The following is a 113,379-nucleotide window of genomic DNA, read 5'->3' on the forward strand; positions in this document are numbered from 1 at the left end:
CATGACATAGATCTGCTTTTCATAAGGACACCATTCATGCTGGTTAGTGACCATCCTGATCACTTCATTTTAACTTAATTCCTTTTTTATAAGGTCCCAATCTCCAAGTGCAATCCCATTCTGACATTCTGCATGTGACACTTCCCCAAAAGCAGACTTTGGAAGGAACCCTCCCACAGAATCTTATTCTAGATAAGGCCATAAAAACTCGGAGGGGCAGCAGATAAACTAACTTGGGAGCCTAACATTACATTTATTGGTTCTCAGTGAAACTTCAAGGAGGACTTTGGTGCTTGAAAGAGAAACCTAATATTTCTGCCCTTGTGTTTTTTTAATTTCCAAGGCAGCTGCAGAAACTGCCAGAGCCTAAAGGAGACAGACTTGCCAGGACTCAAGGTAAGACTTCTGAATATTCTTTCACAGGGTCTTGACAGAACTTGGACTCTATCAAGAGGGGCCCAAGACCTAGACAAACCCTGGAAAGGTCCTTTAGGAGCTGCAGGAGTTGAGGGTCCCCACAGACTAACGCAAACAGTAACAGGTCCAGCCAATATTGTTTGCTCCCGGGGTCCGCGGAAGAGTCTACCAACCAGCTGAGGATTCTAATCTGAGGGGTAGTCAATGAATCTAAGCACACTGAGTTCTTTAGTCCATTCGCTTTATTTCTCTAAGTCAATTCTATCTACACAGTTTATTTTCTGCTCTCTTATTTAGCTCCTCTTGGTTCCTTCTGCTCTCAATCCCTCCTGCTGATCTCTCATCATTCTACCTAGTTCTTTCCATCTCCGTCCTCATCTTTGTTCTTCTCCATCAATCCTGTTCTCCCAGTGCTCTCAGAGAACCAGTATATATACCCACACAGCAATTCTTTGGTAAAGCAATGCAATGCTTGAAGTTTTCAGGGTGGCAGAGAGAGAGGTGATAAGGATCCACACATAAAGCAATTAATTGTCAGCGTCCAATCACAACCCAAAAGGGGAGTGACTAAAGGGGAGTTCTCTGGTAGGGGCAACTAAAGGCTAAGATCAATTAGGGAATTTATGTGCTCAAACTATAAGCTAGAAATGGCGAGGTAAAATGTTAGGGGTCAGTAAGTCACAAGAAAGTAAACTGTCTTTGGCGCCACTTTTCCCGCTCATCCTGGCTGCAGCTGCTTTCTGATAGGGAGGGGGACATATGCTAGGTGGCTAAGCAACCTATATCAGAGCGTGTATTATTTGGTTAGTAAAAGCACTTTCACTCAGAGTAATTGCTGAGGAGAAAAACTAGGAATAGCACCTGGCTGAGGAGGAATAAAAACTTAATTTGCACAAGAAAGAAGCTTGGCACCTATCCCCTGCCTGGCCTTGTAGGCAATCTCCTTGGGTCAGTGGGAAGTAACTCCCTTAACTCAGTATCTAGCAAATGGCTAAAACTTCATCCCAGGAATGTGAGCAGTAAATCTCTTAAGTTAGGGTCTTGTATAAATAACCCGGGGTGAAGGTAAGGGGTTGAGGATTTAATTGTTAGTGGTTCTTTTCTCTATCTATGGGTGAGATGAGCTAATGTTTATTTCTCTGCATTTGTCCTTGGAAAAAGGTATCTTTGCTGAAATTCTTTTGTCCAGAGAATGGCCCTGGACAGATATGTGTTAATGAAAAATAAACACAGCTGGGGACAGTTGTCCAATTACCCCTAGTGTATAGGGAAAGTTGTGCCCAAGATTGAGATGCAATCGTGAGATTACACGTACACATAATATGGAGATGCACAGTAAATGGGGAGAATCACAAGAAGTTTACAACAAGAGACAGCCAATTCATTCAGTAAGCAGTAATTCCATAACGCCTTACGTGATGGTTTCCTCTAACAGAACCCTTAGTTCTGATAGGTTGACCTTCTGAACCTAGTTGTCACTGCTGTATACTCTGGTGGACTTTCGCTACCAGCGGCTCTCAATAACAGACAGTGCACTGAAGCATGGTGGGAGCTCACAACAACCCAACCTCGGAGACTGTTGCTTGGCCACCCGGCAGGCTGCTGAAGAGTCAGAACAGGTTCCTGGAACTATTTCTCCCTCTGCCTGAGCAAAACAATCCCAGGAAAGAAGGCTGGACACAGTGGGGGCTGGAGTGGGGGCTTTCCAGCTGACCTCTCCCTGAGTCCATCTGTTAAATGCATTGTGGTCAGGTTTGCTTAGGACCTCAGCCAAGAACTAGTAGGAAAGTACAACCTTCTCTGTTCCCACGTTTTCCTATCAGGTTCTCCAGAGCACAGCCCAGGGCTTAGTTATCTGTGTCAAGTGCCACGTCTGTAACGATACTGTTCTTCACACACTGAACAACAGGGAACCTTCTCTGAAAAAAGTGGGGGGAAGATAGAGCTAACCCATCTTCCCCTGGCATGGAGCAGAGGGTAGCATTCAGCATAGCATTTATTTTGAAAGAGAGACAGACAGACATTCCATGCAAACCATTTGTATCTCAGTTTCCGGCTGGGGCTACAGCTCCATTAGCAGAATGTCTGCCTAGAATGCACAAAGCCCTGGGTTTGACACATACACCCTCAGCGCTACATAAACTGGGTGTGGTAGTGCGTGACTAGAGTCCCAGCACTTGGGAGGTGGAGGCAGGAGGATCCTTAGCTACATAACAAGTTCAAGGATAGCTGGAGCCACATGAGACCCTGTCTCAAAAGCAAACCTCAGCTTCAGCATTTTCTACACGGCTACGTTCAGGTTAGCTAACCTCTCTGACCCTCAGTTCATCTACAAAATATCCATAGTAATAGTCCGTGGCTAGAGGAATTGCTTCATATCTCTAGGGCTGTGAGATGTAAACATCTATGGTCACTGTAGTTGCTGCTATCAGGCACCTCCCTGGAACACTTGGGGTTCCTGGGAGAAAGCAAGGGATGCTCAAAGTTGAGAAGTGGCACATGATGCTTGCCACAGTACGGTCCCACAGCTAAACAGTCTCGGTTTGTGTCACCCAACAGACACAGCATTCCTCTGGAGAAGTTAAAACATAGTGTTATGGAAATAATCCTGGGTTCTAAGTTCACTCCTGTGAGCTATGCTATTAGTCATCCCCCCTCAGTGCCTTGGTCCCCGAGGGACTTAGTGAAGAGATGGGGGATATGGAGATGAGGCAGACATCATGGGGACTTGCTTGGCTGTCAGGTGTCAGACCAATGACAGGTGTTTCTCTTGCTCATTTTTTTAATTGGGTGCTGAGAACTGAATCCAGGGCCTCCTGTGCACTGAGCAGTGCTCTGTCACCAAGTCTCATTTCCAGACCTTTTTACTTTTATGTCATTTTAATTGTGAGACAGAATTACATCAAGTGGCCCAAACTGTCTTGAAATTACTCTGTAATGTAAGTAAGTCTTGAATTTGCAATCCTCTTGCCTCAGGATCCTGAGGAGCTAGCACCATGGCCTGTCCAGACCCTACTTAACAGGTATTTCATTGCTGTTGTTGTCTTCTTGGGTTAGCTTCAAGGCAGGGTCTCGTGTATCCCAGATTGGCCTCAATGTCACTACATGGCAGAGGATGATCTTGAACTTTTGAATCCCCTGTTTTCCCCTCCCAAGTGTTGGGACCCTAAGCATGTGCTACCACACCCAGTTTCTTTGGTGCTGGGGGTAGAACCCAGTGTTTTATGCATGTTTGGTAAGCATTCTACCAACCAGGGAGTCTTTTTGTGCTACTGGGGTGTCTCAAACTTTGCCACCATCAGCGTCACCTAGGAGGCACAGTAGAAGACAAACTGGGGGTGTCTGGAAAGTGAACTGAGGTTTTACCAAGTGATGCAGGCACTGCTAACCTAGAGACCACACCTGAAGATCCATTTGACTTAATATTGGAAATAAAATAGCTTAGAGTCTAGGGGCAGTGGGGTTTAGAGGATAGCCTTTTTGTTATGGATGGCTGCTAAGAGTGCTTTCCTGTGCTGGAAGTGAAATCACCAAGGATATCGACATCTACCTTTCACAGATGAGAAACAGAGCTAATGCTCTTGCACTTGCAGGTCATAAAAAGCAGAAACTGAGAAGCAGACTCAGAGCTGTCTGATCTCTGGACCCTGATGCTACCTTGCCTGTGGGTTCACTATCTGGGTGATTAGTAGTAAATAGTGCCAGTCCATCGGCCAGCACTAGAGTCAGGCTGATGTCGGCCTTTCGGGGTGTTTTCCTCCCTCTGGGACCTGCTAGCACTGTGGAGCACTGGAATGGATTTACTTGTATTTGTCATCTAGAGTGGCCAGAAAGCTTCCCACTTGCATATTGCTAGAATCTGGTTCACAATATTTTGTGCTGTAGCATTTGACATCCTGCCAACAAGGAGTGTACAGTTTATGTGCAATAAGATTAAAAAGGAGTGAAGCTGATAGGTGAGGATTTTTCCTCATCTAAATGGGCAATATTTCTACCCAAGTCTTTAATGTGCTAAGGAGGCTGCCTGCCTCCTGCCGCACATCCTTCCTCATCAGCACAGGAAAGTTAAGACATCCTCCAGATCTACCTTATCAGAGGTCAAGTGGGGACCACGGCCACATTGTTCTCATCCAGTAGTCTCAAACACTGAAGATGGAAACCATGTGCTATGAAGGGTTAGGCTACCCTCAGACTCTGCAGTCTCCTAGAAATAGCAGTTAAAATATAGATGAACATAAGCCAACAAAGTGTCCACGTGGTTCAATTCTCAGAACCCACATGGCAGCTTACAACCATCTGTAACCCCTGTTCCAGGGGAGCTGACACCCTCTTCTCGCTTCTTCAGGTACCAGGCACACACATGGTGCACAGAAATACATGAAAGCAAAACCTATACACATAAAAAGAAAGTTAAATAATTTTTAAGAGACCTAGATTTTAAAGTAGGCCCAGCTCATTTGAATACTGTATCCCCAAAAACATGGACTCCCAGGAAACAAAGACACTTAACTTGCATTTTAGTGAAGACATCAATAGACATAAGATGGATTGTTGATTTATCAGTGGAAATTGCATCTTGTGTGTTTTGTAGCAGCTCTACATCATGAACAAAGAGGAGAGTGTGTCTGCTGTTAATGACCCAGATAATGCCCATGTCACCGAGCCTCCATATGCTATGGCCCCTGGAAGCCAGAGGAAGCCTTTGGAAAGGACTACTTACCAGGCACAAGCAAAAACGCTCCAGTATACAGGGAGTGGAAACTCACAGAACCCATACTGTGTGGTCCAGCATCCAGCAGGAATGACAGGCTTGCAGGCCCAGCCCACTCAGCTACCATACTCAGTGGGAACGGCTGATGTGCAGTGCTCACCAGAAATAACTACGGTCCCAGGACCAACACAGACATCAAACCATCCACAGTGGAACATGTCCTCTATGCCCTTTTCTGAATTTCATCCCAAGAAATTCATAAATGAAGAAGTCAGAACATTAGGGGTGAGTATGATATCATCTCTCCGGCTTTATAAGCCCATCTCTGATGCCCCTGGGTTCAGAGGGCAAAGGAGGGTAGCAGCTTCTAAAGGCTAGGTCTGGCTGGGACAACCCCACAAATGGCCGCCCCACCCTGTGTCCCTCTGTTCCCCAGTTCATTCCATGGGCTTTTAGGGAGGCTATAAAATTGACCAGCCATCCCTTTCCTAGCTGTCAGGGGCGAGGATCAACAGCACTTTCACTAAAACAGACTATTAACCCAGGCGAGTGGGTTAGAGCCTGAGCTGCTGCCTCTCTGTCCTAAGAGCTAGTAAGCTCCTCTATATCCTACGTTCTCTGAGGTTGCTGATTTCCACTCCCACCAGGGGTATTCCTGCCTCTTTCCTGTATTCTCTAGTTTCATTTGACACCTTGAAAAGATCAACTTCGTTCTCTTTTCTGAGGCAGAAACGAGGTCAGTCCTATGCTCCACTAGATGCTAGCCAACGCCTAGTAAGATGACTGACTTGCAGGATGACTGACTTATAGCAAGTTCTCCATCTCAATGCACTCACTCAGCATGGAGAACACTCTATGAGGAGACAGATTCAGAGATGACCAAGACCCGGTTCTCAAAGACCAAGAGGGGGGATTTATTTCCTAGTAGCTATTATAAACTGTACCTTCTGGCAATCTCCATGAAGACATCTGCATAGCTTTGGTGTTCAAAGAGTACAGATGACCCAGCTTCCTTTGAGTGGTTGTGACCCTCCTAGAGGCAAGAGGACAAGGGCAGGTTCAGGAAGGAGATGAACTCATTGAAACCCTGTTCTACAAGCGGGGGATAAGATCATGATGGGAAAAACCAAGAGACAGCTGACCCAAGCTAGTGGGAGCCCACAGACTCTGGACTGACAGCTGGGGAGCCTGCATAGCACCGCACTAGGCCCCTTGAATGAGGGTGACAGATGTGTGGCTTGAACTGTTTGTGAGTCCCCTGGCAATCAGACCAGAACTCCTCCCGAGTACATGAACTAGCTTTTTTAGAGCCCATTCCCTATGGTGCCATGCCTTACTCAGCCTTAATGCAGGGGGGAGGGGCTTGGGCCTGTGCCAACTTGGTATGCCTGCCTATGTTGAATACCCAAGGGAGGCCTTACCCCCTGTGAGGAGTGAGTGAAGGTGGGATAGGGAGTGGTGGGGAGGGAGAAGGGGAGGGAGGGGGAATAGTGGGTGGTATGTAAAATGAAAAAAAAAAACTTTAAATAAACAAGTAAACCTAAAAAAAAAAAAAAGAAAGAAATCCTGTTCTAATGGGGATATGGCTAGCCTATGTGCTGCAAGGCTTCATATATGTCAGAAGCTTTGTCTCTAGTGTGGTGATGTTGAAAGATACCAGAAAGCACCTGAGAGATAGGGCCTAGTGGGAGGTATAGGTCACTGGGCTAGTCCTTGTAGAATCTTGATAGCTCTCATGGGAGCAAGACTAGCCCCAACCCCTCTGGCTTTCTGTCTCACTATATAATCTCTCCCTTTTGCATGTGCTGTCATCACTATACTATTTACCACACAGTGACACAGCCAAGGGAGCCCTCACCAGAGCCAGCCTTATGCAGCTTAAACTGACAGTTCCAAAATTGTGATCTAAATAGACTCTTTTTTTTTTCAAATTACCCAGCATTTGGTATTTTGTTTCAGCAATAGTAAATGAGCTAATACAGACCCAACCCCTCCCTCTTTGTCTATCTGCAGAAATAGATAAGTTGATTGGGCAAAGACCAGAGAGCATCGTTTGTATCCCCAATTTATTAGAGTCACCTCTTAGACTAAAGTCTGCAAAACTGTCTCAGCAATCCAAATGCTGATCCCAAGCACCAAAGGAGATTTTAATTGTATGTGGGAAGATGATATGGTGATGTTACATAGACATCGTAATTCTGAATTATGCTTTTTATCCTACTAATACCGGTGAATGTGTGTTAGTTCTGGTGGCCAACTATTTAAAGGCATTTGGAAATCCAAGTTCAAAAGAAACTGCTCTGAACTGTCTTACCCTTTTTATTACCCAGGGTACCCACTGGTCCCACCTGGGGAGCTTTAAAACACCTGGAACAGACCCCACCCAGAGATATTGGTCTAGTCCAGAAGTTGGTCTAGGTGAACCCCAGTACCAATCATACCTCAAGTGGCTCTGAGAACAGGTGGGGTGATAGTGTAACTTAGCAGCCTGCAGCCCAGCTCTGCTCTCTCACTTATTTCCTCCCTGCTCTTCCCACAGGGCATCCAGATCATCATTGGCCTATTTCATATTGTGTCTGCATTCAACCCTGAACTATACAGGAGTGCTACTGTGCTGGGGTTATCAGGGTACCTGGTCTGGGGAGGACTGTCTGTGAGTACAAGGCCATGTGGCCTCCTTTCTAGGTGATCAGAAGGACCTAGTGGGGGAAGGGGTGAAAAGACCCTTGAACCTTACTCCCAGCCATGTAATAACCCTTACAGCTTTGAAGTCTGCAGGCACTGCTGAGGACTGAAGAGCCCACCTACACCCTGGCAACACCACTTTTTGCCTATAAGGAGGTTTTGGCTGCAAACATTCATTACCATATTGTTATCAGAGTTTTTAAGGTCAGAGCCTGGGTTATGCCGCACTAACAAGCCAGGCTCTACCACCCACCCTTAATGAGCCAACTAAAGAGACAGGTCATAGCAAAAAAGAAAAGAAAGATGATGAATTCACTGTGGCCACAATGAGAAGAGGAACAAGTAAAGAGACCCAGTGACACCTCCCCCAAATCCATCTTTGAGGTTTAAGTAGAAGATAAGGAGTACACATAACTAAGCAGTTATGGTCAGGGTGTGGTCCTATCCATCACTGAGACCCATCATTGCCTCAGCTCCAGTCTGTCCTGCAAAGTGACCTGACAAGTTGGCAGAGGCAAGCTTTAGTCTCTTCCTCCAGCATCAGATGCTTCGAGCAATATTAATCCCTGGTGTACATTGTCTTAATACCCTAATACATATAAGTTAGAGTCTACAGAGTTTCATGCTGTACACAGCATCTGCTTCCCATTCATAAGAGCATTGCAAAATTTCCAGGAATTAGTTAAGCAAGTTGTGCAACCATTTGGTGATAGGAAACTGACGGTTGCAGATAAACAGTCATGATAAAGGCCTTCTCCTACTGTGTAGAGACCTCACCAGCAGGTGGCAGACATTTGCAAGCACAGCCCTGTGTATATAAGAAGGACAGTGATGGTCTCTTGAGGGGCTTAACTTGGAGGTTAAGGTGCAGGTCACTCAGGGTCATGCAAAACTTCCACTGGCTCAGTGACTACTTACTAGCAAACTTGGATGAAATTCACAGGCAATAAAGGATGAGTTTAAGAGGAGCTTTTTATAGCAAGATTTTAAAAATCAGGAAAAAAAGCAGAGCCTTCAAGCCTGGGTTGCCAGGAAAAGGGAGAGGTACATCCAACAACAGGAAAAGTCCAGTGAGCTGCTGGTCTAGGGTCTTTCATACGGCAGAAACTGGGCAAAGACTGAGATCGTGCCTGCTGAGATAGGTTACTCTTCTAGGCCCATCAAGGGGCAGGCTAACTGGGATCTTGGAATGCTTTTCTGACATATCCAGGCAGCTGTGTCACTAAAAAGCTCATGCCCACATGAGTGATGACTAAAAAAACCTACGTCCCCTGAACTACTCGCAAAACTTGAAGACACTCCGCTAAAGACTTTCTTCTCCTCCAGCAAGTGGCTTTTAAAAATGTTTTTTCAAACAATATATTTTGGTCATGGTTTTCCCCTCCCCCAACTTCTCCAAGATCCTCCCCACCTCCCTACCCACTCAACTTCACAATGCTCACCTCTCTCTCTCTCTCTCTCTCTCTCTCTCTCTCTCTCTCTCTCTCTCTCTCTCAAAAAAAAAAAAAAACACCATAAAAATGAAAATCAAAACAAAAAACAGTAAGACAAAAAAAATGCCAAAAAGGAAACAAAAAGGCTCCCACCCCCAAAAAAAAGAGTTTGTTTTGTGTTGGCCGACTCCTCCTGTGCATAGGGACTCCCTGAGGTGTGGTTGGTACACCCAGTGAGACTTCACTGGAGAACACTGATTTGCCCTGTGCCAACAGGTGGCAACTACAAATAGCTTCTTTGCTAAGGCTGGGACCCCATGTCCACTCCCGCTTCTCGGTGCAGAGATCCCTCCTGCCTTGAACTTGTGTCCTGTGAGTGCGTCCATAGTCTGTGCAAATTCACATGTTCCTCAGTCCGGCCACACCTGGAGGACACTCTTTCCTTAAGGTCCTCCATCCCCTCTGGCTCTTACGATCTTTCTGCCTCCTCTTCCACAAAGGTCCCTGAGCCTTAAAGGGAGGAGGGCTCTGATGATGTCCCACCGAAGGCTGAGTGCTCCAAAGCCTCTCACGCTCTGCACATTGTCCAGTTTGGATCTCTATGTTAACTTGCATCTACTGCAAGAAAAAACTTCTCTGAGGAGGGTTAACTGAGGCTCTGATCTATGGATTTACAGTATGTCATTAGGAGTCATATTGCTCTTTTCCTTTAGCAGAATAATAGCAGATTTTTCCCTTAGGCCCATGGCCTATCCTTTCTTTCCCCACAGCGATTGTTAACTGCTAAGCTTTTCAGAGCTTGTGTTTTACAGGGCTCCCTGAGCCATGACACTCACACATATACACACTTAAATTAGATATTGTTTAATTTGTATGACTGTTTTACATTATTCCCTAATTATTTTTCCTTGCTTGTATGAATAAGTTTTGAAGCACATTCTCAAACTGCTCATTGATGGCTAGGACTATGCAGTTGACATTTTTCTTTCTTTTTATTTTAAGATTTATTTATTTATTATGTATACAATGTTCTGCCTGCATGTATCTCTACAGGCCAGAAGAGGGCACCAGATCTCATTACAGATGGTTGTGAGCCACCATGTGGTTGCTGGGATTGAACTCAGGACCTCTGGAAGTGCAGTCAGTGCTCTTAACCTCTGAGCCATCTCTCCAGCCCTTTTTCTTTTTCTTTTTTTTTTTTTTTTTTTTTTGAGACAGGGTCTCACTAGGTAGCAGCCCCTGGCTAGCCTGGAATTTTCTATAGACCAGGTTGGCCATGTTAGCCATGAACTAACAGAGATCAGCCTGCCTCAACACCACTCCCCCAGCTAAACAATTGATATCTGCACACTGATGCTCTATCTGACGAAATAACTATACTGTCTTATTAATTCTAGTAACTTTCAGAGCTGCTGGAATTTCTGGGCAGGTTCTCATGTCATCGACCAGCGAAGGCACCACTGAAGCACAGACAGTTCTGCTCCACTCTCTTGTCATATCAGCTGGCTTTGGGGCCCCTCCTGAGGGCCTGGGTCTCAGTCTCTGAACTCAATGATCTAGGAGGAGCTTATTTTTTTAGGATTTTGGACCATCCAGTTCAGAGCTCTCTCCTGACTGTACAAGGGTAGTACACTTGGCCATTTAGAAGCATTTCATCTCAGTGATCCCTAAAGAAAGAAAGAAAGGACCGGGGATGTGGCTCAGTGGTAAAGTATTTGCCCAGCACATACAAGGGCCTGGGCTCTATCCTCAGTAGTATAAAATAAAGTAATGGGAGTAGGAACTATTGTTACAACAATAGTCATTTTACGGATGAGAGGGAACCAGCTTTAGCAGTAATTCAGAGAGGACAACTCTGAAAACAGGGTTTGTTTTTACTCTTGTTAGGACTCGTAAGCTGGTCTAGGAGCACAGCTAGATGAATTTAGTGATGTTATGAAACAGGAGCCCCAATGTCCTCTCTCCCAGCCTCAGTACAATGACCACCATGCTACCCTGCCCCTAACTTCCCAGGTTAAGATCATATTCAAGAATAGGACAGTGTCAGCAGTGAATGAGTTTGAACAATGGCATGGCCCACTGTGAGTTTGAGGAGACCTAGTCAGACAGTGGTAATAATGAATGACTTAGGAATCCGAGTGCCACATACATAGTACTCAAAGTTTGGAACCATGATAATGTCAAACAAAAGCTCACAGATTTACATGTCTGGGAAACAAGATGTTTGGAAATTAAAGACACTTTTTTATGTCTATGTAGTTTATCATCTCTGGATTCCTCTCAGTCTGGGCTGCAAAGGATCCCAGCAGCTGCCTGGTAAGTCATGATGCCATTTCTTTGATGACCCATGAGTCTTAAAGCAGTAGAGTTGGCCCTAAGGACCATTCATTTGACTGAATAAATATTTATTTTACATAATTTGCCATGAAATTTAAAGCATGGGCCCCACTGTTAATGCAATCTGTTTCACAACCTGAATTTTCACAATGGAAACTCCCTTGTTCTTGGCAACTAGGGATCCCAGGCTCGGGGCATGCATAGAATTTTAAACTCTGTATTCCTATCTCAAAAGACAAACTCTCACATCTTTCTCCAATACAATCAGACATTTAAGCGGGCATCAGCGAGCAATGGTCAAGATGGAGTATGGGTTGCTGGTCTGCAGGCACTCTAGCTGTCACCTCCCCTGTATCTGTCTTCCTCCTTGGTTCCCAGGTCTGGACCTGAGGGTGGTAGGGGTTGGGCTATGACCCTGTACTCAAGTACACAAGACTCGGAAGGAGGCAAAGAGGCAGGGAGTACAGGGCCAGGGCCCAGGGAAGCCCTCATTTTGATGGCCACAGTCTGCAGATAGTCCATTTGGCATCATCATCATCAGTGGCTTCTGCTTTCTTGACCTGGGTGTGGTGGGTCTGTGACATAATGCCACTGCCTTCCTGGGTGTGGTGGGCTGTGACATAATGCCACTGCCTTCCTGGGTGTGGTGGGCTGTGACATAATGCCACTGCCTTCCTGGGTGTGGTGGGTCTGTGACATAATGCCACTGCCTTCCTGGGTGTGGTGGGCTGTGACATAATGCCACTGCCTTCCTGGGTGTGGTGGGTCTGTGACATAATGCCACTGCCTTCCTGGGTGTGGTGGGCTGTGACATAATGCCACTGCCTTCCTGGGTGTGGTGGGCTGTGACACAATGCCACTGCCTTCCTGGGTGTGGTGGGCTGTGACATAATGCCACTGCCTTCATGACCATAGAAGTGGAGGGAATCAGCGTGTAGGGTCCTTTCCAAGTTGGTTTCAGAGCCCCTTTGGCTATCTGTTTGACCCAGACAGTATCACTGGACTTGAACAAGGGGAAGCTGGTGGTGGACTTGGAGGTCGGCTGGGTCTCTCTGATAGTCCACTGGATAGCCTTTATGAAGGATTGGAAGGCCTGTAGTGACTTGAAAAAGGAATGGTTAGAGAGTCTTTCCAACTGCTGGTCTCTGAGCTGGGGAAGCAGTGGGGAAGGCCTTCCAAACAAAATCTCATAAGGAGTGAATCCCTCCCTATGTGTGTTGCAGAGAGCCCACGACCTAAAACAAAACAAAGGAAGGATGTCTAGTTACCCTTCGCTGGACTATAAGAGAGTTTGGTTAGGGCTTTTTGTTTGTTTCTTTGTTTTTTAAATGTCCTGCTTATTCATTTTACCTGCCCAGAATTATCAGGTCTATATGCACAAAGAAGTTTCCAAACTGTACCTAAAGCCTTAGATATTACTTAGAAGATTTTGGCTATGAAAGCCAGGCCATTGTCAGACCGCATTGCTGGAGAGAGGCCAAATTGGGGGACTAGTTCCCAGAGAAGCTTTTTAGCTACTATTTGACAAATTTTAGTCTGGGTAAGGAATGCTTCTACGCATCTGGAAAAGATATGTATAAAAACTAGCATGTACTTGTATCCTCCTCGCCTTGCAGGCCAGAGCTCTGTGAAGTCTGTTTTCCCGGAGTTCGCTGGGGTGTTGGCCTCTCATTTGGACCCCTTCCTGGATAAGGGCTCTCAGTTTTGCATTTGCTTGAGCATAAAACTGGCATTTGACTGAAATCCCACGCCGGGCTGTCCAGTCGAGGTATAACACACCTTGGTTTGAGCAACTCAGAGTTTTTGGACCCCAGATGAGTAGCCTGAGGAAGACCAGTTACCAGAATCCTGACGGTTGCTTCTTGGAGAATGATCTTTCCCTCTGGTGTTCTCCACCAACTTGTGGGTTCAAGCTGTCCTTTTTTATGGCTTTCATCCTCTGTTTCCTCTTGGCTGTACCATGTAGTCTGAGGTCAAGGTATATCACAGGAATTCAACAGAATATCAATAGGTGCCACTGGTCTTAGGACCACATTTCTGGCAGCCAGATCAGTGGCTCTACCTCCTGCCTCAGGGGAGTCATCTTTTTAATGTCCTTGGCAGTGGAAGATAGCAGTTTATAGAGGAAGCCACATAGCCTCTAGGAGGACCAAGATTTTTTTCTTTGTTTTCAATGTCCTCTCCCCTGGTGATGAGAAGCCCTGTTTCTCTACAGATCATACGTGGACATGTGTGGTAGTAGAAGCAGATTGGTCAGTTCTGTTCTCTGGGCTGAGGTACCTGCTTTGGGACCAAATAATTTCATTTAAAATAATTACTGCAGCCCCATGAACCTGGTTTCATCTTTAATTAAGCTACCTCCATCTGTGTAGAGCATTGCATCAGGATCTTTCAGAGGGCTATCACCTGGAGACAGTCATGGATGAGTACCTGCTGGTCATTATCAGTCAAGAGAGTAGCATGAGTGATAGTGATGGGTTTTTCAAACAATACTCGAGGACAGTCCAGGAGAGGGACTTGCTATTGGTTCACACAGGCATTAGATAGCCAGAGTTCTGGTATTCTTTGGAGGAGGGCCTCAGCTGCAGGGGAGGGGGGAGGATGCTGTGAGCATAAGTCTGACCAGAGTTAACTTTTTTGTTTGTTTTCACTAGACTAGCAGTAGCTACCATAGCTCTTAGACAGATGGTCCATCCTAGGGCTACAGGGTCCAATCATTTGGACAGGTATGTCAAAGGTGTTTCCATGGACCCAAAGTTTCAGTTAAAACCCCCTTTTTTTGGTTTTTTGGGGTTTTTTTGTTTTTTGTTTTTTGTTTGTTTGTTTGTTTGTTTTTTGGGGTGTTTTTTTTTTTGGTTTTTCGAGACAGGGTTTCTCTGTAGCTTTGGAGCTTGTCCTGGACTAGCTCTGTAGACCAGGCTGGTCTCGAACTCACAGAGATCCACCTGCCTCTGCCTCCCGAGTGCTGGGATTATAGGCGTGTGCCACCACTGCCCAGCTTTAAAACCCCTTTTGCAGTGCTTTTGTTTCCTGGACAAACAGATGAAAGGGTTTTGAAAGATCTGGAAGTGCTAAGGATGAAGCCGAAGTCAGGGCTGTTTTTAAAGCCTCAAAAGCCTGTTGTTCAGTCTCAATCCAGATTAGAGGCTCAATGCACCCCTTGTTCTGGTGTATAGAAGCTTTTCCATTTCCTCAAACCCTGCTATACAGGGACATCAATACATAGGCACACCTAGGAACACTCAAACCTGTCTCTTAGTCTTTGGAGTTGGGATTTGAAGGATGGCAGCAATCCTACTCTGAGACAGGCCCCTTTTGCGTCCCCCAAACTGGTAGCCAAGATAGGAAGCCTCTGACATAAAAAAAAAAAAAGTTGGGCTTTCTTATCCAACACTCTGTAGCCCACAGTCTGTACCTCTTACGGCAGTCCCTCAATATATTTTTTACAATATATTTTATGTTGAGGTTTGGTTTTTGGTTTGGGGGGGGGTATTGTGTTTTGTTTTGTTTTGTTTTAGTTTTAGAGGCTAGAAGGAAGTTATCAACGTATTGTGAAAGTATGGTCCCAGGAAACCTCTGACAGAAGGACAGGAGATGAGCACTTAGTGTCTCATCAAACAGGGTTAAAGAATTTTTAAATCCTTGGGGCAACCTGGTCCAGGTAAGCTGCCCACTGTAACCTCCCTCTGGGTCTGTACACTGAAAAGCAAAGATTGGTTGACTTACCTCTGCCAATGGAAGGCTGAAGGATGCATCTTTCAGGACCAAGATAGTATACACCTGTTTCTCTAGAAGACTCAGACTCATGAGAGTGCATGGGTTTGTGAGGTAGATGGTCTTGACCTGCTTATCTCTTTCCTTAGATCCTGGACAAACCTATAATTAGAGGTCCCAGGCTTCTTCACAGGCAGGAGGGGTGTGTTCCAGGGTGACTGGCAGGGTACCAGGATGCCTGTCTCCCTAAGCTAGGCAATATGGACTATTGTTGCCTATTTTCCCTCCTTTTGTCTAAAAAGAAAGATTTTTAACTCTAACATAGTATAACTATATACAACAAAAACAGTTATCAAGTAAGAATTAATTTATAATATTCAGTCTATTCATATTTAACAAATTCAGAGAAAGCATTCCACCATCCCTCTTAGTGACTCCACAGTTTTATACATAATTTACTTTCAATCATAACTGAAGAAAACTGCAACTATAACTATCTAGTCTTCAACTCTTATCAAAGACCCAGAAGGATGTAATATTATCTAACAACAGAGACATTTGGCTGCTTGGACAGTCACCCAAAGTTCCTCTGCAACATTGGGGCAGCCATCTTCAGCCTACAGGCCTAGAGTATCTGGCAGACTTTTCTATGAAGCAGGATTTTGGACTGTCCTGTAGTTGGAAGGTTTCTCCAGTCCCACCAGACCCCTGCATTCCCACAGCCTGCTTATAAAGTAATCACTCAGAAGCTTATATTAATTATAACTGCTCGGCCACTAGCTCAGGCCTATTACTGATTAGCTCTTACACTTAAATTAACCCATAATTCTTTTTTTTTTTTTTTTTTTGGTTTTTCGAGACAGGGTTTCTCTGTGTAGCTTTGCGCCTTTCCTGGGACTCACTTGGTAGCCCAGGCTGGCCTTGAACTCACAGAGATCCGCCTGGCTCTGCCTCCCGAGTGCTGGGATTAAAGGCGTGCGCCACCACCGCCCGACTTTAACTTTTTTTTTTTTTTTTTTTTTTTGGTAAACCCGTAATTCTTATCTATGTTTAGTGGCTTGGTACCTTTTCTCAGTTCTGCCTTGTCATCTTGCTTCCTTTGTGTCTGGCTGGCCACTCCTGACTCAGCCCTTCCTCTTCCCAGAATTCTCCTTGTCTGCTTGCCCCACTTATACTTCCTGCCTGGCTACTGGCCAATCAGCATTTTATTAAATCAGTGTACAAAAGCATTATCTCACAGCACTGTCCTGCCTTGTTTTGGCAAAATTCATCAGTCACTTTCCTCTGTATCCAGCAGAATATCTGATAGACTCTTCTGTGAAGCAAGATTTTGAAGGACTGTCCTGACTTGTTTTGGCAAACTTCAACACTCACTTTACTGTGGGTCCTGAATGTCTAGGCTGCACAGCACATTGTCAGCAGGCAAAAGCAAGAACAATTTCTTTGCCCGTTGGCTAACCTTGCCACAATGAATACAAACTCCATAAGGAGTTTCCTCAATGCCCATCATTTCTGAAATAAATTGATACTGCCAGGAACAGATGTGTCTCACTGTCATGAAAAACTTTATGTTAACAAAACATTCTAAATACCATTATTCTGTAGGTCTTTGAAGGACCATCTATCTATCTAAAATATATCTCTATATGATATGGAAAGCATACCTCACATATCTACAATTTTGATTGTTATAAGTAACTAACCACTAACCCATTTCCTGATTATCCTATATAGTTTATAATAACAGCTTTCAAAAACTAGAATTTTACCTTACATTTTAAAATAAACTGCACAGGTATAATACCTCAAACAAGAATAGAAACATATATACAATATGTTGTAACAAATATAACCTTAAATTTTTATCAATATACAAAAATCCTTTAAATAAGAGTAGAAACATATATACAGTGTAACAAAAATAACTTTAAATTTGTATCAATATACTATATTCTCCTAAATGATAGCAAACATCCATAACCCACCAAATAACCAAAAACCACCCACACCCTTATGAGCATCGTGTTCTCCACACTGCTTCCTGCTGTCTGTGGATGAAGTATCTTTAGGGTCCCAGAGAGAAAATTTGAGATAATGACCAAGTCCTGGGAAGACCAGCAGTAGCCTTTGCTGATAGATATCACCTGTCAAGTTTCAGGAGGTCTTGCCTGATCAAACCTGATCCATATTAACCCTGAATCAATAGCCTTTCATCTTCTGTGGGACCAAAACTCCAAAGCATTTTTTTATTTCCATTTGAAAAATACATTTTTGACTTCTTTTTTAAAGTTAAGACAGCCATAAAGAATCTAGGTTGGTTCAGTTTTGCAGTCCTGTCCACAAGCCCATGTCTGCCAGCAGCTGTTGTTTGATTGTCAGCATGCAAAAAATTCAAAATCAACACACTACTACACAGGATCCAGACTCCCTATGTATTTCCCATCCTACATGGCTTTTTCCTTTTACTCTCTCTTTAAAGACTTCTTTTTATAAACTACTCATTTTTTTCTGTGACTATACCCCTTTTCTTTTCTTAAGCCTACACACATTATTAAACGCACTGTGACCTATTCAGAGGTTTTTCCATCTGGATATCTTTTACTGCATATCTCTAGTCTGTTTTGACCACAGAAGCAAACTTTAGACTGCTAAGGTACACCTGGATTCTCCACATGCAGCTCTCATCTGGCTCTGCCTGCTCCTCGGGTCGTGAAAACCTAAAACTCACTGCCAGGTTGGAGGTTTGGTTGGAGTTTCATGAGCAAGAACTGCATTAAACCTTCCGAGCTGAAGAAGCTGGTACCTGCATTGCCACAAGTGGTTTTTACTTAGGTTGCTGTTTTTATTTAGTGCTGCTAGCTGAACAGCGCTACCTCTTAAAGGAGCCATGTCCTTTTTCTTTTCTATTTTTTTTTTTTAAAGCTTTCTCAGGCACTATGGAAATTCGAGCCCCACATTGGGCACCAAATTATTGTTGCTTGTTTTATTGCTCTTTGTCTTTTTGAGGGCCTGCCACCCAGCTCCCAAATAAATCACACATGGAGGCTTATTCTTAATTATAAATGCCCGGCCTTAGGTTGGCTTGCTTCTTGCCAGCTTTTCTTAACTTAAATTATTACATCTATCTTTTGCCTCTGGGCTTTTATCTTTTTCTATGTCCATATATCTTTCTTTCTTACTCCATTGCTGGTTGTGTAGCTGGGTGCCTGGCCCCTTGAGTCCTTTTCCTGCTCTGGCCCCTTCTTTTTTCCTCCCAGATTTCTCCTTCTATTTATCCTCTCTGCCTGCCAGCCCTGCCTATTTCTCTCTCCTGCCTCACCATTGGCCATTCAGCTCTTTATTAAACCATCAGACATTTTAGACAGGCAAAGTAACACAGCTTCACAGAGTTAAATAAATACAACATAAACAAAAGTAACACACCTTAAAATAATATTCTACAACAATGGACTGCAATTTCCTTTTTTGTTTCCAGGGTCATTGGGTATTGTTTAATCTGGATGGAAGTAGTTGAACTGGTTAGTTGGACAATTATAGGAACTTGGGGTTGGGCCAGTCCTGGGAGGTTGGTTTCTGCCCATACTCCTGGGGAATCTTTGTTTTAAATCTGAGAGATAGTCCAACTGTATCTTTTGATTGGGGGCAGGACTTTCAGATAGGAGACATTGTTCTGAAGAAGGCAGAACACCAAAATTTTGCTGGGTATCTGTAAGTCTAACTGCATATCATTATCAGAGAGGGTGACAATGGCTTTTAGTTTATGCAAAAGGTTTCATCTCTCAATTGGCTCCCTATTGTTAAACACCTTTTCATCTACCTCCAGCAACTGGGACCTACTTATACCTTTAACTTTTTCTAACTTTTCTAACTTTTTTCTAATATCTGAGGCCAATTGGGTGACAAAGGCAATCTCTTTTAGCAGCTGTCTTTAATCCTTCTAGTGAAAATTGTTTAAAGTACCCTTGGCCAGTGTTAGACAGAGGGAAAATCTGTTCTTCCTGGGCTGCATTGTCTGGCAGCAATCCTCACACCTAACCCAGAGGCAGTTTTTCTGCTTTTCTCAGAGAATGGTGGGTTTTAAGTTCTCCAATTATGTGAATCACTGATTGAAAGGGAACATAATTTCCTCTTTTCTCACCAGGCACAGGCCTGGGGGAATCTCTTCCCTTTCCCCAGGACTATTTAGAGCAAGTAGGGTAGGGAATGGAGGAAGTTTACAACTTGGGGAACTATTTCTCCCTTGATGTGTGCATTCTGCTGAGATGGCAGGGGCCCCTGGATGAGAGGCCTCCTCCCCACCTCCACACATGGTCTAGGAGTCAAACAACAAAGCAAGAGAGTGCTCTGGGAGTGAGACAGGCAGAGGTTTGGGGGTTTCACTGGGCAACCTGGCAGAGCTAAAAGGATTCAGATCCCCAACAAAAGGTCACAGGTCTTAAGCATGAGGCAGGGGGGTCACACACCAGAGAAAGCCACTGGTCAATACAGGGAAACAGAACTGACAGAAGCACATAGACACACAGAGAGGCACATAGCAAAGACAACCAAGATGGCCACCACACACTCATACATCTGAACACACTGGGGGAGTCCAGTGATCTCACATAGATCCCAGACATTGGATCAGCAGCCATGCCCAGCCTTTCTTTTGTGTCCTAAACAGAAGGCCCCCTAACCAGGGTTACCTCCAGAGATGACAAATCAGATAACACTTTTTGAAGGAAGTTTAGATGGGGTATCAGAGAGGCCCAGACCACTGCAAGCAACAAGACCCTGGGTTTCTAGCACAAGGTTAGGTTCTTTCCGCAGGACTTTTCATGATAGGGGTAGAAAATGGGGAGGAAGGGCTTAAATTAAAGATGGCTCCAGCTGAGACAAAATGGAGGAATCTTTTTCTCTTGTCCTGTCACAAGAGAAAAGTCAGGCTTTGCCTCAAATCACACAGGGACTATGTGACAGAGCTGGGATTTAAGTCCAGAATTCTCTGGTTCCAAAGCTATGTTGAAACCAACTGCATTTGCTACTGCTACATAATGAATCAGATCTCAAAACAAAATAAAACAAACAAAAAGCATTTAGCAATTTGGAAAAGCCATGAAAATTTGCTTTGCAATAACCTAGGAGTGTTCTGCATTAAACAGAAAGCCAGACCTGGGCCAAATGGGGATGAACTTGTATTTCAGTCATCTCCCCAAGGTATTTCCTACTTTTTTCATTAGCTGGACATAAACAAGTATATCTGGAACAACTGTAGCCCCGACCATAAGGTACAGGTCCCTCTGTCCCCTTGTACCTTTGAAGTGGCATTCCTCATCTCAACAGCCAGAGAAGAGCATGGTTGTCCATTGACCTGAGCTGCAACCTTATGGAGCCTCAGCATAAATGCAGAGCTGGTTCCAGGACCTCCTTCCCCTTATTTCCTCTACATGGCTTCTGTGTTTAAGGAAAGTGGTAGATGAAGGGCAGGGCTATTCACAAAAGCATTTCCAGATTCCTAATCCCTGGTCTGCAAGTCCAGTTTCTGCTACCTGGGTCTCCCTTACAAAAGGAGCACCCCCTCAACTCCCTAACATCAAGTCATCTCACATTGTCCTTGAAATGAATGATAAACAGCGCTGGTTATGGTACTGGTTACTGCATGAAAAGGTCACGGTCACAACAGAACCCAGTATCAGGATTCAGAGCTTTTCATTAGGAGGAATGGGGGGTGGGGAGAGGACAGCCAGGCCTGGGGAGGAAAGTATGTGCAGAGAGAGGGAAGATGGGGGGGAGAGGATGGGGTCTGCATCCGGCTTTTTAAGGGTTCCCGGTGAACATGCACAGGCGGGCTTATGGAGCTACACCATGCACGCGCTGATTGCGTGACCATGCCTCGTACACGTAGTTGCCAGCACACACTGATGACATAAGACACAAGACCCTTTGCTTAACTCCTGAACTGTGCATGTGTGGCCATGCAGCTGGACTGTGGGCAGAATTCCATCCAACATTCCATACTTTTTGCTTATTATAAAAAAGTGAGTTAACAGGAATAGGGGCGTTGTTTCTCCCGGAAAAACTGCTTCCAGCTGACTTGGCGGGCGTCGATTGGCTCTTGGGGGGGAGGGAAGGGGGTTTCTGAGGTAGACAGGTGTCCTGGGATGGTGGGCTGTCGTCTGCTGTCTTGGCACTCTGGCTGCTTTTGTGTCTGACAGGATTCTGGTGAGACAGAGAAAAGCTTAGAGAAAAAAATTTACCTTCAGGGAGGTCCCAGGGTGAGGGAAGGGGAGTCCCGGGACTAGGAATTTGGGTTGCCCTTATCTGAAGCAGATCCAACCTGTCCAGATGGATTCAAGCCAGATTCTGGAGCTCACACAAATTTTGAACATATTAAGAAGCAGCCATGAGAAAATTAAAGTCTTGGGTTGATGACCATTGTAGTGTTTGGTACTCTGCTTGTACTGGTTAGTGTTAATAAGAGAGACAGAGAGATTGGAACATGTTTTTAATTTTTTTAACCTGAGATAAGCTTTATCAGAGACAGATTATTTTAAGGCACCTGCTTCCTTTACTAGTTTAGCATCCAGGAGACACAGGTGATCAATTGTTGAGAGCATTTAACAGTAATAGATGGTTATATTAAAGTCTGTTTTTGTAGAGCCCAGACACTTTTGGGTCTGGGGATGTAAATACCTTTTAACTGTTACAGTTTCTTACTTGATGATCCCTGGAGTCCAGCTCTGTGGTGGTCCTATAACAATTAGCTGAGCAGTTAATTAGAAGAGAGAACTGGGAAGAGAAAAGCTTGTGGGATGAGAACCCATTCTTTTGGAATTAGGGACAAGGCAGAGAACAGGGCCCTGTCTGTGTGCATGAGGAGGAGAAGCACTGCTGACAGTCTGGAGTGAAGCACATGGAGGGAGCAATGAAGTGAAAGCTCCTATCTTAGTTGGAAATTTTTTTCCCATTAAGTAACCCTGAAATACAATTAAGTCTGGTGAGGTGGGTAAGGTTGTTTTCTCTTCCCCAACAATAGGGAAACAAGGAGAGGTGGGACCCCAGGACTGAGTAAGTGGCTCCGGTGTCCAGGAGGAAAGAAACGGATCACCTCTATGCTGTGCTCTGGGTTCCCTGAAAGCCATAGCCAAGCCTGGAGGTCTGCTGGAGGACTTAGTTTGATGCTCCCAAGCCCCTCGGTGCCTGGGTGCAGTCAGCTGACCAGTTGTCTCTCTAGGTGGCACTTTGAACAAGGCTCAATTGAAGGCCTGACAGGGTATGCACTAGCCCACATGGCCTTTTTATTCCCCCACACTTAAAACAAGAATCCAGCGGCTTACATGAGCCAGTTGGACAGCATGTGTCAGCACTTGGCAATTCTGTTCTTGGGCTTTTCCATCTCTCCCCTGGTATACCTTAAATGCCACAGCTGAAACTTTGGCCTGTGGGGTCAGGAGCCTTGCTCTCTAGGTGCTTAAGGTTTAGCCCTTATATCAGGGAGGTCTGGAAGATGAGACAGATTTTATTCCATGTCTTGAAAAAAATTTTTTTGATAATCTATTGGCTTGAGGATAGCTTTAGGAAGACCCACCAGGAGGCAGGTTATAAACTGATCTCTGACTAAAGAGCCATCCTGATTACTGTGATCCCCATGTGGGTCCTGATCATAAACTTATTTGCAAGCATCCTAGCGTGCTTTCAGACCCATCTGTACTTCTCAGGGCAGCTTGAGAATGAGTGGGAGGAGTTAAGGTGAAAGCCAGGGTTGGGCAGAAGCGACCCACCCAATACTGGAGATCCCGCCCAATACCAGAGAGCCTGCCCAATAACAGAGAGCAGAGTGGAAGTCAGATAGGCAGAATTGGTTGCACATGGCAGAGAAAGAATCAGAAATGGAGAGGAGAAGGGTTCAGGGCTTAGGTAGAAAGCTTGGGGATAAGGTAATTCTTTTCATTTGCCCATTCACTGGCAGAAGTTAGATAATTCCTGTGAAATATCAGGGTTGAAGCTGCTGTTACACAGCCAAATTTACTGGTATCTGGGGATATTTAAGGCATTTGTCAGAGGAGGAATGGAACCATGAGAAGGAAGCCCCCACGTCCCATGGCTGCAGAGAGAAAAAATTAAAAATTAAAATAACAAACAGGATCCCTAGGCTCCTATTTCAAGCGTCCTTGAGAATAGGTAGTCTGTGGACTGGCATTAACAGCATAAATTACCCAATCATCATCATGAAAAGGGCAAGGGCTGGGGCATATGTAGCAGAGGACCCCCCAGGGGCCCAGACAGCATCCAAAACTTCATCAAGATTGAATGTGTCATGGTACACAGCCGAGGACCCCCTAGAGGTCCGGTGCAAGAATATAGCTCAGGCTACAGTTGTGGGAAGTGGTGGGGGACTCACCAATCTTGGCGGCATATGTGGTGTGTGCAGAGCAGTCCAGCAGCTGGCCAAATGAAAAAAGCGGAGTGGGAGGTCGCAGGTCCAGTGAACCTCTGTATAGGTTTCCAACGCTCAGCCCCAGATGCAAAGAGGTTGGAATGGTCTATTCGAGTCTTCGGCACCAATAAAATGAACAGTAAACAGCACTGGTTATGGCACTGGCTACCTCGTGGAAAGGTCATGGTCACGACAGAACCCAGTATCAGTATTCAGAGCTTTATTTAGGAGGAATGGGGGGAGGGGGAGAGGAGAACCAGGCCTGGGGAGGAAATCATGTGCAGAGAGAGGGAAGATGGTGGGGAGAGAGAGAGGGGGTGGGGTCTGCATCTGGCTTTTTAAGGATTCCTGGTGAACATGCACAGGCGGGCTTACGGAGCTACACCACGCATGCACTGATTGTGTGACCACACCGCACACACGTAGTCACCAGTGCACACTGATGACATAAGACACAAGACCCTTTGCTTAACTCCTGAACTGCGCATGTGCGGTCATGCAACTGTAGTAAGGGCAGAATTCTAACAGTCCTTCAATGTCCCAACAAGCCTGGTCAAACACCACCTACATCCTCTGGGGAACCCATTGCCCTTGCCAAGCAATAGGTGTGGATTCCTGGGCCTCTCCATCTTGCTCGGATGTCTGGCTTCTAATTGAAATCTCTGCTTCACTTTCTTTTTTTTTTTTTTTTTTTTTTTTTCGAGACAGGGTTTCTCTGTGTAGCTTTGCGCCTTTCCTGGATCTTGCGCTGTATCTGCTTCACTTTCTTTGCCTGACAGCTGCCCCAGACTCAGCCCAGATATGACATGTTGATTCTTCTTTATTTTCTTCCCCAGAACCCCACTAAAGGAAGCAGACTGAGTAGAGACAGGCAGTAAACAATTAAAGCTTGTTGACATCTCAACATGGAGAAGCTGAGCCCTCACACCTGAAAATCTTCCCCAGCCAAACTTGCCAACCCAGGCTCCAGCCCCAGGCTTACCCTCAGCGTCCTTACTGTAACACAAATCTTAAATGGTCTTATTAATAAAAACAAACCCAGAGCCAGGTATTGGGGTGAATGCTGAAAGATCAGAGAAAAAGAACAAGTCACATCCAACCTTACCTTGCCAACTTCTCAGCTGACCCTGTTTCCTCAGACTGAATGTCTCTGAGTCCTCATTCAAATGGATCTCAGCTAAACTGCTGCTCAAAAGTCTAAAAGCTTTAAAAGCCTAAACGCCCCTAGTTCCTAGTCTTCATGCCTTATATACTTTTCTGCTTCCTGCCATCACTTCCTGGGATTAAAGGTGTGTGTCATCATGCCTGGATGTTTACAATGTGGCCTTGAACTCACAGAGATCCAGATGGATCTCTGCCTCTGGAATGCTAGGATTAAAGACTAAAGACATTTGCTACCACTGCCTAACCTCTATGTTTAATATTGTGGCTGCTTTGTTCTCTGACCCCCAGATAAATTTATTGGGGTGCACAACTGCCCAATATATCAACCACACCTTATCTTCTCAGGGCAAGCTTGGTGTCCCTGCTTTTTCTGCAGAGCAGGCCAGCAACCTCACCTTGCCTCCAAACAGCCTTCCAAATCTCATTGCCTCCCTCAGCTGCTTAGCCAGGTGTTGATATTCTCCCAATGGGTGGTTCCTGCCCTAAAGAGACATGGCATGAGCAATCATTATCTCACGACCCCAGGGTAAACTAACAGGCTTCTGCTCCAACCAGCCTGGCCCTCTCCTTTCTGCCCTGCTCCTCTTGTCCTATGTCCTGAGCCATCCCAAATGCTGAGCTGTGACATTCCCCTCCCTTTGTGTCCTTCAGGTGAGCACCAACATCGGCATGAATGTCATCAGTTCCATCTTCTCCCTTTTGGGCATCATTATTATCATTGTAGATCTGTGTGTTTCCAACTCTGGTGTTAATTCACTGACGGTGAGCATTACAACTGATGGGTCTCAACAGTCCTTCAGGATTAAGAGAGCTTACACAGTTGTTCCTCGAGCAGGAAGGAATTGCAACAGAATTCCATCCTAGTACGATCCATAAATTATATAACTTCCTCCAAAATCCTGCAATTGCTAAGACAATCACAATGTTCCTCACACCAAGTGATGAGTCTGAGATTAAGAGGCAAATGTCTGGGGGTGGAGATATGGTTGTTTGTCTCAAGCTGCAACCTGGTCCTCTTTCAGGACTAATCAAGCAGACCAAGGAAACCTGGCAGAGCAAGAGACCTATCTACAGGGATGAGGACAGTCCTCAAGGAGAGCTTCCCTGTAGGCCCCAGAAGAAGCCTAATCTAACTGACAGAAGTTGGCCTTGACAGGACATGGCAGGAAACTAGGCAAGGTTGTTGGCATCTGAGTCCAGCCCTAGGCAACAGGATGAACTGACAAAGAAGTAGAATAGAAATTTAAGATTCCAATAGGCCTGAAGCCAAATCCTGGGGTCCCATCTTCTGCTGAAGGAGAAGAGTGGGGAGAAGTACTCCTAGAACTCTGCCTCCACAATGCACTATGGTAAGGCCACAGCAGGAAGCACACTGAGGTCAGTCCTGCTCTCAAAGCTCTCATTCAGGCAAGACCACAGAGATCAAGCTAAGACAGCCAAAGCCAAGCAGATCTGACGATATATCACCACTGGTACATCACCAACTCACAGTAAGGACCCCAGCCCCTCATATAGGTTCACAGTCAGGGTACTTGTTAGGGTACATCACAGTTAGGGGTCATCTCAGAAGTAAACTTTAAAACAAGTAGTTTTGTAGAGAGAAGAAGTAAACATGAACTCAGGGCAAAGAATCTAGGGTACTTACACACCAACCCTTACTAGTCATCAATGGAAGACTTCTCTCCAGAGGATTGTTTGAGCTTCAGGCTTGTGGTATAAACAGTAAAGTGGGCTCCTGAGGCCGTGAAAGTTCACAAGAAAGAAATGCAGTGGCTGACAGGTGGAAGTTGAGGTACACTGAATGGATGTGGCAAAGATGCATAAAGGTAGCATCTACACCAAAACACCACACACAGAGGGGACCTTCAGCGTTCCAGATGAGGCATATGGCGTTGACTTTAGGAGAGCTACAAATGTAGACTGTCATCCAGTCAACCCTAAAGACTGAAATGCCTCCATTTCCTCTCTGCCCCTAGGATTGTCTGAAGGCAATCTCTGGGGGCCTCCTCCCCTTTGCCCTCCTGGAATTCATCATCACCTGTATGATCTCACATTTTGGGTGCCAGGCTGCCTGCTGGCCCCATTTTGAGGTGAGTTTTGGACTTTATTCCAGGAATCAGAGCCTACTCTGGAGAGGTTTAGCAAGAGGTGACTAGAGTTTGAGAAAAGTGAGGAGTGAATGGGGTGTATCAGATAAGTGTTGGTGAATAGCAAACTACCTCAAAACCAAATACCTTCAAACAGCAAGCATTTACTTCAGCAGTTCTCAACCTGTGGGTCATGGCCCCTTTGGGGGTCACATATTAAATATTTATATTGCAATTCATAACAGTAGCAAAATTACAGTTATGAAGTAGCAACAAAATAATTTTATGGTTGGAGGTCACCACAACACGAGGAACTGTATTAAAGGGCCCAAGCATTAGGTTGAGAACCACTGATTTATTTGGTTCTTGGTTCTGAGTATCGTCTACTTGTATGGTGATACATGACTTGCTCTTCAATTGATCCCAGATGGATTCAATCTTCTAAAAAAACAACAACAAAAAAAAAACAAACCACGTTTATCCCCATCCCAGGAGTCCCAAGCATCCCATCCAGTTCCATCACCATGCTTGAAGTCCATAGTCCAGTTTTGGAATAGAATATGGATCTTCTTGACACAGCAACCTAGAAACTAAAAATATTTGGGGGCCGAGAATGTAGGCTGAGAGTTTGGTTGGCATACAAGAAGCCCTGGATTTGATCTCCTGTATTGCATGAACTAGGCATGGTAGTACATACCTGTAATCCCAGAACTTGGGAGGTAGAGGCAGGAAAATCAGAAATTCAATGTCATCCTTGGCTACTTAGCAAGTTTGAGGTCAATCTGGACTACATGAGACTCTTGTCTCAAAAAAAATAACAATAATAATAAAAACAAGTTCTGTTAACATACCCAACAGAGTCTAGTGAGACAAGAACCAGACAAGTCAAATACTCTCTCCCATTCAATAGAGAAAGACCTTATGAGAGGCTCAGGATGGTCACTGCTCCATAAAATTCTAAAATCCTATGGAGCAGTCTAGAGATATGGCTCAGTGGTTAAAAGCACTGACTAGAGGACCCAGGTTCAATTCCCAGCACCCACATGGCAGCTCACAACTGCCTGTAACTCCAATCCCAAGAGATCTGATGCTCCCTTCTGCACTCTGCAGGCACCAGGCATGCACATAGTGTACAGTCATGAGTGCAGGCAAAACACCCATACACACCAAATAAAGTAATTTTTTTATTTAATCCTGAGAAGTAATATGACCCCCATGGGGGCAGAGAACGTTCCTTGGTTAGGAATCAGTTCGGCTTTGAGGAAGGACCCGCCATTACTTTGTTCTGCTTCCTGGATGCGTCTCCCTAACCCACTGTTCCCCGGGGTCTTGACCTCTAGTCTCTTGGCTACTGTCAACAACACTTTCCCTTTCTCATAAGAAAGAGTCCACCTTTCTATCTTTGGAGAGATGGGCAATTACCTTATCGTATTTGTATTTTGAGTAACATCAGTTCCTATTTAGTGGGCTTTTTGCTAGTGCAAGTCCCTCAAAATCTCTGGGGATGCTTTGTGTACCAGATTATGGCTTTTGCAACTTGACAAAAGCCTCATCTTTGGTTGTGTTCTCTCTAAATCTACCAACACCCATTTTGAGATCAGGTCTCTCCGGGACCAAGCCCATAAGATTTTTAGAAGCTTTTCAGTGTAGGCAAGGGGCCTCACTAAAGGCTGGAGACATGGTTCGTTCAGTCAGTAAAGTGCTGGCTGTCCAAGCATGAGGACCCAAGTTCAGATCCCCCAGCACTCATATCAAGAGGCAGGTTCTGCAGCATATGTCTGTAACCCCAGCACTGGCGGTCATGGGAGGTGGAACAAAGACAGGCAGATGGAGCTCATTGGCCAGCTAATCTAGACAATCATTGAGCTCCAGTGATTCAGTGAGAGACTCTGCCTCAAAAATAAAGTGGAGAGCAGCTGAGGAAGACACACAGTGTCAATCTCTGGCCTCCACACACGTGTACACACAGTCACATGTACACCCATGCACTTGTGCACACACACACATAAATAGATACACAGTCTTACTTAGCACAGGGTTGTATAGACACAGTCCTTTCTGTGTGGGTCTAATCCTAACTTGTCACTTGTTGCTAGGCTTAAATCTTACTTTAAATATCATTTATCCATTGGTAACTTCAGAAATCCAGTCCTAAGATGTAATAGCTCATACAACAGGCACTTAGCTCATGAGCTTCTGGGCCTCGCAGTAGGCAGTTCTAATCTGCTGGGATTGCCGAGTTGACAGTTGATTGCTGAGATACCCACTGGTTGGGTGATCTTGCATAGACACACACATGTGTCTGGCAGTTAGCAAGCTGGTTGTGAATAGGAAAAAAAAAAAACTGGGTCACTTATCTCATTATTCGTCAGGTCAGTCCTGCCTGCTTTCTGTTCCAACGAGCAGCAAGAAAGATCAAGCTACAGTAGGCAAATATGTCACAGGCCTCTGCTTATACCCCCATTACTATTATCTCCTTAGCCAAAGAAAGTCATGTGACTAAGCCCAGCATCAACGAGAGAGAGTCTACCCCAGGCATGGAAAGGGGAAGGGAAAGAAGTTACTACCTTTCTTGAAGTTCACTACAGAGGACACTGATGCCTTCCTGTCCTTTGTCTTTCAGAACATGACCATGGTCTCAACCATGTTCAGTAGCAGCACAGTCAACACGTCCAATGGACCTTTCAACATGACCAATGGACCTGTCAATACGACTGATAGACCTGTCTATACGACGACCAATGGACCTGTCTATACGACTGGTAGTCCTGTCAACATGACCAATAGACCTGTCTATATGACCGGTGGACCTGTCTATACGACCGATGGACCTGCCCATACGACCAATGGACCTGTCAACAGCACCAGCCCAGACAGTGACACCAACATCCCAGTCCCCAGTAATGCTCCCCCTGGACACTCACAGAAAGATAGAGATGATCTTGACCAGGAATAGTTGACAGAATACCCATTTCAATGACATGGAAGTAATTCTGCAACGGTAGCTTTGCTTCCACATGAAACAACTGAGACCTTGACCCTGGCATAACCACTAGGCCAAGATGAACACCCATTTTCCCCTCCTCTTCACTCTTAAGCTTCTCTTTGGTTTGTTATTAATGTGCTTTTTCAATTCATAAATGTTTCCCTTTGACTCTAGGTGTCTTTTAACCTGAACAAACTGCATCCGAGGGTGCGTTGTTTCCATTCTGTTGTTCCACGTGTATGCTTACTATTGAGAAGTCAACTCGAAAGTAGTGGACAGGCCAACTGTCAGTTCTGCCTCTAGTTGTCCCCCCACCAACTCTAATCCTGAAAGGTGACTTCCCCCACCCGAGGGACATGGGAGCAGCGCAGAAAGCATACACGGCCCAACCCTGGTGTGTGTCCCCAGCACTCCTGGGTGTGTGGGAGACAGCAAATGGACACCAGACTGCCTGCTGGAACTGTGACAAGCAAGCCACCCAAGCCTAAGAAAAGGCTGTCTGGGTTAAGCAATGGGAGAGATGCCAATTTAAAACCCTGTATTACGTATACAAAGCGGCTCTAAATCAGGGCCTTTCAGACCATAGTAGTCCCTCACTGCTCTCCAGGCCCCTCTTCTGTCCTTCTGTCTTTTCCCAGAATCCTTACAATGGACAACATGGACATGGTCCTGGTGCCATTCAACAGCATGACCATGGCTCCTTTCAGATCCCCAAGGCTGTTTCCAGCTGAAGAATCTACAAAGACCAAAGAGCCTTTCTTTCGCTAGTGTGACCCCGGCTCCTGGCACCGCTTCATGAAGTGCCTATGTTTAAGCATTTCTTTTTATTTCATGTGTGTGTGTGTATGTGTTTGATGTATACACAGGCACATATTGGTGCAAAGATGTGTATGAGTGTGCTTGTACATGTATGTGTATGCATGTAGAGGACAATTTTAGATGTTTTTTCTCAGGTACTCTCCTTCTCTTCCTTCTTCTCTTCCTCCCCCTCCTCCTTGAGACAGAAGCTTTTTACTGGCCTGGAACTCACCAAGTAGACTAGGCTAGCAAGTCTAATCTGCCTGTTACATCTCCCCAGGTCTAGGACAACATCACACGCCATCATGCTGGACTTTATTTTTAACATGGACTCTGGGGACCAAACTCGAGTCTCTGTATGTGTAAAGCAAGCGCTTTGCCAACTGTCCCTTCAGCCCTCGAGCATCTCCTTTCCACCTGCAATAAGGAAGGGTGATAAGAGCAAAAAAATAAGAAGATTCAAAAACTTCCATTTTGCAGTAGCCACTAGCCTGAAGCTCCCCACAGTCAACTCCTGTGACACATCACATGACAGTCACCAGAGGGCCCTGAGAGTGCCATAGTCTTTACAAATGGGGTTCTTAAGTCCACTCAAATGCATTCTAGTACAGGAATCACAGTACTAGGACATAAAGGGCAGTGGGCAGCCAACATGTGAACAGTGTGCCTCTACTGCACTGTCCACAGAGACTGAATGTCCAACAATAATTAGAGAGACATCCTCAGCCCATCTCTCACAAGAGGAAACTGGGACTCAGAGGGAAGAGGCTCTGTTTTGTCCTGTTGCTATGAGAAACACCATGGCCAAAAGCAACTTGGGGGAGGAATGGTTTTATTTTAGTTTACGGCTCCTGGTTCATCATAGAAGGAAATCAGGGCAGGACTCTGGAGGCAGGAACCACGTAGGAATTCTGTTTCCTGGCTTGTTCCCTGGCTGTTTCCCAGGCTGGCCTCAAATCCCTTGCAGCTGAGGATGACCTTGAATTCCTGATCTTCCTGCCTCCATCTCCTAAGTACTAGGGTGACAGGGATGCGCCACCATGCCTGACTCTGTTCCTGTTCTGAAATTTCGGTGTCCCATAGGGGAAAGGGAAATCTCTCTCTTCTCTCGCCTCTGAAGTTTCCAGAATCTTTCAAGTCAGCAGATTAACAAGTGAAAATAGATCAGATTTATTAGGTGCCTGTCATAGAACCTCACAAATTCCCGGGAAGAAGAGCTAGATGGCAAGAAATAAGCAGCTGAGGCTTGGAGGGAAGGGGCAGCAAAGGGCTGAGGAGAGCGGAGGAGGGATGCAGGCTGGACAAGGGTCTCCATGCAGGAACACAGATAAAGTTTCTCTTGGGTAATAAAAGTTGTAGGCAATGGCTTGTGACAGCCTGTGGTGTTGACCTTCAGTGAGTGTCCTATGACATTAACCTCCCCGCCATGAGATGGGGGCACAACTCATTGCAATGATACAGGTGTTTTTTTACTCCTTGAGGGGAGCCCGCCACCCAGTTTCCAAATGAATCACACATGGAGGCTTATTCTTAATTATAAATGCCCAGTCTTAGTTTGGCTTGTTTCTAGCCAGCTTTTCTTAAATTATCCTGGCTACCTTTTGCCTCTGGGCTTTTACCTTTCTCTCTTTCTGTATTTCTTTTCTTTCCTTCTTCTTCCATGTCTGGCTGTGTGACTGGGTGGCTGGCCCCTAGCATCCTCCTCTCCTTGTTCTCTTGCTTTCTCTTCTTTTCCTCACAGATTTCTATTTATCCTCTCTGCCTGCCAGCCCTGCCTATCCTTTTTCCAGCCTCACTATTGGCCCTTCAGCTCTTTATTAGACCACTCAGGTGTTTTAGACAGGCACAGTAACACAGGTTCACAGAGTTAAACAGGTGCAACATAAAAGAATGCAACACATCTTTGCATCATTAAACAAATGTTCCACAGCATAAAGAAATGTAACACATCTTAAAATAATATTCCACAACAAAGAGGGTGAGAGACACAGGAGGGCTGAAGGTCAGAGACCTTGGTTCTTCCTTAGCTCAGAGATTAGCATGCCAACAAGCTATGCTCTGGAGTGTCTATTTCCTAAGCCCCAGACAGTGCCTATGGTTGCTGGTATTAGATGATCAGGCTACCCCAAAGATTATCCCAGGAGATTTGGACATGGGGAAAGAGGCATCAAGATTAACATAAGAAGCCAGTGGGCAGAGACTGGGAACCTCCCTACCCAGGCTACAGGTAAGGAACAGAGTAGCACCATATACCCATGACAAATGTGGGTAAAGGTAGTTCTATGCAAATGACCTATAAAGGGCCCTGATGTTAAACTGATTGACACTTTTGAGCCTCTGAGCTGTCCCAGGTGTCTATCCAACATCCATTCTCAGAAGAACCTTTCTCTTACTAATAACTGTCCCTGTCTATCGATATCCATGTATCCCTGGTCTAACTCCTCACTCAGGGATCTAAGTCTAGAAATCTTATCACGTGCCCTCTAGATTCAAACCTATGCCTATAACAAAGAGGCAGATGCTCTGCTACATCACAGAGAACATTCATTTTTGTTCCCAGTCTACTGTTGCCTGGCCAGGTCTGGTCTGACCTGGACTTGGTAGAACTATCTCATGCACTTGTGTTCAGTGGAAGGCCAGCTCCACAGCCTTGCCAACCATGGCTGCATGTGTGGGGCCTCACCGGGGACAATGGGTGATGTCATGTGCATCATCCTCCAGCAGGGAAGCTAGGAATGTCCAGGGCTAGGTGCAGAGCTCCCAGTTTCAGGTTGGGACTGATCACTCCCACTTCCTGTTGGCATAGGAAGTCACAGGGCAGCCCAGTTTTGAGGACTTGGGAGAGCAACTTCAACCCTCTCTGCAGGTGTAGACACACATTGGCCTGAGGACTAAGGCCATTTTTACATTCAACCTGCCACACTGATCTTTCCCAGGTTTATCTGAGAGCTGGCCCAGGCCTGTCCCCAGGATGACTTGAGCCTATAGGTCCTACCCAATCATGTGGCTTTCTCAATTGCCTCACAAGATGTTCTGTGAGATCCTGAACCCAGAAACTCACGGGCCAAGTACTTGAAGGACACTGTGTATACAAACATACACACATACTAACACATGTTCACATGAATGTTCATGCTTAGACCCTCTGCCACCTGTCATCGGAAAGCTGTGAGTCTCCTGGGCCCCTTGTCTAACTGTGGTCAAACCTGGATAGACAGAACACAGGCAGCCTGCTCAGTCCTTTCAGGGCATCTCAGTGGGGTGAAAGTCTTATGGGTCCCCATCCCAGCTCTGACACTAGTAGTGGGTGCCAAGTGATCCACTTTCCTCTTGGGTCTTGATGTTCCCTTCCAGAGACTGAAGCAAGAGAATGGGATACTCTCGGGCCTTTTGGAGGCCAGTGGCCACACAAGCGGCTGCCTCTGGCCCCCACCTCTGGGAGACAGGCAGAAGCCTCTGAGCTGGGAAGGACAGAGAACCTACCAGAGGCGCAGCTCCCAAGCAGTGATTTCCAAGCCCCACATGAATAGCAAGGTTTTCACAGGATAATGTGTGAATGTGGGAGCGCAGAGGCAGAGGGAAGCCAGCAGCCCGCGCAGCAGCCGTGGCAAGCCGGTGAGTACCCCCATTGTCCTTCTAGAAAGACCACCCAGGGAACATAATAAGAGAAGAGGTGGGGGTTTGTGGGGTCCCCCAGAAAGGGAGAGAGAAAGAGGTCATTGACGGGAACCCACCTGGCACTAAGATTGGGAAGGAAGATCTTAGGGTCACCCATTCCAGCTCAGGGCAATGAGAGACCCACTGCACAGTGAAGGGGGACAAAGGGGGGTATCTGTCTTCTCTCCTCAAACCCAGGGCCGGGGACCTCAGGGAGACAATCACCCTCCCAAGAAGGTGATTCTGGAGAAACTCCCTTTCTCCAGAAGCCAACTCGTTAGAAGTTTAACCTAGACAGGTGATTCCAAACCATGCACAGGTGTCCTGCCTGTCCCTTCTCTGAGGGGAGAAGGACCTGACAAGGGTCACTGCTAGAAAACTCTTCTGGGCAAATACTATGTCATTTGCAGATGGGAAGCATTACATTAGTCAGGGGAAAGAAGAGGCTGTCCCTGATGCCCAGTTGCAGTGGCAGGAGCACCGAAGCACAGCAGAAGGCCATGGGGTGGGAGAAAATGACAGAGAGAGCTGCTTCCCCATGGCATGTCTGCATCTGGTGGCATCACTTCTGGGACTATGGGGCAGGCGTGGGCTGTCCTGGAAAAGCTGAGATTGGAGACAAGATGCCTGGTGCCACAGAGCCAGGCAAGTTCTTTCCTGGTCTGAGAAATGGCTGCAGACCCAGGATGTATATGTAGAAATCTTAGAAGCCTGAAACACCTCACCCCCACTACTATACATATCACTTCTGTGATATGCGGGGAAACTGAGGCCCAGAGAGATCAAGCCATTTGCCCAAATTCACTCAGCTACTTCCTCTCACCAGATAATAACATGCGTTCTAACCAGCCTGAGCGCAGGATCTGTGACTTAACTACAAAGCAAAGCTGTGTTAGCATACATTTCATCCCAGGACCCCCACCCCTTAGAGTCACTCCCTTCCAGCTGCCAACACCTCCCCCAAAAAGCAGCTTCAACTGGGAAATAAGCAAAGCTGCTTTGGGACCTGGGTGGAAGAAGAGGCTGTCTAGGGACACTCCCAAGATAAGTGCTGGCTGCCCAAGAGTGTTCCAGCTAGCGTGCTGGGGCAGCCCACCACTACAGGTCCCCCTGCCACTGAGGCTATTAACAGCTGAAGCCCAGGAGGAGTGAAAGCCTCCTCCATACCAGCCACTGGGGCCAGACATTGCTAGGTGGTCATTATTCTCTTCTGGAGTGTCGATGGCTCTGTTTTGTTTTACGGTTTCAATCAAGCCTAAGGCAGTGTGCTCTGTGAGTGCTAGCTCTTTTGAATTTGGATATTGGTTCTTTGCTATAAGATGTGAATCAAATGTTGATTTCTATGATGCAAATAGGTGTCTTCTAAGTAAAACTGCTTACATTATTTTTTAAAGATTCACAGCGATTATAGCAGGGTGACACTTTGGCCGTCCTGTGGCTTTTTTTCAGTCACCCCCGAGCTAAATAGCAGCAATTTAGTAGTTAGCAATTAGTCTGACTGGTCTTGTGTCGTGTCATATCGGGACCTGGGGCTGCTCCTCTGCCCAGGGACAGCAGGTAAGAGGGGTGTTGGATGGCTCTCATCTTTTCTTGCTCTCTCCCCTTCTCCCCACCCTCCACCCCCACACCCACACCCTGTACACACAGTAGGACAAAGAGGACAGGGACCATGCTGGGTGCTTTGTGAGTTGGTGTCACCCTCCTTGAGAGAGGCGCTTCTCTAAAAGGGTGTGTCTACAGAGACTCACCCCATTGCAAGGATCTCTCTCCTGGGTATCTCTCTGCAAAAGAGCTCTTGCCCAACCTCAGAATCCACGGTCCAGTGAAAAGAAACTGCATGGGGCTTTCTCCCAGCGGGTTCCTCAAGGAAGCCTCTCTGCCATGGTAAAAGACAACCAAAGACATGTCCCCCACCCCCTTCCTGTGCAGTGTCAAATCTACTTCCAGCCCTGGAAGGAGGATATAAAAACCAGCCCACAGCTTCTCAGCCACCTGCCTTTGGCAAGTCCCCTGACACCCTTGGTGACATCACTCACTTCAGAGTCTGTTCTCTGTGACCAACACATCAGCCTTCAAGGTCCATGACTTGCCCTACTTACTTCTGCAAAATGGCCTGCATAATATCTCTGTCCCAGGGCTGCCCTAAAGACTGTAGGAGAGCTCTTTCTAAACCATTAAGGGCTTTGCATGAAGGGCTGTTATTACTACATCTCATTCAACAGTTGATAATCAGCACGGTTGTCCTGGATGTCCTGAGTTTCCAGGCAGCTGTTCCCTTAAGGCAGGGTGGAGTGGCTTTCCTTCCTATGCATATATGAGTGGCGGGATATGCTGGCTGACTGTTAGTAAGAAAGAGGGGAGCACTGAGATAGAGTCACTTGGAATACCACAGATGGATTAGTCACTGGCGGGGAGGGGAACGTGTGAATCTCGGGACCTGTGTCATGTATTCCTGCTTGGGTTTGCCACTTTACCCTGCCGAGGGTGCGAAGCCTATTTCTGTTGGTGTTTCTCTTCCCCTGAGGATCACAGGGCTCGGTGTTTGATCGCATTTCTCACCACCCACCTGGGAGAGATGCTGTTAATGACGCAAGTGCTCCCTGCTGGGTGGTTTGAGCCCTGTGGGAGCTGAGAGTTCTTCTGACCCCAGAAAATGTCCCCGTTACACATATTACTGACTCATCATGGCCCTCAGACATGATCCTCACCTGTCCCCAGTGAAATGATAACTATGAAAGCAAGTATGTCCTTTTAGCCTAAAATTCTACCTTTTCTGACTCAGGTGTTAAACTGTCCTTAGTACTTTTTAAATGTCCTTGCTTAGGGAAGTGCTGCCGTGGCAGGCTCACTCAGCCCCCTCTGGTTTTAATTTGATCACCTGTGAATACCGAAGGATGTTGGATGGCTCTCATATATAAGTGAATGTGTGTGTGTGTGTGTGTGTGTGTGTGTGTGTGTGTGTGTGTGTGTTTTTGTGTTTCTGGAGGATTAATGGTCAGGAGAAGCTAGATTATGCTTCAGGGACACATAGTTTAGTGTTTATGTATGTATGCATGTGTATGTATATATGCAATGCCCATGTGTGAGAGTACATGTACAAGTGCGCACACACACATGTAGAGGCCAGAGGACAACCTCAGATATCATTCCTCAGGTACCATCCACCTAGTTTTTTCAGACAGGGTCTCTTGCTAGCCTACACCTAGCCAATTTGTCCAGACAGGTCAGCCATCAAGCCCTAGGCATCTGCATGGCTCTGTCTCCCCAGAACTGGGATTCTAAGGACTCCACCATGCCCAGCGTTTTTTATGTCATAGCTTGCTATCCCCCACCCCCATCTTAGTGTCATAAGACAGCAGAGAGTGGTCTCTTCCTCCTGCTTCATAGCCCTGAAGACATTACTCACTTGGGAACCCAGGCAGATAAAGTGGACTCTGTCTGCAAGATGGCTAGTTACTATGACAATGAGGAAAGACCCTCCACAGTGCCCTGGACCTTTCCCTAGCTCAGAAGTTATGAATTTGGTTTTAACCAAAACAAGTCACATGACTACATCAAACTTCAAGGCACCCAGAATATAATAACTAGAACAATTGGACAAATGACAGAGACTGCCCCTGGAGGCAGCAGTGAGGGACAGCTGCAGGCTGGGACACAGACAGACTTGGACTTGAATCCTTGCCCTCAAGTTCACTAGCGGCGTTACCTTAAGCATGCCCCTTCTCTGTGGGAAGCCTCAGTCATCACACCAAGATGAAACACTGTGGAAATTATCAGGTCGCTGAGGAAGTGAGAAGCAAAGTATCAGAAGCATCCAGAGACAGTCCTCGTGTCCTCAAGAAATGGTTAGCACATGCTGTTACTCCCATAACCTGGGGCAGGGTGGAGCTGGGGCCTTGTGAATAGTTCAGAGAGTTTCAAACGTCAAGAACTATCTAGAATGGATCACAACACTGCTTTGAAACAAGCATACCACAGCCCTTTGCCAGTTTCTAAGAATATTCTGGTCCATTTTGACTTCTGGTCCTCTCTGTCAACCTCTGAGATGAGGTGAGCAGATGTGCTAGCTATAACAAATGCCTGGGGTGATCTGCATATAAAGAGAACAGGTTTGTTTCTGGCTCAGTCCATGTTTAGCTGCCCCTGTGTTTTGAGCCTGTGGGGAGATAGGGCATGATAGCCAGAGTATGTGACTAGTAAGCCAAGAAGAAGTCAAGATCCCAAACCCCCTTCAAGGACATGCCCCGACCCCCGGGACCAAAGGACCCTCCACCAGCCTCTGTCCCTTGCATGTTCACTGTAGCTCATGTGCCTGACCTTTTGGTCTCAAGCTGGTTCTGAAAAGTTGTGGGATCTTTAAGAGACAGAATCTCTCTGGAGGAAGTGGCTTGTTGGGGCGAGGGCTTGAGGTCAGCAGCCTGGCCCTGCTTCCTGCCCACTTGATACTTCCTCACTACAGGAGTACTGCAACCAGACACCTCACCCTCCTGCCACCATGCCTTCCCCAACACAACAGACAGTGTTCCCTTGAACTCTAAGCCTAAATAAACCCACTTGCTTTAACATGTTTACTTTTCAGTATTTAGTCACAGAAATAAGAAATTTAAGTAATACAAGGTTCTGTCACCTGCCAGTCATATTATCCTGGGGACCAAGTCTTTGTCTAACCTGCAGGCCTTTCAGGGACATTCAAAACCCAAACTCTAGCGACAGTCACCACAGCCATCTTTACTGTCATTTAAAGCATCAAGTAAATTCCAGTGATCATTTACTATGGTCCAGGCAGTGTTCTGACACGGAAGTTGGAAAACTCCAGCCCACCAATTGAATCCAGCCCATCTGTTCATATCAATAAAGCTTTATTGAAACACAGCCCCACCTATTTATGCATTCATTGCCTGTGTCTGGTTCACACTACAGCAGAGGCATCTCCTACTTGGAACAGAAACTACTTAACCAAAGCCCAAAATCTTACTAGCTGAGTGTCTGCAGGGAATGTTTGCTGGTGCTGTCCTATGCAGTGTTTGTGTCTGCTATGCATCATTTCAGTGTGCGGGTCTGGAAACTGGAGCCCCAACTGAGTTCCATCATGTGGGAAGTAATAGCACTATTCCTAGACACTTGCTCCTGATATCACATGTTGGCCACCCAGCTTTTGCTGGAAGAATTCCTTGAAGTCCTTGAAGATGTCAAGTGACTTCTGCCACTCTTTGTGTGGGATTGTTGTTTAATAACACTATTTACTTGAAACATGTTCTTTTTTTGCATGTGTGTGCATACAGACATACATATCTGTATGTCTGTGTGCACATGTATGTGCATGCTCATGCATGTGCATCTGTGTGCATGCATGTGTGTGCATGTATGTAAGTTCATGCATGTGCATGTGTGTGGAGGCCAGAGGTTCACTCTGGGTGTCACTCCACCTTGAAGGTAGAATAGACAACTACCTTGTTTTCTGAGAAAGAGTCTCTCATTGGTCTGGAGATCACCAAGTAGGCTGGGCTAGCAGGCCAGAGAACCCCAAGGATCCAAATGATTCTGTCTCCCCAGCATTGGGATTACAAGTGTGTGCCCCCACACTCAGCTTTTTATATGGGTTTCTGGGATTCAGACTCCAGTAGGTCCTCATGTGTGTGTAGCAAGCATTTACCAACTGAGCTGTCTCCCCAACCCATGAAACATTTTATTAATCGCCTACAGTGGACAGAAAATGCTCATGCCAGCAGATGTTACCCTGTGCTTCCTCTGCCGTTCCCTTGGAGGTACTCCAGCCACTGGACCTGCTTCCCTCTTTGTGGGGACTCAGCTATGCCTCTCGAAGGCAGTCCCAGCAGGACACCACACTTTATAGTCACCAGTGTGGACCAGGCCCATCATGGAGCAAATGGCCCAGAGGACACACATGTGGCAAGTCCCATCCGCCAGGATAAAGATGCACATCCACTGAAGTCCCCCACAGACCCCCGGGGAATGGGCTGTGTCAAGGGCCTGCTGCTCTAGAAGCACAGACGCATTTGTGTTTCCCACAGTACTAGAATTTATTGACTAACAATAAATTTACAGTCAGTTTCATTTGCTGCAATTTGCCATAGCTAGCTGTTGAAAAACTCAGGTGATTTATTCTGATACTAAGAATTAGTGTTAACTCTCAGGTCACACATTATACACCTCACTGTGTGTGTGTGTGTGTATGTGTGTGTGTGTGTGTGATTTACAGGCTACAGAGTGTACAAAAGGACAGAGAGGCCACAGCACAGTTTAAGAAAGTCTTACCAGAGGCAGCAAGCTATTAGAGACACAAAAGTTCGCTGCATTGGTTGAATAAGATATTAAGGACTGGGGGGTGCTGCAGAGACACAGGACCATGCAGGAGAAGTGCAGGGCTGCTGCAAAGAGACAGACTGGCAGTAGTTTCAGGAGGCTGTATCAAGCAGTGGAGACAGAGCTAAGCTGAAGCCCCACAATCTGTCTGTTGGTTCCGTGACACACACATTGGGTGGTCCGATGCCAGGTCAATGGGGCCGTCATCACTGCAGTGCTGGTATCTTCTTTATAGGGTCCAGGTGGTACTTTTCATCCACAGGAGTAAATTGTTTGTGCCTCGTGGGCGGCACTGGGCAGGAGGTGGTTACCTACATGGACAGTGAGACAGAGTCATCCTGTCCCGTTGTTTGAATGAGAGCATCCAAACACTGCCTTTCAAACGGAGTCACCCAGGGCAGGGCAGAGCCCAAAGTCACTCTTTTACACAATATGAAGTAACTTAGAGCATAGCACAGCCTGATCCCCCACAAGCTGTGCAGTCCGCGATGCGGCAATGCCTCATGAACACAAACCGCAGTCCTCAAAGAGTGGATAAATACATACTCATGCACTGAATATATAAGGTTTAACAACAAACTTCAAGTGAAGACGTTGGAATGATTCCCTGTGCAAATCACGACCTTTACCAGGCCTACAATGAAGCAGGGTCTAATGCCCTTACCACTACTCTTTTGGTCAGGAAACTGAGGCAGGAGGAAGTGACCATCGTGCCCTTTGTCTCATAGCAGCTACATGGACCAGGGTTCAAATCCTGTCTTCTGTCACAGAGCTGTGACTTGGACTGCTGGGTTCTTCACCATGTGTGAAAGCCAGCAAGGAGGACGACTGTTTTAATGTCACATCATCCACTAGATTAGTAACTGCAGCACCCTGGGAAGCTGCTACCTGATGTCAGCATTCCCTAGAGTGTTTTCCCAGGCCAGCCACACCTCAGGTTTCCACAACTCGTGTTTATCTTGGCCACAATAGTGGTTTTTCCTTGGGTAGTCAAGGGGAGCAGGATGTGTTGCCCCGGGGTAATTATGTACCCACAGTCAACAGATGTAGCCTAGAGGAAGGAAGAGAGGGGTCCATCCAGTCTGGTCCTTCTCTCTCCGTGAGTAAAACGGTACTTCCGCTAAGCTCCCCTTCCCACAGCGGTGTGTTCTTGAGCAGTCACTCACCCTCTCTAGGGAAAGGAGGATGTTTAAATACATCTCAAAGGTTCCACTTGGGCTGGAGATATGGCTCAGCAGTAGCGGGCTTGCCTCGCCTAGAGGCTGGATTCCATGCCCAGCATTGAAAATAAAAAGTTCCTTCCACGTAATGTAGGAGAACTCAAGATCAGAGTCAAGAGTCAAAGAAGCCTAAGATTCAAGAAAAAAAAAAAAAAAAAGCCACGGCTTTCACAGGAGCCTAATTCCCTCTGTGAGTCTCTTCTCTTTCCCGTAGTCGGGAATTGGGGCTCTTCTATCTCCGGGCCTCAGTAAGCAGGAGCAGGGAGCTGCGCCATTTATCAAATGTGTAACCACCATCACTGCCTTGTTATCTCCTGAGCCTTCACCCCCCAGGGCTCTCTGAACACGATGTCCACACCTCCTGCCAGCAATGGCGTGTTTGTCGTCATCCCGCCCAGCAACACCAGCGGCCTCCGCCCACCTCCAGCCATTCTGCCCACCTCCATGTGCCAACCTCCAGGGATCATGCAATTCGAAGAGTCGCCGCTGGGGGCGCAGGCGCCCAGGGCCACCCAGCCGCCTGACCTTAGACCAATAGAGACCTTCTTGACGGGAGAGCCCAAGGCTTTAGGGGTAAGAGAAGCTCCCCCACGTGACCTGAGACAAACCTGCTGGGCAGGTAGTGAGCCTCAGGCTCAACGGGAGGTAGGGGCTTGGGGGAGGACCACAACACGCAGGCAGGGGATAAATGTGAGAATTCATCTGTGCGCCAGGCAGACGAGGATTCCTTTCCCCCTTGGAGCCCACCAGATAAACAGTAAACAAATGACCAGAACTCCATCGAGGAGTAAGAATGATGGATGCGGGACCGCAACACTAGCAAAGACAGAAAGATCTCTCTGGGGAGATGACATTGCAGCTAAATCCTGGGTGTTAAAGCCAACCCAGCAAGAGCGGGATGGGTGGAAGGATGCGTGAAGGCTAGGATTGCCTAGACTGAAGAGCAGCAAATGCAAAGGCCCTGAGGTGGGAACGGGTGTGGGTTGTTGAAGGAAGATATAGAATACTGACTGACATAGCTGGAATGTAATGAACGAAGGAAGACCTGACCGGGAACGAGAATGAAATGTTGGCAAGAGCCAACTCCTGTAGAGCTGACAGTCCGTGAAGGGTGGCTTCCAAGCCCTTCTCTAATCTCAAACGGCCTTAGATAGTGGTCTCTAAGAAGGAATAAAATATAGGTGATAGGTGGATAAATGGATAAGACAGATGCTAGATGATGAAAGACAGATGATAGATGAATATAATTAAGAGGATAATATAGATGGGTGGATGATACATAAATATGTTTGGCAGATGAGAGATGGTAGGATGGATAAATAAGATAGGATAAATATATAGGTCAGACTAATATATGATAGAATAGATAATATATAATAGGTGATGATTGATAGATATGATAGATGATAGATTAAAAAGTAAGTGATGGGGGCTGAGAGATGTCTCAGCAGTTAAGAGCACTGGCTGCTCTTCCAGAGGTCCTGAGTTCAATTCCCAGCAGCCACATGGTGACTCACAACAATCTCTAATAGGATCTGATACCCTCTTCTGGCATGCAGGTATAAGTGCAAAGCACTTGTACATAAAATATAAATCTTTTTTTTAAAGGTGATGGATAAATAGGCATGTGAATTGCTAAAAACAAAAGCTTCAAATTCAGTTGAGGTTTTTTAGTGTACAACATAAAATGAGTTTCATAATGATGTGTTTATACTTGTGCATCATTGTTCTTTGCTCATAATCATAACAGAGTTTATTTGGGCCAGAACTCATGAAACCAGGCAGCCCTCAGAACCAAAAGAGGTTCAAGCCCCACCCAACAGAATGAGCAGTGAACTTTCACCGGCCAACATATGTAACATATCTAACTCAAACCTGCTGGAATGCAGAACTCCATCCTAAAAGCTGTATCAGGGTTAGTGGTGTGTAAGGTGACTAGGGATAGCAAATTAAAATAAGATATTGGCCAGGCGATGGTGACACACATCTTTAATCCCAGCAGAGGATTAGAGGCAGAGGCAGGTGGATCTCTGTGAGATCGAGGCCAGCCTGGTCTACAGAGCGAGTTCCACGACAGCCAAGGCTACACAGAGAAACCCTGTCTCCAAAAACAAAACAAAAGACATTCTAAAATAAGATATTGCTTCTAGAACCCTGAAACCGCTTGACAACTACAGCCCCACTCACAAATTATGCTGGTGGGCTGAGGAGAGCTTGCTCTATTTTGATTTAATGCTCTGGCCTCAGTTTAAGGAAATCGGAGATGACTCCGAGTAGCTGTGGGAAGCCAGACCTACGGAGGTTGGCCGCTCTCCTGAGAGGCCCGCAGGGGGCGCTGTGGAGTTCAGTGGCCTGATCCCTCGCTGCCTCCCACAGACCGTGCAGATCCTGATCGGCCTCATCCACCTTGGCTTCGGCAGCGTCCTGCTCATGGTTCGCCGAGGCCACCTGGGGATGCTCTTCATTGAAGGTGGCGTCCCCTTCTGGGGCGGAGCTTGCGTGAGTGCGGGGTTGTCGTCCTACGCTGGGGCGTGACCCTGCCCAGATCACCTCGCCCTGCCCCACTCCCAACATTTTCCTAGCCTTTGCCCATCCTAGGTCAGGATCTAACTCGCCTCCCAGACTAACCAGGGCGTAATAGTTATCACTCACCCCTAACCATCATCGTAAACCTCAGCCTGGTTCACTCCCAGGAAACAGCCAGAAACTGTGAGGAGCAAGCAAGCCAGAGTCCCAATCACACCTGGGCTACCTGCGTCCTAACCCTGCATCCATACCCCACCAGCAAAAACCCCTCAGTTCCCTCTGTAGGTCCCAGCCCTGACTGAGCTGATCTCCAGGGCTTCTCCCTGCCCTGTGTCCATTCCTCTGGCCATACCCCACTGGAGAACCAAATCAGGGCTTCCTTGTCTGCTCCTAGGTGCCAAAGAGAAGGAGTTTGCAAGGTGGTACTGCTGTCTGTGGCGCTACCAAAAGTGCCAGTGCTCTGGTGGTGGGTAGCCTCCAGCTACCTCCAGGAAGCACACAGGCTTTGGGGTCAGCTTAATGGGGTCTACACTGAAGCCCCACTGTGTATGATGGTGGAGTCCCTTCTGTGTATCCCAGACTGTCTTGGCTAGAGCCAGAGAGGCCACCACTGCTGAAACTCCACAGCTAGAGCTGAACGGCTGGGAACAAACTTTATGTCCTGGCTCTAATGGTCCGCAGTGGGCCCAAGCTGGAGGAAAATGCTGGCAAGCAGGAGTCTAAGAAGGCACTGTCTCAGGAAGAAACAAAGGCAGCATTCTTCTCTGAGCTCCCTCCTGCCTCAAATTCTCTCGCAACATGTGCCCCGTGCACATGGTAGGAGGGAAAATAAATCAGAGCATGCTTGTCAGGCTCAGGAGACAGCAGGGTCCTGAGGCCTGGGCAGGCCATGTGAAGCTCGGTATTCAGTCTTTATCTTAGAACTTCACAGGGCTCGGGAGATCGTTCAGCGTGCAAAGCCCTCGCGTGGCGAGAATGAGGGCTTGAGTCCTGTCTCCATCATCCTTGTCAACAGCCAACCTGGGCTTGTAATCCCAGGGCTGGAGAAATGGAGACAGGCAGCTCTCCCTGGGCGTCACTGGTCAGCCCCAAGTCCAGGTAAGAGCGTCTCACAAAACAAAGCAGGCAGCTCCTGAGGAGGATTGACACCCAAGGCTGACCTTGGCCCACACGCGCGCGCGCGCGCGCACACACACACACACACACACACATGCACACATGCCCTCGCATCTGGGGCTGCTGCCCAATTGAATATCAGCCCCATGAGAGAAGGATATTATTCATTTTATCCAGCTCTATTATGTTTTTGACACCCACCTGCTACTTGGTAAATATTTGATGAGTGACTATTTGAAGGTGCATGTCCTTTGAGGCTTTAGTAATATGATGTCAATGAAAACACATACCTTGTAAACTATGGCTTGAGGTCTCAAGACAGAGGCCTCTTTTTTGTTGTTGTTTGTTTGTTTGTTTGTTTGTTTGAAACAGAGTCTCTATTTGTAGCTCTGGCTGTCCTAGAATTCATTATGTAGACCAGGCAGACCTTCAACTCACAGAGATTTGCTTGCCTCTGCCTCCCAAGTGCTGAGACTAAAGGCGTGAACCACACGCCAGAGGACAAAGGCCTCTTACAGAAGACTAAGACACCCTTAGAAATACACCCAAGATGCCTGGCCAGAATGCAGACAAGAAAGCTTATGGTTCTCTGCCTGTACCTCTGTCTTCTTGACGGAACCTAGGCATGATGTGCCCTGGTCAGTGTCCCAGCCAAAACCCCATTGGGCCCTCTCTTCCCCACACAGTTCATCATCTCTGGGTCCCTCTCAGTAGCAGCTGAGAAAAACCACACCAGTTGCCTGGTAAGTCTGAATGGAGACAGAGAATCAGGGGTGGGGATGGGGCCCACTCACCTGGGAGGCACCCAGGACCTGGCCCCCATCTGCCCACTCATTTGGCCCATTCAACAAGCATTTGGTGGGGATTTTCTAAGTGTCTGTGGAAGGAATTTAGACATCCAAATACAGAAGGAAGAGATGGGACACTTGTAGGTAGAGTTTTCCTGCCTGACCCACAGTCAGGATAAATCTCTGCCACCCGCCAGTCCCACAACCGCTCAGACCCGACCAAGTAAACACAGAGACTTATATTGGTTACAAACTGTATGGTCGTGGCAGGCTTCTTGCTAACTGTTCTTACAGCTTAAATTAATCCATTTCCATTAATCTATACCTTGCCACGTGGCTCGTGGCTTACCGGCATCTTCACATGTGGCTTGTCATCATGGCAGCTGGCAGTGTCTCTCTGCCTCAGCCTTCCACTTCCCAGCTTTATTCTCCTCCTTGTCCCGCCTATACTTCCTGCCTGGCCACGGGCCAATCAGTGATTTATTTATTGACCAATCAGCAACACATTTGACATACAGACCATCCCACAGCAGACACTTGCAAAATGCCACCCGAGATGGTAAGGGTCTAGAGATGAAGCCCTCACAGACATTCAGAGGAAGCCGATGCAGGAAGGGTCCCCTGAGGAATAGCCACTAAGCTGTTTCAGTGGGTGGGCCTAGCCTGGGGGAAGGGAAGTGCAGGGGGCGGGGGGGGGGGGGGGGGGGGGGGGGGGCAGGCATCTGCTGCAAACCTGGCCCAGGAAAGCCACGTGGAGGATCAAGTCCCCTCCCCAGCAGCTCCCAAGAGGATGAAGAAGCAAAAGGAGGCATCGGGGCCTCTTCCTGGGGTCCCAGGGAAAGAGAAGAAAAAGAAGAGTGAGAAAAGAAAACCCAGCCACGTGCAGGGCTCATGGCCCCAACCCCAGGGCCATGGGAGGGAGAGTGCGGGAAGCTGGGCACAGTCAGTGGGCGCCTCTGGTCCTTTCTCCTCTTTGCCTCTCCTTGGTGCCTGTCCCTCCCACAGGTGAGGAGCAGCCTAGGGACCAACATCCTCAGTGCCATGGCAGCCTTCGCTGGGACAGCCATTCTTCTCATGGACTTCGGTGTCACTAACTGGGTGCGTTGCAGATGTCGCGGGGGGTACTAAACCTGGAAAGGTAAGGGCTGCAGGCAGGACTAGGGAAGACCCAATCGTCCGCAGCCCTGGGCTATTTCCAGAGCCTGCTGCTCCAATAGAGCTCACGCGTGTACTGACACCGTGGCCCTACCCCAAGATCGGGTGTGGGGGGAAGGGAGATGAAGCCTGGTGGAATGGAAGGAGCGGGCCGGGGCTGGAGTCAGGAAGGCCGGATCCAGGCATACCTCTGCCTCTTGCCTGGGCAAGTTATTCTTGGTCCAGAGGGTCCCTTCACTTTTAAACTCTCGGTTTGACTTGACTGTGGTTTGGGTCCCCAGGATGTGGGCAGGGGCTACCTTGCTGTGTTGACCATCTTCACCATCCTGGAGTTCTTCATCGCTGTCATCGCCACCCACTTTGGATGCCAAGCCACCCGCGCCCACACTAACGCAGTGAGTACTCTCACATCCTGTCCAGAGCCCCCGAGGAATGCCTGTAGTCTGGGAAGAGACTGAGCCTCCAGGCCCCTCCCACTTCCCCTTCGCGCGGCTGAGCTGTGATGAGCTTCCAATAAGATGCTAGGGGACCCAAAGTTGTGAAATGGGACTATTCACCCCATGGCCACGGGGGGGGGGGGGGGGGGGAGGGTGCCAGCAGTAGCGGCAGAGCTGAGATCCTTCTGGAATTGGAGGACAGGGTTGGGGTGGGTGAGGGGCGCACCTCGCACAGAGGTGTCCACAGACTGTGAACAGGTAGGCACATCAGATAAGACAGAATGACTCGGTAGAAGTTAAATTCATTTTTCACGGGGGGGGGGGGGGAGGGAAGGGGCGGGGGGCGCAAAAATAGGGTGGGAAGAGGGGGTACTGATAGCACAAAGGCTTGTCTGAGCATGAAAAGGCAGCCATTGGCTAGTGGATGCCATTTAAAGTTGGAACGAGGCGGGGGGACCGGGGGGGGGGGGGTGAGATGAGCTGGATTCAAGCACAGTGAGGGGCTGCTAGTGTGGAAGCAGCCGGGACCAGAGCTGTAACGGTTCAGGCAAGAGCTATAGAGCCCCGAACTCAGAGGGGCTGTCCAGAGAGGAAACATCAGCTCACCAGCCCCTAGAGAAATGAGGTTTGTCTACTTCGCTCACTGCGGTGTGTCCAAGCCCTGGATCGTAACTAACCCTAGAAAATGTTTTCTGAAATGTTAAACGATGCTTTTTTTGTGAATGAGCATTCGGTACTAAGGCGCTGTTCTCAGAATGCCCACAGGGCGGCACTGTTGCAACACTCCCGCAGAGCCACCCAGGATTGGGGTTTTCTGTTTCTTTGCAGTCTGTGATTTTCCTACCCAACGCCTTCGGCACGGATTTCAACATCCCCAGCCCGGCAGTCTCTCCACCTCCTGCCTATGACAATGTGGCATATATGCCCAAGGAGTCATCGGAGTAAAAGATCGCAGCTCCTCTTCTGCAGGTTGGAGTCCAGGCTTCCCACTCTACCCAGCATCTCTCCACCCTCACCTTGTTCGTTCTGAGGCAGCCCTTCCCCAGTCAGGCCCTCCAAGTCACGTGCAGTGTGTCACCGAGTGGTGTGTTCCTTCAGTTTCCCGTTTCCTCCAGTAGTGTCTTCCTAAAAAAGACATAGGACTGATGTCCAGGGCACCACCCCACCCCGAGTCCTGTCACCCGACATAGATGTCCCCTGGGCTCCTCTGCACTGTCCTCTGCTCATCGTGGGAAATCTTGGCATCACGGAGGTTTCACGGGTTTGCCTTCTAGAAGGTCATTAAGCACGGAGAACTCAGAATGTTCCAGAATAGACTGGCATTTCAGAGGCTCTGGCCCTACCACAGAGCAAGGCAGTGGGCCTGACCTCCAGGCTCCTGGTCCCCATGACCAGTTCTGTCCATTGTCATTTGCTGTTACATCTTTGGGTTTTCATTTTCCCACCTGGAAACTGAAGTGCTAAACTACACAACCACAAGGCCGATCCAGCACCCCTGGGGTCCTTGGGTCTAAGCCAGGTATTGCCCCCACTCCCTCCCGGAACTTCCTTTTTTAATAGGACATTGGTATTGACTCTGGCCCTTCCCACATGCTAGGACAGGAGGACGCAGAGGAGACTGACTGACTCTTCCACCCAGGTCATCATCAACAGGTGGCCCTCCTGAATCCATACCCCACCCCTGCCTGAAAAGCAAGGGTGTCCCTGAGAGTTACCATGGGAACAGGGCTGGGTCCCAACAGGAAGAAGACACCTTCAGCCCAGTGTTCGTAGGCCCTGGCATATGGCTTGTTCCATCCATACTGTGGAGACAAATAAACAGCGTGGCTTGGATTTTGAGTTGGTCTCAATATGGTGGCTTTTGCTTTTTAAGCTTGAGGTCTTCTGAGGGCTGTTCATGGTTAATCAGAGGTTTGGGTAAGTATCCCACTAAGAGCAGGCAGGAGGTAACCAGGCCTCTTACTAGCTAGCTCTTCTATCTTAAATTAATCAATTTCTATTACTCTATGTTTTGCCACGTGTTCTGTGGCTTTACCAGTCTGCTGGCTTATTGCTCCTTTGGCGGTGGCTGGCGTCTCTCCAGACTCCTTTCTTCTCTCTATATATCTGCTTGGATTTACCACCTGCCTCTAAGCTGCCTTGCCATAGGCCAATGCATTTTTATTTAACAACTAATCGGGGCAACACATATTCACAGCATACAGAAAGACATCCCACAGCAAACCTCTACCAAGTTTATGTTGAGACAGATGTGAATAAGAGATCTTAAAATACCATCTGGGAATGGGCATTTCTATTTCAGGACAATGAGCAAAGATTTTGGATAAAAGTATGGGAGAAAACTCAGTCCAAACAATGGCAGAACATGTGTCAGTATCTCTTTAATAATTTCTATTGGAGGGGTTGGGGATTTAGCTCAGTGGTGGGATGCTTGCCTAACAAGCGCAAGGCCCTGGGTTCAGTCCTCAGCTCTGGAAAAAATAATAATAATAATTTCTATTGGAGAATCATAGCACACCTACCTCAGAGAGTTCTGTCTTTACAGAAAGATGCTGTAGCAATCTATTATTAAATACCCATGGGTGTATAACCTTAAAAATAAAAGAGAGAGATTTATTTACTTCACGGTTCTGGAGATTAAAGACCAAAAGGTCACATGTGGCAGTAACCTTCCCGCAGAGTCTAAAGGTGGCACAAAGCATCACATGTCAAAAGACAAAAAGATGATGTATTCCACTATATCTCCTTTTCTGACAGAGCCAGTAGGATTTGTTTATGGAAGCCTCGCTCTGATGCCCTTCTAATCCTGATCCCATCCCAAAGGCTTTGCTACCCCTCAGCACCACTGTCCGCTTGGGCTTCTGATCGCTGACAAAAAGGATGGTACTTCAGCACGGGGACCTTGAGGGGGCACTCTCACTGCTTCCCAGGGGCTCGCTCCTAGCTCCCTATTTGGTCAGTTCCACAGTTATTGAGACTGTACTTAATAATCAGAGGGGGTGGGGCATGGAAACTAACTCTTGGCTTTATTCCTATGATGAAGTCAAGTTCCACCCAGAGCAGGTAGGAAATATTTTTAAAAGCTGGATTCTTATTTATTTCTTTAAACACTGATAGCTTTGCCTGATCTTAAACTTCACACAAATGGAGTTATACAGTGTGTGTATTTCTTTGTGTCTGTCTCCTTTTACTGAATAAAATGTTAGCGATTTGTCCATAACATCATATATTTCCATTTTATTGTTTTTAATAGTTTTGTAAACATTTTGTTTTATTCTACCACTTTCATTGACTTCCCTGTTGATGGATAACTAGGTTAACTCCACTTTGAGGCATCATCAATAAAGCAACTTTCTTGAACACACAAAAAGAGAAAAGCAAGATGGAGAACAACTGAGGAAGACACCCAACATGGACCTCTGGCTTCAACATATACATGTGTGCATGCTCCTACACACAGGCGAATATACACCACACACACCCATAAACACACCCGCACCGAGAGATGTGCCCACAAATAAACCACACACATATGCACACAAACCAACTGGATATGCGGCATGCACTTTGATATGTGTTATTACCTCCGTTTTTAAAACTGGAGCAAAGATAAACAGGAAAAGCACAGGAGTCCGCTAGTTCTGCATGCTACAGACTGGACAACTTGAAGCCACACACACTCACTGTCTCGCCACGGCCCTGGGCAAGATCCAGACGCGCCTTTGATGGGTTCTCCTCTTTGAGTCACACAGGCTGCAAGTTTGGTGGCAGCTGGACTTCACTCTCAGGGCTTGCTGTCACTTGTGGTCACATGACCATAGTTTTAAACCCATATCTTTTTCAAATAAGCACTAACATGCTTACAAAGACGACAGTATATCTGAGTCTTCCTTATCACCAGAGATCAAAGTCAACCAAGACCTAAGGATGGCCCTAGCTCCCTTTGGGAGGGACACAAGGAGGGTCATTGTTAGAATTCTGCCCTCCTCACTCCAGCTGCATGACCGCACATGCGCAGTTCAGGAGTTAAGCAAAGGGTCTTGTGTCTTACGTTATCAGTGTACGCCGGTGATTATGTACCCGCCAGTATGGTCATGCAATCTGCGCATGCGTGTCGTAGTTCTGTAAGCCCACCTGCGCCTCAAAGAGCCATGACTCAGACCCTACCCTCTCTCTGTTCTGTTCTCTCTCCCCCACAACCATCTTTCTGTCTGCTCTACGCACGTTTGTCTCCCCCAGGCCTGGTTCTTCTGCCCCCACCCCTCTTCCTCCTAATAAAGCTCTGATAGTAGGTAATTGTGGCTATGCCTCGTGACCTCTCTGCACAGTAACCAGCACCAGTAACCAGCGCCGCTTATCATTCTTACAGTCATAATACTAATCTTTCTACTGTGTTGATACTTGGACTTGCAAAAAATTGAAAAGATTCAGGGGCAAATAAGATGACTCAACAGCTAAAGTTAGTGCACAACATGGTAATATCAGTTCAATCCTCAGCACTCGTGTAAAGGTGGAAAGAACAAATTTCACAAAATTATCCTCTGACCTACACACACACACACACACACACACACACACACACACACAGCAGCAAGGGTGCCCCCTGCCACACACACACACACATCAAACGCACACAAATAAAAATTTTGAAAATTTCGCCGGGCGGTGGTGGCGCACGCCTTTAATCCCAGCACTCGGGAGGCAGAGGCCGGCGGATCTCTGTGAGTTCGAGGCCAGCCTGGGCTACCAAGTGAGTTCCAGGAAAGGCGCAAAGCTACACAGAGAAACCCTGTCTCGAAAAACCAAAAAAAAAAAAAAATTTGAAAATTTCAATAATCAAATCACTCAACTGCTGACACCCCCCACCCCCCCCACCCCACCCCCGCCACATGACAAATGCCTTCCGTCAGTTCTGCTCCATTAATTGTCTGAACTGTCAACATTGCAACTGTCAAAATCTGCTCGGTTTTGGAAGCGAGGTGGTTTTAAAGGATCTTGTCCCCACATGCAGCTCTACACAGGTGGGAGTGTAAGCAAGGGGCGGGTCCTGGAAGGAAGAGATCCAAAGTCTAAAGCCGTAAAGATGTTCTGATTTCCTCCTGTGACTCTGCTGAGGCAGCTCTGGATGAGAAAGCGCAGCTGAAGCCCACAGCACAGGTCCCTGGGACAGGTGAGTATCCCTTCTCCACAGCAGAAACAAACAAGGGGGGTCATCGGGGCCTCATGTGGGGTTCAACCTGACACAAGAGACCAGCCTCTTGTGCTAGTCAGTCAATAGCTGCAAGGTCTAGGTGAGTGGCTGTAACTTGACCCCCCAGAAGGGAGCAGGGGTGACTGTCTATCAAGCAGCAGTGGCAGCAGCTGGGGAACAGATGTTCCATGCTATAGAGGCCTGGGAAGCAGGGTTACCATCAGCCTCTCTCCAGGGAGGAATCGGCTACCCACCCAGTCACCTACCAGTTGGAGATCCTGAGAGCTGAGAGGAGTGTCACCCCCTCCTTCTAATTCTGGTGACCTCAAGCACACAGAGAGACAGATTTGAGAAAGCAAAGGGAGAAAGGGACTTGTGGAAGTCCACTTTCCCAGAACCACACATAACATCAAGTGCCTAGCCCCGAGGCCCTGAGAAAGGTTGCTTTTCACATACCCGGGCTCCTTCTGAACTAGCATAACTGAAAACCACATCCTCTTAGGCTGGCAGCCAGCACGCTGTGACTCCACACCTCTGGTCCCTGCCTTTCTCTGCCTGACATGTCCATACACTCATCTACACACATGCACATCTATACACACATATTACATACACATATACATGCATGCGCATGTAAACACTCATTGCCCTCCCTGTTCTCTTGACTTCGTCTGCACCATCTAATTAGGGTCGCATTCAGAGCAAGGTTTTCTCAGCCTTCCAACCCAGACCTCCCGTGGACAGATCGTACCCATTCCAACACATGTTCCTTGGTGTCCAGCTCATTGCGCTGCAGAGTCCTGAAGGGCAGTGTGGGCTCCCAGTTCACTTTCTCCACATGCTAGGTACTCTCCCCTCTCCACAACCTTCCCAGCCAGCAGGAGCCCTTCCCAGCTCTGAGCAGGAGTCAGACGGAGGCAACTGTTGAACAGGTGTGGGTTCACTCAGGTCTGTGGGAAGACACAGATGAATCTTCAGCCTTTCCAGCTGCAGAGGGACTCAGCCTCTCCCGGAGGAAGACACCTTCCCCCGCCAAGGGCCTTTTTATTGTTCTCCAATTTCCACTTTCAGCAAGTTGATTTACATATCCCCAAAACATCCTAATTAAGCTTCCAAAGGGACAATGCCAAATGCAAATTCTCGGTTAAAGAATATCGCAGTAGGCGGAATTTTTCCCAACCAAGTTTTGCATAGGCTTTGCACCCTTGGGAAATTCTCAGGCAAGATTCACTTAGAAGACAACAAGAAACCCAAGTAACCGAGAAGCAGAAGGTGGATTAAGGCTAGGATTAAGAGCAGGTGTAGCTCTGTGGGAATTCTCCCACAGGCAATGAACTTCACACTCCTGGGGATTAGAATGGGATCTGTCTTAAGAGAGAACTAGACAAAGGTTGGGTGAGAGTCTAGGTGTAGGGCAGGTTGGTGGTATCACCGGCTTTTATTGCTACCTCTTCGTCCCCACAGTCCAGCCTTGAGGCAGGCACTGACATTCCTGTGTGCCCATAGAAACAGGCTTAGATGCTGAGATGCAGGAGTAGAGCCAGGGTTGGGCCTAGCTTGCCTGCTTGGAAGATTCATGTTCTGGCCCACTGAGGGGCTGAAGGGTCCTCCCAGCTCTGCTCTGCCTCCTAGCCTAAGGGAAAAGAGTCCAGAAAGTCCAAGGCTGAGTATAAATCACCAAGACCCTTAGGGGTCCCTGAGATACCAGACAGCTGGGTCTATGGGTCCTCAGCTGGCTGAGGAGCCTGGGAAAGGGGACAAGTAAATAAATTCTCCCTCATCCTGCCCATCCACTTTCACCCCAAGGCAGCTCTGCTCCAGCCTGGAGTCCTGGAGGCAAGTGGACTAAGCAACAGGACACAAGCATTCTAGAGGTCTGTAGCCTCTAACTGTTGGACTCCTAGGGAAATCTATGAGAGGAGGGTTGTGTGTGGGGAGAGAGGGGCACTATTGAGGAGGCTAGCAGCCTGGTGTGGTGGTCTGAATAAGAGTGACCCTGATAGGCTCATATATGTGGATACTTAGTCACCAGGGTGTGGCACTATTTGAAAGGATTGGAAGGATTAGGAGATGTGGCCTTGTTGGTGGAAGTGTGTCACTGGGGGTGGGCTTTGAGGTTTCAAAAGCCCATGCCAGGCCCAGTGTCTCTCCCTCTCCCTCCCCCCCCACTCCCCCACTCCCCCACCTCCTCACCCTCCCCACCAGGATGTAAAGCTCTCAGCTACTTCTCCTTGCTTGCCACCCTGCTGTTACACTCCCTGCCATGATGATAAGGAACTAAACTCTGAAACTACAAGCAAACCCCCAATTAGATGCTTGTGTTAAGAGTTGCCTTTATCATGGTGTCTCTTCACAGCAATAGAACAGTGACTAAGATAAAAGTTGGTACCAGGGACTGGAATATTGCTGTGACGGGCCTGACCATACTGTCTGTTGAAGAAATATAGAAGACTCAGGGACTTAGAACTAAAAAAAATGAATGCTTTGAGTGTAGTTTCATGGGCCATAGTAACAGAAGCATGGAAAGCAGAGGTGCTGAGAGCAAGGTAGATGATGAGAGCTGATTCAAGAGGTTGCAAAAGGGAAGAATATAGTAATAAGTGGCCTAGAAACCATTCTTGCTATTTTAGCAAAGAATGTGGCTGCTTTCTACCCTTGTTCTAAAAATCTGCCTGGGGCTAAGTTGAAGAGTTTTGGATTAAAGGTGTTGGCAGAGATGATTCCAAGACAGACTAGTGTTGGCGATGTCATGTGGTTATTAGCAATCACGTTTATGCAGGTTATAATGTAAAAGTGTAAACCAGACAAAGAGAAACACAAAATGTACAGTGTGAGAAGAAACAGAGTACTAGGATAGGTGATGTTGGAGCCAAGTCCAGTGCTCAAGGAGATAGAAAGTTTAAAGGAAATCCTGATAAATAGAACAATAGGAGTGGTGACATCAGGGCAAGACCCCACCCAGCTAAGCTTCCAGCTTGTGAAAAAGAATTAAAGAAAAGCTTAAGCAGTGAAAGAGACCAACAACAACATAAAGCTGATGCAAACAAAAGTAATTGAACAAGGGGGTCATGTTCCAGCCCCATCAAGCAGCAGAACTTGTGAGTTTCGGCCACATGGTTATGGCTTTAGAATCAAGGATACAGGAAGAGTGTTATGGAATCTTCCTCCATGGCTCAGAGAAGCACTGATGTGGCCAAGCATGTGTTAGGGGTATCCCTGCATAGATCCCCAGAAAGGCCATTGAGTGAAGCTATGAAGATAAAGCCTGGATTGCCTTGGAGACCTCAAGATGGAGATGTCAGAGTCATGGGATATCTGTCTGCCAAGAAGAGTTGCAGACTTGCCATGAGTCATCCCCAGTGGTGGACAGGTCCTAGCAGACAATGTAAGGAGTTGGTGAGGGAAGGAGGTGAGCCAGGCCATGGTGGCGGTGAGAATCTTGCAGCCTGACTGACTAGCAGCCAGAGTGCTTCTTTATTTATATAGAATTTAGTAAACAGGGATAGATTCATGTTGTTCTAAAACATAGATCATATCATTTTTGTTTTGAGACATGTGTTTCACTACTTTTGCTCATCGCTTAGTCATCATTGATAAACTATACTAGAACAGAGTTATCTTCTCCAATCATCTTACCTCATTTTGACATCATTGATAAACAGTTATCTTTTATGACCATTTTTACTCATTAACCCCATAACTCAATTTTTAAGAATCTAGAGTTGTACGTCAGCCTGTTCTCAGGCTAGTAGATCTGATTGCTTTAAAGATGCTAGACCAAAACAAAATCTTCAAGCCAGCCTGGGCACATTGCTGTTGCAGGAATCCTAAATGGTCTTATAATAAAAACCCAGAGCCAGATATTGGGATAAATATTGAGAGATCAGAGAGACAAAGGAACAAGTCACAGCCACTTCTCACCTTGTCAGCTCCTCCACAAATCCTCAGACTGAATGCCTCTGAGTCTTCAGCTGAAAGGGTTTCTCATTCCTGTCTCCTCAAGCCTTAACATGCCTTTCTCTGCCCAGCCATTTCACTTTCTATCTCAACTTTCCTAGTCCTGGGATTAATGGCATGTGTGTGTGCTTCCCAAATACTGGGGTTAAAGGTGTGTGCCACCACTGCCTGGCTCTGTTTCTCTCCTAGACTGGATCAATCTCATGTAGCCTAGTGTGGCCTTGAACTCACAGAGACCCAGACAGATCTTTGCTTCCTGAGTGCTAGGATTAAAAATGTGTGCCACCACTGCCTGACCTCTATGTTTAATCTAGTGGCTGGCTCTGTCCTCTGATCCTCAGGCAAATTTTGTTAGAGTGCAACAAAATATCACCACATTTCTCCTTTTTTGTCTAAAATAATAAAGAAAGTTATAACTAATATAAGAAAAACTATACACAATAAGAACAATAACTATATGTAATATATACAGTCAAGAACTACATTAACAATGTCCAGTCCATTAACATTTGACAAATTCAGAGAAAATACTCCATTATTTATCATATATTGGTGAATCCAAAGTGTTGTACCTAATTCACTTTCTATCCTAACTTGTATTTTCAACCAAAAATTATCTTTCGATATCTTTCAAACATACACTTTACACCTCTTTAGTAAATTCCCTTTCTGAATTTGTTAACAAGGAAAACTATAACTATAACTATCTAGTCTTCAGCTCCATCAGAGACACAAGAAGGAAATATTACTTAAGTAAACAGGAAGTGCAGGCAAGTGACTTCCAAAAAAATGTGAGAAATGACAGAAACAGCTGGCTGCCTGGACAATCACCCAAGTTTCCTCTGCAACGTTAGGGCATCCATCTTCAGCCTACAGGTCTAGCATATCAGACAGACTTTTCTGTGAAGCAGGATATTCTGAAGGGCCTTCCTACCTTGTCTTGGCAAGGTTTGGCCATCCTTTCTTTTGTGTCCTTCTTGTCTATTTTGGACAGCATACTGTCAGCAGTCAAGGCAAGGGCATTCTCTTGCCCAGTGGCTAACTTTTACCACAAAGAAAGTAAACTCCATAAGGAGCTTCTTCGATGCCCATCATCTTTTCTGAAGTAGATTGGTGCTGCCAGGAGCAGATATGTCTCATTGTCATAAAAAAAAAAAAAGAATCTGTTATTAAAACATCTTAAATGCCAAATTCTATAGATCTCTGAAGCGTTTGAAGATGACCTGTCTATCTAAAATATATCTCTGTTTGACCTTAAAAACATACCTAACCTGACTACAAATTTGATTGGAATGACTTTTAACTTGCACTTCTTCATTATCCTAGTTTGTAATAACAACTTTCAAGGACTAGCAATTTGCATTGCATTGTTAAATGAGCTGTATAGATACAATACCTTGAACAAGAGTAGAAATAAATGTGCAGTATGTTCCAACAAAAATAATCTCAACTTTGTATCAAAATATACAATTTGTATGCAATATACAAAAATCAAATCCAATACGATATAAATATTTTATATTTAAAACTATATTTAAATCTAGTAGTTGCTTTTTGAAAGTAGATTCAATAATCTACCTTTTTATCTTATCATATCCATATTCTCACTTTTTTTCAGAGTAGACATCCTATCATTTCTATATCTTTTTTAGAGTAGATTTAATAATCTACTTTTTATCTTATCATATCTGTATCCTCTTTTTTTTTTTCAAAACAAGAACCCTGAATATAATCTCCTTTGTAATCAAACACCTTAAACAGTGACAATTATCAATGTTCCCATTGAACAACCAAAAACCACCCACCCCACCTCTTGGGAATGTGGGCATCATGTTCTTAAATTTACTTCCTGCTGTCTGGGGCCTAAGGCTGTATCATTTGTTGTCCAGTCTCTGCACAATGGGAAAGTGCAGGGCTTGTCTCAAGTCTCGAGTCCTTGCTGGAGTAGTCTGTGAGACTGGATCATCTCAGCTAGCCATCTTGAAATTGTCCTGAGCACTTTGTAGTCCAAAGCCGATCTTTGGGTGGTGTTTGTCAGTTTAATGACATTATCATAGTCCATGTAGAATCATCATTGTGGGATCCCATCTTCTTTTTGGAGACTTCAGAGATTACATTAGGCCAGATTATTCCTTTCTTGGTGATTTTTTCAAGGTAGTTTTCCCTTCTTCTTTGGATGCTTATTTGCCCAAAGGTCTTTAAATTCCTCAAGATGGTTGTTTTTCTTTTCCTGGAAAGACAAAAACAAAACCCTGCCCAAACCCTAATTTTGGGGAGATTCCAAATCTAATCTTTTTTTTTTTTTTTTTTTTTTTTTTTTTGGTTTTTCGAGACAGGGTTTCTCTGTGTAGCTTTGTGCCTTTCCTGGAACTCACTTGGTAGCCCAGGCTGGCCTCGAACTCACAGAGATCCGCCTGGCTCTGCCTCCCGAGTGCTGGGATTAAAGGCGTGCGCCACCACTGCCCGGCCCAAATCTAATCTTTATCAATTTTGATTTATGGTTTCTCCCTAGTTTTTTGTTCTCTCTACTGTAGCTGTTCTATTATCCAGAACAGTCTGGTTTTTTTACAATAGGCATTAGGTTCTTTAATTGCTCTGGGAAGGAGTTTCTTCCAAGATCACTGGAAAGGACTGAATGGAATTTGACATGAGGGCCTGCCAGAGGCCCCTCAGGACATTTCCTGACAGCAAAGGCAAAGGATTACCTTGTCTGTCCCTTGTTGATCTACATTCAATAGTCCAATGTCTGCCTTTGCCACACCTTCTGCATAACCCAGAAGGGAGGGGAGTTCTGTTGGGATTATTCCTTGAAAAAACATTGTTTCTAGGAATGCAATGTTTACAGTCCCTTCTTAAGTAACCTTGTTTACTACAATTGAAACATTTGGCATTACAATTTTTCTTCAGACCTCTTGAAATCACCTCTCCTATCTAAGCATCATCATGGTCATGAGATTCAATATTGATTGTATCTCAGATCCATTCCTCCAAGGGTGCTGATCTTGCCTTTAATGGCCTAATTACCTGTTTGCATTGTGCATTAGCATTTTCAAAAGCCAGAGATTCAATTACTATTTGTCCAGCTTCTGAATTTGGTATCATTCTACTTACTGCTGAAGATAGCCTTTATAAGAAATCTGTGATATTTTCTTTTGGGGCCTGTATAACTTTAGTAAATGACTCAATTTTCTTTCCTACTTCTTCAATTCTGTCCCAAGCATTCAAGGCTGCTGTGGCATAAAGCCAGGGTGTGGTCATCATATAAAGATTGTTTTTGTATATCCAGCATAATCATCCTCCCCAAGAAGTTGATCTTGGGAGATTTCAAGACCTCTAGCCCTACTCCATTCCTTATTCAATGATCTTAGCCTCATCCTCCCACCAGGTCCTCCATTGTAATTGGGGACCAGTTTCCAAGACAGCTGTAACCAAATCTTTCCAGTCTTGAGGGATAATTCTATTACAAGTTGACCACAAATTTAACATCTGCTTCACATACAGTGAGTGCATGCCATATGAGACCATAGCTTTTTTGAATCTCCTCAAATCTAACATTTGCACAGGAGTCCAATCAGCTCATACACAGTCTTAGGGATATCTATAATTTGGTAGTACCTGTAAGGTTACTGGATAAATTAAGGTTGGCTGTTTGAAAGCCTTAGGCTATTTCTCTGTAACCTTATAATGCAATGCTGAAATTGGTTCTCTTTTAAATTCCTCTGTCTGGGTCTGAATATCTCTATAATCTGTATTAATTAGTTTTTCTAAGACTTTTATCTTGGCACTCATATAAAACAACTTTTTTAGGGATAAAATAAGAATGATCAAACCGATAATGTTTATAATTGACATTACATCAATCCCATCTAAGTTAATTATCCTCTTATTTAATTGTTCCATTTTCAGATTGTCTAGTGTATTATCAAACAGAAACCAAACTCCTCCCATTATTAATAGTGTTTCCCTTTTTTTTCCAATGTGGGAAAAAACTCTGTCTTTTTTTTTTTTTTAACTAATTCCCCCCTTTTAAGAAATCCCAATTGACTCACCAAATCTGCTGACAGTGATGATTCAGATGATGATAAAGTGAGGCAGCTATCTATCTAGTATGGCAGCAGCCAGAGCAGAGAGTCCAGTGAAAGCCAGAAGGAAGAAACTAAAGAGCCAGCTGTCTGCACGGGGAGGGGGAGGGGGGACACGTGAGAAAGCTGCTAATTCCGGCACATTTGGAGTCTGAGCCTGGGCCTGAGCCTAGGCCTGGGCCTGGGCCTGAGCCTGAGCCTGGGCCTGAGCCTGAGCCTAGTCCTGAGCCTGGGCCTGGGCCTAAGCCTGGGCCTAGGCTTGCAGGGTAGGGACCTTGTGCCAGGTGGGGTGGAGACTCTGGTTACATGCAGCCAGATCTGGCCTGAGCCAATGGCTGCAAAGCCACAGGCAAGCAGCTTTTTCATGAATTCATGCCCCAAAAGTTGGATGCCAGTTTGTTGCACGAATCCTAAATGGTCTTATTATAAAAACCTGGAGCAAGGTATTAGGGTAAATGCTGAAAGATCAGAGGAAACAAGCCACAGCCACTTCTCACCTCACCAACTCCTCAGCCAAAATGAGTCTGAGGATTCATGGAGACAGGGTCTTCTCTTTTTCACTGAGGAGTCGGCGAGGTGAGAAGTGGCTGTGGTTTGTTCCCTCTGATCTTTCAGCATTTACCCCAATATCTGGCTCTGGGTTTTTATAATAAGACCATTTAGGATTCGTGCAACATATTGCCATGTCCCAAGCAGTGTATTATTAACTCTTAATGGCCAGGGTGTCCAAGAAAAGTCCTCAGGCCAAAGCTGCTGCAGTTATTACTTAAATTCTGGCATAATACAATGTTTACATTTTATATCTTTACAGAATTTGTTTATATGTCTAATACTGACAATCTATTGTTCTTGGTCATATGACACCACAGTGGCTCTGCTTGTGCTAATTTTTCTAAGAAAGGGAGGTCCTGACGTCTCATTCTTATATCATCTTTTACATCATTCTTTGCCCAAAATATAAGTCTCTGTATAGGGCAGAGGTAACTTCAGCTAATCTAACTTTGTTGCTGTATATGCCATGTAATTGCCTGAGTATATAGTGGGAAGAGGCTTGCAATCTGATCTGTGGCCAACTCCTCTAGCCCACAGAATCTTGTTAACCTTATTAAGTTTACTTTGTTTTGATTATCTTGTTCCTGAGTAAATACAGGGACAGATGTTTCAAGAATGTCTCATAGCCTCATAAAGAGATCTCTGACTTCTTTTTTTTTTCTTTCTTTTTCCCTCTCCCCTCCCTCCCCAAGCTGAGGACCAAACCCAGGGCCTTGCCACTCTACCACTGAGCTAAATCCCCAACCTCTACCTCTGGCTTCTTTATGTGTCACAACCTCCAAGGCATAAGGAAGATCTTCCAGAAGATAAGGATATCTCCCTAAAAGTGGGAGGGGTGGTATGTTCAGGACTTTCCTGGGGAAGCTTAGAAGCAATACTCCAGGGAGAAGGCATAAATGATTCATAAGAAATTTCCCATCAATCCAATATCCTCAAATTGTACAGATATTAAAAGTCCCCCAAGTATGCAATAGGTGGAGATAAAAACCAAAGGTGGCACAGCGGCCATCATGTGGCTCAGCTTTGCTGGATCTTTGTCAAGCAGCTGAGCTGGCCTTTGACTTTTGCCATTCCCATCAGATATGGCTGTGCCACAGACTGGGTATAGAACCAGCCCAAGAGAGAGAACTATGTTGTAGTCAACAAAGCTGAAAGGAGTTGGGAGATCTGAAATGTGCTTTGTTATCAGACATGAAGATGATGCAGAGTTTGGAGTTTGCCCTGCTAGTTTTCAGTCTTGTTTTGGTCCAGTATTTCCTCACTGTGCTCCCTTTCCTCCCTTCTGAAATGGCAATGTATACTCTGTGCCACTGTGTGTTGGAAGTATGTGAACTGCATTTTGATTTTGATTTTATAGGTGGTTATGGTTTAGAGATTGCCATGAGTCTCAGAAGAGACTTTGAACTCTTGACTTTTAAACAGTGTTGAGACTGTGAAAGACTAAGGGGACTTTTGAAGTTGAACTAAATGCATTTTGCATTATGATATGGCTATAAGCCTATGGTGGCCATGGAGTGAAATGCGGTGGTTTGAATAAGAATGTTCCCACATAGGCCTATGTATTTGAATGTTCAGTCACCAAGGAGTGGTGCTATTTGAAAGGATTAGGAGTTGTGATACTGTTGGAGGAACTGTGTCACTGGGGGTGGGCTTTGAGGTTTCAAAAGGCCATGCCAGACCAAGTCTCTCCTCTCTCTCTCTCTCTCTCTCTCTCTCTCTCTCTCTCTCTCTCCCCCCCCCCCCCCCCCCCTCTCTCTCTCTGCCTGTGGATCAGGATGTACAGCTCTTAGCTACTTCTCCAGTGCCACGTGTGCCAACCATGCTGCCATGCTCCTGGCCATGATGATAATGTGATAATCTCTGAAACTGTAAGCAAGCCCCCAATTAATGCTCTCATTTATAAGAGTTACTGTAGCATGAATCTTAAAAAAGGTCTTATTAATAAAACAAACCCAGAGCCAGGTATTGGGATGAATGCTGAAAGATCAGAGAAACAGAACAAGCCATAGCTAACCTCACCTTGCCAGTTCCTCAGCTGATCTTGTTTCCTCAAACTGGAAACCTCTGTGTCCTCATCCAAAAGGATCTCAGCTGAACTGCTGCTAGAAGCCTAAAAGCTTAACAAGACTCCATTTCCTGGTCCTCATGCCTTATATACCTTTCTGCCTCCTGCCATCACTTCCTGGGATTAAAGGCATGTGTCACCATGCCTGGCTGTTTCCAGTGTGGCTTTGAACTCACAGAGATCCAAGTGGATCTCTGCCTCCGGATGCTAGGATTAAAGGCGTGTGTGCTACCACTGCCTAACCTCTATGTTTAATATTGTGGCTGCTCTGTTCTCTGACCCCCAGATAAGTTTATTAGGGTGCACAATATATTGGGGAACACAATATCACCACAAGTTACCTTTGTCATGGTGTCTTTTTTGCAGCAATAGAACAGTGACTAAGATACCTGGGAAAGGGGACAGGCTAAGGTCTCAAGTTCATGTCTAGGGAAGTGGGGGATTTCACAAGGAGGGTCAGATTGGGAGCTACATGTGGACGTCAAGTCTGTGTTTTTCAGAACAGTGATAGTGATCTCCTAGTTGTGTGGCCCTTATCTTAAGGACACGGCTCAGTCAGCAGCCTGTGTTTTACAGAGCAGTGATGACAACCTCTTAACGGCTGGCGAGGCCCTTATCTTAAGACCATGACTCTGGAATGAGAGTGAATTCTAGAGCCTGAAAATGAAAAACTGGAAAAAGACAGGCAGGATGGAGTCACCATGAGCAACGGTCTGCTGCTAACATACCTTTCATCTTGGCAAGTGGCAAGGGACTTCATAACCCACAACCCTTCCCCTCTGCTGTCTAAGGTCTGCCCCCTCCGGCCCCTCCCCCTCAAGAGCACACCAAGTTCCTCTTAGCAACTCTCCATTCCAATTTCAAGTTTGAAATAAGCCTTGAGAACCGAGCCCAGTCCCCAGTCCCCAGCCCCACTGTGATGCACCCATGAAAATACCAACAGGAGGGAACAGATGCCCAAAAACCTAGAACCAGAGGTTTGGAAGTTTGTCATTTAACCCCACAGAATATCAATTGCACAGCATGGCTGGACTCTTATGAAGAAGAGTCTATAACAAATTAAATGTAGAAAATATCCTTAGTATTAAAACAGAGAACATCCCTGCATGAGTCCTCAGAGCCTTGAAAAAGTAAGAAGAAAGTGATGTGTTAGGTTTTCTAAATTTATTTAACCATGGACCCCTTCAAGGCAGGCCCATTAGGACCAGTGTTCCATATGATGTGCTTTGGGAAGGGATGCTCTGTCCTCTTGAGTCTGATTTCTTATTGGATATCTGAACCGTTTCCACTGCCATGGCTCCCACAAGCAAGTGCCCAGGTAGGGACACCTCCACATCCCCAGTGCCCAGAGGACCATTGTCTTAGTGAGGGTCCCTATTGCTGTGAAGAGACACCATGACCATGGCAACTCTCAAAAGGAAAACATTTCATTGGGGCTAGCTAACAGTTCAGAGGTTTAGTCCATTATCATCATGGTTGGACATGGCAGCACGCAGGCAGACATGGTGCTGGAGAGGTAGCTCAGAGTTCTACATCTTGATCTGCAGGTAGCAGCAGAAGACTGTGAGCCACACTGGGCATAGCTTGAGCATAAAGCCCACCCCCACACTTCCTCCAGCAAGGCCACACCTCCTAATAGTGCCACTCCCTATGGCCCAAGCATTCACAAACATGAGTCAACGGGGACCATTGCTATTCAAACTTCCCTTCTCTCCCTCATCTCCCCAAACCCAAAAGACATGGGCTTCACCACAGGACCATGGTTTGGTTTACCTTCAGTTGTCTCATTCTAAGCCACAGGATGGAAACTATTTACAAAATGCCCACAAACGCCAGGCCTCTGACCCCTAGATCCTACCAGCCTGCAGGGTAGCCAGTGGGAGCGCTCTCTTTAAGTGTTTATCTAATTATTCTTTATCAATTAAAAACTTGGGAGTCAGATATCAGGGAAAGCATCTGAATGATCAGAGGAGCTGTGGAGAAGTGACCAGTGACCTCCCATCTCTTTCGTTTCTCCATCCAAAGGGGTCAAGACCCTCTCTAAGCCCTACCCTACTACTTCCTGTCCCTCTATTTGGCCTCAGTCCTCCAAAACCTCTATGGTTAATTTTGATCATCTACTAGCTAGCTCTGCCCTCTGATTCAAAGCAAACTTTACTGTCAGAATGTGATCAAAATATCACACAACGCTCTCTTATAGTGGGCATGAAGTTCATCTGCTCTTCATTTCCTGCAATCCCAGAGAGGCTGAGCACAGCAGCTAGCCCTCATTCCCAGATTCTAGATTATTCCAGTTTAAATCAAAGTCAATGGGCTTTCACTTTCTGAGTCCCCACTTGGCTTTGCACAGGGCCTTTTTCTGTGTGTACTTGTTATATGTGTGTGTGTTTCCTCACCCCTAGTAAAAGCCTTACTTTACCATCTGAAAACATACCAAGGTCAAACACTGCTGGACAAGGCCTCCACGATCCAGGGGGCAGAGGTGACATCGAGAGTCACAGCCAAGCCTTAGACACAAGCTGAACTCTGACAAGGCCTTCTCCTTGGCCCACAGCCAGGGTGCCCTGCCAGAGTCAGTGACTGCACAAGCTCCCATGATGATTTCCAGCAGTGGCACCGGGGAAATCTCTCAATGGCAGGGCCTAGAACCTGCCCAGCCTGCACAGAAAGTGGCCCAGCCCATGCAGAAAGGGACCAAGCCCCAGCATCTGGCTCCAAATGGGCACCTTGAGAAGCCCCTGGAGAGAAGTGTTCTTCTGCAGAAGCTGACTGTGAGTAGGGAGGAGACCCCCAGGGAGGAAATTGAGGGAGGTGCCTCATTTACACTCATCCTAAAATCAAGCAAAGGCAAGGAGAGGTTGGTGCTTTGTGGGGTGTAAACAGGGCCCAGGATACCAGCCCTATAGAGTCAGGGCAGGACAGATACCCCAAGTATGGTTTTGACATCCTTACCTGTCACTACAACAGGCCCTGGGGATGGGGTCCTTCCTTGATGACCAGGACACCTGAGAGGTGGGGAAAGAAACTCACTACCACCAGTAGGTCTAGGCACTGATGCCACCTCACTTTGGTTACTTCTGGCTTCCCACCCAGGTCTTTCACATCGCTATTGCTTTTGCACACCTGGCCTTTGGCGGTTACCTGCTCTCCACAGTTAAGAATCTGCACTTGGTGGTGTTGAAATGCTGGTATCCACTCTGGGGAGCTGTCTCTGTAAGTAGGAGCACAAATCAGTGGATTCAGGGGTACACGGGCCCTTAGGAGGCCCTTACATTGGAGGCTGGATGCAGCCTAGAGGCACAAAGCATATGGCCACCTTCCCCGTCTCTGCCCCATTCCCTCAGTCACACTAGACGTAGCTCCTTTCAGAGAGCACCTGTCACTCATGGGCCCCGTGACCCCCCTTTAATTGAAGCATGTATGTTGGACAGGGAAACGAGCCACTATGAGCTAGGCTCACAAGGATTCTGAGCATCCAAACTACCTTAGTAGCCAAAGCAACCCTAGTGCCCTCCACCCCTATCGGGCTCTTCCTGCAGCCACACACAGTTATAATCCACAACTCTGTCCTTCGGGACATCAGCCAGGATGAGAGACAATATGAGACACATACATGCTGTTCCCCAGAGGCTCCATGATCCTCCAGGACTCCAGGGTCCCTGGTCCGGCCCTGAAAACCACCTTCACACTTAGCCCCAGCTCCATAGTGTTCTCTTGGGCAAATGTTTTCACATCATCTCTAGCTTCCCTCCATCCCCACCGCCCCAGGTTGGCACTCCCACCACAGCGACAGGGCTTTCTACACATGAAGTGCCCATCACCCTATGGTCCCTGAGATGAGAACACAGCAAAGACTCAGCATATATGCAAAAGATAGATCCAAAACATCCTAGACCTCAGATCCAGGAGCAATGTCCCCCCAAGTGCAGAAGAAAGGTTGAGGTAGGGATGGTTACTGTGACCCCAGCTATGGATCTACATGAGGTCTAGAGGTTTGTGTCCTCCATGGGTAAGCATGTTGAAGGGCAGAGCCTGTCCACAAAGTGGTGTTTTCTGCCCCACCAGTCAACAGGGGTTTGATTTCTTGGAGAATGAAGAGGACTTTGTGGGTTTTGAAGTACCTCGACTTCCCTCCTTTGACCATCACACCTGGTCTGCAGTTTCTCATTTCAGGGATCTTGGCAATGACAACAAGGACATTTCCCAAGACCTCTATGGTGAGCTGGCACCCTGAGATCTTTCCCTCAAATCTAGGGGGAAAGACAAGGGCATCTGTGTACAGGGACGACCAGGACGAGTGGCCAGGAGCAAGAGCACTTCTTCAGGATGGAAGAGGACATCTGAGAGGCTCCAGATGCAGACAACTGGCTAGATTTGACAGGGAAGAAGGGGGGCCCCCCCAGAGCTCCTGGCTTCTCAGGCATGACTCCAGGCACCCATCCCTCCATCTAGATCAGACCTCGGCTCCTCTATTAGTTGCTCTTCTCTTCCTGTGACAAAGCGCCTGTTAGAACGTGACTTATGGATTAAGAGGGTACAGTCCACTGTGATGAGGAGGACTCGGCGGTGGGAGCGGGAGGCTGCTTGCTCACATCTGAGTGGATCAGAAAACAGAGAGAAGAATGCTGGTGCTCATCTGACTCCTTTTTATTATTCAGTCTGGGCACCCCCTCCCCACCCGTGGAATGGTGTTACCCACCTTTAGGGTGGGTCTCTCCCCATCATTTAAACCTCTCTGGAATACCCTCCCAGACACATCCGAAAATGTGTCTCCTCAGCGATTCCAAATCCACTCAGGTTAACGATGAAGACTAACCATTGCAGCTTCATTCCAAATCTATCAAACTTCTTTTTTACTTATTTATCCTTTCACGATTTCATGCATCTGTATTATGTACTTTGATCATATCTCCCCCCACCATTTTATTCTCTCTTCTGCCTTCCCCCTCCTACAAAACCCTTTCTTCCTCCCTTCAAGTTCTCTTCCTTCTTTCATATTTTTTCTTTGTTTTTTGTTTTGTTTTGGGTTTGTGACCCATTGTGTTTTAATTAGTGTTGCCTACATGAGCATGGGTGGGTGTTATTTACTGGAGCAAGGGCAAATCTAGCAAGTTTTGACTTTACTCATTATGTAGCCATCCAGCCCCTAAGTCAGGAACCTGAGGACCTCCTGGCTCTGCATCCCTTCCCCAAGTCCTAGGGCTGCTTCTAGATAACCCCTCAGCTCCACACCTTCTCCAGCCTATACCGTCTCTTAGCTCACTCTATCCCCATCAACTCTGATCTGGGGGAGTCATCCCATGCTATCTCCTCACAGCAGCCCAAGAGTGTGTTCTGGAGTATAAGCTTCTTGGGGGGGGAGGGTAACCCAGCAGAGGCAGAAGAAACCTGGCAGAGACCTGTGTGACAGGATGGAGGCCTATTTTAGGAGCTCAACAGGATAGATGGAGAGGAGGGGAGACCCTGGGGTATGAAGAGGCAAGACACCTCCATGCTCTTCCTGCCCTTCCCTGTGATGTCCTCTGGATGTTAGACTCTGACAGTTGGCCTACCTGACATAGAATGGCCTTTGGGGAGAGTGTCATGATGCACCCTTCTTTCCTATAAGCCTCATGCATCTGGCATCAGCTCTTGGAAGGACCAGTCTCCAGGTGTGGGGGGAGGGTGTCACAGACCAAATTCCTGGAAGGAGAGCCTTGAGTTGGATCACTAAGCTCTAACATTTCACCTCTGCTTGCAGAAGATACTGTGCGTGACAGGAAACGTCATCAGCTTCTTGTGTGCACTGGCAGGCCTCTTTGTCATTGCCAAGGACCTCTTTCTGGAGAGTCCTTTTCTATGGCCAATCTGGAGACCATACCCCAACGACACAGTGAGTTCCCCTCCCCTCATGATTCCTCTGATTCCAAGGAGGGAACAGCCTTGAGCATGGCTGAGAACAAGCAATCAGGCCTCACAAAATCTGCCCTGGAACCAGGCACTGCCAATCTGAACACATTCCTCCAGAGGCATGGTGGAAGCAGCATGCCTGACCTTCTCATGAGTCAACATCAGGAAACTGGACTGTGCTTCAAGTCACTATGTCCAGCTCTACTTTTACACACGGGAAAACTGATGCCCAGAAAGAGGGGATGTCCTGCCTGGTGCTGAGCAGCAAAATGACTGCAAGACCACACCCTAGAACTGCTGATTCCACAGCTAAGGCACCTCCTACCAACAGCCTGGTAGAGCTGGCTCAATCCACTTTGGCAGTGAACACTGAGGTTCAGAAAAGATAATTCAGTGGCCAGAAGTCACGCAGCAAGTCCAGGTACAGTGAAAGCTTAAAGCTTTCTTTAAGCTCTCAACAGTGAGCCCAGTGCCCTTTCACTGTATCATGGATGCCTCTACACCAGGAGGAAGCGCTGCCCCTCTAAGCTAGGTGCCAGGCTCCACCGTGACACACGGCGAATACACACACATGCTTCCCTGGTGAATGTCAGTAGCTTTGCCCCGAGTGGTTCCCAGCTCACCCTTCCCCCGCCCTGCTATGAAACACACTTTCTCTCTGGGCCTAGACAACCCCACAGGCTGAGCAGAGTTATCCAAATGACCCACAGGGCCACTTCCAGTTCTCCCAGGGTCTTGGAAGACCCTCTGGTCCTCACACTTTGGGAAACACTCACCCAGGCCCCCTATCGCCAAGCACTAGGCATGGAGCGTGATGGAAACAGCCCCCATCCCTCAGAGTCCCTCTCTACCCTCCCAGGGGAGCAGAAGCCCTGCTGCTTCTGCTGTGGATCTGCCCGGCCAACCCAGGTGACAGGCAGGCACCAAGGAAGCCCTGTCCTATCCCCCGCCACTCGCTGCAGGTCTATATCCAGAGACTGGAGCTGACCCTGCTCTGCTTCACCTTCCTGGAGATCTTCCTGACAGGATCCACAGCCGTCATAGCCTGTAGGACAGAACGTCTGCATGCCGAGGTGAGGCCTTCCTGGAGACAAACCCTCAAGACATGGGGACGTTGGGCAGCAGAGAGCTCAGAAGGGACAGACAGCAGGCAGGGCTCACAGACTGAGTACTTAGGAGATATCGGGTCCTCTGTGGAACACTGCATTCGTATCCATATAATTGACATAGCCATAGTGACACATATAAACGTAGCTTTACTTCATCTTCTCATCATCCTTTCAGGCAAGTGTGTGTGTCCCACTATACAGATAAGTAAACTGAGACTTAGAGAACGCACACCACCTTCTAAAGCTAGACCCAGCCCAGCCCACGTTGGGAATCCTAGCTGTGGGGGCTACTTGCTCATGGTCAACGGGACACTGGAGGTAGAACTCTAACTCAAACCCCACCAACTAACCCCATGGATCTTTCTTGATTAATGTTAGAGAGACAGTAGTCACACATAGGCCTCTGGAAGTTCCCTCATCAAGCCTCATGTGGACTTTGTGACTTCCAAAGTGATTCTGCCAAGACACACTTCGTAAATAGCTAATCATACATGTGCTAGGCCAATGGGGACAGTGATTTCTCTTTGGCAGGATAAGGATGACACCCCTCTCGTTCCTGACGCACCTATGGAACTTGAAGGTCTCTCGATGGGGCCACCACCAACCTATGAAGATGTGGCTCAAGGTAACACACAAATGAGCAAACGAAGAGGTGAAGGGTCTTCAGCCTAGGCTCCCCAGACCTTCACAAGTCACTGTGGTCACTTCTCCCCGGCACAGACAGGAGCCAGTTCCCCTGGAAAAGGGACAAACAGTGCTATTGTAAAAACAGTCCACCTAGGAATGGGTGGTGGTCCCTTCCCCTACACCACCCACCCTAGACCCAGATACCTCAGAGTCTGCGTCAGCTGGCCAGAGCCTACTCTGCTGAATCAGAGTAGGACCAGATGCCCTCCTTGCCAGCCTCCAGAGTAGCTCTTGGGTAAGCCCTCCATGCCCTAGTGGAGTTGGACTTTCCTTTGGGCCACCAGCTCACAAATAATGACACAGAGACTTATTATTAATTATGAAGGCTCAGCCTTAGCTTGGGCTTGTCCTACTAGCTCTTTTAACTTTTTTAAAAGATTTATTTATTTATTATGTATATAGTGTTCTGCCTGAATGTATGCCTGCAGACCAGAAGAGGGCACCAGATCTCATTATAGATAGTTGTGAGCTACCATGTGGATACAGGGAGTTGAACTCAGGACCTCTGGAATTGCTGCCAGTGCTATCTATTAACCTCAGAGCCATCTCTCCAGCCCTAGCTCTTATAACTTAAATTAACCCATTTATTTTAATTTACATTCTGTTGCGTGGCTTATTACCTCATCTCTCTGTACTGCCCATGCTGCTGCTTCCACATCTGGCTGGTGACTGCACCTTTTCCCCAGAGTTCTCTCTCTGCCCAGAAGTCCCGCCTATACCTCTTGCCTAGTTATTGGCTGTTCAGCTTTTTATTACATCAGTCACAGCAATACATCTTCACACAGTGTACAAATAGCCCACAACACCCAGCCTCCCATCCACAGTGGGTGCACGATGGCTGCCCATAGCTGGGGTGAATGGCCTAGGCTATTTTTAGGGTAGTCATGAATCATAGGGTTTGGGAGCAGCCAGAAGGATGTCAAATCAAAAACCATACAAGGTCTCTGTTTCTGGGGCCTCAGTGTCTCCATCTATAAATGGAGGGGAAATAAGGACCACGATCCAGGAGGCTCCTGTAAGCTCAGAAATCTGAGATCAGAAGTGGAGTTCAAGATGAAATTCTAGTCTGGGAATTCTAAACCTGCTCATGCTGGTGGGCAAGCCATGGGAAGGACCTGCCTCCCTTCTCTCCCAGTCTTCAGTACTCAGAGGAACTCACTCGCCAAGCTGGCTTATTTATGGGCCACACTGGGTTCCTTCTGTTTCTTTAAGTTGATTTGTTTCTTATTTTAAGATGTCTCTTTTTAGCCATAAAAAAATTTTTGATAACCAAAGTAAGCCCCCCAAATAACAAACACAGTGAAACTAACCATCACCAGATTCTTGACCCCTCTGCCCTGACCTCACCCGCCACTCACTCTGCTGCAGCCTCCCTAAGGCACCTTGAGATTCCCCAACACACAGACACATCCTACCTCTGAGCCACAGCCCTAGCCCTTCCTCCCGTGGACCCTCCTCCCCCTCTGACACGGGCAGAGCTTGCTCTGAGTCTTTCCTAGGCCACCAGCTCTGGATCACTGCTGGCCTCACCGACACTTTCCATCAACCTCCACTTCACACAAGCCCCAGGCACTGGAGAGAGTAGTCTAAGAATGTTCACTGGGAAGTGCTGGTGTAGCTCCACACTACGTCCTGTCCTGCCTGCACTGATGATGCACAGGGGGTGGTAGCATGGCTCCGGCTCTCCACAAAGGGTGTTTCAGTGAGGAGGTGGGATCAGTACATTCAAAGGAATGCCATCAACATCAGCCCTCTTAGTTCAAGGGAACCCTGTCCTCCCAGAAGCCCATCTCCCACACAGTGAGGACTCAGCACAGATAAACCCAGATTTTTCACTGGGTCCAGAGAGCACTCAGTTCTTGCTCTTGACTTGGAGGAAAGGCCAAGTGTCCCTGCACCCTATTTGATTCTAAACATCATTGAATTGTAATGACACGAGTCTATTTAAAGAAATGTATTATTTATTACATGTGCATGCTAAGAGTGGGTAGCTCAGTTGGTGGAGGGTTTTCCCAGCTGGGAAACAAGCAAAGCGGATCTCTTCACCTGACTCAGCTTGCAGAAAAGATGTGGATTTGAACTCTGACTTTAGCTCCAGTTCCCACGGCCCTTGAACTTGGAATTCTGCTTTCCAGCCTCATCAATCTTCTATGTTAGAAGAATCTTTGTGAATCATCTCACTTAACCTCATGTCACAGGATAAACTAAGGCCCAAATGGGTGATGCAGGCTCACTGAGTGTTACCCAGAAGGCAGTGTTGATGGGCATGAGGCTGGATCCCATGTCTGATGTTATTATCCCTCTGGCCCTGACTCCTCAGCCGTGTCCCAGCTGCTTCCTGGGGCCCTGAGAGCTGGAAGAAAATTTATTCTTGTGTCCAGCACCCATCCTAGCTCCCCAGCTCCCAAACCTATTGTTTCTCCAGTATGAGATTCGAGCCCCGCTGCCACCCCAGGACATTAAGAGAAACCCCCAAACACGGGCCTCCTCCTCCAGCACTGAAGGCTACTTCAGCACTGAGGCCGGTCATGGATGCCTAATGGTTATTCCTTTGTCCCACAGATAAAAACTGAATTCCTACAGTGGCAAATCCATCCTCACCTCCCTGTGGCTGGGACTCCAGTGTAAGACAGGCATGACTCACACAAATAAATGTACAACTGCTATAAAGAGAAACTGAAGTGTTTGAGAGTGTGATAGAAACAGGGGAAGTGAGCGGAGGTGTGCTAAGGGAGCCTACAGGTCCAGCTGTCCAGGCTCTGCCAACTTTTTTCTTTTTCTTTTTCTATTTTGTGTGTGTGTGTGTGTGTGTGTGTGTGTGTGTGTGTGTGTGTTTGCATGTAGTGAGCCTATACATGCATGCATGTTTGCATGTGTGGGATATGTAGGGGGTATGCATGCATATGTGTGCTTGTGGAGGCTATTGATGCCGGAAACCATCCTAGATCGAATGTGGAGCCTAAGGTTTATCCTTATTCTTCCTCCTTATCCATTGAAGCAGGACCTCTCAGTCTAACCCAGAGCTTGCCAATATGGCTGTTCCCACTGGCCAGCCTGCTCTGGGAATCCCGTGTCGCTCTGCCTTCTAAGCCTGGAATTACAGGTGAGTCACAGTGCCTACCCAGCATCTACATAGGTTCTGGGGATCTGTAGTGGCTAGTTTTATGTCAACTTGACACAAGCTAAAGTCACCTGAGAGGAAGGAACCTCAATTAAGAAAATGCATCCACAAGATTGAGCTGCAAGCCTGTAGGGCATTTTCTTAATTAATGATTAATGAGAGCCCAGCCCATTGTGGGTGATGCCATCCTTGAGTTAGTGGCCCTGGGTTCTATAAGAAACCAGGCTGAGCAAGCCATGTGGAGCAAGTCAGTAAGTAACTTCTGCGTCAGCTCGTGGGAGGCACGAGCTAACGCAGAAGTTTCTGACTTGTTTGAGTTCCTGTTCTGACTTCCTTCAATGATGTGCAGAAGTGTAAGCCAAATAAACCCTTTCCTCGTCATCTTGCTTTTTGGACATAGTGTTTCACCGCAGCAATAGAAACCCTAAGTCACAATCCAAGCTCCAATCCTCACCCTCACGTGAGGCAAGTACTTTCACCACGGAGCCATCTCCTCAGCCCTGCTAGTCCTTTCTCCCAGAGACTTAGTTCTTCCCAGGCAAGACCTAAGTCCTCTCCTTCTCCTCCCGTACCACTCCCTGTGGCTGTGATCACTTCCTCCTGGTCGCTCTTTCCTCTAAACTCTCCTGGTGCCTGGCATTGATTCTGAAGCCAAGTGCTTTGAGTGTGCGAGGCCCCTGCCAAGGGCTGAACACTGTTACCCACCAGGGTTCGGCCAGGAAAAATATCCCTAGGGATCCATGCTGGGACTTAAGGAATTGGCACATGAGATTACAGAGCCTGGCAGAACAAGGGCAGGCAATCTGCAGAGAGGCAGTCTGGAGGGCTGGAGCCACCACCCACAGGAGACTTCCTGAGTCTTAGAAGCTTCCATCCTCTTCCCTCCAGGAGGAAAGGTTTCTATGGGGAGGAGACCTTCAGAACAGAGGAGCCTTGGCTCTGTTTTGCCTGCCTCTCCACAGAGGGAGTCAGGTCCATCTTGACTAGCTAAGAAAGTCTCTCTCACTTAGGCAGTTATGGACTTGATCCCAGCCCCAAAACATCTTCACAATAAAAGCCAGACTCTTCTGACTGCCTGGGGAACTGGACTGTGGCATGACTTCTCTTGAGAACCTGTGAACAAATATGTATTCACTCCAAACGGGGAATCAGTGACAAACCAAAGGAAGAAGCCCACCCATGTAAAGCAGTGAGTGTGCTGGGGTCACCTACAGGAGGGACTCAAAAGCAACTGTGCCACCAGCGTGAGAGACACCGCTCGTAACAGCTGCATCCTTGGGACTGACTCCCTGTGCAACCGACTTATCGTCAGATCCAAGAGAGTGTCTCCTGCCCCCGGGGACTGTGTGCTGCTTTATACCTCAGGGAGGGTCCTCAAGAGTCCCCTAACTCTCTGGATTCCCTGTGTGCTTCCCCGAGTCTAAGAGCTTGCCATCTCCTTCAGGTAGGAACGTTTAGGAAGAAAAGACACAGCAAGGATCTTGCTGAGGTCACCTACCAAAAGCCTATCATAGTCACACAGAGACACAGCAGCAAGAGGCCGGTGATGCGACCAGAACCTACAGACTTACTTCTGCAAGCTAGAGGGACTGGTCTTCAAACATCCCCACCCTAAGCTTTTTATTTCAGCCACTGGTGATCATTTATTGAGTCTTACTCTGGGCCAGACACACACACACAACACACAACTCAAGCAGAGGGAAGTTAAGGCATCTCCTCATGGTCACATGGTTTAGATGAGAAATACCCTTGGTCCCCAGATGGTGGTGCTGTTTGGAGAGGTTATGGAGATGGGCAGGGGAAGCACGTCACTGGGGGTGGGTTTTGAGACTACAAAATGTCCACCACGTCGAGTTCTCTTTCGGCTTCATGTTGCTGGTTAAAGACGTGAGCTCTCAGCTCCCTGTTCCTGCCGCCATGGCCGCTGCTGTGCTGCCTTCCTTTCCCTGATGGACTCTCGTCCCTTGGGAACCCGCCACCAAAATAAAGTCTGTCTTCTATCAGCGACCATGGTTGGTGTTTCACCTCAGCAACAGAAAAGTAACTAACACAGTCACGCACCAGACAGTGCTAGACCCGGGAATCCCACTTAGTCACAGGCTGGAGCCTGGACTCGAGATCATTCTGCCGTCTTACAATGGGCAGGTTTACAGTCCCAGGGAGTTCAGAAAGTCAGGAGCCTTGTGAGGAAACTCCCCAAGGTTAAAAGCCCCGGGCGAGGCCAGTCTTCCTTGGGTCTGCCCACAAGTTAGACAGCCCCCGGGGCATCTTTTAAGAGTTGTGTCGCTCATGCTAGTTTCTGTATGCTGGAAGTGACTGAGCAGGGCACTGACATTCTCTCTTGGTCCTCAAGGATGTTTGGGGAAAGGCTTGTGGTTGCAGGTAAAGATAGCATTCCTCGAGGGGCACATGATGAAACCCACGGTGCCAGAATCAGGGTGCGGAGCCTCATCTGACCCACGACCACTTCTGAGAGAGAAGTGAGCCGCTCGACAGGGAAGCTCTGGAGACTGTAAAGTAAACACAAGAGGCTGAATGTAGTGCTGTACACCTCTAATCCCAGTACTCAAGAGACAGAGGCAGGCAGATGTCTGTGAGTTTGAGGCCAACCTGGGAGTTCTAGGCTACATAGGGAGTTCTAGGCTAGCCAAGGCTATATAGTAAGACCTTGTCTCAAAAAAAAAAAAAAAAAAAAGTAAGCATAAAATCACCAGAGCTGGAGCCCTGAAGTCCTGAGAAAATAGAAAGGGAATCCTCAGTTCATCCTGAGATGGGGCAGAAGGGATACATGAGAACTAGATGTGTAAACTGAGTCTTGGGATAGGGCTCCTGGCGAAGTATAAAGAAAGGCATGGCACAAGAAGAACGGGAAGCGATTACACCCTCCAAATACAGAAGACCCCATTACACAGAGATTAGCACTCCAAGTTAGCAGGTGAGATATAAACCACATAGTCAAAACCATCCTTGAAAGTCCCTTAGATTGGAACCGGGGAGATGACTCAGTCAGACTCCTAGCACCCATGAAAAAGCCAAGCACAGAGGCACTCATCTGTAGCTCTGTCTCTGGGGAGGCAAAAACATGAAAATCCCAGTTATGCTGGAGTCACTAGCCAGCCAGCACAGCTCAGCCACTGAACTCAAGGTTCAAAGAAAGACCATGGCTCAAACGATAAGGTGGAGAGTGATCAAGAAAAACACAAAAAGTCAGTCTCTAACCTCCACATGCACATACACACACATGAATGCACACTTAATGCTGTCTTATTACTTTTCTATTGCTATGGTAAAAAACATGGAAGGCAACTTGTAGCTGAAAGTTTTCCTGTGTCCTGCCTGGTCCTGCAGCCGCTTGGACCCAATTAAATACACAGAAGCTTATATTACTTACAAACTGTATGGTCTATGGCAGGCCTCTTGCTAGCTAGCTCTTATATCTTAAATTAACCCATTTCTCTTAATCTATGTTTTGCCACATGATCTGTGGCTTTATTGGTCTGTTGGCATGTTGCTTCTCCTTCAGTGGTGGCTGATATCTCTCCCCGCCCTCTTCCTGTCTCTCTGCTTGGATGGATTTCCCATCTTCCTCTAAGCTGCCTTGCCATAGGCCAAACGGCTTTATTTATCAACCAATCATATCAACACATATTCCCAGCATACAGAAAGACATCCCACAACAGCAACTTATAAAAGAAAGAGTTTATTGAGGGCTTACAGTTTCAGAGGGTGAGTCCATGGCCAGCACAGTAGGGAGCACGGTAGGGAGCACAGTAGGGAGCACGGCAGCAGGCAGGCAAGCATGGTGCTGGAGCAGTAGCTGAGAGTTCACATCTCATCTACAAGACAGAGAGAGCTAACTGGAAATGCTGTGGGGTTTTGAAACCTCAAAGCCTGCCCCACCCCACCCCTGCCCAGTGACACAATCATCCAACAAGGCCACACCTCCTAATCCTTCCCAAACAGTTCCACTAACTGGGGACCAAGTATTCAAACATATGAGCCCATGTGGGGGCCATTCTCATTCAAACCACCACATATATGTGCACACAGAGCTCCCAATACACCCAGAGAGAGAGACAGGACAGAGAGAAACAGAGACAGAGAGACAGAGAGAAGAAGCCCTTAAATTTCAAAATGTTCCAGCATGTAAAACCAAGCCCCTAAGGAAATAGCGCATCCTTCCATTTCCCACTAGACTCATTCTGTTAGCTTCTAGAGAGGAAGTGGGAAAGGGTGACTGGTTGTTTAAATGTTACTTTTCTTCCCCACCCCCAACCCTCTGGCTGGTTAGGAAGTCAGAAGGGCAAGGCATGCATAGTCAAACCTGACAGAGTTCAGTGTCATCTGTGGGATCTGTTCTGAGTTGGTGTGACCAGGCTGAAATACAAGATAGAAATTGTCAGTGGTGAGGGGCCGTGAAAGACATTCCTCAGTCACTTGAGAAACCCACTAAAACAGCCAAATTGGTAGTAAGAAGCAGGAAAAAAAAAAAAGAGACTAATTCAATGTGGCCACATTGGGGAAAAGGACAAAGAGATTCAGTGACACCCCCTCCAGCCCATCTCCAGGATAGGTCTATGTACAACTAAGCAGTCAGTCAGGGTCTATCAGTGTCCAGGCAAAGTGGTCTGACAAGTTATTAGAAATGTGTAAACCACCCACACAAAAAAACTAGGCAGAGTGGTGCCCATCTTGAATCCCAGAATTTGGAAGGCAGAGGCAGGCTGATTTTTTGTGAGTTCAAGGCCAGCCTGGTCTACAGAATGAGTTCCAGGACACCCAGAGCTACATAGTGAGATCCTGTCTCCAAAGAAAAAAACAAAAAACTTAAATGTGTGAAATCACTTTTCGAGGAGACAAGTACCCTCCTCCCGTGCACCCCATGCCTTTTCCCTCTCTCAGCATGAGGTTCCTAGGGAAATCCCGTCTTCTTGGAGTCCATTGTCCGAATAGTCTGACAGTCAAATTGAGAGGCACACATTATCTCCCTAGGATATCCTCATTTCTGCCAGGCTGTCCACACCAAGAAAAATCTGTCTGGGTTCATGGGATGGGAAATCTGGAGAAGTTCCGGCCTGGATGCTTACACCTCCTTGCTGGCCCATCAGTCAGCTCAGGGACAAGCCTGGCGCGGCACGTTCTTGCCTGTCCAATCTTATCCTTCACTCCTCCCACAGTCAGTGTCCTGCAGGAGTGCTCACCTTCAGGCAGGTTGAGTGACTTGCCAAGGAGGCACAGCTACTGATCTAATAACATTTGCTCGGCCAGGAAAAGATCCGGTGCACATGAGAACGGATTTCTGAGTTTGATTTGGGCGGCCTCTCTGACCCTGCAGGTATTTCTAATGTTCTGACACTAGGTGGCACTCTAAGTCCAGGTTTGCATTGATTATACAGTAGCCTTCGAGCCATGTGAAATAGAGGCTAACAGGTGAGGCACTGGCTTTTTTTGTGAGAATGCCATATCCCTGTTAACTTACAGCTAATAAATTCCTAGTCATCAGTCTGGACTTGTTGGAGACATTTTTTGTGTTGTTGATGTTGTCTCCAATTAGAAACATCCACCCATGAAATTCACACAGCAGGTGAATTCACACAAAATCCATGGACATTACGAAGGTAAGAGTGGGCCAGTGCTTGCCCGCGAGAGTGGTTGCTCCCCCTTCAAAGCCCTGTCCAGGAAAAGGGGGCTTTAGTGTCCCCAGGAGCTTGAAAGAAATTTAGTCTCAGCCTCTTCCCAAAGTAACTGCGTCTGTTTGCAATTTGACAGGAGCTCCAGTTTCAGGGAATCCAGCACCCTCTTCGGCCTCCGTGGGCACTGCACACACATGGTGCACAGGCATACACACAGGCCAAGCACTCATATACATAAAATAAAAATAAACCTAAAAAAATTGTTAAGGCTAAGGAAGTTGATGAAACTTAAAAGGCTGAAGAAGCACAGAAAATTACAAGACCCGCCAGGCCCCTTTCCCAGGCAATATAAGCAGTAAGCAAAAACTTGGGAGAAGGAGACTCTTCTGGGGAGCTGCCTCCAGGTGGACAGGGAGCTCCAGGGATGCAGTTCTCATGAGTCATCACCTGCGCTGGCATGGACCCTTTAGTGATGCAACTGCCTTCAAGTCGCCCATGTTCCTAGAAGTAGATCCTCACCATGCTCCTGTAAGCAACCCCAATAAACTCACTGGTGTCCCAAGCTAGACTGTGTGGGGTTGTCTTTTCCATTGTCATTAGTTCGTTGTCTAGGCCAAATAGACATCTGCTCGTATCTCCCAGAAAAAGCGACACAGCTGACTCACAGCTGCTATCCCCATCAAGACCGGAGCTCCTGTCTGGACAGTGAGCTGTGTAATCACTGAAGACCCTTGGAAAGTCACTCTGCAAATAGGAAGCACCAGAGACTGCCACCAGGAGGCCAGCAGACAGTAGTATGGTCTCAGGCACTGAATGTGGGCACCTGAACCTGCTAGCAGGATCCCTGTTTTCCCTAGACCTCAACAGATGCCTATGAATCTGAGATGGACTTGTGATTCATGCCCAAGAGGACCCACCCCGCACAAAGCTGTCCCCAGAAAGGTAGGGGTTTGCAGAACTTGGAACATTGTGGGTCTGAAACTCCAAGCTGGTATCTCGGCTTCCACTGACACACCCAACTCCACTACCTTGAATAATCCACTCTAGGCGTTGGCTGTGGCTTTGGGATACTCTGAAGTTACAAGCTGCTGGGATGTGGTAACCTCTGATATATGTCTACTTTAGTTGAGTGGGCAGAGGGGAAGCCAGTGTCCCTTTAATACAAATTATAACCCGCATTCTTTCTGTTCAACATGGCACTGTATGTGCACACACCACAGAAGACTCTCCTCTCTTGGCTTTTACCTTACTCTCCCCATTCACAAATCACAGAGCTGACTTACTGGAGGACAATAGGAAGGCTTGTCCTAAATGTATTTTTACTGTTTTTCAGGTGTTGTGGTTGTGACTTTTCTTCTATGCTGTTCCCTCTGTCATTCTCTTTCGCAAAAGATGACTTTTTTAAAAATTACATATATGTGTGTGTGTATCTATGTGGGTTTATACACACATGAGTGCAAGACCTCTTGGAGGCCAGAAGAGGGCGTCAGATCCCCACAGGTACTGGTAAGCCACCCAACTTGGTACTAGGAACAGAGCTCAGGTCCTCTGCAGGGGCAGCATCTGTTCTTAACCACTAAACCATCTCTCCAGCCCCCAGGTGATGTTTTAGAAAGTGTTTTAAAGGCTGATAGATTCCTTCTTGGCAAATGGCCCTTTGCATATCACATCTGAGCTGCTCATTTAGACCTGGGCTCATTTAGACCCTCTGGTAAGTCCTGAGCCAGGTCATAAACTTGTATAGCACGTTATTAAGTCTGCCCACAGAGGTAGACACTGGGGCTAGAGAGGTCAGTCACTTTTCTTTCTATGTAAGGAGATTATCTAGTTTAGGAAAATAAAATCACTAATGTCTCAAAGAAGAAGGACACTAATTTCTTTTGTCTCTCTGGGTGAGGTCTGCAGGCAGAAGCCTGAGCCACGTGAAACAACTTCTTGTAACTCCTTGTCGACTTTCAGTGTTCCTCCTGCTCCATGGCCCTGGAAGATGCCAAACCTCAGTCAAGGGTCACACAACACACACCAGCGTCTTCTCTCCCCAACTAGACTCAACAGAGCTCAAGGTCAGCATCTCTACTGTACACACGTGTGTGTAGTCCATGTCTCCAGTATACACCACCTATTGTATATACCACCTACAGTCCCAGGCTCAAAGTTAGGAATGACCTGAGGAATGTGGCATAAAATCATACAGAACCATCTCCACTCCCACCTGGTAGATGATGAAGGGTGTTGGCAGCCTGGCTGGACTACCAAAGACAGAGCCAGTCTCTCCACATAGGGTGAGTTGAACTTCCTCACAACATGTCGGCTGAGTTCCAAGAGCCAGCATCCCATAAGAGCCAAGCAGAAGTACTCAGCGGTCCATGTTCTAACCTCAGAAATACATGACAACAATGCCATTGTGTTCCATTAGCTGAGGCTATCCTGGAGTTTGAAGGATGGAGGGACATAGATTCCAGCACCTGAGGGCTGTCCAGGTCACACAGTAAAAAGATCACATGGATAGGAAGACAGTACCCAGGCCAGCTTTGGAAAACTCAGTCCTCAACACCTTTCCAGGAAAGTCTGTCTATGCAGAGTCATTTTAAAAGCAGAGAGCTAAAACCACACAGTAGAAAGTGATAACATCTGAGTGTTATGTTATGTTAAGAAGCACAGAACAGAATAAAATATCACTCTGGTTCATCTGTCCTTGTCTCTATAGGAAGCATGCTTTTATTTATTTTAATTAATATAATTTAATTAACTTGTTTAAATATCCAAGCTGGCCTCCACCTCCTGATCCTCCAGCCCTTACCCATCAAGCCCCGCCCCCACCTCCCAAGTGCTAGGATTACAGGCATGCACCACCATCTACCAGCTGAGAAGACCTGCAACTTCTGGCTTATTTACGAAGAACAGAGGCAGCCTGGGCTAGCATGGGAACTTGCTCTAGCTTTAGATCAAGTGCCCGAGACACAAAGGCAGAGAGATGTGGGTAAAATCACACGTGTTTTAGAAGCAGAGCTCTCGATTCAAACCCTCACTGGACCACTGGCCAGCTTCTATCACCGCACCTCTGAAAGACAAGAGAATTACCCTGAGAATTAGACGAGACCTACAAGCTACTCCAGACAGAATCCTGAGGACTTCAGCTAGCAGTGAAACTGGGACACGTTCATGACTTTCTAATCTACCACAATAAAATGCATTTTGATCAATATTGCTGAGCATCTTGTTAGTGACATGCCTTTCAATCTGCAAACAAGTGGTGTTTGCAGAGGAAACAATCTGTCCGTTTCTATGACACCCTTCAGTAGATCGAATCAGAGCATCTGAGATGCAGAATTATGATCACAGGGCACACAGTCAACCAGTTCTTGATGGGTAAGTATATGATGGGATAAATGAGTAAGTAAATGATAGGGTGATAGTGAACTCTGGCCCTGCCCTGCGATCCTGTGAGTGCCATGGGCAGCCCTGTACCTAGGGTAGGATAAGACATTTGGAGCCTCCATGAAAACAGAAAAGATAGTTCACTGACTGAGAAAGACTCAGTTCACCCACCTGAGGCTGAATGTACCATCTGAGTGCGATCTGGGGCTGGTCTGACTACTGCAATGTGAGCAGGCAGGGAGAACAGAGATTCCCACCGCTAAATCAGGGACCAGTTTAATCTGTGGTTCATCTGTGGTTCACAGAAAGGGACCTCATACTTGGTTCTGGGGTGCTCTTTCTTGGTCACCAAGTCAGTATCTCCAAGGGCTGAGGGTGTAGGGTGCAGTGTTAAAACCCTTGCCTAGCATGTGTGAAACCCTGGGTTCCATCCCCAATCTCACAAAAAGACAGCATCTCCAGAGGTTGCCATGGAGATGAGGCCACCATAGCAACTGAAAGGGACAACTGAAGTGGATATCATCACACTGTGGAGAAAATGGAGCTGTCAAGCAGCCAGATGTGGAGGAAATGAGAAGGCTAGCTAGTAAACAGGGAGGGGGAGGAGGGAAGTGACTTATCCTGAAACTCTGTCATTGGCCAGATCTTGGGAACTGAGAGTCTGAGTGTGTGCAACTCTGGGACATATTTACCTGTCTTTCCGACGAGTTCTCCTTTTATATTCAAGCCCCAGCCGACACCCTCTGGTAATGCGTACAGGGTCTGTCATTGTCCCATTCAAGCCCAGGCCCCGGCAGTTCTGGTGGTGTTTCCCAGCTAGGGTGTTGGAGGCAGAGCTCAGACTGAGGAGTCGGGGTTAAAGTCACATTGGAGTGACCGTCAGGAAGCCTGGTGGCCTCTCTGAGACGCCATTACCTCACCTGTTCACTGGGGAAGCTCATTCCTGCTCAGACGACCGCGGGGTTTTCAATCCATGTTCTCCAGGGGTACCCCTCAATTAATAAAGGTCCACAAACGCACGGACCATGACTACCCAGTCCCCTAGTGTTTTGCTAGTATCAGCACAGGGAAATAACTAGTGCTTGGTGAATAATGCGATGACGGTGAACTCCGCCTCTGCACTGTGTGGAGGGCAAAGAAGGCAGGCTTTTCAGGTTTTGTTCATCTCTTCCTCTGGGACATTGATCCTCAGGGTGTGGTCTGTGGACCACCACCACCAGCACCGCCATGACCACCAGCACCAGCACCAGCACCAGCAGCACCAGCACCAGCACCAGCAGCAACAGCACCAGCCCCTGAGTTTGCTAGACATCCAAAGCCACATCCCAAACGTACTGAATCCGACCATCTGGGCTTGGACACACCTTGCATTTGACTGATTCTCACTGAAGCTGGAGAAGCATTGTTGTTAGATACACTAGGAAGTGGATGGGATGGGATGGGATGCCACCTTCTTAGGGTCCCTACTTCCACCTGCTCAGGTGTCACTGCTAGCCCCTTCTTTGACCTGTTCAGAGCAGGAAGCCTGCTATGAAGGCTAGCAGGGGCCTGGAGAGAGAGAAACTAGCTCCACCCACCCACCCATACACAGACAAGCATCCCCACCCTCTGCCAACCAGGGGATGGCTGCAGTGCCACTTCCTGTTTCAGCAAAACCTGCAGATGCTCCAGGAGGGATCTGGAGATAAACTCTACTTACTCTCCTCACCCTGAGCAGCAGGTATCAGAGAGCTTTGGAGTGGACCTTCGTATCCCGCAGCTTCCCTGAACCCTGTGTGCCCTGTGAGTGTCCTGTGAGTGCCCTGTGTGTGCCCTGTGAGTGCCCTGTGAGTGCCCTGTGAGTGCCCTGTGAGTGCCCTGCAGGCACAGCCGAATGGTCCTCCTCTCCTCCCACTCCTGCCCTCCTCCCCCATCTCAAGAGTCAAAGGGAAGGAGGGCTGAGATGGGCGCTTTCGCTTTCGGTAAGAGCTGGCCCCTGTCCTACTCCAGGTTTCTGTGGAACCAATTCACACCTGCAAGCAGCTATTCACACCTGCCAAAAAGGAGGGGGATTGAGGATTACATGAGGAGCTAGACCCCAAAGAGGTCAAAACAACTCAACAGAAGTCCTACACCAGCCAGGCATGGTGATTCACATCTGCAGCAAACATTCAGGAGGGGGAGATAGGTGGACTGCCATGAGTTCCAGGCCAACCAAGATGGCTTCACGGGGGGTGGGGGGGTGGGGGGGGGTGAAAAGGGGGGACAGGGAACAAAGAGAGGAGAGGAAGGGGAGGGGAGGGGAGGAAATCTTACAGTATCTAAGATAAATCCAGGAGACAGCTGGAGCCACATGGAGGGTTTCCACTGGAGGGCCACACCAGGAAGAGCATGAGGGCAGGGTGCCAGTCACACTGCTGGGAGCCACGGAGTAGGGAGAGGATGAGTCCACAGTGCTGAGTGCAGTCAGTTCTGGGGGAGGTGGGGAGGGAGGCCTGCGGAGAACCGGGGAACAGCTGGAGAGACAGGAGATCTCAGTCTGACTAAAAGGCAACTCTAGAAACGCGATAGGAAACACGTCTTTGAATATGTGAGCAACCCCTGAGTAGCAGAGAGAAGCCTGCCGCTAGGTGTGTACGTGTGCAACTCTGTTCACTTTGTACAACCACCCTAGGAGGCAGGTGCCTGCTCTTGCCACTGACTCTCCTTTTACTAATAAAGAAACTGAGCCGGGCGGTGGTGGCGCACGCCTTTAATCCCAGCACTCGGGAGACAGAGCCAGGCGGATCTCTGTGAGTTCGAGGCCAGCCTGGGCTACCAAGTGAGTTCCAGGAAAGGCACAAAGCTACACAGAGAAACCCTGTCTCGAAAAACAAAACAAAAAAAAAGAACCTGAAGCACAGAGAGGCTTGGACACTGGGAAAGATAAATAAGTGGGGCGGGGAGGGGGGGGGCACCTGGCCTGGCTGACTCCGAAGCCTCAACTCTTCATAGCAAATCTCCCTGTTCTCCAGAAGGTAACCGGGGCACAGAAAGGATAAAGCACTTGGCCAAAGCCAGGCAGTGAGTGACACTGTGAGCCAGGATTAGTCACAGAGCTGGAAGGTTTAGCTGCCTGGCAACTGCCCCATCCTGCAGACATTCCTGTTCCCGACTGCCCCTGGCCTATGCACTGGAGGGGCCGAGTGTCACACATGCCATGAAGTGCTGACTGAGCAAGACCTGGCTTATTTATGTAACCTGAGATCTGCTGACTGAAGGAAACCAGTGCCCACAGATGGACCCACGATATGGATCAGATACTCTCCTAGGCTTCAATCATCCACCCAATCAGGGCAGCACACTTGAGATCTTAAATCCCCAGCACCAACTAAACACTTGCTGCCTACTAGGGGTCTCCTGGTGTTTGTTTAGCCCCCTGGAGTGCCAAGACAGGGGGATGGTCATCAATCCTAGTACAAGGGTCTGCATTGACGGATGCACAGAGGTGCACAAACACACACCAATGGGCACATGTGACTTACACAGGCAGTGGCACACAGCGATATGTATGTTTGAACCAAGAAACAAGTATAGTCAGCTAGGTACTCTCTCACCTTGCCCTGGCAGAGGCAAATACCCATAAACAGAACACACACACACACACACACACACACACACACACACACACACAGGCACTAGAAGTTTGAGAGACAAGCCCAGACAGACATACACAAAGAAGTAGATCTTCATTAGGCCCCTGCATCTCAGGTTCCGCCTGGAGATTCGAGGTGCAGGAGAGCTTTGACACGCTAACAGGTGTCAGTGCTTGAGATGAGGGTTTATACGTAAAAAGTCTGTTTCAAAGTGCCCGCCCCCTCCTCAGAAGCAACCACAAATGAGGGGGAAAGTGAGCCAGGGAGAAGCCTGAGGGCACGTGAACTACCAGGTTACCGTCACAAAAGCCGGAGGCTGAACCCAGCTGAGGTCTCCAGGGAACACTAAAGCCCCTCCTATCCTCTGGCTTAACTCGTGAAAGTAAGGGAGAAAGCTATTGCTCTGCAAATTTCAGGAGCCTCCCCTGACACCACACACACACACACACACACACACACACACACACACACACAATGACAGTGGCAGGCTGGGCTCAAGAGGAACCTTGCATATGTATCAGAGGCACACTCAAAGCCCTCTGTTCAAAAGCCATCTCTCACGCACACAAGCTATCCTGGCAGGAACATAAAATTAGCCCTGGGTTATTTTAAGTAGACCTGGGATGTGATCTCATCAACATTTGCAAGTGATCCCTCCAGACAGAGGTAAGAGTCAGGAAGTTGGGGGGGGGGGGGGGGGGGCTGAGGCAGCCTGGAGCAGGAGCCCCAGGCAACCCACCATGTGGTTCTGTGTATTGGACCATTCCAGCAGGGGCAGGAATTTGAGTAACCAAACAGAACCTACTCCTTTGAGGATTGGGGGGGGGGGGGGGGGGGGGCTGGGAGAGTTAGTGCCTGAGCCACAACTCCCTGGAGCTGTCCTTGGATCAGGAGCATGAGGGCTGGGAGCCAGCAGAGGGACCAGAGAGGCAGAAACTGACATATAAAATTACAGCACACGGGTGCAACTGTTTCCAGTGCCATGGAGAGGCTGTGTCATTGCCTGCCCCTCGGGGTGTACTCAAGTTGACTCCATTGGTATGCATCTGAGACTATGGATGGCAAGAATTTCCCACCCCGCAGGAACTTTTCTCTGGGTCTTCATCCTCCCTGCCTCCTCCAGGGTCAGCATGTAACCATTCTGGCAGAAACGAAGGCGTTCTAAAGAGACACTTGGGTCTCTCAATCTGTCAGACAATCTGATTATCAGACAACGGACCCCAAAGAAATGGGAATTTCCCTAGAATTCTCATGCTGAGAAAAGGACAGGACACCAGTCGGAGGGGGAACCGGTCTCCTGGAAAGAGATTTCATACAGTTCTAGCAACTTGTCAGACCACCTTACAGGATGAGACTAAAACCCAGATAAAGATGGGTTCCTGGTGGGCGAGGTCACACCCTGACAGGGACTGCTTAGATGCACGTATCCTTGGCCCTCTATCTAAATTTTTATCTCACTTCAGGACCCTCAGGACGGACTTGGGTGATTCACAAAATCTCTTTATAACCCTTCCCAGTATGGCCACAACGAATCAATCTTTTTCTAAAGCTTTCCACTTTTAATACTGCTCTTTCAATTGGCTTACTGAGGACAAAGCAGCCAGACCTGACTTGGGGTACAGGTTGTGAGTCCCAGCTTTGACAACATGCAGTCAAGGCTTTCTGGGCCTCTGGCCTGACACTTTGCTTACTAAGTTTTGAAAGAAGAGAACCACTAACTGCATACCTGAGCACGGTAGGGGAGAGGAGAGAGGCGGCAAAGGTGGGAACGTTTAACACAACTCGACTTAGATTTCCCGCTCATGGAGGCCCCAGTACACCCTCCTTGGTTACACAGCGCAAAGCCTCCATGTTACAAAAGAGAAAACTGAGAAAGCGCAACGTTTGCGGGCCCAGCGGTTCCAGAATTAAGAGGATCATTCGGCCTTTTTGCCGACTTCTCCTCTCAGGAAAAAAAAAATGTGCCGCTACTTCTCTAGCACCTAGAAAACGCATTTTGCAAAACAAAAAACAAAAACAAAAAAAACCCGGAAACGCAGCAACCAGACTCATTAAACGCGACACGATACGCATGCGTCTACCAAGCCCATCCCCGAGGGGCAGGCAGCCCTGCTTCTCCACCCCTCCCCATCAGCACGACATCCTCACAAGTGCGCTTCCTGCCCGGTACGGAAGTGGCTGCGTCTGACGTCATGTGAAGGCGCCTGTGGTTCCGAATGCGACGGAGGCTCCACGTGAGCCATGGATACGCCGCTGAGGCGCAGCCGGCGACTTGAAGGCCTAACACCTCTGTCCCTAGAGACCCTTCCTGACCCCGCAGTTTCTCGGGTAAGACGGGTCCTTGTAGAGTTCGAGTCGAACCCGGAAGAAACAAGCGAGCCCAAGTCTCCGGGAGTGCAGCCTCTGGACCTTGCGTCTCCCCAGCCTGAGCCGGAGACAACCCCGGGATCACCCTGTCTGAAACAGGATGCAGGCTTTGGGTCCCCCAAAAGGCAGCCAGAGCCTGACCCCGGGTCCCTTCAACCTCTGCAAGATCTGGGCCTGGTGTCACCTGCAGGACAGACAGAATCGAGTCCGGAATCCCCCCAGCGAGAGGAGTCATCCAAATGCTCTGCCACACCGGGAGAACTGGACTCAGAGGTGGTCCCAGTATCCCCAGAGCCCTGCCCGGGCCAGCAAGCACCGGGTCCCGAGCCCTCTCAGCCAGTACAGGAGCTGACAGCCCAGGCACCCAGTTCCCCAGAGCGCCCGCCGGAACCAAGCAGGCCACCTCCGGCTGGCCAGACGGTGACAGGGGGCCCCAACATAAAGAAGCGAGTTATATCTTCTCCCCAGGCCCCGGCGCCCAAGAAATTGAAGGAGAAGGAGGAGCTTCCTGTAATCCCGAAGGGGAAGCCCAAATCCGGGCGTGTGTGGAAAGACCGCTCCAAGAAGAGGTAAAGTGGGGGGTGGAGTAGCATAGAGGATAGGAAAGGTTCTCCGTGTGTTTGGACCCCGCCTTCACCCGAATGCAATCCCAGGGTTGGAAAGAGCTCACCCGAGTGAAGACATGCTCAGTTCATGTCTTTGGGAGAAGGAATGAAGAGGCCCATGTGGAAAAGGCATCATTTAGGCAGTAGGGAAAGAGAAGTGGGGTTCAGTTGAAATTTCTGCTGTGGGGAAGGTCCCTTACAGGACAGACGAGATGTGGACCATTTCCACGATGCAATATTCTCTTACAGCATCATGTCTGTGGTCTGACTTCTCCAGGCTTCCATTATCTTGTGCATTCAGGATTCTCATATCCCAATTTTTAAGGGTAGGAAGGAAGTCCACAACACACTCACTGCTCTGTTTTTAGAGAGCAGAATCTTGAGCAAGCCTTTGGGGACCTGGCAGGGGAGGGTGTCAGAAGTTAACAGTGCAGACTGCTTATGAATGAGCGTGGGGCAAAGTTCTAGACTGTGCCAGACTCCTAGGAAGGGAACAGACAGCTCAGAAAAGCAGTGTTGTCCTTCATCTGGTCAGGAACAGACTGCCCAGCATGCACCCAGACCTCCAGAGACAGGGTTGCCTCAAGATACCCTATAACAGACAGGTAATGGGAACTCCTGCGGGTGTCGAGGTCACAGTGTAGGAAGCAGAAGGGCACTGTGAAAGGTTCTTCTGAGGAGCCTTAGTTGTGGGGAAAGAACAGCCCCATAGGACACCCAGCAACAAGTAATGGAGCAGAAACCACACATGGAGGCTTGTCTTCATTTTATTTCTGCTTTTTATCACAGAATTTGTGAAGCATTCAGAAAAGGGAAGAGTTGAGTTTTATGGGTCTCATCACCAGTTTCAACAGTTACCAGCATTTCCTGGCCCAGCTTCATGTCTCTGCATTTTACCCTCCGAGCATGTTTTAAGCACACCCTAAATATGTTCTAACAGAAGTCATCTCCATTCTTCTATGGCTCTTAAGAACACTGGACTCTCCAGAAAAGCCAGACTTCTCAGAAATCCCCTAACCCCTTTCCACTGCCTTCATACACCCACCCCCAAAGCTGGGAAAGAATCAGAATTGTTACAGAAATCATACACCCCTGTTCTTGCCGTTTGGAAGGAAAGCCATACCCCTCTAGGGAGCGAGCCCCTCATCTTCAGAGGCATTCACTCACAGGTTACCATGTTTGGTGGCAACAAAACTTCACAGCTGAGGCCATATGGGTACAGAAAGGTTCAAGTCCCAGCATATACTTAGGAATGTGAGGACTCAGAGTCTTGGTTTGTTCCTCTAGAATGGAAAACACAAGCCTGTGTCAGAGTTACAGCCATATGCTTCAATATAGCCACATGCTTAGTGGCCTGTTCCATCCTAAGTTTCTATAGAAAGCGAGGTCCAGGCAGGCAGAGGACGGGAAGCAGACCCAGAGCCATTGAGAGCAGGGTGTGAAGGCAGGACCACAGAGGTCCCCTAAGTGCCTCCTCTCCTGCCAAGGTTCTCCCAGATGGTTCAGGACAAGCCCCTGCGTACCTCCTGGCAGCGGAAAATGAAGGAGCGACAGGAGAGGAAGCTGGCCAAGGACTTCGCCCGGCACCTAGAGGAGGAGAAACAGAGGCGCCGGCAGGTAACGGACATCTGGCCACATCTGGATCACAGAGGCCAAATACATGTGTGCTGTAACAGACGTGGGCTGTGGGAGTACGACTTGGTCAGAGCCCTGGGCATGAGGGCTCCAGGGGAAGAAGAGTAGTCTAGGGCCATGGTAGGATTCCCACTCTACCATTCAGCTAAACCTCTGGCTCAGGGACATGCAGGAGACCTGGAAGTAGATTGAGGAACCCAAGATGAAGGCCAGCAAGCCATCTTGGTGGCAGGAGTATTCAGTGTGGCGGAGTCAACCCCTCTCTGAGACCTGCTTATGAGGGAAAAGCTTGTCTCAAATTTGTTGCTGTCACTCTAGAAGATATGCCTGCACACCAGCCCATGGGTGGTTCTTGCACTTTCCTTTCAATTCACTTCCCTGGCCCCCAACTCATAACCAAAAGTGTCCTTGTTAAAGGTTCATGCCCGTGAGCTAGGGACATAGCTCAGTGGTAGAGCACTTGACTGGCATACACAAGGCCTTGGGTTCCAGCACCACAGAGGCTTATTTCCAACACCTTCAGCCTCCAGGAAGATTTGGAAAGAGTCCCGGTGTCCCTTCAACTGGCAGTACTGAGTAAGCAAGGTCATGCTGGGTTGGTCAGCAGCATGTCCCTAGGACAAATTACTGCTAGTCTGATGAGCCCCAGGTGTAGAAGGAGCACTGGTCCAGAGTCAAACAACGTGTCTCAGATCTGTGGTCCCAGCTTGGCCCCTGAGAAGAGAGATGGCCAGTCACTAAGGCATCCTCCATCTTGCTTTGAGTCACTCCAGATCTGTCTGTTACTGAGGCCTCACCTCTTTTCTTGTGCAGCCTTGGATCCCTCTTGGGCAAAACAGTTGCTATCTCATGAGCAACTGGAGAGGTGCACCCTCCTAGCCTTCCTCCTAATACATAGGAGCAAAGGTTACTTCCTCTCCAAAGGCCCAGGCTACCCCAGTGACTCAAAGTTACCAAAGCCACAAAAGGCCTTGAGCACATAGCATTTAATGTTGGAGCCACCATCCCTGCCCTAGCCCTGCTAGGGTACGGTAGCAGCATAGCTAGGAATCCCTGGACTTCCCACCCCCAGGGACCTGGCACTATTCCAAGCCTTCGTCACACTTATGTCGCACGTCAGTCTGGTGAGGTAGGTCCTGTGGTCAACTTTACTGTAAAGGTGAGGAAGTGGAGGCAGGCTTGGCCACAATAACCTAATAGAAAGTAGCAGAATGAAAACTCAAGCTGGACCAGGTTCCTTCAGAGCCTTTTGACAGCTCAACCTGCCCAACCCTACCTGGGACCAGGTGCAGAGCCCAGCTATATCCTGGCCTTGCATCCTCATTCTGGTACACCTGTACATGAGCAGAAGGAAACCTGGGAAAATAGCATGAAGGAGGGAACCAGCCTACTCCTCTCCCTGGCAGCTAGTGCATGGAATGATCCAAGGGGCCATTCTGCCTGCATGTGACTTCTGGGTGGGAAGGTACCCACATCTTGGCCCACACAGTCGTCTGTGTAAGCCCCTGCCCTCAGGTATCTGTTTACGCACCTCCTTTCTAATTTGGAGCCAGGTACTCTTGCCACAGTGGGCCTCAGCTCCAGGCCCACAACATAGGCATTGTACCCCATTGTTCTTCCCCACAAGTGCCTAGGCCTCCACCCCTCCCCACTAGAAACAACCTGGAGTCCAAGCAGGCTTCTTCTGGTTGTGCCGGTTCTTACTCACCAGGGGCCTGAGATCCCAGGGCCCCCTCAGCTCCTAGCCTGAGTTCCCCTTCTGTGTGTTTCAGGAGAAGAAAGAGCGCCGGGCTGAGAACCTGAGACGCCGCCTAGAGAATGAACGAAAGGCTGAGATTGTCCAAGTGGTGAGTACACCCATCCAAGAGATGCAGGCTGTGGCCAGGTGAAAGCCTTTAAGGTGCTTGGGTTCCCTGCTTTACATGGTCCACTGCCCTGCTGCAGTCCTGGTGCCTCCCTTCCTTTTCCCCAGAGACAGGTGTAGGGTCGTCTACCACACTAATGCCTCCTATTTCCCCCATCCCCAGATCCGAAACCCCGCCAAGCTCAAGAAGGCGAAGAAGAAGCAGCTGCGCTCCATTGAGAAGAGAGACACCCTGGCCTTGCTCCAGAAGCAGCCACCCCAGAGGCCTGTAGCCAATGTCTGAGCTCAGGACAGCCTGGAGGCCTGCACAAGCCAAGAGCCACAGCAAGCAAGCCACCTCTCAGGCCACTGTCAGACACCTCTCCTGGGGCCAGCACATCAACTCTGTTGCATTAAGACAGAGACCATAGCCTTGAGGGAACCCAGAACCTCACAGGGTCTCAGGAGAGATTTAACTGTCTCCATCTCCTTTCAGGTCTTTTCCAGAGTGCCTTAAGATCTTGAACTGTTGCTGGGCAGTGGTGATACACACCTTTAATCCCAGCACTTGAGAGGCAGAGACAGGCGGATCTCTGAGTTTGAAGCCAACCTGGTCTATGGGATGAGTTCCAGGACAGCTAGGGCTACAGAGAAGCCCTGTCAAACAACACAAAAAGATCTTGACTGTGATTTCTTGTTCCCAGTGAGCTAGTAACTAACTCCCTGTCTCAGGGTCCTGAGTCTAGCCCACACCTGGAGGCCTGCTGTCAGAAGTCAGCTCCTCCATTGTCCCAAAGACCAGCCACCTTGGCCACTTGTGAACCCCTCTGCTGACTGAAGCTAGCCCCTCCCTGTAAAGCGAGGAGGTTGCAGGGAGCCGGGTTCCTCTCTAGCACCCTTTTCCCACAATGGACTGTAGAAGCCTTAGGACTTGAGCCGTGCCCACCTGGTCTTTCACAGAAGTGTTTATTGATGTCTGCACAAGTACAGCCTAGGCTTCCAGAAAGACACAAGTCCCTGCCACATTAGGCTTTCATTCTTATAATAAACAATTAAAATGCATGGTGTGACAGGTATGGTGTGCCGCTCTGAGTAGAGCAGGAGGGAGTGAAGAGTGACAGTTTCCTCTCCGGTTTGAGAAGAACCTGCCACAGACTTGAGGCCTGCTTGGCACTGAGAACTGACAGCCAGCCTGGCCTTAAGTGGTTCAGGAGATCCTGAGAATGTCTCATCTCTGCTCTTCACATCCACCAGTTACTGACATCATCCCCTTCCCCTGGAATGTAGAGATGAGTCACAGCCGGCTGTCCTGCAGTCCATCCATGGTGGGGAAGACATTAGATGTAGTGTGGTGGTCGATGCCAGGTGCCCCTCCTACCTGTGGGTTGGAAGTGATAGCTGCCGGGCCCTGTCCTGTGAGGCAGCTGGAATACTGAGGGTAGCTGGCGGATATTCGCTGGATAGAATTGAACTTGTGATGCTGAATGCTGGAGTGCAGCCTCTGGCAGCAGCAGCTCTGAAACTGGGCAGTAAAGAGCCCTGAGCTGGAGTTGACACACGTACCACACAAGCAGCAAGCCTGTGTGATAAAAGCATCTGTCTCAGAGGCCAACTGGGGGGTTTAAAGTGAAGGTGGTGGGCTAGAAACTGCTTCTCAACCCTTTCCTCCCACTGTACCCCCATATATACTATCCATTGGCAGAATCTCCTCCCCATTCACAAAGCAGCACCTTAGGAGGTGCAGGTTGTGAGATTAACCTGTGTGACTCCAGTTGTCCTTAGGCCAGCTGCCTGAGAGGTATTAGAAGTACAAAATCTCATCCCCACCCTCATCGGTTACCCTAGCAAGATCCCTAGGCAGTTCAAGTACTTACACTTCTTAAAAGTGTAAAAGCTGCTGGGCGGTGGTGACACACCCTTTAATCCCAGCACTTGGGAGGCAGAGCCAGGCGGATCTCTGTGAGTTTGAGGCCAGCCTGGTCTACAGAGCGAGATCCAGGACAGGCACCAAAACTACAGAGAAACCCTGTCTCGGGGAGTGGGGGGTGATGAAAGCCTTGAGGCCAGCGGTCAGGAACCAGGTAGCTCCTCCAAAGGCCACTTCTGTGCTTTGCTGATCCTCTCCCAGCTTGATACTGCAAGATTAAAGTGTTTAGGGAAGACTGCTTTCAATTCACTTTGCTCCTGAAGATTCAGTCATCCTCCTCAAGCTGGTTACCTAGACTCTGCCCAGGAGAGCTACGACCTGGGCCTAGCATTGGCTATGTACATTTTCAACGGGGTATGGCTAGATACCAGGGGTGTGTTGGCATGCCATCCGCGCTGTGCTGGTCTAATCGGAGGTGGAACTCAGCACGTGGTTCAGTGAGCCTCGCTTTGGGTCCTGCACTGGGACCCTCTGCTGGGGCTCTGCACCACCACCCCGCATCCAGCTGATCAAACGTGCAGGATGCAGCCGGGGAAGGCGGCCAGCCAGCAGGAGGGTGGAGGTTGTGGCAGTGGAGGAGGCACGGCGGCGGCGGCTGCCAGACCCACCACTCAAGTCACTGTCCTCCACCAGCACGCTTTCAAACACAGCACGCAGCGAGCGCCGCAGTTTGTGCATCATGTCCGGACAGGTGAGCACGTAAAGCAGCGGATTGACCACGCTATTGAAGAAAGCCAGACTGGTGACGAAGGGCAGCCCGCGTGACGCGAGCTGCCGTAGCGTGGTGACAGCATGGGCTCGCGCCTCCAGCAAACTGAAGACATGGTAGGGCCCCCAGCACAGCACGAAGGCCGCCACGATGGCCGCCACCAGGCGCACGAAGCGACCTGTCCTCTGGCGGCCGCGGTGGCGCAGTTGCAGGCTCACGGCCACGTGGCTCAAGGCGATAATGGCCAGAGGCACCACAAAGGCCAGCAAGAACTTGCTCACCGCCAGGGCCTTCTGGCGGTAGTCGCACGTGGCGTCGCGGTCGGGCCCTGGGTTCAAGAGCAGCATGTTGTAATAGCACATGATGCGGCCATCCAGCCTCGGGATGGTGTCCCTGAACACAAAGTAGGGTACTGTGTTGAGCACTGCCAGAGCCCAGAGCATCAGGCAGACTCTGTGCGCAACCGCCACCGTGCGGTGGTTTTGTGCCCACACTGGCCGCACCACCTGCAGACAGCGGTCCAGGCTGATGGCGCTGAGCAGGAAGCCGCTGGCAAACATGTTAAGAAAGAAGACCGAGGAGTGAAACTTGCAGAAGGTGGTACCCAGCTCCCACGAGTGGCCCACCGCCAGGAAGTAGGTGAAGAAGGGTAGGGAGGCGGCGGCTAGCAAGTCAGACAGAGCCAGGTGCAGCACCCAGGTGGTGACCACCGTCTGGCGCATGCGACAGCCCACTACAAACAGGATGAGTCCATTCTCCACCAGACCCAGCAGCGCAGCCAGCCCGTGCAGCAGCACCGACACGTGGTCAATATAGCGGATGCTAGAGTTGCTGTGGCTTGGAAGCTGGATCATCTCCTCTAAGAGTGGACAGAGTGGCTTCAGAGTGACGTTGGCCATGGCAAGGTGGAAGAAAGGAGGGTTGAGCCTGGCACCGGGGAACCAGAAGTCTGTAGCCTGGGCAAGAGAGGAACTTATCTCAGAGTTGCCAGTATGCTCCAGGATGGACACTGGGGATCAATGAGGCTGAGCAAGTCAAGGCACTCACATCCCAGCTGCCCTCCTCCCCCAATGCAGTTTTGGGTAAGCCAAGTGTAACATGGAAAACTATTCAAAGGGGTGCTGGGTGGGTGGGAAAATAGAAGAGGCCCTGAGTTTGATCCCAGCACCTGGGTATAAAATAGGGCATGGTAGCACATGCTTGTAATCTCAGTGCTGGAGAGGTAAAGACAGGTGGATCCTAGGGCCTCACTCACCAGTCAGCCTAAACTCATCCATGAAACCCAGGTCCCAGAGAACTTAACTCAAAAAGACAAGGTAGGGGACTGGAGAGATTTCTCCACAGAAAAGCACATACTGCTTCTCCAGGAGACCAGTGTTTGATTCCCAGTACCTGTGTTGGGCAGCTCACAATTACCTTTATAACTTAATTCTAGGAGATCCAATTCCTCTGGCCTCTGTAGGCACCTGCATCCACACACGTACCCCCAAACACACACACATACACCCTTTAAAATAATAAAAAATATTTTTAAGGTGGACTGCTCCTTAAGCAACATCACTCAAGGTTGACATCTGACTTATATAGACACACACATATACCTGCATTCATATGCACACACACACACATACTTTAAAATAATAAAAACAAATCTTTTCAAGGTGACTGCTCCTAAGGAACACTCAAGGTTGACATCTGACTTCCACACACACATATACATATACATACACATACACACACATAAGGAAACTAGCATGAAGCAGGCACTGTATCAATACCATTGTGATTAATGTTAAGAACCTGTCCAAGATCACAAAGGTCAGACCAGGCAGGACTCATTTCCCTGTTCCTGAGAACACAGAGGGATGGGTGTGGCCCCTCATATGAGATGGGGGTCTGTACCACCCAGCACTCCAGGCCTTACCTTGCTGCAGTTCTTCCTAGAGAGCCGCTCTGGGTCTCAGAGGTGACTGCTTGGGTGTGCTGATTGAGTGAGATAAGGGGAGCTGGCTTCTCCTCTGATGGAAGGAGAGGAAATAGATAAGAGAGACAAGCGTGAGACCTGGCTGGAGGAACTATCACATGGTGTTACTGGGGACCCAGGGAGGGCAGTGACAGTCCTGTCTACCCCAGGGGCCCATCCCCATTCACCACACTGGGCCAGTAGCCATACTGAGCAATGACTCAGGTGCTCTGGAAAAGCCAGGTTCTATGCATGCTCACAGCCTCATGGAGAACCCCAGGGCCCTGTAATAAAGCTGAGGTCAGGGAGGCCTGAGGGAATCGGACTTCACACCCTCTGCAGCAGGGAGGAAATGAAAGTACGGTGTGGGAGCTCAGGTTGTGCCAAGCACCCATGACCCTCCAGGGAATGTGGTAGATACTCTAACCGATGCTTTTTCTCAGTTCTGGAAGAATGTGCCAGGACTCTCTCCATCCCATTGTTCAGATGAGAAAACTGAGACCCAAGTGTTTAAAGTACTGGTTGAGCCACCCACCACAGCCATATGGAAGAGGGACTGTTCAGTCCTCAGCCCGCCATTTCTCCAGCTTTGCAAGTGATGATAGAGGAAGAGAAGGAAAGAGGAGGGGGGTGACAGGGACTTCAGAACTCCTCTTCCCAACAGAAAGAGTGGCCAGAATGGAAAAATCTACTCCGTTCCAGGGACCACCTAGGGTGGGGTTCTGGGACACCAAGCTAGAATTTCCCTGACAGAATGCCTCCTGAAGGTAGGTCAGTGGGCAGGCAGACCTGCGACCTCTGAATTCTTCCTGATCCTGCTTTCTAAGCTTTGGCATCTGCGGAGCAGTTACACTCATATTAATCCACTGAGAGTAGCTTTTCAGAAGGGGAAACTGAGGTTCAGAGAGGCACAGCAGCTCTCCTCCCAGCAGGCAGGTGTGAACCACTCTCTCTGCCCTGAGACAGTCCCTGTCAGCTGCAGTGTCCACATCATGTGGGATGCTCAGAGGATGCTGTGGCCGCACTCTTGGGAACCACCCAGTCTGATCCCTCGGGCTGCATGGAGACATCTTCAAGACCCAGGATCTTGGAGTGCCCAGCAGCCAGGATCCTGCTGTAGTGGGAATCCCAGCTTGCAAAGCCTTGAGCTTAGATTCCAGTTCCTCAGCTTCCAGCTGGGTGACTTGTCAGTTTCTCTAAGCTTATTGTGTGATCCTGTCCCCACACCTGAGATTGTCTGGATGGTGGCTATGACTGGACAGCTCACCATTGTGTCTACCATCTAGCTAGCATTCCTTCTGGGTATCAGCCCTCCCCAGACTCTTAAGCTCATCCCCTGTCATCCTAGCTAGGAGCAGCCCTCTGTCTAGTCCTGAGAGGGCACCAAGGCTGCCCGGCCCCTGGGATTGACTCCTTACCTAGAGTGAGCACAGGCTTGAGCCAGGGAGTCTGGCAGCTCCCAAAAGCAGCAAGACTAGGCACCAGGCAAGTGACAGGAGAGGAGTGTGCTGAAGGAGGAAATAGCTGTCAGCCCAGAGGGCATGGGCGGGGACACTACATTCAAGGTCTTTTCATCTCCATCCAGGCCACCAGCCCCTGGTCCGCCCATTCTCTTCATGGAGTATGGATGCTCTGTAACCCAGAGGACAGTGTAAGTCCTTGACTGCCGATACCCTGACGAGAAGATCCTCTGCAGAGAAGTGTTCCAGCTCTTCTGAGCTCCCAAAGCAGCATGGGTCCCTGTCCCCAGAGGAACAGAGGAAGCAGGGTGGGGCCATGGGAAGAGCACAGAGACTCTTGGCCAGAAGGTCGGTTGCCTCCCTTTGCTGGGTGCTGTCAGCTGTGAACAGGAGCAAGGTCTTCTCACAGCAAGTGGTAAGGGTGGAATGAGGCAGGTCACAGGAGCACCTGACACATCGTAAATGCTCACAAAAACAACTTCTTCCCCATCCACAGAAAAGTGGGAAAAGTAGGTAGCTGCTGTACAATGAGGGTTCTTATGGAAAACAGACCCCAAGTCCAGGATAGGAAAAGATTGAGTCTTAGCAGTTTGCATTTTACTATTCCCTAACTTGAGTGTATGTGTGCAGATGTGCATGAAGGCAAGGATGTTCATCCATGTGGAGGCCAGAGGACACCTCAGCTGTTGTTCCTCAAGGGCCATTCACTTGGTGTGTATGTGTGTGTGTGTGTGTGTGTGTGTGTGTGTGTGTGTGTGTGTGGTGTAGTAGTAGTAGTAGTAGTAGTAGTAGTAGTAGTAGTAGTAGTATATGAGTATATGTGTGTGCATGTATGCATGATGGTATACATGTGTTTGTGTGTGTATGGAGACCAGAGATCAACATCAGGTGTTTTCCTCAATCATCTTCCACCTTTCTCAACCATCCTCCACCTTTTCTTTCTTTTTTTCATATTTTATTTATCACATTTTATGTGTATGAGTATTTTGCCTGCATGCATGTCTGTGCATCATGTGCATGTAGAACCCATGGAGGCCAGAAGAGGACGTGGGATCCCCTGGAACTGGAGTTACAGTTTTGAGCTGTCATGTGGGTGCTAGAAATTGAATCCCAGTCCTTTGGAAGACAAATCAGTGTTCTTAACCACTGCGCCATCACTCCACCTTATATATCTTTAAAATTTATTTATGTGTGTGTGTATACACATGTACACACCTGCATGAATTTATGTGCACAGCATACATACCAGTGCCAGCAGAGGCCAGAAGACAGCACCCAATACCCTGGAAATGGAGTTACAGGCAGTTATGAGCTGTCCAGTGTGGGTGCTGGGATCTGATTCAGGTACTTTGCAAAAGCAGCAAGTACTCTCTAGCCATTTCTCTAGCCTCTTTGTACCTTACCTTTTAAGATAGGATTTTTCACCAATTGACTAGACTGTCTGGCCAGAAAATGCAGGTCCTCATGCTTGCTTGGCAAGCACTTTACCAACCAAACTCTCTAGCCCACGACCTAAGTCCTTATCTCTCCTTGGAGCCAGGGACCTTGCTTCAATTTCAACATCCCATGCCCAACAAAACATGTGACAAAGTCAGTGTCCCCAGATTGTGGCAAGAAGACCTTGTTCACTGGAGGGTTGGGATTTTTTTTTTATTCTGAAGAGGGTGTCAGATCCTATTACAGATGGTTGTGAGCCACCATGTGGTTGCTGGGAATTGAACTCAGGACCTCTGGAAGAGCAGCTCTTAACTGCTGAGCCATCTCTCCATCCCCGAGGGTCAGGATCTTGACACACTCGTATAAGGCAGATATGATGTCAGGGTTAGGGAGTGCGTACAGTGCTATGCCAGCATGGGTGTTCTTCACAGTGCCTCAAGACATGGGTCAGCAAGGGCCATGGCTGTCCAGACCCTTAGCCACACAGAATGGATCCCTTCCCCTGGACCATGGTGCTTGCAGTCCTTCCTGAAAGTGCATAGTCCTACACACTCTCGAGATAACGTCCATCTATCCCTGCTATGGCGTGGGTCTAGATTGTGGCAATAGGCTCATGTTTTGATTTCCAGATGGTTGTACAGTTTGGGGAGGCTGTGGAACCTAGCAGACAGAAGTAGGACAGTCGGGCGAGACTTTATGGTTAGACCCATCCTTAGTTCCTGGCTTGCTGATCCAAGATGATATGAACAGCCTCCCCCATATATTCCAGTTGTTGTGGAACTTGAACTGCTCTGCCATGCATTTCCTGCCATGATGGGCTGAAACTCTCTAAAACATGGACCAAAATAAGCCTCTCTTCCCTTAAGCAGTCATATCATGTATTTGGTCACAGCAATACAACACAACTAATATGCTGCCCAACCCATATAAGCGTGGGCAACGCCATAAGGCAGTATGGTGTGGTGGTTAGGCCAGGACCTTTGGGCCAGACTACCAGTATTTGGATCTGGCCCTGCCATTCCCTAGCCATGTGACCTGGGGTGAGCAACTCCACAGCAATAAAATATGACTCTTAGAAGGTCTTCCTGGGGCTGGAGAGATACCTCAGCATCTGAGTCTGGTTTCCAGCACTTGTCTGGGGAGGTTTAGAGCGGCCTGGGGCTCCAGCTCCAAGGGTTCCAGCACCCTCTTCGGGACTTCACAGGCACTCACATCTGCACATGGACACATACACATACACTCACACTAAAAATTAAAAGTAAGTCTTCACAAGGTCTGCCTTAACAAGGGTTAGTGTACAGCCTGCTGACTGAACTAAGAAAGAATTCCCTCTTTCCCTGATAGACATATCTCAGCACCAAGGCATGAGGCCTGCACAGCCCTCTCCCGAGTCCTCTCCCGAGGGCCTTTGTGCAGGGAGCGTCCTGCACAACTTCTTGTGGCATCCATGTTAAGAGGCTTTCCTTCCATACAAAATCCTTTCTCTTCTGACTTTTCTCAATTCTGTTTAATCCTGTCAACACTCTCACGACTTGCTTCCCAGCCCTCCCTGAGGATGCCTTATTGCTAAATAAAAAAGTTTCTAAGTCCTAATAAAGTTACAAAAACAAACCAAAGAAAGAATTCCCTGGAAAGAAGCTCTGAGGCACTTTCTACAGATGTGAAGGGCACATACTGTTTTCTCCTTGTCCCAGCGGGCCTTGTGGGATCCTGGCTGATTGTGTGTGGCAAAAAACAGCTTCTACGTGTGTCCTCAGAGCCAAGCTCCTCCAGCCTCTATGGCAGGGGTATCTGGAAAGGATGTCAGCATGTCTCATGCTTCTTACCCTAGAGTCTCGGGAACTGATTCAACATCAGCCACTCCAAGAGGAAGAGACTTTGAAGTCTGCCAGAGCAATGGGGGTTCTGGGGACCATGGTCAGTGCCTGGGAGTAACAGGCAGAAGGCCTAATTGGCCAGGAGTCCTGCTTGGCCTGAGACTAGGAGGAGAAAGACCAGTCAAAAGGGGATTATGGACTGGAGAGATGGCTCAGAGGTTAAGAGCACCACCTGCTCTTCCAGAGGTCCTGAGTTCAACTCCCAGCAACCATATGGTGGCTCACAACCACTTGTAATGAGATCTGGTGCCCTCTTATGGCTTGCAGGGACACATGCAGGCAGAATACTGTACACATAATAAATAAATCTTTAAAAAAAAAAGGGGGGGGGGGATTAGGCCAGCCCTGGGGACAGGAGGCTGTCAGCCCTCCCCAGAGCAAGTGTGAATGACAGTGACTGAAGCTTTAGGAAGGAGCTACCATAACACAGACCAAAGCTCCCCCAGGCTGGGGGGAAGACCCGCTCTGCAAATTAATTTACCACGCAAGCATGAGGACCTAAGTTTGAATTCCCAGAATCCACATGAGAAGCCAGACACAGCAGCACACACCTGTAGTCCCAGTGCTGGAGAAGGGGGCACAGGCAGGTCTCTGGAGCTCACTGGCCCTCCAGCCTAGCCAAACTGGTGAGCTCCGGGTTGATTTGAGAGGCACTGTCTCAGAAGACAAACGGTATGTACTCAGAATACATGGTATGTATTCGCTTACATGTGGATATTAGCTAATACATCAATGATAACCAGGACAAAACACATAAAACCACAGAGGGTAGGTATAGAGCAAGGGACTAGAGGGAACAGAAAGAAGAAGAAAGTAGGGAACTGGGGAGATGGCTCCTCTGTGGGCAGGAGTACTTGCTCTACAAGAATGAGGACCTGGGTTTGAACCCTCAGCACCATGTAAAAAGCCAAGTGTGTGGATCTCTGTGAGTTCAAGGCCAGCCTGGTCTACAGAACCAATTCCAGGACATCCAGGGCCACACAAAGAAACCCTGTCTCGAAAAACCATAAAAAAAATAAGTAACTATAGCCAGGTGTGGTTGCGCATACCTGTAACCCCAGCACTGAGAGGCAGAGACAAGTCCTGAGAGTTCTCTGGCCAACAAGCCTAAGTTGAGCCCTTGGGCTTCTGGTTCAGTGAAAGACCCTGTCTCGAGGCAAATAAGGTATGAAAGAGGAAGGCACCCAATGTGCTGCTCAGGCCTCCACCTCTACATGCACAGGCATGCTCTTCTACATACTCAAGTGCATGCACCACACACATACACACACAGAAACATACATAAGCATGTGCACTGGATCACACAAGCATGTACATACATCACACCATCACACACACACACACACACACACACATACACACACACACACACACACACACACACACACACACACGCACACCACACACACACGCAATCCTCAGCTCTGGATAAACCCAAGTGCCTTACCTGCTAGGGTGTCTGACCCAGGAGAACTTGGGTGCAGCCTGGGAATCTGCATTTGTCAAGTAGGGGGAGGGGCTGTTGCTTCTGGACAGGGGACCACACAAACCACATAAAGGACTAAGCCACTGTGGCAAAAATGTGGGGCTGCAAAGCCTGTGTACCAGCAGCATGTTAGACAAAGCCACTTCTCTCTGGGCCTGGGTCCCGGCCCTAAAGGATACAAGAGGTAATGAGCCAAGTAAGTGTTTGGTCCTAGCCTGGCCCAGAGGGAGGACATGATGGGCAGCCACTGGGGTTGTCTCTTGGTGTTGTCAAGACGTGGCACATTAGTGGGACTCAGCCTGCCTGGTGGCATGGTGACAGATCAACTGGAAAGAGTGGCCTAAGTCAGAGGCCTTTTGACCTGAGGGGCAGGGCTGGTATTGCAGATCCATGTTGGCCTAGCTTCCCTATGGCCTTCAGCCCCACCACATGCCCAGTTCCATGTCTGTGATCCCTGACACCTGGAGAAAGATATTGCCCACCCTCCCACCCACTACCCTGCCCACCGCACAGCCACAGGTCCTGGTCCCTGAATGCAGCACTTCTTCATGGTGTCCAGCTCAGTGTTACAGGAGTAACAGAGGCAGGGCCAGCAGGGCCCCAGCACCCTCCTTTGCCATGCAGAATTAGAGTCTGTGGCTTCCTAGTGCATGGCTCCTGGAGAGCTGTGTGTGAGGTATAGTCTAAATACCTAGTAGGGGCATCCAAGACTCCTCCGAATCTAGCACTGTGTCCACCCCCACCCCAGCCCCTGCATCCTGTTCTCCACACTCAACTACCCTACTCTTCTCCCTGCCTCTGTCTTTGCCTGGATCTTGCTGCCTGGAATGCCCACCCATGTTTTCACCTTCTGAAAACACCCTGTGCTTAATACTCACAGTGGGGAAAAAGAGCAGTCCCCCAGCAGGGCTAAGTTCCCTCCATCGGGCCCTGCATTAAGAAGTTCCTTTCTGGCCACTTTAAAAAAAAAAAATCGACCAAAGAGGAAGTGAGATGCCATCAGGAAACCCTAAATCTTCTAGCCGTAGCTCAGCAGGCCTGGAGGCACCCACACCCCACAGAGGAGTGGCCTGGTAGGATTCTACATGACATCTTGTGGGAGACTGGCAGGGGGTACCCAGAAGCGCAACCATAGAAAGAGACCACCACCTCACATGGCAGGACCCCACTCATCCCTCTCCCTTCTCCAGCCCTCCTTAGTCCTATCTATCAGCCGCGAGCATCTGTCATCACCCTCACTGGCTCTTACACACCAGGCCATTCCCAGGTCCTTGCTCTGGATGCTTGTCCCCTGCTCTGGAATACTAGTTCTCTCCTCTCACCCCACCTCTTGGTGTACTCCTAATCACCCTTCAAGGCCCTGCACAAAGAGTTGCCTCCTCTGGGACATCTTTGCTTACCCCTTTAGAGAAACAGATCCCAGCTCTCCTCCATCCTCCCCAAGCTTTACCTCACTTTATGCAGCCACCCTTGTCCTCCATGGTCATTCTTTTTCGGCAGTCGCGCCCCACCCTCATGATGAACACTATGAGAGGCTGTTCTTATGCTTATTCCTAGGCCCTAAAGCAGAGCAGGGGGCATGCGAGAGTCCCATGAAATGCCTGCTGAACAGACAAACCTCCAGTGATGGAATCTGTGCACAAACCCAAAGGCCCCACCGGACCTCGCAGTGGCCCACATTCCCTCCATCTGGTGGGCCTGCACCCAGCCCTACAGGGCCTGCTGCATCTCTCCCTGCTGCTTGTGATGAGTACAGCCTCGGAAACTCTTACAGGACGGACAGCAAGATGGCAGAGTAGACGGGGCTCAGTTGGCAGAGTGCTTGCCTAGCATGCCTGAGGTCCTGGGTTCCAACCCTAACACTGCTCACACCCAGCACAGCATTGCATGCCTGTCATCCCAGCACTTGGGAGGTGGAGGCAGGAGGATCATTCTTGGCTACATAGGGAGTTTAAGGCCAGCCTTAGGGAAAAGGGAAGAGGAGAAGGAAGAGAAAGAGGAAAAGTAGCCAGGCCCAGGCTCACCTTCTACCTACCCTCTGCCCACATACAATTTAATCCTCACCAGAGCAACAGCCATATATTAGTTGCCTAGTGATGTCAGAACAAACTCTCACACACTTGGGGTCTTTCGACAGTAGATATTTTTCTCATGTACACTGGAAGCCAGAGAAGTCTGAAGTGGAGGTGTCAGAAGGGCCCCGTGGCTGCCATAGCTGGACCCTCCCAGCCATCCTCCTCCTCTGGAATCCTCCTCCTGCCACCGGTTTGTGCTGAGTAAGCAGAGAAGGTGAAGGGCTCAGATAAAGGATGCTCAAATCTCCCAGCATCCCAGTTATGTTCATTTGTTATTGTTGGTTTGTTGAGACAGGATCTCATGTAGCCCAGGTTGCCCTCACACTGAGCTCCTGATGCTCCTCATTCTGCCTCACAAAGGCTGGAATGATAAGCATCTACCACCATGCCTCATTCTTAGTCTCACTTTACAGATTAGGAAACCGAGAGACAGCCCAGTGGTTAAGAACAAGTACTGGGGCGGTGGTAGCGCACGCTTTAATCCCAGCACTCGGAAGGCAGAGGCAGGCGAATCTCTGTGAGTTCAAGGCCAACCTGGTCTACAGAGTGAGTTCCAGGACAGGCTCCAAAGCTACATGGAGAAACCCTGTCTCGAAAAACCAATCAAACAAACAAAAAAAGAACAAGTATCGATCTCTCGAGGACCCACATTTGATTCCAGCATCATGTCAGGAGGCTCACTCCCACTGACTGGTAACTCCAGCTCCGTGGAATCCAGCACCCTCTGCTGGGTCTGCAGGCACTACATTCACACTCACAAATCCACACACAAACACATGCCTCTTCACACAATTAAAACATAAGAATAAAAGAGAAAGAGAGCGAACTACGTCCTGGGTCTGATAGCAAGCTCATTTAATCCCATCACTTGGAAGGCAAAGGCAGGCAGACCTCTGAATTTGAGGCCGGCCTGGATGACATACATGGTGAGTTCAAGGACAGCTAGGGCTATGTAGTGAGATCTTGACTCAAATAAAAAATAAAAACTACAATGTCTGCTGCCAAGTCTGACTATCTGAGTTCAATTCCTTGGACCTTCATAGTAGAAGAAGAGAATTAATGCTTCAGAAGGTGTTCTCTGACCTCTACATGTGTGCCATGGCACATGCATGTGTGTGTGTGTGCCTGCGCGTACGCACGCACGCGCTCGCGCGTGCGCGCACACACACACAAAATTAATTAATTAGTTAACTCGTTAATTAAGGAAGACAGGTATAGTGGCAGGCTCCTGTAATCCCAACACTTGGAGGCAGCAGGAGGAGGAACATCACAAATGGGGGCTAACCTGGGCTATGCAGCCAGTTTCAGCCAAGTCAGGGGTACAGAGTGAGACCCTGTTTCAAAAAAACAAAATTACATAAATATAAATAAATAAATTATTTTAGTGAGACCTGGGCATTTTGACTCGTACCTGTAATCGCAGTCCCGCAGAGGCTGAGATAGAAAAAGCCTGAGTTCAAGACCAGTCAGTCTATAACTGAATAAAGAAAAACTCTCCGTAGCAACCCTATGAATCGAGCACGGTCACTCTCCCCATTTACGGAGGAGGGAAGCAAGTCTGAAGAGCAGGTAAGAGACACCTCCACAACCTCCAGGTGGCGAGTTGAGCAGCTGGATCCCTGGTGCCCAGGAGCTCTTACAAGGCTGTGGGATTGTAACCAGGATGCTTTGGCACCATTTTCTCAAAGGCATCTGTGTGAGACTGCTTTTCACAGCTGTGACATCTAAAAAAAGTCAACTCATGAGGGCTAAGGTTTTGCATTTTACCTCACTGTTTCAGAGCTGCCAATCCGTGGTTCATCACTCCTTTGTCTTGGGACTGCTGTGAGGCAGATCATTGTGACAGCAAAAGGGCTCACCTCATGAAGCCAAGAGGCAGAGAGAGAGAACAGAGACTGGAGTCCTGATGTCCTTTTCCAGGTCACACATAACTCCCTTCTACTATACCCACCCTCCTAAGGGTTCCAGTACCTCCCGACAGTGCCACAGGCTGGCAACCAAGCCTTTGGCACCTGTCCTCTGAAGGACATTTAAGACCCAAGCAAACAACATCTGCCAGGGGAGGGAGCCAGCTGCCCTTCCTTCTGCTTCCTGTTTCCATGGGCCCACAGTTAGAAAACACCGCTCTGTGCAGCACTTACTTCCACCCCAGCCATTACCATTCTCATTCTTTTTTGTCCAGAGAGAAGAGCAAAGCGGTTACGTGACCTCCCTCTCGTCACTCTCCTCGTGTGTGGCAGTGAACGCCAGACAAAATCCAGGCTTGTCCAGGCCTTAGTTTCTGCCTTCACTGTACCTAACAGCAGGAAGAGTGTTCACCACACAACAGGAAGACAGTAGATGAAGGAGGGGCATTGGGGCCAGAGGACACTCCATGCATTGACCCCCGCTCCACACTTAAGACAAAAAATGTCCCAGGAGGAGCAGAATGTGTGCACAATCTCTCAGCATCTACTTCTGAGATCCTTGACGATTACTAGAGCCCTGGTAACTTTCTGTAGAGAAACCTAGCAGCCGCTATTTAAACCCAGTGATATGAGGGACCAAGTGTAATCTGGCCAGTGTCCTTATAAAGCAGAAAACTGGGATACAAAAATGGTCATGAGGCACTCACACACACAGAGGAGATGCTATGTGAGAGAATAGCAAGAAGTTAAGCAGCTACAGACCCAGGAGAGGGGCCTCAGAAGAAACCAGACCTGCCGCCATCTTCACCCTGGACTTGCAGCCTTTCAAACTGTGAGAAAATAACTACCTCACTTGAGCAGCCGGTGTTTGGTGTTTTATTACAGCAGCCAGGCTGACTAAAACCACCAGAAATGTGTAATCTAATTCCCGAGTCTAATCGTGGAAAACACCAGGCAAATCCATACAGCCAAGTAGCTGGTCCAAAAGCCAAGGGTATGAACAACAAGGAAGACAGGTGGACTGTCCCCATCAGAGAAGGCACTCCTGATCCTGGATGGAATCCCAGACTAGGAAACACTGTCTTCTGCTATAAAAGTCTTTATCAGGATTGGGGGAGAGGGCTCCATTGTTAAATATGCCTGGCAAGCTCAAGGAGCTGAGTTCACATTTGGATCAGTTTACTGCAGATGCATCCTTTTAAAAGAAAATGTGCATTGAAGTCATTAGAGGTGTTTTGTACAGCCTGAAGAGTGGTCTATGACAGACAGCTGTGCTCTTGGTTTTGAATGCATGAATTTAAGTGTAAAGTGAAAGAATAAACAATGAGGAGCAGATGAAGAGCAGCAACAGATAACAAAACCATCAAGTCAGGCGCTCAGAGCATCTGGTAGAGATGACTGCAGTAACCCAAACAAGAGAGAGAATGTGCAAACAGTAACCGCATCAATCCCGGGCTTGCAGACTTCCAGCAGGAAACTTGAGGAAACCCCATGAGGCAGTTAGCTGGAGTTCCCAATTGACAGAGCCCCAGGCAGCACCCAGAAGCCCCACCTGGTTGAAACTTCCAAAGACAGAATGAAGTAGCAGCGGATACCTACCATCAAAGCCAGCACTTACAGACGTGCAGCAGAACCAGCTGTGGAGCCCTGCTGAACAGTCGTCAGTGGTGTTAGAGTTCTGGGCAGAGCACACCACTCAGTGCGTCAGTATCCGCCTTCTCTTCCTCACAGCAGGCATTTTTACATTATGGGATAAACAGTGGGAGCCTCGGCTGGAAATGGTTTACAGTCTAGCTAGTTTTCAGGGTACACTGTTTTTATTCCTGGGCTGTTTGCTGTTTTCCTTTCTCCTTGTTAGAGTTTGGGGACCAGCCTAACCTAGGTCAGGGAATTTTGGAGGACACTTGACATAAACGTGTTTGGGTCTGAAATGGGGAAAGGGCAACCCCACTTCCAGAGCCAGCTTCTCAGTGAGCTCAACCGGTACAGCATGTGACAATTTACCAGCATAATTAATGTCCATAACAAGAATTAAAGAAGAATCCATTTGCACACCTCCATAGCACAGAAGAAAATGTTTGTGTACTGTGGGAGAAGGCTACATGGAAGTTCTCTTCTGTGAGCTTGCAAGGACAGAGATTATTTTTAAGTGACCAGTTTACAACTGGGGACATGGCTCATGGCAGACTGCTTGCCTTGCACCCAAACAATAAAAACAAAACATCATTCTTCTAGAAAAGCCTACTTTTCTGGCTGCTTTTCCTTCTCTGCCTCATCTTCTCTCCACCCCCATCCTTTCCTACCAAGCCATTAATGTGTGTGTGGTTTAGGGTGTTGGTTTGCTTTTTGTTTGTTTGTGGGTTTGGGGGGGCGTTGTATGTGTGGTTTGTTTGGTCATTATTGTTTGACACAAAGTCTTACATTACCCGGGCTGGCCTCAAATTTGCTATATAACAGAGGGTGACCTTGAAATCCTGATCCTCCTGCCTCCACTTTCAAAAAAGTGCTGGGGTTACAGATGTATGCCACCACCTCCAGTTTATTTTGTGCTGAGGATTGAACCCAGGACCTCAGGCACGCTAGGCAAGCACTCAGTCCTAAGCGCCCATCTTCTTTTTGAGCTTGGAAATGTTTCTTTTTCCTTAATTTCTTTTTTTTTTAAGATTTATTTATTTAATGTGTTTGAGTGTTTTGCTTGCATCTATGTATGTGTACTACAAACATGCCTGATGCCCACTGAGGTCAGAAGAGAGTATTGGATCTGCTGGAATTGGAGGTACAGGTGGCTGTGAACCATGTGGGTCCTGGGAACTGAATCCAGGTCTTCTGCAAGAGCAACAAGAGAGTCATCTCACCTGCCCAAGACTCTATTCTTGAAGTCATCTTTCCTTCAAAACCACTTCCAGGAGCTCCATTCCACCCCACCCGACTCCAGGTGGATGCCCCTTCCTACTCGGCTTAAATAGTCACTCACCCCAGCCTCCTCCAGTGCAGTGTGGCCACCAGAGCCATGCATTAAGTCATTCATTAAGTCATTGCTGCATATAATTCAACACACTCATTACGGGACTCTGAATTTTCTTGCTCACCTTGCCAGATAAGCACAACTTATCTGCAATTCCCAAAGGAGAAGCCAGAGGCTTGGGAAAAAATGACATGCCCTGGCCAGGTGGCGGTGGCACACTCCTTTAATCCCAGCACTCGGGAGGCAGAGCCAGGCCATCTCTGGGAGTTTGAAGCCAGCCTGGTCTACAGAGCGAGATCCAGGACAGGCTCCAAAGCTACACAGAGAAACCCTGTCTCAAAAAACCAAACCAGCCGGGCGGTGGTGGCGCACGCCTTTAATCCCAGCACTCGGGAGGCAGAGCCAGGCGGATCTCTGTGAGTTCGAGGCCAGCCTGGGCTACCAAGTGAGTCCCAGGAAAGGCGCAAAGCTACACAGAGAAACCCTGTCTCGAAAAACCAAAAAAAAAAAAACCAAACCAAAAAAAAAAAAAAAAAAAAAAAAGACCTGTCCAGGTCACAGGTGGGAAGCCATAACAGCTAGATTGCAGCCAGCCTGTAAGTACTAATCACATGCTCTCTGCAGTGCAAGGAAACTGGGAACACTAATGACCCATGTTACTAGCCTTCACTGAGCTCAGACTCTGCGTGACTTAGTACCCTGAAGTGAGGATGATACAGTCCCTCAGAGGATATGGGGAAAGTGAGGAGCTGGCCCAGCCTTGGTACCCACCTGTCCATTCTTGTGTATTCATAGATGTTATCTCTTACAATTGTTGAACAGAAAACCAAGAAGACATTAATTAGGTGACTGGCAATCCCTCACCACTTTCCCTATGATTATTGCCTTCTAAAGACACCAAGCATTTATTACTGTCAATAAGCCTGGAAGATACATCTCCTGAGTTTTCCCAAATGACTATCTAGGAAGTCACATTTATCCCATTATCTATTCTTATTAGCTTATTTACTATGTTTAAGCACCCCTTATCTGAAATGCTTGGGACTAGAAGTGTTTCATATGTGTGTGTGTGTGTGTGTGTGTGTGTGTGTGTGTTTATTCATGTATGAGTAGAGGCCAGAGAAAGACATCTGCTACTCTGCTGTCTTAGTTTGGTTTCTGCTACGGTAACAAACACCATGACGAAAAGCGAACTGGGGAAGGGAAGGTTTATTTCCTTTTATAACAGGTAACAGCTCATCACCGAGGGAAGTCAGGACTGGAAGAAACCATGGAAGAACACTGCTTACTAACTTACTCCCCAGATCTCACTCACTTTACCTTTTCTTGTATAACCCAGGACTTCCTGCCCAGGGACAGCACCACCCACAGTGGCCTGGGCCCTCCTACATCAATATCAGCAATCAAGAAAATTCCCCTACAGGCCAGTCTGACGGGGCATCTTCTCAGTCGAGGTTTCCTCTTCCCAGATAACTCTTCCTTGTGTCAAGTGGCAAAAAAAAAAAAAAAAAAAAAAAAAAAAAAAGGAACCAGCAAACCTGTTTGATCACTCTATGCTGTAATCCCTTGGGAAATTAAATCTGGAGCCAGGCTATCAGCCAGAAAGCGCCAGTAATCCTTTTATCTCTGGTCCCAAGAGCAATGGGATTACAAATACCTGGCTCTTTACACAGGTGCTGGGGATTTGAACTCAGGTCCTCACACTTGAACAGCAAGCACTCTCATCCACTGAGCGCCTCCCTAGCCCCCCTGTTATTTATTCATTTATTTTTTTGGTAATGTTTGCATATTCACAATGAAATCTCCTGGGGATGGCATCCTAAACAGAAAGTTCATTTATGTCCCATCTACGTTTTTATGCACATAGCCTGGAG

At 48.0% G+C, this 113,379-nt stretch overlaps 5 protein-coding genes and 2 long non-coding RNA genes across 15 annotated transcripts; 4 read left to right on the plus strand and 3 right to left on the minus strand.

Annotated features, from left to right (window-relative positions):
• Positions 1 to 5,018: 5,018 nt before the first annotated feature.
• On the plus strand, positions 5,019 to 29,920 carry Ms4a18 (membrane spanning 4-domains A18). The gene is made up of 6 exons (XM_052760097.1): positions 5,019 to 5,413; positions 7,668 to 7,781; positions 11,506 to 11,562; positions 25,529 to 25,639; positions 26,854 to 26,967; positions 29,588 to 29,920. Exons 1-6 carry the CDS (start codon positions 5,021 to 5,023, stop codon positions 29,918 to 29,920), a joined length of 1,122 nt encoding a protein of 373 aa, XP_052616057.1. The 5' UTR covers positions 5,019 to 5,020.
• A 4,306-nt stretch (positions 29,921 to 34,226) lies between these two features.
• On the plus strand, positions 34,227 to 52,132 carry Ms4a15 (membrane spanning 4-domains A15). Of its 4 annotated transcripts, none has more exons than XM_052712014.1 (8): positions 34,227 to 34,363; positions 42,269 to 42,522; positions 44,326 to 44,448; positions 46,278 to 46,334; positions 47,385 to 47,477; positions 47,816 to 47,929; positions 48,800 to 48,940; positions 50,729 to 52,132. In XM_052712014.1, the coding sequence occupies exons 1-7, from the start codon at positions 34,297 to 34,299 to the stop codon at positions 48,914 to 48,916; spliced, it is 825 nt and encodes a 274-aa protein (XP_052567974.1). In that variant the 5' UTR covers positions 34,227 to 34,296; the 3' UTR covers positions 48,917 to 48,940; positions 50,729 to 52,132. The 4 variants fall into 4 exon arrangements, with proteins under 4 accessions (XP_052567974.1, XP_052567973.1, XP_052567975.1 ...); XM_052712013.1 differs by lacking the exon at positions 50,729 to 52,132 and adding an exon at positions 49,569 to 49,680; XM_052712015.1 differs by lacking the exon at positions 50,729 to 52,132 and having other exon boundaries at positions 34,251 to 34,363; positions 42,283 to 42,522; positions 48,800 to 48,994.
• LOC128094007 (uncharacterized) lies at positions 47,101 to 54,133 on the minus strand. 2 transcript variants are annotated; one of them, XR_008212818.1, is made up of 4 exons: positions 53,914 to 54,133; positions 50,494 to 50,562; positions 48,988 to 49,773; positions 47,101 to 47,509 (listed from the first exon to the last, which is right to left on the minus strand). It is a non-coding gene; the product is annotated as an uncharacterized LOC128094007 (long non-coding RNA). The 2 variants fall into 2 exon arrangements; XR_008212819.1 differs by lacking the exon at positions 47,101 to 47,509 and having other exon boundaries at positions 48,989 to 49,096; positions 49,687 to 49,773.
• Ms4a10 (membrane spanning 4-domains A10) lies at positions 52,904 to 74,186 on the plus strand. 4 transcript variants are annotated; one of them, XM_052712010.1, is made up of 8 exons: positions 52,904 to 53,141; positions 66,373 to 66,589; positions 66,912 to 67,031; positions 67,979 to 68,035; positions 69,559 to 69,690; positions 70,670 to 70,780; positions 71,348 to 71,441; positions 74,066 to 74,186. In XM_052712010.1, exons 2-8 carry the CDS (start codon positions 66,413 to 66,415, stop codon positions 74,074 to 74,076), a joined length of 702 nt encoding a protein of 233 aa, XP_052567970.1. In that variant the 5' UTR covers positions 52,904 to 53,141; positions 66,373 to 66,412; the 3' UTR covers positions 74,077 to 74,186. The 4 variants fall into 4 exon arrangements, with proteins under 4 accessions (XP_052567970.1, XP_052567969.1, XP_052567968.1 ...); XM_052712009.1 differs by lacking the exon at positions 74,066 to 74,186 and having other exon boundaries at positions 71,348 to 71,938; XM_052712008.1 differs by lacking the exon at positions 74,066 to 74,186 and having other exon boundaries at positions 70,670 to 71,462.
• Positions 71,448 to 89,458, minus strand: LOC128094009 (uncharacterized). 2 transcript variants are annotated; one of them, XR_008212820.1, is made up of 4 exons: positions 88,976 to 89,458; positions 78,949 to 79,001; positions 78,340 to 78,460; positions 71,448 to 71,552 (listed from the first exon to the last, which is right to left on the minus strand). It is a non-coding gene; the product is annotated as an uncharacterized LOC128094009 (long non-coding RNA). The 2 variants fall into 2 exon arrangements; XR_008212821.1 differs by lacking the exon at positions 88,976 to 89,458 and adding an exon at positions 85,931 to 86,118.
• Ccdc86 (coiled-coil domain containing 86) lies at positions 89,438 to 94,761 on the plus strand. The gene is made up of 4 exons (XM_052712007.1): positions 89,438 to 90,185; positions 91,709 to 91,838; positions 93,629 to 93,703; positions 93,884 to 94,761. The coding sequence occupies exons 1-4, from the start codon at positions 89,491 to 89,493 to the stop codon at positions 94,001 to 94,003; spliced, it is 1,020 nt and encodes a 339-aa protein (XP_052567967.1). The 5' UTR covers positions 89,438 to 89,490; the 3' UTR covers positions 94,004 to 94,761.
• An 88-nt stretch (positions 94,762 to 94,849) lies between these two features.
• Ptgdr2 (prostaglandin D2 receptor 2) lies at positions 94,850 to 99,891 on the minus strand. Its single transcript, XM_052712006.1, has 3 exons — positions 99,717 to 99,891; positions 98,260 to 98,353; positions 94,850 to 97,291 (listed from the first exon to the last, which is right to left on the minus strand). The coding sequence occupies exon 3, from the start codon at positions 97,232 to 97,234 to the stop codon at positions 96,032 to 96,034; it is 1,203 nt and encodes a 400-aa protein (XP_052567966.1). The 5' UTR covers positions 97,235 to 97,291; positions 98,260 to 98,353; positions 99,717 to 99,891; the 3' UTR covers positions 94,850 to 96,031.
• Between the last annotated feature and the right edge of the window lie 13,488 nt (positions 99,892 to 113,379).

This window comes from Peromyscus californicus, unplaced genomic scaffold, assembly GCF_007827085.1.
Source record: "Peromyscus californicus insignis strain IS unplaced genomic scaffold, ASM782708v3 Scaffold_4__1_contigs__length_199733344, whole genome shotgun sequence".
Lineage (NCBI taxonomy): Eukaryota > Metazoa > Chordata > Mammalia > Rodentia > Cricetidae > Peromyscus > Peromyscus californicus.

Coding starts and splice junctions, on each gene's coding strand:
- Ccdc86 (XM_052712007.1), top strand. CDS start 89,491: ATGGATACGCCGCTGAGGCGCAGCCGGCGACTTGAAGGCCTAACACCT. Junction 90,186..91,708: donor AAAGACCGCTCCAAGAAGAG/GTAAAGTGGGGG, acceptor TCTCCTGCCAAG/GTTCTCCCAGATGGTTCAGG. Junction 91,839..93,628: donor AGAAACAGAGGCGCCGGCAG/GTAACGGACATC, acceptor TGTGTGTTTCAG/GAGAAGAAAGAGCGCCGGGC.
- Ptgdr2 (XM_052712006.1), bottom strand. CDS start 97,234: ATGGCCAACGTCACTCTGAAGCCACTCTGTCCACTCTTAGAGGAGATG.
- Ms4a18 (XM_052760097.1), top strand. CDS start 5,021: ATGAACAAAGAGGAGAGTGTGTCTGCTGTTAATGACCCAGATAATGCC. Junction 11,563..25,528: donor AGGATCCCAGCAGCTGCCTG/GTAAGTCATGAT, acceptor TGTGTCCTTCAG/GTGAGCACCAACATCGGCAT. Junction 26,968..29,587: donor CCTGCTGGCCCCATTTTGAG/GTGAGTTTTGGA, acceptor TTTGTCTTTCAG/AACATGACCATGGTCTCAAC.
- Ms4a10 (XM_052712008.1), top strand. CDS start 66,413: ATGATGATTTCCAGCAGTGGCACCGGGGAAATCTCTCAATGGCAGGGC. Junction 66,590..66,911: donor TTCTTCTGCAGAAGCTGACT/GTGAGTAGGGAG, acceptor CTTCCCACCCAG/GTCTTTCACATCGCTATTGC. Junction 68,036..69,558: donor CATTTCCCAAGACCTCTATG/GTGAGCTGGCAC, acceptor CTCTGCTTGCAG/AAGATACTGTGCGTGACAGG.
- Ms4a15 (XM_052712014.1), top strand. CDS start 34,297: ATGTGTGAATGTGGGAGCGCAGAGGCAGAGGGAAGCCAGCAGCCCGCG. Junction 46,335..47,384: donor AAAACCACACCAGTTGCCTG/GTAAGTCTGAAT, acceptor TCCCTCCCACAG/GTGAGGAGCAGCCTAGGGAC. Junction 47,930..48,799: donor CCCGCGCCCACACTAACGCA/GTGAGTACTCTC, acceptor GTTTCTTTGCAG/TCTGTGATTTTCCTACCCAA.